Consider the following 111,953-nt stretch of genomic DNA (forward strand, 5'->3'; position numbering starts at 1 on the left):
ATTCAAAAAGTTTAATTTTACAGCTTACAGAAATATGAGTGTGAATGTAGCAGACATTAGACAATTTATAAATTTGAAATAAATAGTAAATTAATTGAAATAATGAAATTGAAAAAAATGCGCGTACTTATTATGCGTTTATTTAAATATGCATTTTTTGATTTTTACTCTGCTTACATTTTATTCATTTATTCTAAAATTCAAAAAATTGATAATTGTCTGCTGCATTCACACTCATTATAGGAATATGATTATTGAATTGATAAATATAAGAATGTTATTAATTATAAACAAAATTAAATAATGTACGGGTCACTCAATCATTTCTGTATGAGTGTAATGTAATTGATGTGGTGATTTTTAAAATTTTTGAATAAATAAATAAAATAGTAAAATAAAAATTTAAAAATACGTATTCAGATCAATGGAAAATCAGTACGCGCATTTTTTTTAAATTTCATTGTTTTAATTTATTAATTTATTTATTTATTTAAAGTTTATAAATTGTCTGATGTCTGTTACATTCACACTCAACATATCTTTTATTATTTACGAATAAGTACGAATTATTACGAGTGTAATGTAGCAGACATGAGAGATTTTATGAGTTTTAAATAAATAAATAAATCAAAATAATGAAATTTTCGCATTTTTTAATTTTTATTTTACTTACATTTTATTTATTTATTTAAAAATTCAAAAGATTCTCACTTGTCAGTTACATTCACACTCATCGAATTATTTACTATATCATAGTATTATTTAATAATGACAATTAATACTTTTATTTCAAATACTTATAAGAGATTTTTCGTCTTTTTTTATTTTTTACAAACAAGTCATCTAATTATTAATTTTATTCAATAAAATATTTAACGTTTTAATGCATAAATTTGTTAAAAGAAAATAAATTGTAAAAACTATCAGTTGTCTATCCAACAATTACAATAAAATTTTAATTTAAGTAATTAATATTTTTCGAAAAAATAAAAGAACATAAGAAATAACATAATCTTTTATTGAGATTTTGCATAGTAAATAAACAAAAAAATTTTAATCAAAAACTGAAAAGAATAAAACAATAACTAAATCTAGATAATTGTAAGATGGGATATTATTATTATTCACGATAATTGATATTTATTTAGGGCCAGTTTTTCAAACCGGGATTATTTTTATCCGGGCTTAAATTAATATTGCTAGTATATCTATTAATAATTACTGGTATATACATTAATAATATTTAGACATACCAGTAATAATAATTTAAACCCAGATTAAAAATAAACCCAGTTCGAAAAACTGGCGTTTAGTAAATAAATAAATAAATTTTATTTTCCTCTGTACAACTTTTCAGTCTCTTAGAGTTTTCACATTTACATTCCTTACAACAAAATAACTGGCTCTTAGTATTTGACTTGTGTTTAAAAGTTCAAAATTTTTGAAAAACCAGAAATAGAAAACCATAAATATCCCTAGTGAACGATTCAACTTTTAAAAATAACAGTTTTATATTTTTTAAATTTAATTTTACAGTGTGAAAAATTTAAAAAATACATGACTAATTAAAAATTTATCTGTAAATATTTTTAAAAAATTTTAGGCGGCTAAATTGAACGGAAACTCGATAAAAGCGGCGCGAATCATAAAGAATATAACAAAATCTATATAGATATATTGTGTAATATATACATATATATAAATATTACACAGCTTGCGCGGCAGAGTCGACTCTCCTCTTGATTTCCTTGTTACTCTTATTCACGATCTTCACCAGTACACTCTCTTGACATCCGTGTAAAATATGACCAGGTAAAATTTGTATTAAAATTTTTTAGGTTATAAAAAGTTATTAACTCTGAACAATAATATATTAAACCGCATATTTATCTAGTTGTCAATTAAATTTAGTAATGTATAATAATCTATAAACATTTACGAATCAATAAATACCAAAAATATATAAACTTAATACAAAATATATAATATAATGTTCTGAAAAGTATTTAACTTTGAATGATCCACTGGTGTAATTCTCGTGCGCAATGCCGTACGTTTTTATATATTAATTAAATTAATATTTTACTGTATATTAATTATCATATAATTTAGTAATTATTAAATAATTTATTTATTTAATTGTCATTTTAAATTTCAGGGCTAAAATAGAACTCGGAGATGTGACCCAGCACAATATTAAACAATTAAAATTACTTAATCAAGTTGTATTTCCCGTATCATACAATGAAAAATTTTACAAGGATGTCTTGGAGGCTGGTGAACTTGCAAAATTAGCTTACTACAATGATATTGTGGTATTTACTTTATTTTCTTTTTTTTTTACATCATTATTGTCTATTTTAATAATTATTAATTACATAAATGCTAATTAAAAAGGTTGGAGCAGTTTGCTGTAGAGTTGACACATCGGAAAATTCACGAAGATTGTACATAATGACGTTGGGATGTTTATCACCATACAGAAGACTTGGTATTGGTACAGTTATGGTACAACATGTATTAAATTATGTACACAAGGATGGAAACTTCGATTCAATATTTCTGTAAGTTTATTATTTATCCAAGTAGAAAAATTTTATAATTTATATTATCACACACTTAAGTCAATCGTTAAATATATTTTTGAAATTTATTATAGGTAAGAATGGAAAATTATTTCTCAAGCATAATATCCTGCGTCATAATTTTTATAATAATTTACATGGTAAAAATTGGCTCGGGCTATTATTGTTTGAGAAAATTATATTTCTAGTATTTTTTCATAAGCGGGAAATTATTTTAAACACTTTTTTTTTTAGAGTTAATCACATGATAATTGTAAGAAATTGTACGAGGAAAATTATTGTGTGATTATTTATAAGATAAAATTTTTCGTTTGATATTTAAATAATAATAACAAAGTCCTGTAAATTATTTTAAAGAATAAGTAAATATTAATATATTTTTCTCTTCTGTTATTAAATAATTTAAGATCCTAAAGTTAGTAGACAATTAAAAATTTTTGGATTTTATTTTGAACAATTAAATTTGAACAAAAAAAAAAAAAAACTAAAAATATGCACTCGTAAAAAATTTAAAAGACTACAAGTGCAATTTTTTGAAATATTTTTTTTTCATAATTTACCGTTTTTTAAAAATTTCAAAAATTATTAGACGTAACGTAATTTCAGTATCATAATAATTTATAATACTGAAGTTAGCCGATGTCTAATAATTTTTGGATTTTTTGTCGAACGATAAATTATAGAAAAAAAAATATTTAAAAAAATTGCACCTATAGTTTTTTAAATTTTCTACATGTGCATATTTTTATTTTTTTGTAATTGATTTGTTAAAAAAGAAAATCCGAAAATGGTTAATTGTCTCTTCAAGATCGTAATAATTAATAATGATGTGTGTGTATATATGTGTGTAATATTGAAAAGAATAATTAATAATCCATGAGATTTACTCAGTTTTAAAAATCTAGACAGAGATAAAAGAAATTCAGAAAAAATCTGGTGTGTTTTATTCTCTCCAGTTTCTATGAAAGCAACAAGAATAAGAGTTGAGAATTTGCATAATTATTTCATCAAAGCCATCTATAATTTAAGCTCATTAAATATTCAATAGTACTTGTCAATTATTCTCTTCAGTTGCCATTGTCTGTAAAAAGTATAAAAGCCTCTAAGTTCTCTCAAATTTTTTAAATTATTTATTTAAGTACTAACTTTTAATAGAAAAGAAAAGAAAATTATTTGTACTTATCCTCACTGTCATACAATTTATAGGACTTTAGTCTGATTTTTTCATTGTTCGATGTAAAAAATTAATGATGTTTGACATGAATATATTTTATGATGGACTGAAGAGTAATTGTAAGATTTTTCTATTTATAAAATTCAGTGAGTAGATTAAGTTGAGTACTAAATTGTATAAATATATATCGAATGTTAATGTGACGGAATTTTTTATAGGCATGTTCAAGTAAACAACGAAGGAGCTATTGATTTTTATAAAAAATTTGGGTTTGAAATTGTTGAAACAAAACAACATTATTACAAAAGAATTGAACCTGCAGATGCACACGTTTTACAAAAAACATTACGTCCTCAAATAAATTCAAACCATCAAATTTCAATTTAACAAGATTAATACGTAAACTAATAATATAAACAAACAAACAAAAGTAAAATACTAAATTAAACTCAATTATCGTGAATAATAATATCACATTTTACGATTATCTTGACCTGGTTATTATATTTTATTCTGTTTAGTTATTACTTTTAACTTTTTTTTTTTTTGTTTATCCGCTGTACAAAATGTCAATAAAATATTCTTTTTTTTCTTATGTTGTTTCTTTTTTTTTTGTTTTCAAAATATTAATTACTTAAATTACAATTTAAAAGTAATTGTTTAATAGACAACTGATAATTTATTTATTTAATGTCAAATTTATTTATTCTTACGCACAAATTTGTGCATTAAAACGTTAAATATTTTATTGAATAAAATAAATAATTAGGTGACTTGTTTGTAAAAAATAAAAAAAAAAATTGAAAAATTCTCTTGTATTTGAAATAATTATATTAATTATTATTATCATTATATAATATAGTAAATAAATTCGTGCTGCCATGATATAACGAAACAAAAAAAAAACTGCGTGGTCTGTGTTTTTATTTTCAACTATAATACTTTGCATTGACTTGTCCGTCCTGCGGATTCAAAGTGTTGACATTTTATTATTAAATATATGTATTTATGTATATATAGAAATATTTCATTTAATTTAATTATCATAAAGTATGTATATATAATACTTAAAACATTTATTTAGGCATCGAACATTAATAATGCATTAAAATTGGTCAACGTTTTGACTTTACACATTTACAAATTTCATTAAAATATTTGAGTCATACAGCTTTTTAGTTAATAAAGCTATAGTCATTATTACATATTTATTAATTGTTTAATTCTTTTAATACATATATTAGAGCCTTCCTGAGCTTCTTTAGACATCTAAAAAAAAAAAATTATTAATTTTTAGTATTAACATAATTATATTAGTATATTATGTGACAAGGGATGAAACAAAACGATTTCAGACCAGAGGTAAGTTGACTGCCATCGCCCGCAGTTTGAAATCATGTTTCATTCTGAGTTACACACTAGATTTTTGATGATTACCTGCATTGGAACTTAAAGTTTCAGTGTCAGCAGCCAGTCAGAAACAAGTTAATTTAAGACCAATGGTGTCATCAACTATTAGCGTAAGCATAAATTGTCAATTCCAATTTATAATTAAACAGAAACTATAAATACTATTTATTATTCACACTAATTTTATAAAACTTTATCACAGTCAGAACTGGCATTTTCGTAAATAAAATTGATGGTTTGAAATTACTAATAAAAAAATGATAAGTATCAGAGTTTAAATTGCGAAAGCCTTCAGTCAGCGGGCAGAAACACTTTTTGTTTGTTCCCAAGGGATGAAACTAGTTTTTTTCTGTCCGCTGACTGAAGGCATTTACAATTTACGCGTTTGCTAATATTAATTCCCAGCTTTGGACTGAAATTAACTTCTTTCGACTGGCTATAGAGGCACCGAAACTTTAAGTTTCGATGCTAGTATCATGAAAAATTTATTTTTCACCATAAGGTAAGAAACCTACCAGTACTCGATCACTCATGTCTTTGTATATCTATGTTTACTAAATATATATATACAAATATATAAAGTGATCGGGTACTAGTTCCCTGATCGGGTGTTAAGTCTTTACCTTACCTGCTTAGAAAGTTTAAATTTCTGCCCTTAAAGAGAAGGAAGTCGTTCATTTATTTTATGGAAAAACAAATGATAATAATCAACACATGCTCCATTCTTCCCACAAACAGAGGCAAAAATTTAAACTTTCAGGTGCAGATCTGGTGAAAAATGTATACATATCACGGAGGAAGATAGGACGTCCCAATTTGCTCGGGTAGATAATTATGCACGCGGACTGGAATGTCGTACTTTCCTCCCTAGGTGTGTAAATACTATTAGTTGAAAGTACTTACTCCAGATAAACTTAAAAATCCATGTGGTAAACCTTTTACAATATCTAATGTTACATTATTACCAAGTTGTTTTAATTTACGTCCAAACATTACACAATCATCAAGACAAGGATCCAAGTCTGTCGTCTACAAACAAAAAAAAAGCTAATTGAAAATCTATTTAAATCACAATAATCATTAATAAAAAATTAATGCTGACCAATATTTTAATCGGTGGTAATTTCCTTAATATATCATCAGATATACGATAAGGACTTAGCAAAGGATCACGTGGTACAGTAAAAACAAATTCTTCGCTCGGACTCTTGGCATCTTCATCATCTAATTCACGTAACTTTTTAATACTTTTACCAAAAGTTATACCAAAAAAACCAACTGACGTATTGCTGTCAGAATAATTATCATAGTCATGGTTAACCCCGTTAGCTAGTGATGGAGAAAGACGCGCAGCGGCATTTTTATAAAAATCAAAAAATTTTTTAATATAATCTTGAGATGTTTCACTTGTTGAAGTGGGCTGAGGCAACTGAGTAGCGTCAACGTCAACTAAACTAACTGAATTTAATGTGGAGTCTGATGGTAATGATGCTAATTTATTTTCATTAGTCTCATCGCCATTGGTACTCAGTGCCAGTGCAATAAGATCACTCTCACTTACTTCAGCGAATGATTCAGTGTCAGATGTTGTTGATTCAACGTCAACATCTTTGTCTTTTGGAGAAGTTTGAGTATCGCCAAGCGTATAAGCCTTCAAACAACGCATCATAAATCCAAATGGCAATAATGGATCAGTTAATCCAAGCATTCTTGAGGGTGATGGAACGAATTCTACAAGTACTGGTATATAAGCCATAAAAATACCATCTGGTTTACGAATATTCAATTCAAAACATTTTGTTGTTAAAGCAAGATTTAAATTTGCGCCTGCAGAGTCACCAACAAATATTATTTTTTTAGCAGTACTTCCTAGCAATGAATTCGCGTGTTTCAATGCCCAAGCATAAGAGTAAACAACTTCTTCAATAGCTCGTGGATAAGGGGCTTCAGGTGCTAAACTGTAATCAACACTTAGCAACGGTACATCAAGTTCTATCGCCCAGTTACGCAAATAAAGCTCGTGGGATTTTGAAGTCTGTGCTACAAAACCACCACCGTGACAATGAAATAAAAGTACATCTGATGGTCCATATAATTCTCCACTTGCTCGAGCAGATCCAACCTACGGAAATATATAAATAGATATCAGGTGACTTATTTTTTTGTTTGTCAGCACATTTAATTAAGTAAGTTAATATAATATACCATCCCTATTCTACGTTTAGAACTCAGTAATCTCACGTGGATCGGTTTCTTTCCTATATGACTATTTGGAATGGGTATTTTTACATTAATACCATCGGTTGTTGTCAATGTTAACTCGTCAGGAGGGATTGATATCACTTGATTTATTGGCAAAGAAGGCATTAACATTGATGGCACAAATTGAATTATATCTGAAAATTTATTTATTAAAAGTCATAAATATTTAAATAAGGGGCCGTTTTTAAAATACGTTCGCACTTATGGGGGCATCCCTTACTGTGACAAGATGTAAAAAAAGGGGGTCGAGGAGTCTAAGGAAATGTGAAGTTCGCAGCTTATTAAACAATTTTGCTAATCTTTCTCTCAGTTTTTTTTTGTTTTATTTTTTTGTTACGATAGAGTCATTCGTTTCATATTTGTAAACCCTGATTAAAAACTCCGATTGAAACCGCTGATTTCCGATTGAATCCGATTGACCCCGATTGAATCCGATTGGTTCCGATTGAAATTCGATAGACTTTCAATCGGAATTAATTGGTTTCAATCGGAGTTTTTAATCAGGGAATACATAAAGATTTTTATGTATATATTTCCGTCATAGTGAGGGAGGGGGGATCTTCTGAGTTTTGTGACGCAATATTTAGAGGGGAATCGCAAAAAATGTGACATAGCGTGAGGAAGGGGGAGCGAGGGTCTAAAAAGGTAAAATTTTGCGTGACATATTTTATGTACGGCCCCTAATTAAACTTAGAAAATTAAAGCAGGACATTTTCTTTTTTTTTTCAATGAGAAACCTAAAGAATTTAATGTTTTTTTATCATTATTACAGGATAAAATACCTGATTATTAGCCTTCTAATATACACAGAAAAAAAAATAGTAAAAAAATACAGTTTCAAATATCAGCAAAGTCCCTCTACTTCAAAACTGTAAAAATTACATTATTTCTGAGACGTCAAAATTATTACAGTTTCATATGAGACTTTTTTCAGTCCTTCGTAGCGTTTCATTAATAATAAAGTTTCGTTCAACTAAAATACATTGAAACTGTAAAATTTTGTATCTATAAGCGTAATTACTTTATTACAAGTGGTCTAAATTATTACAGTGCAAATTATAATACTTGTTTTTTATATGAGGGCCCTTTTTTTGCACTACTGTAATTTTTTTCCTGTATATTTCATTAATAAAATAATTTTAACAGACAATCATTAATATTTTTACAGATTTAAAAAAATTTTTTTAAATAAATTTTTAGTTAAAAAATAAATTTATAAATAAAATATATAAGAAGACTGAATAGTGGTAGAAGTCTGGAAATCAGGAACTTTTCTCGGCACGGTGAAAATATTCAAAATTATTATCTACCATTAGCTAACTAGGTCTATCAGCAACACCGCGATATTTGTGGTATTGGATAATTTTTCAACTGAATATTTTTATATTGAATATTTTCACCAGTCATCCGTTTTCGATTCTTCAATCGACAAGAATTTAATAATAATAATTATAATTACAATAAAAAATGAAAAATGAAAAATTGATAAAGAAAAAAAAAAGACGTTAAATTAATATAAAATAATAAAACAAACCAGCTTCATTAAGCATCCAAAATGATTTACAAAAATCAACTTCAGCTCGTTGTGAAATATTAACAATACGACGAGCACGTGCTTCTGGATCAATAAAATATTTAACTGATTGAGTACATCTATTAAGTAATGATCCGTTGGTATAATAAATTTCACTAAATGTTGCCATGGACGACACTAATCCTTTGAGCACGTACTTAACACTGTCTACAAACTATTGAATATTCAAATTAAATTTGACAGCACAATTAAAATGACATTAAATCTATAAAATAATATTTACTTAAAATAAACGAATCAGTTTCCTGGATAAAAATTTCTTTTAATTATTTATTATTTGTTGTTAATGGAGTACTTGACAAAGTCGGGAAACCGACGAAACGTTTTACAAAAATTAACAACAAACATTAAATAATAAGAAATTTTTATCCAAGTAACTGTGATTCGTTTATTTTAATTAAGGCCATTCTCAGGCAGTGTCTCCCACTTTTTAAAAATATTCAATGACTCAATTGTCATAAGCGTATTAGAAATTTCATCAATTGATTGAAAAAAAAAAAAAAAAAAAATGAAAACCTTAATTACTCACAGTTGGGAGTTGAACGAAATTTTTTAAATAAATTTCAGTAAAATTTTCATGTCAATTTTATAATACGAGTTTTCAAATTCTGCGGACTAAAATTTATTTACCAAATTTTGTTCAACTCCTAATTGATAACAGCTGTCAGTAATTTTTTTAAAATTCGATATCTCAGCAAAATTGCTACGATGTTGTTCTTTTTTCAATTAAGGTTAAAATTTTTTTTAATTAATTAATAAAATTTGAATACGGTTATGACAGTTCAAAGTCATTCCATATTTTTAAAAAGTGGGGGCACTGTCTGAGAATACCGTTAATTATCATGGATATGAAACAACAAAATTGAAATAATATTTACTTGGAAAGCTAAACATCTTCCGTAAAAACAATATTGATCAATATTTCCAGCTTGATTCAATAACTCTTGAGGACTATGTTCATCCGATGGAAACAATGACAATTTACCATCACTTGCTAGTTCACTCCAACTATAAAGCGTTTTCAAATGATGTAAAAATGTTGTTATTGACACCACTAATTGTGAGCAAGCTTCAATCTCTCTACAAATAAATAAATTTACTATTAATTTTTAATTTTAAAATGAACATTAAATATATTTTTAAAAAATACCTCATGTAATTTGACTTTCTAAAAAGCACAGAGTCTTTGTAGGAATGAATATGCCTGCATATACTACCAGTATGTAGCAGAGATTGATCGACAAGTTTAAGAAAACTTCGGTATCCATTACCAGGAGTAATTTCATCAAAATCAAATTCTGGAGCAATCTCTGATATTTCTTTATACAACTCACGTAATTCATGATAGTTATCTAGGATAACAATGTGAGCTGCGTGGATTCTTAAACCATTTTCATCCACTTGTTTAGCAAAATAATCACGATTTGAAGTCGCTAATTCATGTAATATTCTCCAGATTGGTGGATCTCGTTCTTCATTATGATTTTCAGGCTCTAAAGGCCTCGTTAATTCATCAGCAAGTGACATTAGAAATAATTTAAAATGAAATAAATAAATTACATTAATTTAAAAATTTAAAAACAATAAAATACAACAACTGTTCAACAAGATTTATATTTATAAAATTTTAAACTGATTGAGTATCACTTTCAGCATAATGACTAATGAATAAATTTTATGCGGTTGATTTAAAATGATACACTCCAAAGGTCAGAATTTATATTATACAGTGATGAAGATTGATTAGATATTAAAAATAAAAATTTCAAAATCAATTCCGCATGATATTTAAATTATTCTTTGTTACTTTGTCACAACAACAACAGCTGCATGTTTATAGTGTAGTGTCATTACTCATATACTTTTAAGGTTAATTTATTATTATAGACATTACGAAAACAGTACGTTTTAAGTATTGATGGCTGTATTATTTATTTATAATTAGTATTGCAAATATTTATTTGTTATTAGGTGGAGTATTTATTTATCTTTGGTTTACACTGACAGTGGCCTAATGAAAGTATTATACATCTGACGTTTGACGTTTCTCTTTTCTCTCTATTTTCTTGAAAGTATTCTATTTTTATTGTTGTTGATAATTCAGATTTTCAATATCCGGTCATTTAAAGATGGCAGAAAATTTATTGATGCTTGAATATTCAATATAAATTTTATCGAATACATCTCTGTATTGAAGACCTTAGGTCGTAAAGGGCAAGTTCTATAGATGACATCAACCCCATAGACGTCATCCACCTTCAGTACATAAAAGAAACACAACTTGAATGATGAGTATGAATGTAGCAGACATCAGACAAATTTAAAACTATTAACAAATAGAGTAAATAATTAATTAAATTAAATTTTAAAAAATGCGCATTTAAAAAATTTTCACATTATTAAGTGCATTTTTTATAAATATTTTTTTTTAATTATTGATGTCTGCTACATTCACATTCGTCATGAATGAATTACTGATACATGATAGTAAAGTTAGCGGACATCTGACAATTTTTAAAATTTTGAAATAATAAATTGACATGTTTATAAAATAAAAATAAAAAAATGCATGTTTATACAATTCACAATTCAGTGCATGTATTTTTCAAAAATTGTACTATTTTGATCATTTAATTTAATTTTTTTATATGTAATTAAAAAATTTTCGTATATCTGATACATTTACACTCATTACTGATACAACATTTTCAAGTTCTGCTATTTTTCTTACGCCAAATCCTTGTTTTATTATCATTTGTATTCATAATGATATATTTGTAATAAAATTATATAAGTTCAAATAAATAGTTTTCTATATGAGCGTGAAAGTGACAGATATGAGAAAAATTTTTAATTATAAATAAATGAATTAAAAAATTTTTAAAATAAAAATAAGAAAAAATGCCCCAAGTACCACATCAGAGACAACTTTAAGATGTCTTTTAAAAAGACAAGACTTGTTTATTTTTTTGCCTCAAAGCAAAGTTTTTTTATGTAAATAAGATGTACAGATGTTGATTCTATGAGCCATAAAAAATTTTTCTTTTTTTTTCCATGTTAAAAAAGTAATTTCAATTAAAAAATTGTTTAGATGACTTATTTTACCAAGTAACACACAGACAACTTTAAGATGTCTTTTAAAAGGATAAGACAAAGTTTTTTTTTGTTTCAGTCACCTTTTTTGGTATAAATAAGACATGCAAATGTTGGTTCCGGAGACAGAGAAAATTTGTGTTATTTTTCCTGTCTTATGTCAATTAAAAAGTCGTTTAGATAAGTTACTTACCACTATTTGTAATTAACTTTTTGTCGTCACTTGTGTCAAGTCTTTTAAGTAAATATTTTTTTGGTGAAATAAATTTCCGATCGTTTTATCAACATTCTGGTGCCATGTGTCAAAAAACAGACTAAAAACTGATATCTTATAGATGTCACAAAGGTAAGTCTGCTACCTGGGTGCGCATACCGATTTTTAAATTCTATAAATTTGCATTTTTTTATATGTATTCTACTCACATTTTGTTGATTTATTTAAGAATGAATAAAAGTTGATAATGTCTCCTACATTCACAATCATTTATTTGTAATAATATTTAAAAAAAAATTTTATTTACTTCGAAATTTAGATAACACATCATGGTAGCGTGTAACAGTCTAGTTAGCACTCTTAGGAAGTCTTAGAAAAATCTTTTTCTTCTTAGATAAGTCTGCATATTTATTTGTCATATAATGGAGAAGCGTTAGACTAGATTTTTCCATTAAATGTTTTAAATAAATCTATTGTAGAGTTGCTTAAGATACCTTCAGATTTATACCGATACCGCATGAGATGTAAATACTGCACTGAGCAAATTAAAAAATTATAAAATTTTTAAACTAAACGTCGAGTTTCCTGATTAAAAATCAATTAAATCCGATTGGGTTTTAATTGGAATCCTCTCGGAGGGAAATTTAATAGGATTTAATCAGAAAATAACATTTATTCGGTTTCAATAGGATTTAATTGGAAATCCCCTATTACTAAAACTCCGATAGATTGCAATTCAAAATGTTCAATTAGAATCAGTCGGTTTTTAATCAGGATCAATATATAATCTGATATAAATTTCAGTGTTTCATAATTTTTTAAATTCAAAAAATCCAAAACTTATTAAAAATCTATGACCGGAACTCGAGCAGTAGAAACATAAATTAATCTCTGAAGATCAATAAACTAAAAAAAAGTACATATTTGACGCCTTATATAAAATTTATTCGCACAGTCGAGGTAATCATAATTTCTTATATTTTCTAGCTCTAAAATTTTATTCCGCTTTATTTATAAAATATATATGAGTATACACAAATAAAAATAACATAAATAAGGTATTTTTAAATATTTTATTGATAAGTAGAATTACATGTATCCACAAACACAATAATTTACCAAGTTTATATTTTTACGTTACGGGAAAATAAAAAGATCGAGTAGAAAAGAAAGAAAAATTTACTATCATTATTTTATCCGCATTAAAATTTAATTTATTAAGTCTACTCCGAAGAACTAATAAAAAATTAAAGAAATTAATTAGTTAATACGTACTGCGGATAAACGTATCTAATTAAAAAAAAAATTGAATTAAATTAAAAAAAAAATGTAATCTTCGATATATTGCTGTTAATAGTAAGCTTTCTTTGTTTATTTATTTATTTATATTTTTTTCTAACGAGCCTGTTCTTCTTTCAATAATCATTCGTCTGACATTCTCTCCCTCTTTCATTCTTTTAATAAATATTTATTGTACAATGACAAAAAAAATTATTTTATGACACACATTTAATTAAATATATTTAATAAGTGTCTCATATGTGCGAAGCGAAACTTGGGCGAATCGGCTGTACATTTTGAACTGTTTATTTTTATTTTATTAATAATTTTATTTATTAACAATAATTCTGAAATATGCATGCAATTATTTATAATTAATTTTTTTTTTTAAAGGAATTTTCACTTACATCCAAGTAATTTAACAGGGAGTGCAAAAGGAATTGGATTTTTAATTAATTATTATCAATAACTGAAACTAAATATTACGTGTCATTAAATAAAGTTAAAATTAGTATAAAATATAAATACCAGATCAGATAATTTAATATTATTATTAATAATCCATTTGCAACTTGGACTTCTACTGAAGGACGTATATTTTTTTTTTTATTTATTTTATTTATTAATCTTTTCACACCTCACGTGCTTTATTTATTTATTTATTATTTTAATTAATTAATTAATTAAGCTAAGTCGTAAGTATTATTATTTCAGTATAGAATTATTACCTCTTTACAAAAATCAATTCTTAAACTTACGTATAGAGTTGGTCTGATACCAGGTCACAGGACAATTTTGAAGGTCACTAAACAATTTAATCAGTTACCTTCAAAATTAAATTTATCAAACTGATATGCTCCAATCGTTCTAATACTGTTACGTCCAATCCCACGAAAATTCTTATCAATTTTATTTTATTTTATTTTTTTAATCAAATAAAATCATAAATAAATAAAATTACCATCGTGGTAATGGACTGTACTGTTAAATAAAAACAATAATTAATTATAAATAATAATTAAAATAAAATATAACTTTGATAAATTTACACAGAACCTGTGACTCGGAGTCAGTCCTGTTTTACATACGACAATGCTTTTTTTTTTATTTTTTTCATTTTTTTTTAACTACACACTATAGGTACATAATTATTTATTTATAATGATATATAAATATATACTCGTTTATTTTATTTCATTATTTTTTATTGAGCCATATAGTTATATATCATTATTCAATTATCATTAATATTATTTATTATTATTATTTAAATGTATTGATGCTATCTGCTGTATTTTTCATCCTCGTCATTTGACGTTCACGTAGTAATTGCTGTATTATTTTATTTTCTTAACATATCTAAAATAATATTTTTAATATAACATTTAGCAGTAAAGAGTATGTTTTTTTTTTTTTATTTATTTATATTTATATTTATTCAATCATTTACTTTTTTTTACCGCGTGTATATGTATCTGTGTAGTCGTTTTAGTGTGTATGTACCTTGGCCAATCCATCATCATTTCACATCGAGGTACGTGCGACGAATTAATTATTAATCATTATCATTTACCCATTAAATATTAATACCACAAAAAAAAATTATTTAATGCGTTAACAAGCAAATTAATTATTAATCAAATTCACCATTAATAATTTTTAATCAAATTCACCATTAATAATTTTTAATCAAGCGTAATTATTTTTTTTATGATAATTAAATTAATTGGTAAATAATTATTACGTCGCACGTGTCCTCAGTATTAAAAATATTAAGAAATAATTAAGTTAATTCTTTAAATTAATTATTTATAATTTATATTTTTGTTTTTCTTCAAATATTTATTTTATAAGGGGTAAGATGGTTAAAATAAAAAATTTTAATTAAAAAGTAACGCGTGGATATCCGGGCCAAAGGTGGGTGTATCTATCTCTTGATCATATACAAATATATAAGCATTAAACGTGTGTAATATATAATATATATATATTTATCATTCTCATTATCTTCATATTATATTATCTGTATTCATCATATATGTATATGTACCATTAATATTATCCTAAGATAGTTATTGTATGAACGATTTTTTGAGAATGAAATAAAAAAAAAAAAACTGAAGGTAATTTTAACAGCCGCCACTTTTTTTAATAATTAATGGTTTCAATTTTTTTTTTTTTTTTTACGTTATTAGGAGGTAATTATGTCGCACTGCAATAAAATTTAATTGAGTAAATGATAAAAAGAAATTAACGAGACGATCGTTTTGTTTTTTTTTAAATAAATATTTTTAATAATTCAAATAATAATAATGTGTAAATAAACAATGACTTATGGAATGATAAAATAATATAAATTTGTTTGTTAAATTAGTAATTAACATAAATTTTTAATAATAATATCAATAATAGTAAAATTAAGTTTGTTATTTTTCTTAAATTATATAAAATTTAAATAGCGAACAATTAAGTACTGGTTACTTATTTTTAAAAATAAAAAATAATAACAGGCAGTGGACGTTATAAATAATGATAATAATAATAAAATAGTACGAGTTTAAAATAAAATTCTTATCAATGGACGTTCTGATATTTCAAGAATACTTGTAATTTTTTTTTTTAAATAATTATGGCGTTTCATATACTTTCGCGTACATGCTACACAATAGCTAGCTCTCATTCATTTACTCATTTATTTACTTATATATTCATTGTGTTATAAATATCTTCAATTAGCTCTGCAGTTAAAGCTACAGTCGATTGCCTGCACGGCTGCCAGATCCAAGCTACGGCTTCTTAATTATATTTTTTATACTTTATTTTAATTACTTTATTTTTGTTATTTTTATTTAAATTCTTTTACATAATAAACTGTAAAGAATCTTGAAAAATATCAGAACAAAAGTAAAAAATTTCTGAAAGAGATGTGTATGTATGGGTGTTGTAAAAAGACATGATTGCGCTTCCAAACATCAAAGTCCTACAATGTCTCGCCTCTATGGCACGTGATTACGATGACGGACGGCACATTTAGAATATCATACGTCTTGAGATGATTAACAATTAGACGTTTGTTTTTTTTTTTTATTTTTTTATTTTTTTTAATTAATTAAAAAAATTTTTTCTGATCCAGCCGGTCGTTAATATATTTAATATACCAGTATATTCTGCAGGATCGCGCGAAAGCATGTATAAACTAATTTTTATTTAATTAATTAATTACTTTTTTTTTTTTAAATCACGAACTGCTATATGAGATTCTGAGATTTCTCCAAGGGAGATGTGGGTGAGAAAGTTATTAATGAGACAAACAGTGTGTAGATAATTTTTTTTTATGATCGATTATCTTCTTACCGATCGTTGTGGAAAAAAAAAAAGAAAAAAAGAAAATTTCTTTTTGTTTTAATTCTAATAAACTTATTCTTTCACTTCGAAATATTTGTAAGTAGGATTTTCATATCCGTTTATTTGCATATTTGCGACGTGTCGTTCTTCAGGAGTTGCCGCTTGATCAACTTCTATAAATCCTTGACTATGTGGGCTCCTGGCACTGCGTCTTTTGAATACTGCAACGGCAACAAGTGCCGCACCCACCAGTGCAATACCAACAAATGCTAAAGTGAAGTAGACTGAACGGCTTTCTCTGTGATAAATCTCTCGCCTCACAGAATATCCCTAGAGTCCAAAAAATATCACACACGTTGTTAATAAAAATTAATTTAAAAATAAAGTAATAACTTTTTTTTTATCAGTACTGTTATTAAACTTACGGGTTCTGAATGCGAAACATCATGAGTCATACTGTGTGCAGCTCTGATAATACCCTCGTTGTGCATTGCGGCAGCTGCTGACTGTTGTTGCTGCAGTTGCTGCTGCTGTTGTGGCTGTTGCTGCTGCTGTGGCTCAATTGGAGGCTGCACTATATCTTTCTTCTCAATAACAGGATCTCCATCCTCGTGTTGTTCTTGCTCCGTACGCAGCTCTCCCCTTTCTACTTTACGCTGCTCTTTACGTTCGCGCTCCAACTGCTTTTGATGTTCCTTTTCTGTAAACACAAATATTTATTAAATTAAGTAATAACCAGATCTACCTTTAATTTTAAAATAAATAAATAAACAAACAGATAAATGCTGAATTATAAATATGTACCTTGTTGTTTGCTTGCTACATCAGCTTGGTATTTATCCAAAATAGCAGCCTCAGCTTCCCGCGTCATAGCAAGAAGAAGTCCCGGCGTCTCGTCTTTGCTCCTGAGGGCCAATACATAATCATCCATCAGCCGTCCAATTTTAGCACTCAATTCTGGATACCTATGAATGAATTTCAATAATGATTTAATATTTATTTTTTTTTTATTTAAAAAAATTGAAAAAAAAAACCCATTTCATTATAATCAGTATGATCAATGGTGAATGGATAATAAATAATTTTGTTAGTCTCTACCGTTCCAACATCAAGAGACTTTGATTTGTAATCCTGTCAATTTCAGCTAAATGTTCAAGTGTCGCTGGTTTCTCACGCTGTGCTTGCTCCAGACTGCTGTCCAATAAATGTTTGTAGTGAGCGATTGTGTGATGTCGATCTTTATGAAGAGCACGTAACAATTTTTGCAGACATTTTTGAATTCGGTGCATCTATAATTTATAATAAAATTATATATTATTTTTTTTAATAATCAAATTATTATAAATAAATACATAAATAATTTATATACATTTGGTGGTGTTTCATTCAACGCAGCAGTGTAACATGACATGGCCTCTTCATTTCTCTGTTTGACAGCTTCCTAAAATTTAATCAATAATTATCAGCTTAATTACATTGAGCCTCGTCGTGTTAACGTTCCAAAGGAGATTAAATATTTCAGGATAAGATAAGCGAGGATTGATAAGGGGAAATTATACTCACTTGAACTCGTTGCTGATGCATTGCACTTAACTGATGTTTCTCAGCAGCACCACTGGCTTCTAAAGCCGCAACAGTTTCTTGGAATCTAGCAGTCATCCATCGTTTAAATGCATCAGCAGCAACTGGATCACGTGCACGTATATCTTGATATCTTTCCTCGAGATCACTCCAGTCCTTCATCACCTGAAAAAGTTGCAGCAAACAGATCGCGACAATGGCACCACCTTCCTCCTCATAAAAAAAAATATAGTAAAATAATATATCGATTTACCTTTGTAACCTTTTCTTTGTGTACTTCCTCGAGACGCATTTGCGCTTGTTTGTAACTCTGGTGCTCGGAACGTGGATCAAAGTGCGTTAAATATGGATCAGGTGTCCCCTGGGGCTGTGATGGTGATTGAGAGCTTGAGCTAACAGGTACAGGCATTGCAGTAGCTTCTTGTTTACTTTTCTCCGTTGTTGATACAGTGGTTGAGGGTTTACTGCTTGCAGTTGTCGTGTCATAATCATCAAGATATGCCTCATCGCTCTCATCTTCATACGCTTGATCACTCAGTACGTCCTCTAGATCACCATCCGAGTCATCGTCCTCATTGTCAGCCTCACTGTCGCTGTCTCCATCACTATCAATGTCATCATCATCGTCTAAATCATCCTCGTCTTCGTCTAAATCATCTTCTGTGCCTTTGACAACCGGTAAATCAATTGGTTTTTTTGGTTTAACATTATCTGGAATAAAAATAAAAAACAAAATGTTAGATAAATTAAAAACAAAAAGAAAAATAAAACAAAACAACTAAAGAAATTAATCATCTACGTTTATAAATAAAATCCTTAAGCTTCAACGAGTTCTGGCAAGTAACCGAGAAATTCCCATCACGTCTGGAATACCACGGCGCGTCAGAACGATTGGAACGATTCACGAGTTTGGTGAGAATTCAGTATAGGTAAAGAGTAAAAAGAGTAAAGAGAACAAGTTCTGCAGTGAAAGACGACGCGGCATTTGGGCTGCGATACGACAATCCACTTATCGAAATTCTTTTTCTTGCAAACTGAGCACTACTACTATATCTATATCTCCTACTTCTCCAACTACTACGGCCGATTGATTGGATACGGATATTGAATCATGCAATTCGAACAAAAAAATTCAACCAATTTCGCAGATCTTCATTTTACTTAAATTAACTTTAGGCAAGATATAAATTAGCAGTACGTCAATGTGACATGAAACATCGTGCAGTCTTTCATCCCTAATTTACTTCTTTTTTTATTTCTGTGGAGTTCTTTTTTAAGAATAGAACTTATTTAAACAATGTTTGAAATGATGTAGCCCACAGCTACACAAGACTAACTAGAATCTCAAGAGACCTACTGTCTCATTTTTCGTCTTTTTTTATTTTTTTATTTTTTAAGAACAAGAAGAATAGACCTGGTGGACTTGATGAGCCATCTTCACGACATCCTTCCGCGTGTCCAAGTTCCTATGCCGTTTCTCTTCAACATTGCACTTTTATATCTAGGTCACAGCGGCAAAGTAGTATATTATATCTATCTAACAGTGGATATAAACTTACTCGGCTTTCATGTGTTACCTATTTTTATTTTCAATGATAATAAAAGCACAAAAAATAATAATAATAATAATAAATGGATAGAAAGCAGAGCGGAAACGTCGAGTCTTCGATTGCAGCCTATATCAAACGTTAGTAAAAGTAAAAAATAATGTACATATATATATAAATATAAAAGACTTGAGAATTTCATCGACGAACGTTCTTTTATATTTCTTTTTTTTTTTCTTTTTTGTTAATAATACAGCACTCAGTAGTCGTTGGATGTGTATTTGTACATGTGTAGGTCACAAAGTCTTGTGTCTTAAAGCATTGAGTCGGGCAATTTACTGTGCAATAGACGTAACGAGAAGCATCGTCGGCTTGGTTTGGGGTACTCGATAATCAAAGCGAGACCAAAAGAGTGAGAAGAGGGATCGATCGAGCTCACTCCTGACGAGGGTGGCGGTTGGATAAAAAAAAAAAAAAAAAAGACTATAAAGACCAAGAAAAAGTAAAAGAAGAACGGATGTCCTATAGCCGCAATTCTAACGGAGATAAAGCCGAATGCTGAATAGACGAAACCTGAACGTTGGACCAAGGCTTCAAGTCATCATGTCACGATATATATGTACCTATACCTCTATATATATACATATCATTTATGTTGGTAACCATTTGCGAGTGCCAGTAGATAGCCAGTCGTATTTACGTTATCTCCGGAATTCCATGACGTTTTATGCGTCGTGGATATACCGTAGTAATGTATATAACTATGTTGTATATGTGTATGTGTATACATATATATATATATATATATATATCGTCTATTTTGTTGGGGAGATAGAAAAGGACAAGGAATATGTTGTATAGAGTCGTCGCGACGCGCAGTCGTCGACGTAGACGTACATTATTGATTGCTTGAGCAGCGCCAAGCAAAACGTGCTAGGACACAGAAGGCCGTACCCTACTCATTTAATACACCCTCGTGTTCTTCGATAAATTACGCCTCTTCAACCCTCTTCAGCTTGCTCACTCTCTGACGCTATCTTTCTCTCGCCAATACACTACATAAAAAATATAAATACGTCAGGCTTTTACCTGTCACCTTTTGACGTGTTTGTGCCCACGAGTTTACTTATCATTGTCATATTGTCCATATACTTTGTGCCTTTTTATATTTAATTTATTTAGTTTTTTCTTAAATGCAAGGGCTACTGAAGTAAGCTAAGTTATTTACAAAGATATAGAACTACCTTTCAGATGTTTGGGACAGCACACAAACTCCACACCGGAGAAGAGAGATATTCCGCAAGGCAATAGCATCGCAAAACTCCGTAAATTCATGTTTCTCTCTCGACATGTGTCTGCTGCCGTCGAGTTCCACCTAGAGTCATAAACAAATATACATGACTATGTACTTAATCTTGTAAAATGATCTTTAACGTAGTTATAATATGCATGTATATGTCACGTCATTTTTATTGACTTATAATTCAAGTATAAATTCACTTGGTAGACATTTTTTTTTTTTTTTTTTTTTTTTGAAACAGAAAGTGATTTTTAAAGATCGAATTTAAAGAGTTAAAAAGTATTTAATTAAAATAATTAACTTCATCGAGTCTTACCTGTGAGACTCCCAGCATTTGGTGTGATTGTGTAAGTGATCAAAGAGACATCCTTCTGGTACAAGAAGAGCGTCACTCTGGAAAGGTCCCTCTGTGATTAAAAAAAATAAAAAAAATTGATTAAAATTTCTATATTTAACATCTTTTCTTTGATTCTTATCATTATTATTATTACTAAATATTACTTATGAGTCACTTGAGGTTATTCACCTCTTTTACATCAATTAATGCAATTCTATCGATTTAAATATTAAACCGTATAATTTAATACTTTTTTTTAACAAATCAATAAACACGTGTCTGATAAAAAAAAAACTCATAAATAAATTTTCTTGTTGAATTTTTTATTGTGTTATTTTTTATTAAATTGATCAATAAACCGTAGTCTGGAGTGGTTCAAGATAGACAGTTATATAGATTTATATATTTTCAAGTACCAAGGCATCTGTACGGCTTGACCCATCGAGACAGTTTGCATTTAGTTCGGCCAGGTTTGCACCAGCCGCCAACTCGTACATAGTGAGACGACTCGACAATATTCGTTATGTCTCTCTTCGGATATGCCTAAAAATAAAAGTATACATTACTTATGAGTATTGAGATATATAACAGAATACCATCACAAGAGACTAGTAAATTTAACAGATAAGAATTAATAAAAAAGAAAATATGACAGTTTCATTTTTTTAAATTTTTATTTTAAAATTATTATGAGTACCGCAATTTATTCGCTTGAACTATAGAGAGGATCCGGATTAACAATTCAAATTTAGTGATCGAAAATGATCGATACAGATTACCAATGTGGGATATACAAGTTGGGGGGATCAAGAAAACCGATCCCAAAACTAAGCAGATTAAAGTGATCCTTAGGATGGTAAGCGTTTCTCGCGATTGCATGGACGATTAACGTACAGACCACTGTGGCGGATTCCGGCTCGCTTTTCCGTATAAATGGATTAGCTAAATCTCGTTCAAGATGATCGTTTGGTATTATACATTTTAGCTATGAATTTTCACTTTAAAATGTCATTATAGTAGTAGTAGAAGTGAAACTACCACTACGCTTATTATGTCCACTACTACTACTACTAATACTACTGTAACAACACGTTATATTGTACTATATATAATACTCGTTGAATATATTATTATATTATACGTCCTCGAGTTGTCGAATGAATATGTATATGAACAATTAAGTTTGTAGGCTCTTCTAATTATTCAACTATTATATGTACTAATTGTTAAGTAATTAAAGTAAATAGAGATCAAACTGTTGGACAATCTTTTACTCATCATCTTATCTTGTGGGCGGTATGCAGTAGAAAAGGATTCGTCCAAATCAATACATATCGTGTATAAATCGAACGTTTTACACTTATTTATATGTTATTTTAACATATCGTAAGTGTTAAAAAAGTTACACGCGTATGTGTTACAAGTATCAAATTTTCCAAGATTTCTTTTGTGATGGTCGAGATTATTTTTAACATATTTTGTGTGTTGATTTGACAGTAACATAAAAAGTGTTACTTTTGTATAAAATAACATTTTTGTGTGTTAAAAAACCAATCGTTTGCGTCAGTTCAAACAAGATAAATACTGTGTGTTAAATTGACACACGAAAGTGTTAAAAATTCACTCAGAATTTTAACACATGCTTTTTTTTTACACTTTGATGATTCGTTTTTTACTGTATACTGCTCTCTGTGTTTTAATGATCCTGAAGTTAGCCGACATCTAATAATTTTTGGATTTAAAAAAAAACGATAAATTATTTAAAAAAAAAATATGTAAAAAATTGCACCTGTAGTTTTTTTCATTTTCTACATGTGCATATTTTTAGTTTTTTTTTTTTTTTTTTAATTGATTTGTTGAAAAAACAAACCGAAAATTGTTAATTGTCTGCTAACTCGAGATCATATCTTTCATATATTTCGTTAACTCTAAATAATTATTTTTCTTATTGCTGTTGTTATTATTATAATGACAAGAATTATAATATACAAGAAAAAACGACTGCATAATGAAGTATGATACTACATGAACATCAGTATATATATATATATATATATATATATATATATATATATATATATATATATATATATATATATATATATATATTGTGAATTTTAATTGTTGGAGTTTATTTTTAAATAATAATGTGTATATTTTAATTTTTTTTTCACCTTCTTGCAGTACTCGAGAATCTCCAGTTTGTCTGTCATGCAGCTTTTTGTGTCCGTTGACGATACCCATCGTCCTTGTTCGCCCATATGCTGTGCAAGATACGTCTCACTGGCTTCACAAAGCGTAGCAACCTAGTTTTTTAATGATAAAAAAAAAGTAATATATAAAATTCATTAAAATATAGAATAAATACTGTTGTGGATTATGTTCATATATATTTTAGTATTTAATAATTAAATACCTGAGGCTCAGATCTTCCCCCGGCTGGTGCCAATTCTAGTCTCTCTGACACGGCCTGTAATCAAATTAAATAATAAATTTAATGAAAAAATATGATTTTATAGGAATTTTATTCTCAATTCATTTTTTACGGTTGTAATTAAAATCCTTCAATATTAATAATGTTCAAAGAATTTTCCAGTGTATGAAAAAAATTGAATTTTTTTTTTTTTACGTGTTGCTTAATTAAAAAGTTAATTAATTAATTCAACGAATGTTATTTAAACATTTAATTTTACTTTGTTAGTTATAATTTAAAAAGTAATACTAAATTTAATATAATTTTATAAATATTTTCGCTTACATGATAAATTTATCAAAAAATAAAATAAAATGAAGGTAAATCTACAAAAAAACAATCTTTAGTTTTTAAATAAAATATATGAGACTAGATTACTGATAATCTATAAAAATATTTAATCAATTTTTTCTCGCTGAATTCAAATCATGATTTTAATTCCTTAAAAAATGGCAGCAATTTTTTTTTAATTGTTCAATTTTATTAATTAAAATATTGCCAGTAAACGAATGGGTTAAATATTTCCATTTATTTCTGTTAGAAGTAATCGAATAGTATAAAATATCTATATATATATATATATATATATATATATATATATATATATATATATATATATATATATATATATATATATATATATATATATGATAGTTAGTGTCAGAATTGCGTTGTTATAAAAACAAATTGGGGTAAAAAAAAAATATCTTTGCTAGAATATTCAATTAAGAATCAACCGTATTGTTGAACTTCAATTTTTATCTCACTTCTGATTCCCCTTAATTTTTTAAAAATTGGAATCCTGGCAATTAAATTTTCATCAATACCCCGCCAAAATATGCGGTTTAAAAAAAAACATATATGTGGCAGACAATAAACCGTATTTCTGAAGACTAAAACAAATATATATTTATATATTTGTAAAATTTTTCATCAGTTTCGACTAAACATAAATTAATTGGAATTTCTATACAATCATTGTTAAAAATAATAGTGTGGAGAATTAATAACAATTTAGTTAATTATTAAATATTATAAGACATCATTTGTCATAAAAGTAATGACAAGTAAAGAAAGAATTCACCGCATTCCAATTTATCAATTGTTAGCTTTAATCGAAAAAAAAATATTATTACGACATAATAAATTATTTAATAATAATAGACATTTTTTTTTTTTTTTTTTTTTTTTTTTTTTTTTTTCATTTTAAAAGAGTGTGACACGACTTATATTGAACAACGTCAATCACTGAGCGTTACGAGGCGCGTAAAATCAATCTTTTTTTATTGGATGAAAAAAAAAATTTTTGTCCATAAAACCTTAATAAAAATGTGAGAAAAAAAAATTGCTTTGACCTTATTTATTTGCAGAGCTAAATAAAATCACAGCAAACATGATATATTTTGAGCACTTGACAGTAGAATGCTCCTTTAGATTAAATGAATAAAATAAAATAAATTGTGAAAAATTAAAATAAAATTCTAACGTTTCTACATGACATATTGAATAAAAAATTTGCAGAGTGAACGCAGATTAAATCTGGAGTGAATGCGGAGCGGATTACTGTGTATGTATTTAATCCTTGGAGTAAAATTCACTCCGAAGGGGAGTTTATTTTAATATTGAAACTCTGATTCAGAGTGAAATTTACTTCGAAAGGGGTATATTTAAATATTCAAATTTCGAATCGAAGTGAATGCGGATTGAAATAAAATCTAGATAACTCCGAAATTACTCCACTGGAAAAACAAACTCTTTGTTTACTCCGTATGCAGAGTAATTTTTTCTGATACTCCGGAACTCCGAGTTGAAATAAAATCCGTAATTACTCCGAATTCACTCTCAATTTTTCAGTATTCAAATTTTTCTAAATTTAAAAATAGAAGATAATTGAAAAATCATTATTTATTTAAAAAAATCAAATATTCAATTATTTGATTAACCATTTGAAGTAATTAATTCTTAATCTATTTAAGTTAAGAGACCCAGTACCTGATCAGGGAACTAGTAGCCGATCACTCCGTGTATTTGTATATCTATATTTAGTCAAATTTGGTAGATATAGATATACAAATACATAAGTGATCGGGTACTAGTTCCCTGATCAAGTACTGGGTCTTTTACCTTACATTTTTTTTTTTTTTTTTATTAAATAAAATTGATTTTTCGTTAGATGGTACTTTTAATAAAATATTGATGTACACAAATAGAAAATGTAAAGATTGGCATAGATGTACGACTCTTTTAAATGAAATGTATACACACATAGAGATATATATATTTATATACTATATACATTTAGTTCCTTGGAGACGAGAAAGAGTGATTGGGTACACCAAGCGTTTCCCACAGGTCAACCAATGCTACCTATACACCCGACATCGTCTTATCGTTCACAGATTGAAGATAACCCACGCGAGAAATATCTCGGTCTTGCTCTCTGATTCTCTCGAGTTTCACTCAAACGTATCCCACAACTCTCTAGACACTACTTGTATGAATATTTTCATGTGTATATTACCACTTACATTACATGTACTACACATACTACTTATAGTGTCATCGATTTTTATGTCTCACATCATTAAATCTCATTGATACAATAAAAAAAGTTACACTATGCAAGAAAATAAATATTCTCTTACTTAAAAAATTTATTTTGAATAATTTACTGAAATTAAATATGGATTTTCATAAAAATTATGCACAGAAAAAAGTATTTCTTGCTGCAATAAATTTTTTATCGCCTCAAGAAAATTTTTGTTTTCAATTCGTAATGCAAAAAATTTTTTGTGTCGAGAAATCATTTTTTTCTGTGTATACATTTGTAAAAAATCTATACATTAAAAAATACTTTTTTTTATAATTTTCAATGAAAATTTAATAAATTTGAACTTCAAAATAATTTCTAAAACATCAAAAATTTTCTAAGAAAAAAAATACATTTATGAATCAAAAAATTTTTTAGTTTAATTGGAGTATTTTTTATTTTTGTTACTGTATACAAATTAAATATCATCAACATATAAATATGAATGAATTTAATTCAAGTTAAGTGAAGTAAAATAAAGTAAAGAGAACTACATACATAATAAAGAAATAAAGTCAAGTGAAAAGCTTTTCATGAGTTTAAAAAATAAAAAAATAATTTAATTAAAGTACCGTGATATTGATTATTTTATGTCTCTTGAGGGTTTGCACATTTTAACAATGAGTCACTGACTCTTTCATGTCTTCCATGGGGTCGTGAGTCATTGTGCTTCTGCACATAAGTGACTACAATACCCATGAAACCTTGTAAAATTAAAAAAAAATTAATAGCAATACTAATAATAAGGATATAATGATAATAAAAAAATTCAAGTAGTTGTTTAAAGTCTGAGACAAATTATAACCCGGAAGGGGATGAAGTAGTTTAGTGCAAAAAGTAAAGTTTTATTTTATCACGTGTCGATTACGCTATGCTTCTTGAATCGAATATCACAAGAATAGTTACACAGAATAGAATAGAATAGAAGAGAAGGCCTCAGGACACGTCTACTTGCTACTTGTACTTGGCTTTATTAAAAACGTGGTGTGAATTCACAGGACTTCCGGCATAGCGTTAAACGATTCTTTTATATATAATATTATCATATTATTTTTATTAAAAAAATTATAATAGTAATATTATTTAATAACGAATAATAATTATAATATTAATAATCGGTTTCTTTATGTCCTTATTAATGAATCTTTATTACTGACCTATTTCCATTATTACGTTTTTATTAAAATGAGAAATGAATTTTTAAGATAATACCATTTCTTTTATACTTTAAATAGACAGTTATTAATTAATAAATTTACTATGCAAAATTTATTATTACTGTAAAAAATTTTCGGAGTAAACGCGAATTAAATCCGGAACGGATGACTATTTATTTATTTGATCCCCTCGGAGTAAAATTTACTCCGAAGGGGAGTTTATTTTAATATTCAAACTACGAATTAGAGTCAATGCGGATTTAAATAAAATCCAGACCATTTCGAAATCGCTCTGCTGAAAAAACAAATTCTCTAGTTACTCTGCATCCGGAGTGATTTTTGTAAAAAGTTTTTTGTAAAAACTTCGAAACTCTGAGTGACAAATTGAATTCGGATTTAAATAAAATCCGTAGTTATTCCAATTTCACTACCAATTTTTATAGTGTAAGATAAAAGACCTAGTACCCGATCAGAGAACTAGTACCCGATCCCTCCATGTATTTATAAATCTGTATTTAGTAAAATTTAGATTATATAAATATACAAATACATGAGTGATCGGTTACTAGAGTTCTCTGTTCGGGTCTTGGATCTCTTACCTTACACTGTAAAAAATTTGCGGAGTGAACGCGGATTAAATTCGGAGTGGATGACTATGTATTTAGTTATTCCCCTTGGAGTAAAATTTACTCCGAAAAGGAATTTATTTTAATATCGAAACTCTGGTTCAGAGTAAAATTCACTACGAAAGGGAATTCATTTTAATATTAAAACTCTGAATCGGAGCGAATGCGAATTTAAATAAAACCCAGATCACTCCACAGGAAAAAACTCCCTACCCGAGTCGAAATATTAGACGTAAGTTGAACGTTCTTAACGTTTTGAACGTAAATTGAACTTTTTTAACGTTTTGAAAGTAAATTGAGCAATTTTTTTGTATTTTGGTTCATAAAAAATTGGTAATTTCATGAGTTATGATTTGAGTTTAATGATCACATTCATTAATTTATTTCAATATTTGTAATCACAATTTTCATAACCTTGATATCATAATATATGAGCAGGTATAAATATATAGTGTTAAAGATAGAAGTATGAAACTGAAAAAAATTTTTTTTCAAAATACGAATTTTTTATTTAAGAGCCAGAAAGGCGGACGACAAAATTTTACGGAATTGACGTGATTATACTCCAGGAGTACAAAATCGATGAAAAAAATTTTTTGGTATGCTTATGTTTTCTTATTTGAAGTATAAATAGGTTTTAGTTTTATGATAAATATGTTTTGAATTTATGATACTCCAATCTCCGTTTTGAATAAGTTGAAAGCTGTCAAATTGAGTTTTTAATGTCCAAAACGTTCAATTTACGTTCAATTTACGTCTATTATTTCGACTTGGGTATTTACTCCATATGCGAAGTGTTTTTTTTTAAACTCCGAGTGACGGAGTAGATTTGGATTTAAATAAAATCCTTGATCACTCCGAATTCACTTTCGATTTTTTACAGTGTACAGTTTACAATAAATTTCTTTTTTAATTTAATTTCTTGATAATTGTTCAGTATAAAAATATATATTATTTAATTGAAATCAAAAATATATACTTTTTTTTCTAAATATTTTTATTACAAATAAAAGATTTTTACGATCACTTGTAGTTGGAGTATGATTGAAAGCTATTATAATACCGCTCATGATCTCATGATCTTTAAACAACGTGTAATTTATCACAATTGTAATAAGTAGAGTGTTTTGCAAGGAAGCACGTATTACATGAATTTATAATAAATGTTTTAAATAAAGTTGTTTCATAATTATCTCAACTTAGTATAACAGGTAGTTTAAAACGTTAAGTCTTGATTCAAATACTTGAATTAAAGTATCAAAAGTTCATTGTAATGAGTAGCAAAAGAACCATTAACCTTGAATTTTAATATTAAAAAAAAAAATCAATTTAAATAAAAATATATTAAGGATTTTTTTATAACCGTATACATATATATGAATATCGGTTTTTGTATTATAAATAGAAAACACAAACAGTATAAAAGGTACGATACGAGACTATTTTGAAAGCATGATCACTTAAGTGGAAGTCATGGCATGGAGCATTAGTCATCTCTCCTCGTAACCAGAAAGCAAGATCGGAAGTTGCACTCGAGCGTTTCGGTCTTGTCTTGATGCTTGATGTGTTGTTTTGTGTGGATTTTATATGTATAGATATATATGTCATTTGTAGTGTCTTATGTTTTGTGTGTTGTCTTTTGGGTTTATAGTAGTAAGCTTGAGGTCGATACAAATGTTCCATTCTTGGCTGCGTGCATCAAAAGAATAGAATGGGATACAAGTAAAAGAAGCGAAAGAAAATAGAGTCGACTGAAGAAAATCCAACACACATTTTCTCTTATTCTCATTCTCATTCCTTTTATTTTTTACTTTACTTTTCTTTCATTTTTTTTTTTTTTTATTTATTTTTTTTCATCAGCTTTTATATATCGTTTTTTTTTTATTCATCTCCATAGAACATTCGACAATGTCCACAGCTCTAAGACTCTCAAGGGTTTCGTTGGCTTTTTTCGTCCCCTCTCGTATCGTCACTCTCTACTCTCTCAACTCATCGTTTCGTTGCACGTATCACACCTTCTCTATATACTTTTAACTTTACTCTCTCATACTATCATTTTTATCTTTCTCTTTCTCTTACGCTCAAATATATATATATATATACTTTATTTTTTCACGTCTCTCGGTTCTTTGACTCGCGACCTCTTTCTCGGGTTTTAGCCGCAATGAATAAATATGTAAAAGCTACCGTCGTTTTCTTCAGCAGACCAGTAGAGAGTTAGTAGAGTGTTGTATGCTATGCTATAAGCATATATACCATTCATTCAACGGCAGTAACTACTGAACACACATAAATATGAAAATATTTTTTTATTTCTTTCATATTCATTATTAATATATTATAATTTTTTATTTTATTTATTTTTCCTTTTAACTTTAATATTTAAAATTAGTATAAATATTTATATTTTTCTCTGTATACAAATGAATGTGTCATGTTGATATTTAAATATGACGCAATTGTTATATCATATTATTTTCGCACACTCTTTACCACACCTACTAATAAAACAAAAACAATATATATAAAATAATAATAATATTATATAGCATACAATACACATCATCATCGATCCATATGCCAATCTAACTTTATGCGTCAACGGTATTCAATGATTTTACAACTCTCTCTCCTTTTCATCATAATAATAAACATGTGGGAGTACATTGTTATTCAATTAAATCAATACTTATATTTAACCATTATAAAAAAAAATAAATGTTTGCTACATTAGCTCATCAAATAAAATCTATAATGTAGCAACAAATTAAAAAAAAAAATATGAATACAAATAAAATTTTAAAAAATCAAATGATAAAGACTTTTTTACCTATTTATTACATAATATTTAGTCTGAGAGGATTCATTTAATGCACTTAGTGCTTTGCCTTCTCGTATTTGCATTTTCTCCTCGTCCATTATTATACTTTTCATCTCTTGAATTTTCGCGCCCTCGTTACACTCTCAAGAATAATAAATCCCCTCTTTAATTCTTGTTTCTTCTCATCATCTTTTCTCTTGTCTTGTTCGTAATTTTCTTCTTATACTACTACAGCATACGTTGTTGTTACTTAACTTAGCTACTGCTATCAGTGAGTACAGTGTTAACAGACTCTCACTAATATACTAACGATCAATTATCAGACTTAACGAGTCACAGTTTCCACTGTGCTAAAGTGTCAAGAAGAGAAAAGATATAATATAATAGACGGCAAGGAAGAAGAAGGTTTCAAGGAGACGAATATCGATGTCATAAGATCGTCGACTCGACAAACTTTTCAAAGCTCATCTCTCTTACTCTTTTTACTCCCATTTCATCTTATCTCATCTCAGCTATCAGATGAGCTCCTTCTTCTTCTTATTCTTCTTTCACTTCTTCATCTTTTTCTTCTTCTTCTTATACTTCTTCAACTTGCCAGCGATTATTCTGGACGCGATTTGAATTTATTAAAAGTCCACTTGCAAACCAGGTCGAGTCGTGTCGAGAAATCGAATTGTCAGATTTATAAATCCAATCTATATGACTACTGCCATGAAATTGAAAAAGCTTAGACTAAAAAATATAATAATAATAATAATAATAATAATAATAGTAATAATGGAAAAGACGTCTTAGAAAATTGTCAAGGATAAAGTATAGTTTAGAATAGGAATGATTTTAAAAATCGATTTTAGATAGTGATAACAATTGAGAGATCGAGAGAGAAATCGCTATCACACGCTACCATCTACACAGCCCTACATATATATATATATATATATATATATATATATATATATATATATATATATATATATATATTCAATATATGTTATAGATATATATTACTTCCTATTCCTACTCTAAAGCAAACCTCATGCAATTTCCTGCGTCTCTGCAGTTGACGCTCTCCAGTCTCGGCAAACAGAGTCAGCCCCACCGCGGGAGGATGCCAGACCATTTGAAATTTAAATTACGCGGCAGATGGTAAATTTGCTGGGTAAGAATAAAGAAAATAAAAATATAAAGAAAAAAAAAGCAGAAAACAAGCATAAAAAATTAAACAAAAGAGTCATCGAAAACCCAGACCAATTTTTCTTTTCGGACATTGACATAAAAAGAAAAAGAAAAAAAATACGTACTCCCTTAAATTGTCTTTGAGCTCTTATGAACTCTTTTATAACGTCATCATACGAAAATCCGCGTTATGCTGCCGGTAATCAGGTTAGAGGCGTTACGAGATTGCGAGGGCGAATAAAGAGAGATTGGACGAGACAGACAAAGTAAAAGGGAAAGAGAAAGAACGTATGTACTGGCTATGCTGAACCCCTCTTACTCTTTCACTCTTCTCTTCTCTTCACTTCTCATACTCCCTCACTCTCACTCCATTTACAAAACGTCGTTTTAACAAGTAATCGAATTATTCGTTAATTTCGATCGATATTACGCTACTTGTAGTCTATTATTTATATTATTTTACATCAGTTCATATAAAACTGAAAAAAAAAAATTACCAGGCCAGCATTGATGTCTCTAGAAATCTTCACAGTTTAGTAATAAAAATGTATCACTTACACACCTCATACATAACATACTTGCCGCATTACCTGACTAAAAAAAAAAACTAATAATCGATCGTTATTAATGCGACGTAAAATAAAACTCACCTGTGTCTGTGCCACCAGGAGGCCGATAATCGCTGTCAGGCAAATGTTGATCATCCTTACTGACATTTTGTCGTTCACACTATTAAAATTAAAAAATTCCTTGCCGCTGCCGGCGCAGCACGTCGTCCTTTTGTTATAAAATTTAAAAACGCCTACAGTTTATTTTATTTTTTATGCTTTAGTTAAAATCAATAATTTATCTAATCACAAATTAATGGATAAAAAAAAAAACTAAATAAAATACACGAGTTGATAAATAAATACACACGTAATGTCACGTCTTTTAAATCACTTAATGATCACTCACAAGTGAATTGATATGTCAGTTTTATTGTTACTGTATTGTATTTAAATACTTGTTCTGATAATAATATATCGTAATATTTTATTGCGTAAATGTAGTCAGTATTATTTAGGTATATATGTATATATGAAGAATTGACAGACGCCAGAATCAGGCGCCGCACGGTTACCGCCGCGTAACTGTGGCTCCTTCGTTTTCGCTACCCGCTGGGTGGGTCGCTCGATCAGACCATCAGACCACCGAACTACGACGGGGACGACAGTGAAAGAGCCAATATGGCGGCGCTGAATTAATAACCAATGAGAAACGTTTATTGGGGGCTGCTGCGTCATGAGGATGCGCAGTAACGTCAGTCGATAACGCGGCGGGAACCCGGTTATTTTAAAAATTAGACAGTATTTTTTGTATATTTCTCTGTCTAAAGCTCTCTGCTGTCAAATCCAAACCACATTAATCCCACAAATTCTATTTCACGTCTTTGTGTCTCAATGATATTCAATATCTAATTATAGTTATCTATTAATTTGATCATTTTAAATAATGTGATACTGAAGTAGATGACGTTTAATAATTTTTGGATTTTTTTAAAAACGATAAATTATGAGTGTAAAGATAGCAGACATCAGACAGATTTAAAATTATTAATAAAGTAAATAATTAATAAAATAGGAATTTTTAAAAAATGCGCATTTAAAAAATTTTTAAATTAATAAGTGCATTTTTTATAAATATTATTTTTTTAATTATTTACTCTATTTATTTATAATTTTAAATTTGTCTGATGTCTGCTACATTCACACTCGTGATAAATTAAAAAAAAAGGGTTTTAAAAAATTGCACCTGTAGTTTTTTAAATTTTCTACATGTGCATATTCATAGTTTTTTTTTTTTGTTAATTGATTTTTTGAAAAAAAAATCCAAAAATTATCAATTGTCTACTAACTTCAGGGTCATTTAAAAAATTCATTTTTATAAAGAGAATTAGATGGTTATAAAAAAAAAATTTTCTACAAATAATTAAAAATTTTTTTGTCTAAATTAATTGATAGTTAAATTCTTTTTATCTTGAAAATTTAATGTATATAAAAACGAAAAAAATTTATCTAACGAATTAAATCTAATTTAAATAAGATTGAATAATTTAGATTATTGATTTTTACGAAAAAGTTAATTCGATAGATTAAATGGCTTGCATTAAAAAGTAATTTCGATTGAATAAAAAGCTTTAAGAAATATCTCGATAATTTTTTTTTAATTTTTAACGAATTAAATTTCAAATAAAAATTAAATGCAATTTTTTAAAAGTTTTTGTGTTTCATTAAATTAATTTACGTAATTTTTTGTTTTTTTTATGAGTGATTATTCAATTGCTCGGCATTTTTTAATTAAATAATTTATGGGCAATAATTTCGTAATTTATCAAAGTGATGGGAACGTACAACTTATAAATAAAATATGTGGTATTTAATAATAAATTTATGACGAGATCGTGATCCTTTCGATGACATTTTTAACTGCTGGAAAAATGATGAGATGAAGCTTTGAAATATATAAGAATTTTAATGTAAAAATCGATAGAATAAAATTTTTATTTGAGAGATTTTAAAATATATAATATTTGAACAGCGGAATTTAAAGTAGTAATGTAAATTTTTATTAGAGAACTTGACATTGTTAAAATTAAACGTTTTTTTTTTTTTAATGTGAATGAGTATAATGTAAAATTACCACAAGATATTGTTAATATTAGCAGAGTTAAAATTTAAAATCAAACAGAAGTAAAATTTTTTCCATTTGCAGAACATTTGTCGAGAATATTACTACAAGTTGGTTTAAATGTTAGGTCAATAAGTCTGAGGAAATAGAATAAAATTGAATGTACGTTGTACGATGAGGATGAGAATGAGCGTGCGGTTAACTCGAGTGACTCATTCGTTTTCTCATTGAATCAAGATTGGTTATACACTACAAGTAAAGGGAATTGGTGCACTTTAAGATTTTTCATTCTATTTACTTTTTGACTTGTTATCCTATTTTATTTTAGTTAATTTCCTTCTTTTTTTTTTAAATAAAAAAAGTAAAGCGTGATTGGAAGAGAACCGTAACGACAGGCGGTTTAATAACGGAAACTCGAGATGTCAAGTGAATAAGGCGAGTGGAAGTACAACGACAATAGGAGAGGGACTTGATTATCGAGGAATTGTCTCGGACTGGATTCCAAGCATGGGATTCCCGCAGAAATTGAAACGGCACTCGAATGCCATGAGTGTTCGAGTATGCCACTAGCATTCAATCGATCACAAAAGAGAACGAGAGTAGAGGGAATTAAGTGAGATAGATTAGGTTTTAGATGAAGATAAAGAGTAAATACATACGTACTTATATATACAACTAATAGACAGATCGAAAACGAATGATTGTCGTCGCAGACAAATCGATGTCGTGAAAATGTTCAAATATACCCCCCCCCCACCCCCGGTGTTTAAATCAACAACCTGTAGATACTTGACTCAAACTTGTAGTAAAGTAAAGCCAAAGCTGTGTTTAATGCTCGTCCATATGGATTTTCTTGTCCGCAATTGTCTTGTTTAGTTAAAGGACGAGATTCCGGCGTCGGCGCCTCATTACAAGTCAACTAAATCCATCAAATTCATTGAAGAACGATCAAACGTCGAAAAATGTAGACGGAATGTATTATAAAAAATGTTAAATATCATAGAAGGTCATACGTATACATATATAGTATATTAAAGTAAGGAAGGTCAATTTATAAAATTGAAAATGGCAGTCTTAAATAATGACTGGTGGCTGACGACGATAATCCTCTGATGATGACGCTGTTGGATTCACGTGGTGGCTTTAACTCAAGCCATTTCATTGGCTCTTTCACACCAGCTATACCTACTTTATATATATAGAAAGAGAGAGCCTACCATGCTATATCCTTCAGGGATTTCCCCTTCTTTAAGCTCGGAAGCCCCCTACTGCTATCTGTCCACGTCGTTTCCACCCTCAGCCAATGTGTAACAAACCAGCCCCAGAAAGTCCAAAAGTCCACATCTATCGCTTTATTTTATCCTCAATTCCTCACGTTAATCCTCTCCTATATATATACTCTCTCTCTCCTTACCAGTTACTTGACCAAGTTGACATCAATTTTCGTGCTGGCAGCAAACTTCTCATCTCTCGACTCTAACGTCTAAAGCTTTGAAACTCTCTTACTCTTAATAATTTTCTCTCTAGCTCCTTTTAGTTCTCTTTTACGTTTTTTCAAAAAGACTTTGCCATTAGGCCAAGTACGTCTCGTTAGCGTTGGTATACACCCAATATTACTGTGTGCTGCGGCTAAAAGCTCAAGAGAGTAGAATATTTGATAATAATAACGTTATTATAAATTAAAAAAAAAACAAAACTATTAAAATTTTCTTATTTTTTAATTCAACCTCTGCTGGTCTCTCATCGCCTGCTGTTATTTCATACATACATAATTTAAAATTTTATATAATTTTATAATAATATTTATCTCGGAATAAAATTTAAACTGTAAACTGTTTCTCTCGTTTCCTATTTCTCGCCTACGGCATTGTAAAATTATAAGTAACAAACTTATTTTTTATTCTTCTTCTTCTTTTACTTCATCTCCTTAGTCTTTTTCTTCTTCTTCGTTCTATTTACATTGTTATTTTTACTTTATTTTTTAAAAAAATACCTATATGTATATATAAGCGGTACAAAACTGTGGGAAAAAGGGGCGAAAAATGAAAAAAAAAAAGAGAACCGACAAAGAAGAAAGAGCAAGAGAACACGAGAGAGAAAGTGTAAGAGAGAGTAGCCTTGGCCCGCGAGTTTTCTCGCTCGTGTGGCGGGCGTAGCGTAGTCACGGTTGTCCTGGCAACGGTATCGATTTCAACCCTCGGCCATGCAGCAGAAGAACCCAGGAACGAAGCCCACCATCACATGTATAACCAACTACTAGTGCACTTTGACACCATAGGGTTGTGTTTTCCACCCTCTTACTCCCTCAATCCTTCTACATTCGCGCCCACTCTCACTCTCCTCAAGCTTAATTCTCTTACTCTCTCACCTTTCAAAGTTCCTCTGTCTCTTCGCACCCTCCGTACTACTCACCGCTTTCGGTGTTTCAGTGCTTTCGTTGAAACGCGGGTTTCGACAACACGATTATATTCCGTAAACTCCACTCACAATCCAAAGTGAGCGAGTGAGCGAATCAGCCAGAGCTAAAGTAAGGGAGAGAAAATAAAAGGGGAACAAGAGGGCAAGTTGAAGCTTCTCGATGCCTCTAGCATGGGAAATGTACGCCTGAAAATTCAATTCTCTCGTTCATTTTCACATTGTATATAGTCAATTCTTTTACACTTACCCGATACAAGAGACAGCAACATCTTAGAAACTACTGAGGCTTTAAAGCCTCAAGCTAAAAGACTTGGATGAATGCCGCTAGTAACACCATAACAGAAATAAAAATAAAAAAAAAATTAAAGTCGATTTCAAAGAAAATGCAATTTAATAACTTTTTTTTAAATTTTATTTATTATTAACAATAATCTCTGAATGTATATTTAAAGTTTTAAAAAACAGTAATTATGAATATAAATATGTAAATAATTTATAAAATATAATTATTTTAGAATAATCACAGAGGAATTTTTAGTTTCTTATACCTGATGCCGATGGTGCTTTGGTATAATAGAGCAGCGACGTAAAACGCGATTATTTGTTCACAAAGAGCTGACGATACCGCACGTGCCATCAGAGTCCAGCGAATCCGTTTTATTTCCTCTTAACAATAGAGTCTCGCTCGTACCGTTATCCTCCTCCTCTTTGCCTCTGACATTCGCGTGCCAGTCACACCACATTCGAGATATTTTTTTTATTTTACTCCATTTTCTATTTTCTATTTCTTTTTTATTTTTAAACTCTCCCTTCACTGTTGAATTCATTGTGAAATAAAAGACGATTACGCTTCTCGCGAAAAGTGAGGAAGATGCCAAAAGATTTATCTTTTATCATTGCTATTTTTTATACTATTTTTATAAAAAAGAAAAAGAAAATATGTGGATTTTCTCGATACTTTTACTTTACCTCTATCCTCTTTAGTACAACAGTAACAGCGGTAGCAGAAGCGATGGTATCATTTATTCTTCTTTCTCTGTTTGATACTCGTAAATGCCACAAACTTTGTTTGCTGGTACGGCTTTGTCTGAAACAATATTCGACTGTAAGGCTCTTTTCAACGTCATCAGTAAAACAAGACACGTCTTGCTGCTATACTCTACAACAGCCTGTCATGAGAAATTTCAAACTTTTTCTCTTTTACTTTTATTTTATTTTTTATTTTTATCTCACACTCAAGAAAAAAAATAAAATAAAATATAAGTATAGCATTTGCTAGACATCCGCCAAAAGTTTGTAAGATTAAAAATCATAACCAAATAATTTATATATCTATATATATATAAATAATTAAATGTAAATATACCAATCATCTTAGGATAAGGAAGATTTAAGTTGTTCATAATCTTGATAAATTCATCTTTAGATTTACTAAGTCGTGGATTTAAAATACGTTCTTCAGCAACTGTAGTTACAGTACGACCTGTATAATCATGAGCTGGATAAACCCGGAAGTTTGACGGTAAATTAAATATCACCGTGTGTACTGATTCATAAAGAATTTCTGATGAGCCACCCTGAGTATAAAAAAATAATAATAATAAAAATTACCGTGGATTTGAAATATCCTTGTGCTACTTGACAGGCTTCTATAGTAAATGTAATACAAACCTGGAAGTCTGTTCTACCACATCCACGTATTAATAGAGTATCTCCAGTAAATGCGATACCCTGTTCACGACACACGTACGTCACGCAACCTGTATACGTAATAAAAAAGATAAACATCAATTTAATTAATAGTAAAATAAATAAAACATACAAAGTTTTAGTGTTGTATTGATTTTTAAAAATAATACTGACCTTCTGTATGACCTGGAGTTGGTAAAGCTTCTAATTGATGTCGTCCAAAATTAATTGAATCATGTGGTTCAAGCAAAATATCCGCTTGCGCACCACTACGTCGCGATATAATTGATTTACAACCAGGTAATATTGATTTTAATTTACCTGTTCCTGTTATATGATCAGCATGCATGTGGGTGTTTACTTAAACAATTAAAAAAAAATTATTTTGTTTAGTTAATTTTAAGTGAGATAAATATAAACATGATATCTCGTATCATTTATTCTGTAATCGTTGTATAGATTCATGAAATTTTATCAAAGCAATCTGAACACTTTAGCTTCTTGAATGTAATTGCCAAAGTTTCCCGTTAATTCGGCAATCCTCAGATAAGTCGTCAAATTCTCAAGAGGTGGAAAGCTTTTAGGTATTAGTAGAGTAGTATGAGAGATGAAAGTTTTATGCAATGAGAGTTTAACAATTGCTAAAACTATTCTGAGTATTACGATTAAGATTTCTCACTAGTAACACTTTGTACATTCGTGTACAGTGCATATATTTATTAATTGTCTTATATTAATAATATATACCTACTTATAAAATAAAATATTTACTTGCGTATTTGAGTTTTAATCCTAGTTCTCTGATTAATTTAGCATCTCTTTCAGCCAAGTCTACAACTGGATCTATTAAAACCGCTTCTCTTTTTAATATATCTGCTAATAAATATGTATATGTACTAGAAGTTATGTCAAATAGCTGTAAATAAAATATCAATTTTATTATTCAATATGAGAATAAAAAATGGGTTTTATTATTTATTTAAATATTCTATTGATCTACAGTTTAATATTTTGTGTAGTCATCGGGTGAATAATCAATAAAAATTTTATTTTTATTAAATTTACCTGGCGGAAAAAAAAGTCTTTGGAATGAGGTATTGGCTCTGTTAAAGTGTCATCCTTGTGATATTGTACATTTGACAGACACTTCCGGGTGATTTTGGTAACACAGTGTCGCTTAATATTTATTGTTAAAATATTAATACATTTACCAATTAATTTTGACATTATTTATGACAGATTTTGGGGTGATATCAGGTATGATAATAATTTGTGACACTATTATTCAGTGGTGACATCAGACTAGAGTAGTTATATTTTATTTAAAATTTTATCTGTCTGGTTCCTATTTTAGTTATCACATTATCGAACCAGATTAATAATTTATCAAATAATCTTTTTTATATTTATCCGTGGCACGAATTGAAATTTAAAACATAACCTATTTTAGATTACGTACTTTTGTAAAATAATATTTATAAATTTAAAAATTAATTAGTAAATAATTAAAAAAAAAAAAAACAAACGTTAATTATTTTAATTATGCAATCAATTACTTAAACCCGATGATATTTTTATTTCTAATCATTTTTAAATTTAAATCAATAATAATTTTTTAGAGATTCAAAATGCGCGCGCATTTAAATCCACCCGCGCCGCGCCAATGGAGCCACCAAATAAAAGTATAAACAAGTCTGCCATCCTATGGAGCCTAAAGGTGGTCTACTTCCCCCTATTCCCCATGCTGCCATCTCAACAAGTTCCTTTTCGTCGTGATTTAAGATAGCGATCCAAGGTTTGTCATATCCATGCTTATAAAACAAATTAATCAATTAAAATATTTAAATAAAATATTCTTAATATCAAAAATATATTAATTAATAAATTACTATTAATTTAATATATTTTACGGCGATTTTTTTATTTTATTTGTAATATAAACACAACATGTGTACACCGTCTTACTTTGCATCCATGTGATACGTGTTCACGTGACATTTAAACTCTTAAATTTTAAATATTTATTATTAATAAATAATTCAAATTATTTCAGATGCCGTCTGTAACTTTGCTGGACGTTGATCAACACAAATTCGTGAAAGCTTTTGCAAGCTTTTTAAAAAAGTGAGTTTTTAAAAACTTAACCTAATTCTTAGTTTGTTATTTTTCTACTTTACCAACATTTAAATTTTGTATTGATAATAATTTATTTTTTTATAGAACTGGTAAAATGCGCGTACCAGAATGTATGGACATAATAAAATCAGGTCAATTCAAGGAATTAGCACCATATGATCCTGATTGGTATTTCACACGTTGCGCATCTCTCGTTCGTCATATTTACATCCGCAGTCCCATTGGTGTTGGTGCGGTAACAAAAATATTCGGTGGACGTAAACGTAATGGAACACACCCCAGCCACTTTTGCAAGTCTTCAGGCGGCCTTGCACGTAGAGCTCTTCAAAGTTTGGAGCAACTTAAACTTATCGAAAAAGCTCCCCTCGGTGGTCGTAAACTCACCAGCCAGGGACGCCGTGATTTAGACCGTATTGCTGCTCAGGTGAAAGCTAAAAGTAAAAAACAATTGAAACTTCAAGAAACTCTCGTTCTTTAAGGATTGTAATCCAATAATAAAAATTTTTAAATTTAAATAATTGTTTTTTTTTTTTTTTATTCATATTTTGAAAGTTGTTACGATACTAATTTATTTATTGTATAGTAGAATTACCACGGCTGCCCAATTTCAAAACACAGTAACTGACAAAAATAAAATTTTTGAAATATGCATCGAATCATGTTCACAAGACTCCACTGGAACTAAAAATACTAAAAAATCGATTTCGAAAAATTTGTCACTTACTGTGTTTTGAAATTGATTACTTTCAAATATTGATTAAGTAAATTTATTTAATTTGCAGAAAAATCACAGATGATTCTGTCGTATTTATGAGTGTGAATGTAGCAGACATCAGACAAATTTAAAATTATTAATAAATAGAGTAAATCATTAATAAAATAAAATTTTTGAAAAATGCGCGTTCAAAAAACTTTGAAATTAATAAGTGCATTTTTATAAATATTGTTTTTTAAATTATTTATTCTATTTATTTATAATTTTAAATTTGTTTGATGTTTGCTACATTCACACTCACTCGTATTAAAGATATTTTAATTATGCTCATAATATTTTTTATATTTGTTTACCAAAAGACAAGATTAAAATAAGTGATTACTGGAATATTTTTTTTGTTCAGTAGATTCAGTAATCATTTAACTTTTATGAATGAAATTTAGATGGATCTGCTTGTAATTCAAAATCTATTCAAACATTGCTCTTGTACCTCAAGATCTAAAAGCTCTGAGAGTGATATTGGAGCTTCTTCAAGACCATCACAGAGGAATAAGTAGGAGTTAATTTCTTTGATAGTTTATATGAAAAATTTAAGTCAGAAGTGATGAAGTATGAAGTACTTATGCAAATATACTTGAGCAATATTACATGTATATAATTCTAAAATCACTGTGAACTATTTATTTATCAGTAATAATTAAGCATGTAAAATGCAGAGAACGTTGAATAAAAAGCTACTTGTTTACAAATAGTGTAGTGTTCAAACCAGGCATTTTTATTATACTTGTTATCGATAATAAATAAATTTTCTTTCACGAGCTTCTAATAATTTAATTAATCACTTTTACTGTTGATAAATAAAAGTTTAAAAAAAGGATTTCATGGTTACATAAATTGAACTTGAAGAATTTTTTGAAATCTTGTTTTGATAAATTCTTAAGACAAATTTTTTTATGAGTGTGAATGTAGCAGACATGAGATAATTTATATATTTGAAATTAATCAATTAAAATAATGAAATTTAAAAAAATGCGCGTACGGATTTTTTATGTCTAAATATGTACGCATTTTAAAATTTTTATTTTAATAAAATTTTATTAATTTATTCTAAAATTCAAAAAGTTTTTGTCAGCTACATTCACACTCATATTTTTTTATGATCTAGAAGTTAGTAGGCAATTATCAATTTTTGGATTTATTTTTTAATAAATCAATTACAAAAATAAGAAAAACTAAAAATATGCACAGCTAGAAAATTTGAAAAACCATAAGTGCAATTTTTTCAAACACTTTTTTTTCCAATTTATCATTTCAAAAAATATTCAAAAATTAGACGTCGACTAACATCAGTATCATTTAATTTCCTCTTCCTCATTTCATAATGAAGTCTTTTTTACCATCAATTTTTTTGATATCTGTTCATATCTATTTGTCTTTCAAAGTCGTTCAAAGATGGCGCGAACTTTCAAACAAATTTCCTCCTTATCAGCCTAAATTGCGGCATCTAGACGCGGAATATGCGCATCATCAAATAAAAATCGAAACAGCAACGCCACACAACACAAAGACAATATCAACGAAAAATATACATACATATATTTAGATGTTTACATGTATAGAATAAGACTCAGACTCTGACATGAAGCTAAAGCTGACTGGTAGGCTGGTAGCAGTCTTTCGTGGTATAGTTTACAGAAAGCTACGATACGTTACAGCTCAGTGTATGTATGTGTGTAATAAATATGCAGTAGTGTGTGTTGTCTATTGAAAACAGTTGAAAATTGTCTTAGCACCGACTGAGTACCAAGTCACACAAGTGTCGGTTTTATCATACACAATAGTCACTATCACCAGTGAGATTTATAATATATTATAATAATAAAACCACTAGTCATCAATTGTAGTAATTCATATAAAATAATCTAAACACTGATACATATTCAATACACACTAATAATAATGTATAGTATAAATTGTGTTGATGGATCCATTGTGATCCTTAAACAAAATTCCATAACATCTATTCATCATATTCATCGGTCATAAGTTTGTGTGACAACAGTTTAATATATACACGTATATTTAAAATAATAATTATCATATTTATTATTATCAACATCAATATAAATAAATATTTAAAATTTAAAACAATTGTTTGTTTTTTAATTAACTACTTAAGTGTAAATAAGATGTTACGAAAATAATCACGAGCTCATGCTCAAAGCATGTGCTTCATCTAGACACTAAGTGTTAATGTGATAAATCTCTGATGGATTAAATATATATTTACGTGTATATATCAACAGGGTAATTATTTATACATTAGTGGATTATTATATTTTATTACAAGTTTGTTATTTTATTTTTAATTTTGTTTTGTTTTTTTACGCAAGAGAAAAAGTGAGTGGCAAAGCGGGGGCGTAAAAAAAACGAGAGGTGTGTTCTAGCCTCCACCTCCTCCTTCTTCTTCTTAGACTGTGATTCGCAAACTCATATACTATTGTGACAGTTTTGTTTTTATTAATATCAATGTGATCGTTTATTTACATCTATATATTAGTAAAAGTATATGGATTAATTTATTTAAAATGCCTGGGTTAATTGCGGTTAGTGAATTTGTTGAGGAGACGAGGGAGGATTATAATTCACCAACCACTTCGACATTTGTATCGCGGATGCCACAATGCAGACAAACTATAACTGCACTTGAAGAGGTAAGTTTTTTTTTATATTATTATTAATGGCCAATATTTTAAATTTTATTTGCCAAGAGACAAGAAGTTTGATGCCAGACAAAAGACTGATATTCTGACGTGAACGATTTAGCATCAAATCTTATCACTTTAATCATTTTGTATTTTATTAATTTTAATTATTGTTATCTTAAGAGAATTATTTTATTTTAAGATTTATTATTGTGCTAAATAAATAAACGGCACAATTAGGAAAGAATTTAAAACAGTTCGGGAATGCGATACATGAGCAAAAAAAAAACACAATGGGATAGATGATAATAATAATAAAAAAGTGGGTATAAGAAATTGTGAAATAAAAAAAAAAACACAAAAGAAGAAAGAGAAATGAAACGAAAAAAAAAATAAGCGATCGAATTACAGAGGATTCACGGCATGATATTTTTTTTGTTTACTGTGATAAAAGAGCATAATATTAAACTTTATACTTTTTTACTTGAATGTAATTATTATTATTATTATTTTATTCAATTGAATTTCAATGACCTGGCGATTGAAACGATAGAGAAAGAATTGAACAAGAAAATTTAACATCCGGTGTTGTCCTAATCGCGGTTCCTTAACTTTTTATTTTGCTCTTACACGGTGTCTGGATCTTCACGGAAATTATTATGTCCATGTAATGGTACTGATTATAATATGAGATATAATAATGGTCAGCTGAAGACCCAACAATTTCAATGACGATGACGAGCCTCTAAATGTTGAGCTGCTGGCATCCAACACACGCCCCTGTCTAACAAGTACTCCGTCATCGTAAAGAAATTTTTTTTAAAAATCATAGTTATTCACTTTGTTTTTATATTTATAATTAATAATTATACTTAACATGGACAGAACAAATTTTGTAATCAAAATTATTAGAAACAAGATTTCTAAAAAGTTATTCAGCTACTTTGTAATTTACTAGATGTCGGCATCGTGTCTCGTCTCTCACAAGTCCTCTGTAATTCTTGAGTTATTTGTACACAGAAAAAAAGATTTTCTTGATGCAAGAATTATTTTGCATTATGAATTGGAGACAAAAATTTTTTTAGGACTAAAAAAAATTTCTTGCCCCAAAAAATTTTTTCTTTCTCCAAGACAACTTTTTCTCGTTTCAAGAAAATTTTTGTTTTCAATTTATAATGCAAAAATTTTCTTAGGGCGATTTGAATTTTTTGCGTCAAAAAATCTTTTTGATTTGTTTACTTTTTCCTACGGTTTCTTAAAAAAAAAAAAGAGTAAAACAATAGATATTTTGTAATCTAATTTTTTTTACGATAAGATAAAAGACCTAGTACCCGATTAGGGAACTAGTACTCGACCACTCCATGGATTTGTATATTTATTTTTAGTAAAATTTAGTAAATATCGATATAAAAATACATGAGTGATCGGGTACTAGTTCCCTGATTGAGTACTGGGTCTTTTACTTTACTAAACATAAATTTAAATAATTAATAATCAATAATAAAATTACAATAATTAGTTTCGTAAAGCTTACAAGCGATAAAAAAAGATTATAAAAGTACAGTACTACAAAAAAAGTGCTGGTCATGATATCAGTTTCGACGTCTGACATTTCCAATGGCCTTAGTCATGTTTCCATACGAAATGTTAAAATCAGTACATATGTTTATTAAAAATCAATATTGCATTATGTACATTTTTACTTATAGAATTTCGGGTACATCTAAAGATTGTAATCGACTTTGTAATGTAAATGATTGCATGTCAGGAAGTGATATTGAATCTTCTGTGGTGCCAAAGGTTATACCGGACGCAAGTCCGGATATTTTGCGGTGTCCATTCTCCATATCTTGTGATATTTCCGGACCGGATATATTTAAAAAAAAACAATTTTTTCCTCGCATTTCAAGTGACCTTAAAAATAAATTACATGAATAATTAAATTTTAATTTAACGTAAACAACGGATAAATAATATATTAAAAAATTTATATATACCATTAAAAGAATTTGGCGGGAGATTCTATTGTGAGTTGGCCGGGTGATATTTTTTTTCTTACTCATATGTCCGAGGGGCTTTCGGGATAGTTTAGAATCCACAGCTGTCGTTAAATTTCTCATACAATGTAATAGTGTAGATATATCCGTATACATATATATATATATATATATATATATATATATATATATATATATATATATATATATATATATATATATATATATATATATTTATATATATATATATATATATATATATATATATATATTATTGTAGAACTAGTCCACGTTTATATTCTCCGATGTCTCGCAAAAGTCTGAATTTCTAGTTTAGAATCAACTTGTGCTTATAAAATACATTCTCATATATTTTATTTATATTCATATTATTTTATATGTTTTATATTTTATATAACCGGTTTATTATAAAAAATTTACTCAAATTATTATTACTATTATTGAATATTTTCAGATCAATTGTTGCTCTAATTTTTTTTTTAATCAATCTAATAAAAGAGTTTGATCCGTCAATAAAAAAATGTCTATCGCATGAACGATTGATGTAAAAAAAATTTTTTCAATTTTTTTAGTTCTAAAAATAAAATAGTCAATTACTAATAGATAAAAAAGTAAATAATGGCTTTGAATACTAAGAAAATAATTTTATGGATCAGACATAAAAGTACATTGTAAAAAATTAGGAATGAATTTGGAGTAATTATGGATTTTAATTCAATCCGAATTTACTCCGTTATTCGAAGTTCGTTTTTTCAGCGGAGTGATTTCGAAGTGATCTGGATTTCATTTGAATCCGCATTCACTCCGATTCGGAGATTTAATATTAAAATTAACGCTTTTTAGAAGTGAATTTCACTCTAACTAGGAATTTAAATATTAAATTAAACTCCGCTTTGGAGTGAATTTTACTCCAAAAGTATTAATTAAATAAACAGTCATCAGATCCGCATTCACTCCGGATTTACTCCGCTAATTTTTTACAGTAAAGATGAAAATATTTAAATACAAAAGCGAAACGACATAAAGCTGGATTTTATATATATATTAATAGCTGATGACTAACGTAATGAAAAATATGTACGGCTTATTCTTAGACAATGTAATATTATTATATATAATACGTATGTCACGCATTACATTACACATAACATTACATTAGAATGAATAGAACGAAAATAGGAATAAGTGATATGAAGCGAAAAGGCGGAATGAATAATTTAAAAAATAATAAAATTTATAATAAATAAAATGTAAGAAAATCATTTGAATAAACTGCAGTCGCGATATAATAAATATAATAATAGTGCGTGTGTATATTATGTCTAAAGAAATGATTGAAAAAAAAAATAAAATAGAAAAAAAACGATGGATCAATGTCCTATGGGGGTCAGGGGGCGTGGATCTTTCTACCTCGAAGGGAGTGCCCTCACCTCGAAATAGGTCAAACGAATTAAATCTTATATTATTATATACATATTATATTATTTTACAATCTACACCCTTTTACACTCACCCGTGCACAAAATACCCTTATTAGTTATCATGTTGTTAGCCATCATCATCAGAAGGTGCGGTAAGGTAGAAAAAAACTCATCAGGACATGCAAATTATTATTCTCTTCTCTCTTTGAGATGTACAATGATACGGAAGTTAGCCGACGCCTAATAATTGCATTTTTTTCAAAACGATAAATTATAAAAAAAAATATGTTTAAAAAATTGCATTTGTAGTTTTTTATATTTTCTACACGTGCATATTTCTAGTTTTTTTTTTTTTTATAATTGATTTGTAAAAAAAAAAATCCAAAAATTGTTAATTGTCTTCAAACTTATAATCCTGGTTAACAGACAATTAAAAATTTTCGGATTTTTTTTTGCGAAAGTCAAGTAGAAAAAGTAAAAACTAAAAATATGCACATGTAGAAGATTTAAAAAATTAAAGGCGCAATTTTTTTAAATGTTTTTTTTTTTCTATAATTTATCGTTTTAAAAAAATCAAAAATGGAAGCAAAAAATATATGAATTTTTATTATGCTGTGGGCCAAACTTGAAACAGAAAGTTGAGATGTTAAAAAATTATTATGCTGCACTTCAATTGCTATTGTAAGCCTCTGGAAATTTTATGTTTTTTCTACTATAATTCCTAATTTAGACAAATAATATTCTTTACAATTTATCGATAAGTTTTAAATGTATAATATTTTTCAGTGCAGCATAATAATTTTTTGACGACTCAACTTCCTGTTTCAAGTTTCGTCGACAGCATAATAAAAATTCATAAATTTCCTAAGCCCATTTTTTTCCGGGTGTATGTGTAATAATCTTATCTGCTGTAGTCTGTAGTTAAAGATATATATATATATATATATATATATATATATATATATATATATATATATATATATATCTAGTGATATGAGTACACAGCAAACAAGTAAAAATAAATAGTAATAAATAAAATGAAAAAAAAAGTCGTAAAGAAGAAGTAGACATTACAGACGCAACTCGGACATACAACAAGTAACAACAACAACACAACAACTTGATGGTGAATTTCTCGTGAGCATGTTCTTTGTAAATTACAGCACGTAACCGTTGCAATATAAACGACCTACCAAGGACGAAGCTCCAGGAATTCCTTCCACTCACTGTGCTGTTGCTGGTTTGTTGTGCCAGGGTTTATATTCACAGCCTCGGATTTATTCGGTTTCTTCCGTTCTTCATCGTTTACACCTGGATCACCTGTTTCTTCTTTTTCTTCGCCTACTTCATTATACTTTTCTCTCTTACAATTATTATTCATTAAATTCTCAATTCAATTTTTTTAATTGTCAACATTTTAATTGCAATTGTCACTTAAAATACCAATTAAGTCTTTTTTTGCAGTAATTACTAGGGATAAAAATTAAATTTTTTATTTAAAAAAAAAAAAAAAAAATTATTTATCACTTGAAATTAATTGGATTTTACACCCGACATCGCAGAAGATAATAAAAGTTCCAGTACTGGCTGTTGCTAACTAGACTTGGAAAAAATTACATATTTTTTAAGAATAATTTGTCTCGATTACGCTGAGTAAGAGACAGAAGATGCCGAAAGCTCCCGATTAATTGGAAAACAACAAAAACAACTTTTTCCTCTTTCTTTCCTCCTCTTCTTTGTCTTAGGTCAGTGTCTTATGTATGTATGTATTTAATGTAATGTATATAATAAGTATATAAACGAGCGATGGTATGGAAAAACCGGAATGCTGATTTAAAAACGATAAAATTTTTTTACTTTATTAAAAAAAAAAAATAAGATGGATAAATTGGTATGAAGGCGTGTGAGTCACCATTGAATGAAAATGTAAGTGTACATGTTTTGTGTGATAATAATAATAATTATTATTATATAAATATATATAAAGAATAAATTCATGAGGGGTTGGATTTGTTTGGTTGGACAGTACTGCAATGCTATCGTAAAAGTATTCACCTGCCCCACGTGCCTGAAATTACTTCCGGTTGTAATTCACCAATTAACACTTATGGTAAACGATTGCAATTAAATTATGTACTGCTTCTATTTGTATGAGGGTAAGATAAAAATTAGAATTTAAAGTGCAATTGAGTAAGCGAAAAAAAATAAACAAAATGTATGACTATTTATATTTATTATTATACACTAGTCGTTTTTTTTTGTCCTTGATGATTAGTATGATTGTAAGCCAATTAATAGCTTTAGATTCGGGCCAGTATTAAAATAAAACAATGATTGCCTTTGAACTTTCGTCTGCGGTAAATCTACTGTCAGTATATCATTAACTCTTTCATTAATACATTAACTAATTGTCTACTATTGTTATCATTATTATTATTATTATTATTACTATTCATTTATAAACTAATTTATGTAATAATAGTTTCAAATAATAATTGATGAACAAGAAAACAGTGCGACGTATTTATCGTTCAGTGAGTTTTTAATGACAATTCGCATTTATTTAATTTTTATTATAATGACCTTGTGTAAAATATTACATATGTGTTGATTAATGACCGAACAATATTTCAATTCATTTATTATTGTTGTTGTTATTACTATTATATTTTTTGAATTTTTATTACAGACCCTGGACTTTGATCGTGAGGGTTTGACGAAGCTGAAGAAGGCGATCAAAGCTATTCACAACTCCGGAAATGGTAAGAAAGCTAAAAAAAAAAAAATAAAGTTAAATAGAAACTGAAGACGGTTTAGTACTGAGAGTAGAATGGAAACCTTAGTACTTTATGATAGGCGTTTTCTTAAAGAGAGAACTTGACACGGGTCACGCGCCAAGTCTCATCATAATGTTCTCGACTTTAATAAAGCTTATGTACATTTTATAATAATAGTGGTGTACTAATATAGCAACAAGAATATTGTACACGAGGTACAAAGTGTATTGAGAAAGCCAGCAGTCAGCAATGGTAGACGGAATCGATTTCTCTGGCGCCTCTTATTTCTTACATTAGTCTAGCTCAATGCCTTTAAACACAAGGACTAAATGTAGTCGATGACCTCTTGCTTGCACTACATTTACCAATAATTTATGTATTATAAATCAATAATAATAATAAAATTAATTTTTTTAATTTACAGCACACGTGGACAATGAGATATATTTGGGCAGAGCCCTAGAAAAATTAGGAGATGCTGCACTCAAGGAACAAGAGCATGATATTGGTGCAGCTTTCTTCAAATTTGCTGTTGTTACCAAGGAGCTCAGCGCCTTGATGAAGACTCTTGTAAGCGTAAATACTATTTTATTTTATTTATTGTACACAATTACTCAAAGATTTTAACTACGATGCCTATGAACTCTGGATTATGGAGTTGATAGTTGATGATGATAATGAATATAAATTATGATGACATTTCTAAAGCTTGATAATTTGATGATTGTTTCAATTGTGTGATAGATCAATTAATGCAATACAAGTCTCGAAGGCCGGCCCTCAGGCTCATTGGTATTACTCATTAGTCGCCTGGTGCAAATTCATCCTGTCTCGATGTGTTTGCCTTATTAGTCGCTGTGCGTTGTGTAACATCCTCGACACGTTTGCCACGCGTCATAATTTTTATTTATTTATTTTTTTATTTACTATTTTATTGTCCACCTGTATATTTTTACCACAAGAAATTATGCTATTGAAAATTTTCAATCTGATATGTATGCTTTTGGTGCAAAGATTTCAAGATTTCATTCAAAATGATTTTCTTAATCGAAAAAACCCAAGTCTATAAAGATATTTCATGTACCTGAAGATCGGTAAGCTTTTCGCGCAACGAAAATGAAAAAATATATGTAAGATAAATTGAGGGGTAATTGGGGGTGGCTGCAAATTTCTGCTGGCATACTAGTACTTATGTGAAACATTTCATAAATTTACGGCTGCCCAATTTCAAAACACAGTCACTGACAAAAATAAAATTTTTTATATATAATTGAATCATGTTCACAAGACTCCACTGGAAATAAAAATATTAAAAAATCGATCTTGAAAAATTTGTCCTTTACTGTATTGCACACCTCAATCGCGAAAGCGTTAGGTGTGCTTTACTGTCACTCTCTCACTCTCGGCCCTTTCACGGACTTTAAATCCTCTCTACTTTCTTTATAGTACACCAAAGTTGTTAATGATATATACCATTTTAAAGGAAATTTATTAAGGAACATTTTTCAATGCAATCCATATTTGATTAATGATGTGATTAATTTAAAAAAAATGATTTAGTCCGAAGCCCTCAGTGCGTCAATTATGGTGTTCGGACTCGTCTAAACACGATAACTTTAGAAAAACAAGACTTATCGACTTATTTTTTTTTTTATTATCTGTGTATTTCTGATCACAAGAACCCTTTCAAAAATTACTATCTGAATCCTTTTTGTTTTGGTGTAATTAATAAAAAACGTGAAAACTGATTCTTCGTGAAAAATTTAGCTGCTATTTTTACTGTTGTTATTATTTTTTTCATTGTTTCTCTCTATCAACTACTGGTGCCAGCACTAGCGTATCAATATGTTTGAAAAAAAAAGCGACATTTAAGACAAAACAAGGCGGGATATTTAGAAAAAAATGTTAGTAAAAAAATATTAAACTGAAAATAAGAAATAAAAATAAAAAAATCAAATTGATAATTTGTAAGTTGAATAAAAGTTCATAACAAAAAAAAATATATTAATATTATATAATAATAAAAGTAATGATTAAAAATAAATTGAGCGATTGAGGTGTGCACTTTTGGATTTTCCAACATTTGTTGAAATCTAGACCTAGTGAATTTTTTACATTTCATTTCGTTTTGCGAAAAATTTTCCAATCTTCAGGTACATGATATTTTGATTTTTTTTTTTGCAGTAGAGTAAATAAATTTTGATTTTCTTCTGTCAAGAAAATGATTCCTCGCGTTATATATGAAATTGATGATGAAATAATTTATCGATTTATTACTCAAAAAAATATTGTTTTTACAAAAGTTTTTTTTTCTCAGCACAATAATTCAATTATCGTCTCAAGTTGACTTCCAATTTATTTTATTTTTAAATTTTATATTCCCCTGATAAAACATGAATTTTTTTTATCAAGTTTAAAAAATAATAAAATCAAGTTGTCAGCATAATTGATTTTTCTTTTTTTTTTTTTTTTCAAGTATACTCTTTACTGACAACTTTTATCAGAAGCACATTCAACTTTTACTCGTCGATCGTAGTACTATACACGTTTCGGCAAGTAAAACATCCAAGGGGGAATCATGCTCGAGAGCATCTAGCTTTAGAGGGGAAGACCATACAAAACCATATACATATATGTCTATAGTGGTCCTCAACTTTTTCTTTTTTTTTAATGCCTCTCTTTCTTTCTACCCATATATATCTATCTAATATCTGGTCCTTTCTCTTTCCTATCCATTTATGTAAGCAAGCAAACTACTAACATCATACAGCAGCTATATGAGTCATCGTACTGTCGAGAGGGCTAGACAAAGGATCGAGGGTTATAGATTTGAGTATGAGAATAAGTACTAACCGTCTATAGATTAATATAGATTAATATAGACTATATATAACGTCTATAAATATATATAGTCTGTCTCATCAACTTATAAGACTAGACATCAAGACGCTGTGATGTGATTCCTTCCTTATAAGATATTCCCCTCGGTACAACTCATCCGCGAAAACCCCACCTTAAATCCTGAATCACTTTCATCTTCATGCTTACCTTCAATTTCTTCTTCCTTCTCTATAATAACTTTCACCATAATAATAAATAAATAAATAAATATATTATATATTAATATTAATAGTAAAAATAAATTATTTTACAGATGCAGAATATAAATAATATTGTAATGTTTCCACTGGATTCAGTGCTGAAGGGCGACCTGCGGGGTGTCAAGGGCGACCTGAAGAGGCCATTTGAAAAAGCCTGGAAAGACTATGAGGCCAAGTACGCAAAAATAGAAAAAGAAAAAAAACAGCATGCTAAGGAAGCCGGTCTTATTAGATCGGAAGTAACACCAGCGGAGATTGCTGATGAAATGGAAAAAGAGCGGCGTTTATTTCAATTGCAGATGTGTGAATATTTAATAAAAGTTAATGAAATAAAAACTAAAAAAGGGATAGAATTGCTGCAACATCTTGTTGAGTATTATCATGCGCAAACAAATTATTTTCAAGATGGTTTGAAGACAATTGAACATTTTGGATCCTACATTGCGGATTTGAGTGTTAAGTTACAAAAGATAAGACAAACTCAAGATGAAGAAAGAAGACGTTTAACTGAGTTGAGAAGTCTCTTGAGGAGTTCCGGTTGTGATAAGGAAGTTAGTTTGTTTTTTATTTATTTTATTACTCTGTGTACTTTTAAATTATACTTAGATATTTAAATATTTATTATTATACTTGAATTTATGTATAAGTTTTTAAACTTTAATGTTTAAATTTAAATTAAAATAATTTGAATGTATGGTGAAACAATTTAACAGTTGAATGCAAACGCCAGCGTGGGATATTCGCTTCATCAGCTGCAGGGCGATAAGCAGCACGGAGTCACTCGTTCCGGCCATCTGTTAAAAAAAAGTGAGGGTAAAATGCGACGTGTTTGGCAAAAACGTCGTTGCGCTGTTCAAGCTGAAGGTTATCTTGATATTTGTCATGCCGATGAAAATAAACCACCTACAAGAGTTAATTTATTAACTTGCCAGATTAAATTGGTACCCGATGATAAGCGTGGTTTTGATCTCATTAGCTGTAAGTTTCATTTTAATTTTTTTGCAGTAACACTACGGACAACTAATTAATTTAATTAATAATTGATAAATTTTTTTTATTAGACAGTAGAACGTATCATTTTCAAGCAGAAGATGAAGCTGATCAACGTGCATGGATGTCAGTACTCGTTAATTGTAAAGAACGAGCTTTATTAAAAGCTTTTGATGCTAGTGGAAAAGCTGAAGCTGGTCAGGGTAATCCTAGTCTTGTTGAACTTCAGCAAGCCATTATACGATGTGTTCTAAGATTAGATGGCAATGATAAGTGCTGTGATTGTTCATCACAAAATGGTAATTTATTTTATTCAAATTTTTAATTATTTTATACATCCGTAGACACATATATGTATATATGCCTGTTCAAAGATGAGCTCTTACTATCAACATTTAGAGGTCGCTCATCGCAATTTTCTATTTCTTATTTAAATAACATGGGAAAAAAAAATTTCAAGTTTGGAATTTTATACCTCAGCAATGGCTCATTGTACAGATAAGCTCAGGATATAATTTCATAGGGAGTTAAGGGCTCTACAAGAAAAGTCTCTTATTACTTTTTGATGAATTCACCTGTTCAAAAGTTATTGGAGCTCTCACGGAATTCTTTCAAGAGCTCGAAATTAAAATGAAAATAACTTGAAAACGGTGACCCCCGATAATATCTCTAGCAATAATATCTCTGAAATAATATCTCATCAATCTTATCTTTGTTAATAATATGTCTCGAACAAAAAAGTCTCTGTATAAAAATATCTCAATTATTTTTTTTTCTCAGCTAGTATGATCTCCAGAATTAGCATTTATGTCTGAGATGTTATTGTTAAGACATTATTATCTCGAGATCTTATTTCTCAGATGTAAAAAAGGGTAGCTGGGGTCCAGAGGCGAAGCCCCCCACATTAAAAATATATTTTTTTATAATTTTATTATGCCGGTATAATGAACAGAAATATTGTATTGTTTGTAATTTTTTTACAGACTCGACTATATGATGACTAGCACGCTATATTAATTTCAATATGATATATGCATTATTTGATGTTTAACTTCCTTGAACGCACGTTTTAGACTGTTTTCGAGTAAAAATACGTTCAAATCTTGTTAAAAAGGCGCAATACGATTACGCGCGTTTTTGTTAGCCTATTTCCGATAATGATAGGAAGAACAATTTGTCAAAGATATTTTTGCAACGAGACATTTATGTCTGAGATATTTTTGGACCGAGATATTTTTGTCTAAAATTTTATTGTTGAGATATTATTGTCTCGAGATGTTATTTCTGAGATGTAAAGGGGGGTAGCCCTTAAAAACAATGCGGAATTTAAAAAAAAACTTTATCAGAGATAATTTGCAAGGAATAAAATTGTCTACAAAAAATGTCCTATAACATTTTGTGATAAGTCTGATAGTTTTGCCAGAAAAGTAAAAAGATCTCGAAATTTACTATAAATTTAACTTCAAGTTCCAATAACTTTTGAACAGATGAATTTATAAAAAAGTGATGAGACTTTTCTTGGAGAGCGTTTAATTCCCTACGAAACTTTATCCTGAGCTTATCTGTACAATGAGCCATTGCTGCGGTATAAAATTCCAAACTTAAAATTTTTTTTATATTATTTCAATGGGAAATAGAAAATTGCAATGAGCGACCTCTGAATATTAATATTAAGAGCTCATTTTTTAACAGGCATCTTCTTTCATCTCCCTGCAATTATTTAATATGGGGTTTCGAGACAAAAAAATAGTCGTACTTTTGAATCAGTCTAATATTAATGAACTGTCTAATTGTATAGATGCAACGTGGCTGTCAACAAACTTTGGTATAATAGTTTGTATTGAGTGTAGCGGCATTCATCGTGATCTGGGTGTACATATATCGAGGATACAATCGTTAACTTTAGACAATGTTGGTACATCACAATTGTTACTTGCACGTTTTATGACCAACCAAGCCTTCAACGAAGTTATGGAGGCAACTTTAAATCATCATCACAAGCCAACTCCAACGTCCACAATGTAAGTAACAGTAGAAATAGTTTTACTACTTTTAATAAATCTATATACATATATTATTGTATTGTATTTTACATATATACAGGGAGGAGAGATATGAATTCATAAGAGCTAAATATGTCGATAAAAAATACGTATTGAGGACTTGTGAAGATGAACGAGATCTATTGTCTGATCTTGAGCATGCTGTTAACAATAAAGATCTCCAGCATTTACTACAAGTTTATGGTGAAAAGGTTGACCTGGCAGCTCCATTACCTACTTCAGTAAGTAATTAAAATTATTGATTTTGAAAATTGGCATCGTATTATTAAAAATATTAATGTTATTTAATTAAAAATAATTCAGGATATTGGGGAGACGGCTTTGCATTTATCAATTTTACGTGAAATAGGGGGTAATTGCCTTCACATCGTTGATTTTTTAATTCAAAATATGCCGACGGGTAATATAGACAAAGTTACAAGTGAGGGTGAAACGGCACTACATCTTTCTGCAAGGCATGATCGAGCGGAAGCTATGAAATTGTTGTTACGCGCTGGCGCAGATCCAACTCTACGAAACAAACAAGAAAAGACTCCGTTGGATATTGCCCAGGAAATGGGTCATCCAACTTGTAAAGAATTGGTAATTCATTAAAAATAAATTCTGACAAAAGGAATAAAAAAAATATTTTTTTTATTGAAACTCTTTAATAATTAATATTGATTTTCTATAGCACACTAAAGTCTATAAATATGTTTTTTTTTGTTTTGTTATTGCAGCTAAGCCATGCATTGCAACGACAAAAAACGTTGTTTGATAACGTCAATATTGACTGGAATTTATCACACGATGAGGGATCGACTGACTTTTCTGATGATGAAACAATAATTGAAGATCGAGTACGTTGAAATATACTTTAGGTTTTAATTATTTTGAAAGGAAAATGGATTACATAAAAATTAAAAACTTGTATCTTTAGAATGGATGTTTAACACCTGAAAAAAAGTCACGTAGTAGGCCACCTTCTTATGCCGGTGGCGGTGGATCTGGTCCAGGAGATTCACCGATAACACTTCGAAGTAGAAGCAGCACTTGTGACAGTCTGCAAAGTGGCTCATCGCCAAATTCTATGACAAGTAGACAGCAAATGCCTCCACCACCACCTCCGCAGTCAAGGAAACCAGTCGTAGGTTAGTTTATTTAATATAAATTATGTTTTTAAGGGGAAACACCACCGGACTTCTTTCTCACACCCAGAAAAATAAACGAGACTATTTGTGATACATTCGTAGAGTAAATGAGAATTTTAAAACAATTTTTCTTGGAGACGAATTAGAACTTTTGGCCGTCTGTTAAGGTTTTAGAAAACGCTAAAGACTCTATTTTAGGTTTACAGTGTTCGTCTGTGAATTAAATTGAATTGAAAATCGGTTGACGTTACCCCTAAAGGCAATTCACAGACAGTGTTCCCCACTTTTTAAAAATTTTCAATGACTTTTGCCTGTCATAAGAGTATCAAAATTTGATCAATTAATTAAAAACAATTAAAGCATTAATTTAAAAAAGGATAATTTCGCTAAGGTATACATTGAGAAAAAATTACTTACAGTTGGGGGTTGAACGAAATTCCGAAAATAAATTTCAGTAAAATCGTTATGTCAATTTTATAATTCCAATTTAAAAATTTTGTGGGATAAAATTTACTCAACAAATTTTGTTTAACTCCTAATCGATAACAACTGTAAGGAATTTTTTAAAAATTCTATATCTCGGCAAAATTGCAACTACGGTGTCTTTTTTTAAAATTAAAGTTTCAATTTTTTAAAATTAGTTATTAAAATTTTAATACACTTATGACAGTTGAAAGTTATAGCATATTTTTAAAAAGTGGGGGACACTGTCTGAGAATGCCCTTAAATAAATATTTATGACATAACCAATTTTTATTTAAAATTATTAACAGTTCCCAGTCCAATGGGACCACCAGAGTATAGTCTGGTGAATATTCATGGGTCGCTAAAGAAACGTGTAGCACCACCTCCACCACCTGGAAACGGCGGGACAATGCTGACAGCTCATTATGGAACTTTACCGTCATCAGCAACTTTAGCGTGCTCCTCGCACAGTAGAACCACCAGCGAGCCCATTCTTGCGGGTAACACATTGCATAGTCTGCCACATTCATTGAATACTCTGAATAGTCTGCATCACAAAAGATCACCCAGCGGTGATTCATCAGCCAGCCACAGTATGTGCTTTACTCTTACATCTTGTTTTCCTCTTTTATATTTCATATTATGTATTACCACAATTTTTTTCCTCCACATATTTATTATTATTTCAATTTCAGAGATTTTTTTTATGATTAATATTACATCATTTTTTTCTTATACAGCCATGGATAAATCAAATTCATCGACGTTACAAAGACCAAGGAATCCACCACCGCCTGCGCCTTCCGCCGGTAGCTCTGCAAGATTAAGTAATGGTCGTAGCAGTGAATCCCTTAGTTCAATGTGTTCTGAGCATGGAATAGGTAATCCTGTACCTCCACCCCGGAAGGTAAGCTTTAGATAGTTTTTTTTTTCCTTTTTTAAAAGGCAATCTTAGACAGTATCCCCAACTTTTTAAAATTTCCAATGACTATCAACTGTCAGAACTGTACGAAAATTTTATCAATCAATTAAAAAAGAATAAAATTAAAGCAATTATTAAAAAAAGGACAACACAGTTATAATTTTGCTAAGATATAGATTTGAAAAAAAAAATTTATCACAGTTTAAAATTAAGGTGAAAGTCCATAAGCCCGATCAGTATCATTAGTCGCTCACTTCAATTGACTAATGCGTTTTTTATAATTTTTATCAAAAAAATTATCATTGATAAATAATTATTTGTGAATCTAAATGTAATAGAATAGGACATATAAAGAGTATTTATAATTTTTTTTTTTTTAATTTATTTAACGCCAATCGGCAATATACAATAACAATTTACATATAGTATGAAAAGGGAATAACAGGCGAAATAACGCTTTAAGCGATGGATTGTAATATAGCTACACTAAGATAATAAAGACAAAAAGATTGCACGTGGAGGGGTTCGTAGTTAGTGGTTGTATTCCAGTACCAGCTTTTTGACAGACGTCCGGAAGGATGGGTAGGGACAACCAAAGAAGTTCACATCCGAACAGATAGCATTGACCGAGTTAGATATTCTGTTGATAGGCCCAAAACGGACATAGGTTTTGGAGGATTTTGCAGTATTTAGTAGCCGGCTATGTCGTAGGCCCGTTTTGGGGCAGATAAATTCAAACTGTTCAAGTATTTCTGGGGAGTCTACCCATTGATTACCTTGTAGAAGAACGAAATGTCGTTAACTTGTCTTAAATTGGCTAAGTAATTGATGTGAAGGTACTCATCAATCTGCGTTGGATTTTTTTCAATTTATTATCAATTATCAATTTAAATTAAGTGACTGTTTTTAAAATCGCGCTCAGCCTACCAATGTTGTTTACTTTAATGTTCGTTCGTTAGATTAAATTTTTTAAAATAATTGTTATAACTATATGTTATGTAATTGATATTGTCTTTGAGCGAGTATAGGTCCATGTGTCGGTCGAGTAATGAGACATCACAACTTTAAGTGAGCGACTATGGGTACACTCAATGATACGTAAAACTACTGAAAATAACTATAAAAAAAAAGAATTTTTCATTTGATTTACCTTATATTTTTGATTTGATTTAATTTATATTGAGTAGCTTAATTATACTCCAATTACAAGTGAGCGGGTAATGGATCTTCTACCTCATCTGTTTAACTAAAATTTCCAATTAAATTTTAACTTATAAATCTAAAATTTCCAATTATAATCTTTATATTAAGATTTTACTGAAATTTATTCAAAAAATTTGATTAAACAGGCGACTTTGAACAACTGTAAGTAATTTGTTTTTTAAATCAATATTCTAGAAAAATTATAATTCCATTGTCTTTTTTTTTGGTCAGTGCTCAATTTTTTTTTTTAAATTAATTAATAAAATTTTAATACAGTTATTACAGCTCGTTCATTGGTTAAATTAAAAATGTGGAAGGTATCGTCTTTGATTTCTCTTAATTTGTTTTTAAGTTATTATTATTTTTATTTAAATATTATGAATTCATTAAGGTGGCTGGGATAAAACCTAATAATGAAAATTTTCATTGTTTTTTTTTTATTTCATTTCATTTCATATTTTTCTTTTTTTTATTACCTGTAGAACGTAAAGTAAAATCATTAACTAACAAACGCCACGTAGATTTTTTTATTGCGTTAATTTATTTATATTTAATTATCTATAAATAACAATTAACCACAATTTACTATGCTTGAGCACTTTTAACATTTCATACTAATAAAATAAACCATAATTCAAAGATTGAAGTCACATTTTATAATAATTGAATTAAATAATCATATTTTATTATTAACATAAATAACATCATCATTATTTATAAATTTATCGTAGAAATATTTGTCATCGATCATTATCATTTCATAAATCATATCGTTACCCAAAGATTAATTTTATGTAGAAAAAAAAAAATTGATTGCTTAAATTATATAAAATATTTAAGTTGTGCTGAGAATAATTAAAAAAATTTGATTATTAAGTGATTTGAGGAAGAAATGAGGGAAATATTGGAAATTATGTTTATAAAGGCAGCATGCTTTTTATTTGGAGATCTCATATGTATATTATAGTGGGTTTATGGTTTGTTATTAACCATTGTTGGTACAGCGAAGGGACCGATCCAGACTTGAAAGCTACGCCGAGGAGCCCTCATCTTTGCTCCCCAATTTGAATCTGGTAAACATTTTGCACGGCACCCTATCCGCATGGCCATTTGTGAATTGCATCTATGTGTAATCAATCACTCATTATTCATTTGCATTTTCAGAAATATTATAATCATATATCATTTTTTTTTATACTCAAATAATCTTAATTACTGTAATCACTGCTCAATAATTTATTAAATACTTCATGTCATAAAAAAAAGTTTAAAAACTATTAAATAAATTAATAATTAAATTTTTAAGCTGTTTTTTTTCAGTTTAAAAATAAAAATTTGAAAATTACTTTAAAATTTTTATTTTTTAGTTAATTTTTGTAAAAAATTTTTAATTAAATAATTTCGCAATTCTACACATTTTTTTTGAAACATGTTCTTAAAAATTTTTTTTTTTAATTTTTACTCATTCATGAATTCATAAAAAAGTAATTATAATTTTATTTTATTGCAGGTATTTAAATATATTAATATAAATTTATATATGATCCTGAAGTTATTAGACAATTAGAAGTTTTTTTTTTTTCAACAATTCAATTAAAAAAACTAAAAATATGTACATGTAGAGAATTTAAAAAACTATAAAGGCAATTTTTTGAAATAATTTTCTTTTTTTTTAATTTATCGTTTTTACAAAAATCGAAAAATTAGTAGACGTCAGCTAATTTCAGTATTATATTAATATTCCATTAAAACGTTTGAAACTTTTTTATACCCAAAAATAATAACAGGTGCAAGTAATTATGTTATTATTATATTGGCAGAGAAGCATTTTATTGAATCAAAAAAAAATTTTGAGAATTGAGCTAAAACGATAAGATCTAATGGACGATCAGAAACTTTTACCCGATCACTGTATGTTTTTTCAATTGAAATATACAATATAGATAACAAATACATTAAGTGATCGATTACTGATCCCTGGTCAACTAATAAGTAGGTCCTTTTACATTTGGCAAAAATAAATTTTTACTTAATTTAATAACTCATTTTTCAAGTAAATTCATTTAAGGTAGAAGACCCAGTACCCGATCAAAGAACTAGTACCTGATCACTCATGTATTTGTATATCTGTTTACTAAATATAGATGTACGAATACATGAAGTGATCAAGTACTAGTTCCCTGATCGGATACTAGGTCTTTTATCTTATTTGCATCTAAAAGTGTTTTTTTACTGTCTAAATTTTAGAATAGTTGAATTTTATTTTTATGCATATAACTATTGACAAAGTATTCTTTTAATGAATAAAAGTAAATGAATATACAGCAAAATAACGAAGACAGTCTCTCGAATTTTTATTGGAGTAAAAATTTAATACAAAAGAAAATCAGACTTAAAAATAAATCCACCTAATCAGTAAAAAATTGAATAATTATATCCTGAAAAATGCATTTTAAAAAAAATATTCATATTTTTAAATAAATCTATATGCCACTAATTGATTGAGTATAAATTTAATCTACAAGTGAGTAAATAAAATTAAAAAAAAAAATAAAAACAAAAGAACATGTTTTAAAATCATAGATAAGTAGATCCGTGAAATTAAATAATTAATACAAAAATTAATGACTTTTGCTACAAAAAAATTTCTACATACTAAGCATGAGTTTGTTGTTTTAAATAAAGTGCAGAATTAAACTGCATAATTATCGCAAGGTTGTCACAATAATTGTCACAAGTATCTGTAGAACAAAATTTTAATGCTAAAAAAAAAAAAATTTAATTAAATGTATACAAGTTTATTGATTAACGATAATAATATTCAAATCTTATTTATATTTCAAACAGCCAATGACATCAAGTTTAAATGGATTGCGTCGATGCCGAGCGCTTTATGATTGCGATGCTGATAACGAAGACGAACTGTCATTTCGTGAGGGAGAAGTTATCATCGTCATCAACGAGAATACGGATGATGATAACTGGATGGAGGGGGCATTGGAAAGGGCGCCTGATCGACGGGGAATGTTCCCAATAAGTTTTGTGCATATGCTGCAAGACTAACAGTCAGCTGCTTGTTAAATACTTGTAAATTTAAATCACTGGATCCTTTTTTTTTGTTTAAATACACAACAGTTATCTGCTTTTATCAATTTTTTTTCTCTCTACTCTGATACAGAGTTCAGAGTTATATTAAATGTGATATACATAAATATATGACTCATATATATTTATAATTTTAATTATTTAACTTATCAATCAATGATAAAAAAAATATATAAATATATATACACATGATTATCTTCATTTCTATTTAAATAAATAAAATATAATGATTAGTTCGATAAATATTTTTGGAATGAAAAATAAAAAAACTACCAAAAAAAAAGTTGAGAAAAGAAAAGAAAAATAATTCAAAGTTGGCTTTTAAATATAAACTAAAAAAATATATAAAAATATTGGCCGTTAAATGAACAAAAAATAATTTTAATTAATATATAAATCTATAGATGTATTGCATAAAAAAAAGTATTATTAGAAATTATTTATATAACTACAAAAAAGACGTAATGAAAAAAAAATTTTGAATTTTTTTTTTATTTGCCATAAATGTCTAGTTTGTAGATAAAGTAAAGAAAGATAGAAGCATGTAGTAATTAAATTTTAGTCATTAGATTCTTTATTAACTGTAGATAATTATTATAATTAATATTGTAAGGACGTAAAATGTAAATGGTAAATGTTGATGTACTCAAGTTGATTAATAATTTGACTTGTAATACGTGAGACCAAAGAAAATTCGATTAAAGTTTATTAATCAACTGGTATGGGTTTCGTGGTAGTGTAAATATATTAATTGTGTACATATATATCTATATATTTACTTATTGGATGAGCGTTTATAACGCGATAAACTTTTATTGTTTGATAGTTTTTTTTGTTGGACACAAAATTACTAGAATATGCAATTAAATGTCAGACTATTTATCAATCAATAATATTAGCTGTTCAAACAGCAATTACATGTCATATTTAAAATAAATGTCTTTTAAATAATAATAATATAAAAGAATAATGATAATATGAAATATTTTTATTAAGTATTTGCAAGACAATTTTATTTTATTTTAAATTACATCGCCTGAGTATTTGAAATACATTAATAATTATTATTATTATTATGTTGTGAATTTAAAAATTTATTAATATATTCAATATTTGTATTGTAAACATTTAAATTTATCACATTATCTTTTAATAATTAGTTATTAAATTAAATGTTCGAAATAAAAAAAGCGAACAAGTCATATACTTAATTAGAAGGCTGAAATAAAATGAGTGTGAATGTAGCAGACATGAGACAACTTATAAATTTTAAATAAACAAATTCATCAATTAAAATAATGAAATTTAAAAAAATGCGCGTACTAATTTTTTAAATATTTAAATACGCAATTTTTAAATTTTAGTTCTATTTACACTTTATTTATTTATTCAAAAATTTTTAAAATTGCCAATTGTCAGTTACATTTACACTCATGAAATAAACTAAATAAAAATGAATCAATTAAGAAAACGGCATAATTATTTATATACTATCATTAATAAATTATGTATTACTATTTGATAGATGTCAGTCACCGTTGATAATTGTGCACAATAAATCTTTTGAAAATATTATATGAAGAAAAAAAAACTATCACAGTTTGGTCATTATCAAATTTAATTAAATAAAAATTATTTAGAGAAACATTGACAATATGATGGTTATTATTATTATTATTATTATTATTATTATTATTATTATTATTATTATTATTATTATTATTATTATCATTATTATATTTGTTAAAGGAATCACGGCTTTACTGGTCTGATTGTATTGACTTTTCAGATTATATTCATCGTATTAATAATTGCATGTGGACTAATAATATTAGTACGCACTGTAATATTATACATTTCTTGAATAAAATCAAAGTCCTGAAGTTACTACTTAGTGAACGGTTTCGCCCCGAATATACTTGCTAGGTTCATCAGTAAAGTTGATGCAAGTATATTCTACTTTAGACCGTATAAATGATGTTAAAAATGAAAAAAAAGGAAAAATTTGGAAAAAATGGAATGAAAAAATTAGAAAAGAAAAATTACACTCTAATTACCGATGAATTTTCCATCGGTAATTATTAATACGATGAATATAATCTGAAAAGTCAATAAATCAGACCAGTAAAGCCGTAATTCCTTTAACAAATAAAATAAACTCTGGTCGTTTCATAAATTCACCAATAAATTTTTATTATTATTAGGTCTGTTCAGGTTTGATCTTTTTTTCCCGGAGCGTTAATTCTGGATGGCGTTTTAAAAAACTTGCAGCCCACTCTCGGCCCGCCATTTGACTCAACGAATCGAAGCGGTTTTTAATCTGATTAGCTGTGGCATAATCATAAGCCATACGTCGTAGATTTTCTGTAGTCAACCCGCAGTATCTATTTTCCATTTGCTTGCAATAGCATACAAATTCTGCTTCTTGCTCTTCGTTAAAAGTTGACTTCCATCTGCCCAATGAACGAGCAACTGCATCAAGTTTAAGTCGTTTCCGTAAAGAAGACTCGCTGATACCGATTGCACTTGCAGCAGCTCTCTTACTTTTTCCATCAGCTATCAGATCTTTTGCTCGAGAAATTTGTTGTTCAGTAACGGGAGCACGTTCAGGTTTTTTTCTTATATAATTACGCGGCATTATGAATTAGATCTGATATAAAATAAACATCAATTAGTTTTTTTTTAGAAAAATTCCTCGTTCTTTCCTGTAAGACGGCGCGGGTAAGTATGCGTGCGTGCACACTTACTCCAGACCGACGTATTTTATAAATTCGTATATCGCATACCAAATGCCAAAAGGGCGAATAAAAATTATACGCCCTTTTGGCTTTGAAGAACCAAAAGGGCGTATAATTTTTTTTTTCTGCCAATCGTTTTGTAGACATGTTCTAAGTCTAAAAATGAAAAAAAATTTTCCAAAGCCAAAAGGGCGTATGTCTCAAATACTAGCTCTCCACCATACGCTCCGCATGGCGTTGAATATAAGAACGAATATTGAACTTTATTATCTCTAGCTTATAATTATTAATTATTTGGGAATTTCCTAGTTGATTAAAAATTAAAGTTGATTCTTTTAATTACATTGGACTGTCTAAGATGATGAAAAATTAAAGTTACTACCATCAAAAATGTTGACTTTTTCAAAATTTTTTTTCATACAAACCTTCTCCGGACAATTTTGAAGACTGTTTTTCGAAATTTTTATAAATCCTGATTTTTTTTTTATACGCCCTTTTGGCTTTAGATCGACAATTTCCTAAAGCCAAAAGGGCGTACATCTTAAAATACGCCCTTTTGGCGTTAGTAAGTCAAAAATTTTTTTTTCTGCAGATCTTTACGTTTCGAGCGATTCTAAAAAGAATGGCAAAAAAAAATTTTTTTATACGCTCTTTTGGCATGGAACCCTATCTAACTGCTGTAATACGTCCTTTTGGCATTTAGCACGCGATATAATAGGGGTGTGCAACTAGTTCCAATGTATGAAATATTCAAATTTTTCATATAAAAAATTTACGAATAATTCACAAATTATCTTTTGAATGATTTAAAATTGTAATAATTTTTTGAATAATTGAAATTTTTGTCAGAGGTAAATAGAGTTTAAACACAAATATACGAGAAAATTATTTTTGTTTACTTTAAAAACTAAACTCTCCATTAAATAAAAATTGTATATTTAAAAGCTGACCAAAATTGTCTCAATTCAAATCGAGTAATTTAAAAAGTTACAAATAATTCAAAAACTTTCGTACAATTGTAAAGTTGTCGAATAATTCGAATAATACGATAAGATTCGGATAATTTGATTTGAATTTCGTATCGAATAGATATATCAGATATATCGATTCGATTCGAACCCGATTCGCACATCCCTAGTATATAACAACCGCGACTAAACATAACCTCAAAAGTTATGCTAGACAATAAAGTTAAATATTACTGACATAAAAAAATAATTTACCTTTGATAGCAAAAGTTAATTCTGGTGCACCTGATTCTTTATATGTTTAAAAACAAAATAACAGATGATTTAATCTCACTTTCTCTTGCATAAACTAATTCTTCGCTAATAGTCATGTGGGGAAGTGTACGCTGTGGGTAAGTGTGCGCAAGACCATTCATTTTGGATTGAAATGCATGGGTGTGCGCACACTTACCCACCGCGCACACTTGCCCCACATGACTATACAATTGACTGGGCTGCGCATATCATGACCCCTCTGCCCCCCTTTGGAGATAAAGGAGGTGCGTACACTTATTGACTGCGCACGGTTACCCCGAATGATGACTACATGATACAAAATTTTCAAGACTGGATCTGAAAACTAGACACTTGAAGCTACAATTTGCAGTTTTTTGTTTTTTCTGTACGACCATTTTTCTTCGAGTAACCGCCTCCTGAAAATCCCTTGAAAATTTGCAATTTCTTCAATACCCCTTATTTTTGTGTGTGAATGTAGCAGACATCAGACAAATTTAAAATTATTAATAAATAGAGCAAATAATTGAAAAAATTAAATTAAAAAAAAAATGCGCATTTACAAAATTTTGAAATTAATAAGTACATTTTTTATAAATATTTTTAAAAAAATCATTTACATAATGATGTCTGCTACATTCACACTCATTTATTTTTTGTGACTACCCTGATTAAAAATGCTCATTGAAAAGTATTGAAAAAGATGAAAATTGAATACTTTTGAATAAATCCTATTCCATAAGGTTTTCATCTGGAAATAAAATTAATACTTTTCAATGCATTGAATCTAAAAATAATATAAGAATTCCTAAACTTCCAAAGAATTGAAAAAGATTCGAATATCGAATAATTTTGCTGAATCCTTCTTAATACTAAAATAGTTCCATATTTTGCTTGAATTCTTTTCAATACTTTTGAATTCCATTATAAGAATTAGAAAGCATTCAAATGATCGAAATTTCAATTCCATTTAATATTTTCCAAAATCTCCGTATGGATTGAAAAGAATTGAAACAATTTTCAATACTTTTCAATGAGTATTTTTAATCAGGGTAATGTATACATATAAATGAAGAAAATAAAAAATAAATCGTTTTAGAAAGTCACAAATGTTAAGAATGAAATATTTTATTTGATACATACATTATATACATATAGGTCATATAACTAAAAAACTAAATTACTACTGATACATCACAAAGTTATTAATAATAACTACAAAACAATACTTTTATTTAAATATTTTATTTACAAATTTTTGTCGTAATAATCGACTAATTTTTTTAAATCTGCATTAGTTAGGAATTTGAACATTTTCCATGCAAAAATATTTGGGAGTTCAACATTATTAAAAATGGCACAAACTAAACCAATAGCATTAAATAACAATTTTTCTCTCCCAAATGCTTTCTTCAATCGAAATTCAATCATTTCCGCGTAGAGTGGACACATAGATTTAGTATTCAAATCTAAAAAAGTCTTGTCACTAAAATATTTCAATTTTAAAGCTAACTTGTGTAGGCATTTACACAAAACATTGTGAAATGTAACATTACTTTTGCCAATATTAATTTTTTTCATACGTTCAATTTCATTAACACACTGATTTCGCAGTTTACCAAACTGTTCATTCACTAGTGCTATGTTTTTTTCACTGATGTAAAACGAGGCAGCACTAAGTTTGACAACGTGCTCTTTCATTATGTCTCTAACTTTTGCTGGATATCGAGATATGTCATCGAATGCCGGCTTACTGCAGCTGTTTTTTAAATTAATATCTATTTCAGCATCTAGAAGGTACCTTATAATCTCACCTTTGGATGACCACTCAACTCCATCATGCAGAGCTGAATATTTAAAATTTGACACTTTATTTATGTCAATCACGGTATCACTTAACAATAATTTGAATGCTTCCACATGTTGAAATTTCACGGCAGAATGTAGAGGAGTATCTGCTATCATTCATTCATTCTTTGAACCATTGACATCTGTGTCATGGGCAAGAAGAAGCTTCATAACTTTTAAATTGCCTTTTCTAACCGCGGTGTCGAGTGGTGTTGCACGGGTTGAAAAAATATTCGGGTTGGCATTTTTTTTGAGAAGTAATTCTACCATTTCTTTATTACCTTGATGAATGGCCATGTGTAGTGGTGTTTTTTCCAAAGACACTGGTTTATTAGGTAGTTTAATCGAATAGGATTCATTTCCAGTCGAACCACTATCGATGTCAGCACCATTTTCTAATAATAATTCAGCAATTTCTATGGATTTTCTCCTAACTGCCAACTGTAATTGTGTGAAACGAGGGTCCACAGGTATTTTAGCATTGACGTCTGCTCCACAGTCAATTAAACTTTGAATGATCTTCAAATTTTGCTTCTTAACAGCAATATGAAGAGCTGTACCCCATTCTTGGTTTGTTAAATTGACATCAGCTTGCTTGCTTAGCAAAAAATCAACCAATCTTTCATCGCAATCCATAGCTGCTGTTTGAAGAAGCGTTAATCCACTCGTCAATGGAAGCACTGAATTGACATCTTCAATAACTCCTTCTTCTATCAAATTATAGATGTTGTTTGACTGTAAACTTTCCATTGTAATAAATTAGAAATAGTTAATAATTGTCGATTTTCAACAGAAAACTTTGGCACTTTACTAGTAGTGTGTAACAGTTCACTTTGTAAAAATTCAAAAATTATTAAGTTTGTAGTTTTACTAGAAGAGTAACTGTATGACTGATGGTTTCACGATCAAAAATGACTTTAGATAACGATGTCCATGGTACCTCTTACATTACCATAAGATCCCTACCACTTTATTTTTTTCTTTGTTATCTTCGCCTCTCCCTTTACCTATACAATTATCTAAGTTCATTAGTTCGTTCTTCTATAAGTATTTTACTTATTTTCTTAAAAGAACTAAATTTTTTTAATACCTGATACTTTCAGTATCATAATTGTAATAGTGGACGGCAAAAAAATGGAAATTTTCTTGTTCGAGATAAACATATTTAGTGTTAGCAGGAAAAAAAAAATTTTTCAATGCCCATGACGGACTTTTTGCGATCTACTTGTGTTTATTTTTTCTCACGACTATAATTTTCCATGGCAAAAATTTTGTCGATTTTCGCGGATAATTGTCATGGAAATTCAATAAAATTGATTAATTTCACAGAAATATTGATTTGTTCACATGATTTAAAAAATTGAAAGATAATTTTCAATAAAACTATCATATAACTATTGAAACATGTATGTTTTTTGGGATTAATAAAAGTATCGATTCGAACTAGAATTTAAAAAATTCTTTTAATACAATGCTGCATTTTTTTTTGTTAAAAAAACCAATATCAGTTTTTGATTATTGTGAGTTTATTAAAGTCTTGTTGTGGATTTCAAAACATTTAAAAAACTAATCATGCATGAAAAAAACAGAAACAGAATTTTCAATTAAAACTATTGTTCTTCAAACATCCATCACTTCCAAATAAAATGGTATATGGATGGTAAAAAAAACCATTGAAAAGGGATAAAATAAAATGAACTAAATTGTGATTTCAATTTTTATCGCATTCTCTAGTAGCTATCTTAGTCAAGATCTTGAAATCACAGTATATATCGCGTTACACCCGGGTGCCATAAGGGCGTACCAATAAATTTTTTTCGGGAATCGTAGTTATGCCTGAAACGGGCAGAAATGCAAAAAAAAATTTTCGGGAAACGACGTATTTTTACTTTAAATGCATAGAAATGATGAAAAAAAATTTTTTTTTCAAATTTGAAAAATAATAATTTCTCCGTGTATATTAGAATATGAACTAAAATTCTTGTATCAATTATTTATTAATAATCTATACGATTAAGAGAATAAGGAAAAGTTTGTTCCCACCATATCTATATGATAGAATTAGTTAATGTTATTGAAATTGGTACCATTAGATAGTTCTTGACTTGAATTTGTGCCTTTTCATAGTTTAAACTCTTTTTAATTGCCAAGTATTGAGATAAATAGATTTATCTACATCATTCGAATAACATTTCAATTACGCGAGAGAAAAGACGATCGTATTTATTTTCTTTAAATAAATTAATACTTTTATTATTCTGTCACTAAATATGAGTGTCACTGAATATATAGCTATATTATTTATATCGCGTTAGTTATTTCAAAATGACAGATTTTTATACTCCCTTTGGTTTTAGGAAGCTTCTCGAAGTCAAAAAAGTGTGCATAGGAACAAAAAAGGATTCATTGACACAAAAAATCTTTACTCGCCTAGAGAAAATTTTTATTTACCCCAAGAAATTTTTTGCATTGTGAATTGAAAACAAAAATTTATTTAGAACTAGAAAAAATAACTTAGTGCAAGGAATTATTTTTTTGACCAAAAGAATCTTTTCTCGCCCCAAGACAATTTTTGTATTTAATTGATAATACAAAAAATTTCTTGATGGTAATTAAAATTTTTTGTGGCAAGAAATCTTTTTTTTCTGCGTATTTTATAAATTTAGTAGTGATATTTGGGCAGTCACGTAGGGACTGCAGGTTGCTCGTCTTAATTAATCATGTAAAAACTAATTTACAACAAAAAAGGTTTTACCGAAAAAAGGTACAAATGCGTGGGATCAAGTGTGACATAAATAAATAAATAAATAAATAAATAGACAAACAACAATTTATATTTTTAATTGCGTATGAAAAATTTTTTTATTGAAAAGTGGTTTTTTATTTTCACACTGCAACATTAGTGTACTTTCGTCTATCAATTACTATTATTATTGTTAATATTATAATTATTATTATTAATATTATTGTTATCAATAAATTCATAACAGTACAAAAATTGCGTTTTTACAAATTGTCTGGCTTATATAACTAATATAATAAATCCCAGCTAGCAAACACTTTTTTTATCAGAGGAGCCCGCTTTCCGAATAAAAAAAATTGCAAAGTAAAGTTATGGGCAAAAAATTAAATATATTTTTTCAAAAAAGAAAACAGAGATCATTATCCATTAAGGATTTTTTATAATCATTTTTTAAAAATAAAAAATGAGTTTTATCGCTTGCTATCTGGGTTTCAAAGACACCATTTGCCAAACTCTCGTATTAATTATAATAAAATATTCTTCTATCCATTTTACAATGAACAAATGAACAAATTATCACCACACACACACACGCACACAAGCACTTCAAAAATCATGCAGCGAGTGTTTGGCTAATTCATTATTTTTTTTAAAATCTGGGTGTCTCATATATAAATTAAAATACGCATACATTACTAAAAAAAAAAATCTAGCAAGTCTGTATTATTATTACTATTACTTTTTTTTTCACTTAATTAACAATTAACCACCGCCTAAAAAAAATTTTCATCTAAAGCAACATTACCACGAAATTTGACTTTCAATTATTTAATAATAATGATTTATTTTTTTTCTACTTTTTCATGTTATTTATTAATTTTTTTTTATTTTTCATTTTTTTTCTTAACTCTCAGCCTTTTACCTAAGTACACACAACCCTATTCGCCAGTCTTAAACACGAGAACACGTGATACATTGTTTTATTCCATTTCTAAATTTTATATACATACACAGAAAAAAGGGGATTTCTTGACGCAAAATATTTTTACTCACCCCAAGAAATTTTTTAATTGCCCTAAGAAATTTTTTGAATTATAAATTGAAAACTAAAATTTTCTTGAGGAAAAAAAAAATTTATTGCGTCCAGAAATTTTTTCCATCCCCAAGAAAATTTTTGTTTTCATTTAATAAAGCAATCCTGAAGTTAGCAGACAATTAACGATTTTAAAATTTTTTTTTCGACTATTTAATTACAAAAAAAAAAACTCTAAAAATATGCACATGTAGAAGATTGAAAAAGCTATAGGTGCAATTGTTTTAAATATTTTTTTTTTATAATTTATCGTTTTGAAAAAAATTCAAAAATTATTAGGTGTCGGTTAAATTCAGTATCATTTGATAATGCAAAATATTAGTGAGTGCCGATGTAGCAACAATACGACAGTTTTTTAATTACATATAAAAAAAATTAAATAATTAAAACGATAAAATTTTTTAAAAATGCATGTACTGAATATTTAATTTTCTAAACATGCATTTTTTTATTTTTATTTTATAACCATTTCATTTTATTATTTCAAAGTTTAAAAAATTTTCAGATGTCTGCTAACTTTACTATCATAAAATATTATGAGTGTGAATGTAGCCGACAATTGGTAATTTTCTAAATATAAGAATAAAAAAATAAAAATTTAAAAATGCGTACTTAGATAATTGAAAAACTAGTATGCGCATTTTTTTCAATTTCGATATTTTAATTAATTAATTTATTTATTTATTTATCAAAAATTAATAAACTGTCCCATATCTGCTACATTCACGTAAAATATTTCTTGCGTCAAGAATTTCTTTTTTTCTGTGTATATATTTATATAGATATAGATATATGTTTATATAAAATAAATACAGACTCCTCTAATATAATATAAATTTAAGTGTTACATTTTGTTAAATATAATAGGATTATTTAATAACGAGCTAAGAGTGAACTCCAAGTCGCACCAGGATGTCGAATACGTTTGTGGTGGTTTTCGTGATGTGTGATTATTACTATATTGATATTGATTATTAATCAATTAATTAACTAATAGCAGTGAGATTACGGTGGTAGTGAAGAACAAAAAAAATAATTAACAGGCATTACAATGCGTGGTTTCATTTTTAAATCAAATAACGTTATCTTTTTTTTTTGTTTTCAAGTCGATGACCCTTGACTCTCATGCTCTCTAAGACTCGGTACACCATAAGATTTTAAATTATCAATTTGCTACTAAATTGACAAATAAAAACTTGACTTGCACTTAAATTTTTTTTTTAATGTTACTTTAGGTCCTGCCTTTATAATAGATAAGATAAAGTGATTCATTTACTGATAAATTATTACACTGAAACGAAATTCCCGCTCTTCAATATCAAGCACAGGAACAGTCTTTATATTTTATTGGCTCATTACAATTACAATCCATTTCATTTATTGTTTAATCAAATTGATTAATCCCATTATCCTTTTTTTATTTCAGTACATGAAGCCTATCCGGTGAAATTTATCTTATTCTAGCGAAATAATTAATATATATTTATATATGTAATTAATTCACTTGCACAGAGTATAATCATTTATTGTTGCATTGGTTATTTAAATGTATAATATATAATTAATCGGAACATATATATATGAAATGATTAAAAAAAAAAAAATAGTTAAAAAGAAAAAAAAATGTTGACTAGCTTTTGATCATAAAATTGACAAATTCACAATTACTGTTAACTAAACAATGGATACAAGTATGAAAAATTAATATACGCAGAAAAAATGTTTTTTTTTCATCAATATATAACAACACTTTTAATATTAATCTAATTCACTGGGACATAAAAAAAAGTCTTTATATTTAAATTGACTCAAAGTTTTTTTTTTTCATTATAAAAATTTTAATACTCTGGTCGTTAATAAAAGAGCTAGAAGCATTATAAGCCTAAAAAATATTAATTGCTCCTATAGAAATATTAAAATATAATTTTTAACTATAGTAAACTTCATTTATTATTACAACAATTAAAAAATGTATTATTACGATGAAAAATTCTTTTTTGTCTTTTTTTACAATGAGACCTCTTTTTAACTATTATCTATTTTGTTGTTTTGTTACTTTATGAAATAAATTTTTCTTTCATTGTTTGCGTTTATAATCTTGGGTATCAGTGATTGCTTGGTGTAACTCTATCGAGCCAGCTCATTATCATCAATAAACATGACAGTTATCGGGATATAGTTTAATAACCAATCACCAATTATTTATCACGTATCATCGATAATTGTTAATCAATTATTAAAATACTAAATATAGTAATAATGCTATTTATCAGCAATATTAATTATTATTAATTATATTTATTATTCTAAAAAAATTACTACTAGTACTCCTTATTCATTTTTTTTTATTTTTCTTTTTTTTCTTTCTTTTTTTTTATTTTTTATATTTTTTTATTAATACCTTTCTCTAATCAATTATTATTTTGACAGGTTTTTTTCCCTTCCGCAGTCTTCCAATTGTTACATTCACGCGCCAACAATTAGCATAATATGGTCAAAGTTATATTATACATTACATTACTAATTATTACAATTAATTATACATTTTTTAAAAAATTAATTAATTAATTTATCGAGAGACAATAATAAGAGATCATAATTATCTAAAGAGATTATTAATGCATTTACTTACATACATTTTTAAAATTATTTATTACATATTATTATTTTTCTCAGCTAATCAGGCGCGCGAAATTGTCAGTCTTTCATTATTTTTTTTTATTTAATTAAATTTTTTTTACTCAGCATTTAAAATTATTTAATTATTATTTAGTAGATTTACTTGTGTTGCACAAAAAAATATTAAGGTATATCGCAAAGCTAATTCAAGTGCTAACGCTTAGTACGTTGTGTTTTTTTTTTTATTTATTTGTTATTTACTTATTACTTTTTTTTATTTTAATAATTAATTTATAATTTAAAGCCACAGATTTCGATGTTACAAGCAATTTTATGTGATGATAATCATTACAACTATTTTTTTATACTATATTTATGTTTTAAATTTTTTTTTATTTGTATTGTGAAAAATGACAGGTAATTAAAAAATAATTAGTACATTTATTGCGACTTGCACTCATATTACTTTTCAATATACCTTGTAACTGTTTGCAATTTATATATATTAGAGAGGTCGTTAAAAATGAAATTTTCTCGGACGCCCTATAAAAAACTTTATTTAATGAACAAATACGTGGAGAATTTGGTTTCTTTTTTTTAAGTAAAAAGAACACGTGCCTCAAGACGATCAAAGTTCATTTCTCGATACAATCGCGGTTTTTTTAAAATATCTCATGAAATATGCAGACTAAAGGAAAAAATCATAGGAACAATTTTGTAGGAAATTAAATTCTTGACAAAAAAGGTCATGTTAATTTTTTTTATAAAATGTGTATTTATGAAGATATTTTAAAAAAACTTTCTAAGATCTTATCAATTGAGCATTTTAAAGATTACGAATGTCAAAAATCATGTTTTTCTTGAATATAGACAACTTCGTCACTCATAACATATCAATCATCAATTCTTTTCATTGTTTCTATATACTTAGAAAAAAATCATTTTCAACATTTGTAATCCTTAAAACGCTCAATTCGTAAGATCTAAAGGAGTTTTTTAAAAATATCTTTATAAATACACATTTTATAGAAAAAATGAATGTAACCTTTTTTGTCACAAATTTAATTTCCTACAAAATTGTTTCTATGGTTTTCTTCTTCAATCTGCATATTTCATGAGATATTTAAAAAAAACCACGAATGTATCGAGAAATGAACTTTGATCGTCTTGAGGCACGTGTTCTTTTTTCTTGAAAAGAAAAAACCAAATTCCCCACTTATTTTTTCATTAAAAAAAAGCTTTTTATGGGGCGTCTGAGAAAATTTTATTTTTAACGACCACTCTAATATATATATAAATATTCGCAAACAAAAATAATCGATTTGTTTTTTTTTTGTTTTTAAAACCAAATAATAATTCATTATATTAATATTAATTAAAAATTAATGATTGTAATTTATAACGAATTAATGATACTAGTGATAATTGTTATGAAATAATATTACTCTAATAAAAAATATGGAATTACGTATATAGAGCGGTCTTTAGTCTTACTATACTGCCACCGAGATATTAAAATAATATTTTTATTTGTTAAAAATTTGTATTAATAATTTTGTTAAGATTTAATTAATTATAAAGATAATTGTGTATATAGTTCGCTATGTTTGTATACGCAGAAAAAATTCATCTTTATATAAGTGATGTTTGTGAGATTATCAAAACAAATAAAAAATAAATATTTACGCAACTCAATTATATCATGCAACAAATAATTTCTGTTATTATAAATCAGTTTGAAAATTAATTTTAATTTAAATTTTTAAAATAATTATAAAATAATTTGATTCGATTATAATTTAATTAAAAAAAAATCAATTGCTAAGTTCTGTTTGACGGAACTGTTAAAAAAAAAATATTTACTATTTATAAATCAGTCGATAAAAGAAAAAAATTACAACGCATATAATGCTTGATTGATGTTTTAAAATAAGAAGAACTCCATTTCCTGAAATGGATAACATAAAATATTGCAAATAACGCGTAATTTGTTTACTTCATTACATTAATCATTTATTATTAATATTACTATTATTTTTCTTTAATTATCGTTTACATTCATCAAGTAAACAATCGCGTTTTAATTACAGTATTTTTATTCTTCTTTCTCACTACGAATTTTTATCAAATTCTATCGTAGTATACAATATATATTTTTATTTATTTTTTTTTTAATTAATTAATTAATATAGAAGTAAAAGTTAGCGGAAAGAGTCAATCTTTCATTAGCATTTGGCTTGCCAAATTCTGTCAGTTTTTTTTCTTTTAATTATAAATAATACAATTGCAATGACTGTTAAAATATGATTTACAAATTCATCAGAGAAAAATTAATTAGTCAATGCTTGTTATTATATATGAATATACATACATATATATGAATATATATGCATATTCTGTTTATTTTTATTTCTTTTATGAATTAAAATTGTCGATGCTTCTATATAATCCCCGAAAATTACGGCTAACGAGGGCACTTGTCCCGTGTCAATTTTAACTACTAGTTTTTCTTATTTTTTTTTTTTACATATATATATCAATATATATATGCATACGGTATAGTAAAATAGAATAGCGAGATGGATTGGTGAAGTTGAAAAGAAAAAAATGATGAAAATAAATTAAGCCTCACCGAAATTGCCAATAGCTTGCTCAGTCATACGTATACACAGTGATTCAAGTCTTGAATTTATTTCTGGCTCGGTCGTTTCTAATGATGTGTTATTTTGACTGAGAAAGTGATCACGCGGCGCACTAAATGTACGTTGTAGAGTTTTTTGCAATTGCTATAGTGAATCAAACAAAACAAAAAAGTTAATTAAGGCCATTCTCAGACAGTGCTCCCTACTATTTAAAAATTTTCAATGAGTCAATTGTCGTTAGCGTATCACAATTTTATCGATTGATTAAAAAAAATTTAAGTATTAATTGAAAAAAAAAAATTTTGTTGAAATAGATTTTAAAAAAATTACTCACACTGTAAAAAAATCGGGAGTAAATTCGGATTTTATTTAAACCTGGATTCATTCCATCACTCGGAGTCTCGGAGTTTTTAAAAATCATCACTCTGCATACGGAGTAAATAGAGAGTTTGTCTTTTCATCGGAGTGATTTGAATTTTATTTATATCCGCATTCACTCCTTCGGAGTAAATTTCAATCCGAGGGGACTAAATAAATAAACCGGAGTTTAACCGGAGTTTATTAAATAAATGTCAGGAAAATCTTCATACCAATTTTATAATTCGAATTTTGTAGGCTAAAATTTATTCAAAAAATTTTGTTTAACTCTCATTGATAACAGCTGTAAGTAATTTTTTTTAATTCTACGGCAAAATTACTACTACATTGTCCTTTTTTCAATTGAGGTTTGAATTTTTTTAAATTAATTAATAAAATTTGAATACGATTATGACAGTTGGAAGTCATTGCATATTTTTAAAAAGTGGGGGCAATGTCTGAGAATATCCTTAATACATAATAAAAAATCAAGGAAAGTAATAATTACCTCTAAACTATTTTCTTGTAAGCTCGGTCGTTTTTCAGCAACATGAATTGTTCGTAAAATATTCGAATTAATTCCATGATTATGATTATTCTGTAAGTACGGTGTTGAAATACTATTTCTGTGTGAACTTGTCATAAACTTATTATTTTGTAAGTGATTATCATGAACTGGAGCTCTGTAGATACTGGGTTTTTTAGTGTGCGGATTTATGTAAAATCGTCTATTGCTGTAATTTCCATAAGCCCACCTGTTTATATTCAATTATCATAATTATTAACAATAAAATATTTTTATTTCACTTTACAATAATAATAATAGTAGGCAATTTAAATTACTTTGGTGTAGGTCGTGGGTTTCCCAATCGACTGCGCCACTGTTGTACCTTCTCTTTCTGATTTGGAGTGAAACAATCATGTTGAAGAACTTTTTCTAGAACATTAATGCAGCCGACGAGAATCTGTTCATCAATCATATCCAATACCAATCTGCTACATACTAAATCATTAAATAAAAAAAAATTACTACGATTATATAACAATGAATGATAATAATAAAACATGAATGAATCGAAGAAACATACATTTGCCAATAACTTTAGTAAACTGTGCTGGAATATCCTGGGGATCATCTTCCTGACTTGGTTTTAGGGGTGTCATAAGAATCGTATTAAGTTCGTCGAGAGTAGAAACAAGTAACAGAGCTGGTCCGTCACCAAAAGTTTCAAGGGTATCAATCGGTGTCAATAATTCTTTTTCTAATTTAACAAGAGTCGAGTAACGTTGTTGCAATTTGCTAATTGACAATGCTAATTTATGACGTGCACCTTTGGTGACACCTTGTTCAGCTAATTGATCTTCTGTTAATTGCAACATCTCATCGTAACTCATCGTCGTAAAAAGATAGCTATATTTATGTAAGCGTAGTGTTTTTAACCAACGCGGTACATCGCGCATTCCGCTGCTGAGTGGACGACTCGATGCTTCATCCAAGCGTCCCTCGCTGCCGCTGCTGGTACACGAACTCTGGGGACTGAGAGGACCCAAACCAATAAGACCGCTGGAGTTATCACCAGACACACTGAAACTACGTGGTTTGTGTCTGGTACTATTATGAGTATTATTAGTACGTTCAGCAACTTCTAGATGATGAGGTGGTGCAACTGGTGGTGTTAAACTGTTTGATCTTCGCTGACGAATAATTTGCGGTGGAAATTGTACATTAAATGTATTATTGCCCGACTGTCCGCCACCACTGCCACCATTACCAGTAAACAAATGTGATGCTTTATTAGGATGCTGTTGATGTTGTTTTGAACTTCTGGTCTCTCCTCCTCTACTCCACGTGATCTCCCATTTGTTTGATGGATTAGTGTACTCTTCTAAACTATGAATAGGTGGAGTACCGGTTATTCTTTCTTCTAAATGTTTTAACCACTGGGTTAATGATCTACGATCCTGGCTTGTTATTGCTGGATGTATTAATGTATAACTCAATAGTTGTTGAGTTTGTTCAGTAAATTGTCCAGTGCTAACACAGTGGCTTACTAATTCAGGAATAGCCACAAGATAACATTGCTTACATTCAACATTACCAGGTCGTAAAAGTGGCAGATGAGCTAGTAGTTGATTTATCGCAACTTCAGTTGACTCTGACAGCAGGGAATTGATGAAAGCTATAATATTTATAGATAAAAAAAAAAAGTAATTTTAATAAATAGGAATTACAAAAATAAAAGTGTGTAAGGTGTAAATAGAATTAAAACAAAGTATTAACCTGGATTGTTGGCATTAAGCTCTTGCGTATCGAGTTCAGATAATGCATGAAGCGAATGCTGTACTGCTTGTGCCAAAAATCGTGCTTGTACTGCTGGTATTCGGCGTAAAAGAGCGTACAGTACAACTGTTTGTTCACACTCATTCCACTGTGAAAATACACGAGTAAGTTCGCCAACTTGCTCGCAAAATAATGCACCCGGTGCCCACTTCATATTTAGTAGTTTATCCGTACTTGAGTACCAAGTATTTATTATTATTCTTTACGTCCTGACGTCCTTGGATGAAATTTTACAAATTTTCCTCGTCTCCTAATTACACAAAGAAAAAAAAATTTTTCTCTTTATTTATAAAATTAAATTAACAGTAAAATAAAAAAATTTGAATAAAAATAATATATAAGTATTAATAAAATTGTATAAAACAGGAATGAATAAAACGAAAGAGCAGAGAAAAATAAAATATAATAAAAGACTACAGCAAAAACGGAGCACCACCCAACGCACAACAGGTCATTCGCCCCGCTGGCACGAACCTTTCTCAACCTCTACCATCATTGTCGACTAATCTGTTATGTTGAAAATAATATTGACTTGGCTCTCTTTCTTCTATACCAACTGCGTATACTGTTATATACTATGTATATATAACATACTATATAAAATATATACAGCGTTAATAATTCACATATTCATGATAATAATAATAATAAATTTAAATACTGATTACACCTTGATAATTAACAATGGAATTATTATTATAATCATAAAATTTACTTATATTAAAACATACACATAACCTCAACGTATATATCATCGATAAGAATTCCGATGAGGTCAAGTTTGTTTACCCCACGATGAGTGTATTTATAGCAACTCGCTCGACTACCATATAATCCATTCCGGCGTTGAATTGCAATTTATAAAAAAATAAAATAAAACTAATGGAAAAAATAAAATTTGAAATATAATAACTTACGCGCTCTTGTTTCACCTCGCCGACAATATGTCATTGAGTAAGACAATGCATTTAATTGTGTGTTAAAAAAAAATGTAATAATAATAATAGTACTGACAATAATCACAAATGAATTTAATGATTTTATTATCCGATATTTTTATGTTATATTAGAAGCAGTAGGCGTCAGTTTAATATTAAATGATACGATGATGACGACTCGACGACGACTAACAACCCGTCTGCTGTCGTAGTGTTAAACCGACGACACAAAATACACGCACATGTATACACCAAACGCACACATAAAGTCTCAAATTTCAAAAAGGAATCTTTCCTTCTATTCCTATATATGTATATATATCTCTATTATTGGTCTCTTTCTCTTACACAAACGTTGTGGGTTTAGTTTGTCCTTACTCGCGTCGTAAGCGTCGGCTGGTTTTAAACCTAGACAAGAGGGACGAGGATTAAAGGGGATGGGCGTCTCGCCACCATCTTCAATGTTTGGGTCTCGATTATCGTGATAATATACATATATATATATATATATATATGTATGTATGTATGTATGTATGTATGTATGTATGTATGTACATATGCATGTATGTACGTTAAATATTTTTTATATTTTGAAGGTCGAAAAATTCACCATTTTACTCTATACTCCAGATTAAAAATTAAATTAAAAAAAAATATACGAAATTAAAAATATATTATTTATATTTGAAAATAAGAATTTTTAAAATTGAATGATTTCGGCCATTAACCGCGGCACAAACAATTTGAACGCCGCTTTAAGTATTAAATAATTTTTTTACAATTGTTTTGTTTATTTCGTATATTTTTTTAAAAATAAATAAAAATTTGAATTATTATTACCGTAAAGATGACAGTTTTTCCTCAGCAATAATGTTCAGATGTTTAACACAACACTTATTTATTAACCGTTAGAGCATTTTAGCGTTGACTTTTTTTCTCCTGTCGAGTAAATATCAATGTGTGGATATATAGTGTATGTATATGGTTTTATTTCGTGTGATGTGTGTATATTATGTTCGTTTTCCACCATGCGGTTTGGTGGGCCTACGTGATCACACTAGTCTGGTTCACTGCTCCGTTCCTGCTCTACCTCAGTAACGATATTTTATTGGTTCATCTTGACTCCGTTTGACCAATTAAAATTTATTATTTATTTTGTTATTGTTTGCGCAGCTGCTAGTCATTTTTCAACGATTTTATTCGACTGATCCCGCATTTTTTACTAACAATTTATTATTTTATTTTGTTTTGTTGCACCATCATTATTGTTGATAATTATTATATTGAAAATAAATATGAGCGTGAATGTAGCTGACCAAAGACAATTTTTTAAATTTTAACATAATTGAATAAAATGTAATCAGAGTAAAAATTAAAAAATGCGTATTTAGACAAATGAAAAATTTCTACGCGTATTTTTTTAAATTTTATTATTCTAATCAATTTATTTAAAATTTATAAACTGTCTTATGTCTGGTAAATTGACACTCATAAAATAAATGACAGCTGATGGGTTCTTTTATAAAAAAATAATATGAAAATATATATATACATATAAAGAATTTTAATATTTCGTAGGCTTTTAAAAAATTTATTTTTAAAATTAAGTGACATAAATTTAATAACTAAAATTTTAATTTATTGTTACAAAAAAATAAAAAAAATGTGTCGGGATAAAAAAAAGTAAATATAAATTATTAAGTTTTTATTTTTGATACAAATTAATGACAATAATAAACATAAACTTGAAAATGTTAAGTTAAAAAAATATAACAGTTAATTCAAAATTTATAATATTCAAAATATTTATTTTCGTTGTATTTCAAAGATTATAATCATTATTTTTATATAAATAAATGAAAAATAATTAGTAACCTTGAAAAAATTTTATGTGCGTCCCTCACCTACATTTTATTTATTTTGAAATTCACGAGACAGGTAAAGAAAAAAAATTAATCTTGAGGTCTGTAACTAATTTACGACCCAAGTAACCCCAAGGACTCTAGGTATAAATCTAAAATTTTAATATCATTTCACTCATTATTCAAAAACATTTTTTTTTCTTTTATTAATTATATTTATTTTTCATTAATTTATGCGTATTTATTTATGAATAATTAAAGTCAATCCACAGTATTTTATTATGATACTGAAGTAAGCCGACGTCTAATAATTTTTAAATTTTTTTTAAAACGATCTCTTAAAAAAATTGCACCTCTAGTTTTTTAAATTTTCTGTACGTGCATTTTTTTAGTTTTTATTTTTTTGAAAAAATTGTCTGTCAACTTCAGGATCATAATTTATTTATATTTAATTACGAGTGTGAATGTAACAGACATCAGACAAATTTAAAATTATAAATAAGTAGAGTAAATAATTAAAAAAATCATATTTATAAAAATATGATTTTTTTAATTATTTACTCTATTACACTTATTAATTTCAAAATTTTTTTAACGCGCATTTTTAAAAATTTAATTTTATTAATTATTTACTCGATTTATTAATAATGTTAAATTTATCTGTCTGCTACATTCAAACTCATATTTTATTTGATATATTGATTGAATTAACACGGAACACCATCGGATAATTTAAATTTATATTAATATATTAATAATTGAGTATAAATAATAATCAAATAATTTCTTTTTTCTTACTATTTAAATATATAAATAAAATAATAATAATGATAATAAATTTACAGGTATTAAATATTCTCGCCCATTCCATCAGTTTCAGTAACAAGAGCTCTTTCTAAAATAACACGTCCTTCTTTGTAACGTTGATTGTCATCAGTTGCGAACTCATAAACCCAGCCAAGTTTAGCATCACAATTTTTACAGCTCACATCTCTGACCATGTGTCTTCCTGTCAGCATTACACGATCTTGAACTTCACTTTATAAAGAACAAAGACAACAGAGAAATAAATTATTACGATAAATGATAAATCTTTGATAAATATGACAGTAGATAAATTGTTGAAAGGTTTGAGTATTAATTAAAAAAAAAAAATAAATAACATACCTATAATTCAAATTAACGACTTTATTAAAAAGAAAAGCTCGTCCAGTCGCTCCTGTGAATCGTGTACTGATCAGCTGATTTCTGTTTGTTAAATTAGTGTCACAGGAAGCACAAGAAAATAGACGAGTACCTCCAATATGCTCAAGAAAAATTACACCCATGATTTTTTAATAAATATTTATTTAATTTTTTTTTTATTTATTAATTGGTAGTATTTAATTACTGGGCTTAATATTTGTTGGGTAAGCTTTTATCATTCAAATAACGAAGGTTCGGATAGTATGAACACTAAATGTCGTCTACGTCCAGCAGCAATGTCCCTGTGTTTTGTTTTGACGTTCTCTTTAAAGATGGCGGAACGTCAATACTTGTGGCGGTAAAATTAAAAAAAAAATTTTTTTATTTTTTATTTGCATTGATAAAATTAATTGATCATTAATTTATTGAGATTGAAAATTATATGCATACCATTATAATTATTTGAACTTCTTACAGAAAAAATCCAGAATTTTTCAGTACAAAAGAAATTATTGTTTTAATTAAACTGTCATTAAAAAAATTTTTTTATTTCCCAAATAGCAGACAAATTTGACATGTCATAAAGATGTTTTTTGAAAGGACAAGAAAAAATTTTTTTTTTGTCTCAAAGCCAAGTTTATATAAATAAGACATGCAGATGTTGGTCCTAGAAGTCATAGGAAATTTGTGTTCTTTTTTTCGTCCTAAAAGTAATTTCAATTATAAAATCCTTTAGATGACTTATTTTGACAATTATTTGTAATGTAATTTTTGTCGTCACTCGTGTAAAGTCTTTTAAACAGATATTTTTTCGGCTATATAAATTTCTGATCGCTTTGTCAACATTTTGGTGCCTTATCAATAGGTAAAAAAACAGCTGCAAATCTAAGTCATAAAGCCAAGTGTGCTACTTGGGTTACGATATGTCTGAAAAATAATTAGGATATTAATTTTTTTTTTAATTTCGAGACCTGTCAAAGAATTTAGTTTTCAAGTTATTTAAAAAATGAAGTTAAAAATAACTTGAGTTTATTAATTCGTTATTTGAGACAACGCGACCAAAAAATTTATAGAGTGACTGATTTTATTGTTTTCAGTAGATTTCATATTTCATAGAAATCTAACTTTTGTATTTGTCCTCATCGTGGATTTTTCAAAAAATATTGCCACAGTCTATCATAACTCATCGAGTAGTTTCCAAAAATACCATTCGTTCAAAAGTTCATATATGTATGTATATATACATATACACTGAGAAAAATATACTATTTTCCAAACAAGAATTTCTTGGTTCAAGAAATCTGTTCAAAATATTTATTTTATTATTATTAATTATCAATTTCTTGAGAAAAGAGCATCAAATTTATTTTTGTTATTATATGAATTTGATATTATATTATGAGTAAACAAAAGAATAGCTTTACTTAAATTAAACAAAAATTATTTCCTTCAATTCTACGAATTCTTGAGACAAAATTATATATTCTTGATAATTATCAAGAATATATGTTCTTGTATCAAGTAAATGTTCTTAATAAAAGTATTTTTTTTTTCAGTATATGAGCGTCTTGTCACTCAGATACTAGCCACAGTTTTCAACGAATCGCGATTAAACTCAGCATACTTATTCTTTCGGCGATTACCTTGATCGAGTTTAAAAATGAGCCAATTCGGTCAATAAGTTAAGAAGTAGTGCGAGTTTTTAATTTTTGAAATTTTCCAAAAATTTTTCATGTTAATTGATCTGGGGATAACGGATAATTTTTTACTCCAGCTATTCAAGTTAATACTTAAATTTAAATAACTTATTTAAACTATTGTGATTCAAACTTCATGTGATGAATTGCGATAAATCTACTTCCATTTCGGCTGCCAAATTACTTTTTTTAAATAACTATTGGCCCGATTGGTCTAACAAAAATAAAGAAACACTAATTACATCAAAATATGCTATTTTTATTACGCATACAAACAGTATACAATATGTTACAATGTGAGAATGTATACATATACAGATAGATATACTTTAAAATATATAATATATAATTTTTTTGAATAAACATGTGTAAATTACATTGTTAAAGCTATAAATTACACACTTTTACTTGTGCAAATACAATCTTAAATATATATATATATTATTTTTTAATTTATTTTATCTCACAATCATTGGAAAGTTTGCCTGCTTAATAATAATAATTATTATTATTTTATGTTTGATTATATTATTAGGCATGTTAACTAACTTTAGATGAGAAAATCTAGCTCTATTTAATCAAAAATAAAAATTTTATATTTTATATCTATTATTTAATATTTAATATGAAATATTAATTAAAAATAAAATGAATAATTAAATAGTTTTGGTCATTTGTTTGTTATATTAATTTTTTGATAATTATTTTTGTTTTAAAGGCACATTTGAAATATGAAATAATTAACTACAGGTGTTTTTAAAATCCCAGCTTAAGGCTTTTGACTATTGATGTCCTCCACATAATTTAAAATATTTTTTTTCATAGATAAGTTGTATAGCAATCAAATTAAAATGATAATAATAGAAAAATATAAAAGATTAAAAACTCCTTCAGCCAAAATCACAGACAAATCTCTTACTTTCATCAATCGTACAATACCTCATTACTTTTTTCCTTTTATGTTTTTCGTTTATTATTTAGTCTTTAAGATTGTTTATGTTAGTTTGGTATAAATAATATAAATATATATTTTAATATATTAAAGCTTAATTATAAAAACCTTTCATACGTACATACAATACATTTTATCAAACGCATATTTTTTTATTTAATTTTATACTGAATAAAATATTTTTTTTCTAAATTTTTATCATTTTTAATATTTATTGCGATCAATGTATATACGTACGTATCTATAGGCTTACATATAAACATTTTGATTATAATTTTTTTTATTTTTAACCCGACGATCGCACAAGAATTTAATACTGTAACTTAAATATTTACATTAAACAATTATATATAACGATATCGTCTGCTGTATTATATTTTTTTTTAGCTCATCATTTACAAAGAACATTGATAATTGATTATTATTCAAATTAAATCAAATACTCATTGTTCCCATGTATAATTATATTAATATATCATAAACAGTTTTAAAATAGTGTCCATAAAAATGCCCTGTTGACAAATTATTAATGTCTCAATGCGAATCGTCTATTAAAATGTGCAATAATAAATAAAAAAATTATTTTTTCCATTATTATTAAAGCCTAGAAGTTTTGTTATTTATTATTATTAGTGTTGATATTTTATAGTTCAATAAATAGTTTAAAATTCTTTAAAAAATATAAACTCCGAGGCTTTAATGACGATGATATAGTTTATATTTATTATATAGTACATTTGTTATTTTTTAATAATGATAATTATAGTAAAAAATATGAAGCACCGCGACAAATAATCAATCAGTCGCCTGGAAGCGTCAGTGATTATATAAAAAGAATTTTTTTACATATAAATTCAGTTCATTTTCTTTACAATAATAATATATATATATTTTTTTTGCTATTATTTACTTGGCATTTATCACTCACATTCATATTTTTCTATCACGAGTAATTTGAAAATATGATTAGATGATAATTATAAATATATAATTAATAACAGGTATGATTAATAGATATTTTAAATAAAATGGAAATATAATATACCACTTAACTATAAAATGTGGTATATTTATAATAATAATAATGATTAGATTTAGATAAGTAGTAAAATAGATATATATATTTTTTTTAATTTAAAAACTTTAAAATATTGAACTGTTGATATAATAAACACGAGATTAACAATTATCTAAATATAATAATTAATATATATATTAGGGTGTTTAAAAAAAACACTTATTTTTTCGAGTTTATGGTCTTAAGTCTCAGGTATTCAAAAAATCATCCTATAAGAACAGCTCGAAACCTCAATCCTGCCGAGAGCTCAACGAATATTCATTTTTCCATTTGAATTACATTCGAAAAACTTGTTTTTGTTTTTTATAAATAAAAGTATTGAAAATTTTTTTTTTAAATCAAAGTACATGGTTCTTGTAGGAAATTTAATGCTCTACAAAAAAGTTTCTGAGTGTTTTCTTCGTACAACTGACAAAAAAAAATTTATGAAGCTTGAAACAATAGTGAATCGAAAAACTTAACGTACACAGTTTTAAAGCTAATTACCGGATTTTATTGCTTGTACATGTTTAAACGGTGAATATATCATGTATTGTCAGTCAGGTGTTTTAAAAAGATTTTTGAGATCTTACTTATTTTTCGTATAAATTTCGAAAGTAAAATATTATTTTCTAAGAAAAATTGTAAATTAATTGTTGATAATATAATAAATAAAATGAATTAATCAAGTTATTTCAAAATTCATCAGTTTCAAATTAAGATACATTGCACATTTAAGCAAGAAAAAATCTAAATTTCTGTGAAAAAACTGTTTAATATAATAAAAACATGGAGTTATGCTATTTATTATAGTTTAGAGCTTCATAACTTTTTTTTGTTAGTTGTACGAAGAAAACACTTGAGAACTTTTTTGTAGAGAATTTAATTTCCTACAAGACCATGTACTTGAATTTTGTAAAATAATTTTTTCAATACTTTTATTTTTAAAAAACAATATTTTTACATGCAATTTAAATGGGAAGATGTATGTTCGTTGAGCTCTTAGTAGAATTGAGATTTCGAGTTGCTTTTTTGGGAGGATTTTTTTCTTTTTTTTTTTTACTTGAAACCAACTTTTGAGACCATAAGAAAAAATGGTTTTTTTCGAAACACCTTAATATATGTATTCATATCATTTACTTTTAATAATACGATAAATGTCGATAAAAATTATAAATTCGTCAACTATTCTTATGCCAGTATGTTAACGTAATAGTGGCACATAAACAATAGATTTATAATGATAAAAACAAGAAATAAAAACCGAGTAACTTTTTTTTATACATTAAAAGAATTTAAAAGATAATCATAATAATGATAATAATAATAATAATATTAGTAAGTAGAGTTACTTGGTAAGTTTCGTTCGATTAGCAGCTAATTCTGCAAGACAGGCCAATGCTTCGAGATCTGGTGATGCACACCAAGCTAAATAAAAATCATCATTTTTTACTTATAATTATTATATTTGTATAAAAATATACACTGTAAAAAATCACCGGGGTAAGTCCAAGCGGTGTAGGTGTTAAAATTATCGGTGTTAACCCTTGTTAAATAAAAGTATTAAAAATGATTTCACATGTTAAACGCCCATAAGAGATAGTATTAAAAAGGATTTGAAGAATTAGAAAGTATTCAAAACGATTAAAAATCAAATCCTTTTTAATACTTTTGAATCCTTTTGTTTAATAAGGGAAATTTACCCCCGAAAGCGGTGTGAAAATAACGCCGCCGCCGGTGTAAATATTCTAGACCGGTGTTAAAATAACGCCGCCGCCGGTGTAAATATTCTTTACCGGTGTTAAAATATTTTACTTTGTGAATATTTTTACTTACTAGATCACTATACTTGTTAAAAAATAATATTCTTTATTAATTTTCATAGAGAACTGCCATTTTTTGTGTTTTATAATCTTTAAAGTTAATACTCGAAGCGGACGCAGTTTACCCAGCTTTTACACCGGTATTACTCCGCTTTTACACCGATAATACTCCGTTTTTACACTGGTTACCCCGCTTTTACTCCGCTTTTATACCGGTTACCCTGATTTAACACCGGTATTTTTAACACCGGTGAATTACCTTTCCTACACCGGTGTAATTTTATTTTAACACCGGGCGGAGTTAAAATGAGTCCATTTTTAACACCGCTCTTTTTACAGTGTAGTAATAAAACTATTAATATACTTACGTTGATTTGTTTCTTGAGTTGAATTTTTCGATACTGTTGCAGAAGCATTACGTGTTATACTTTGTTTACGAGCTTTTCGTTTTTGACTCCCAACCAAATGAGCATTATTACTTTCTTCATGTGAATTAATATCATTTGTTTCCTTTCGATTATTTATTGAAGTATCTAATTGTCCATTATCATTTTGATTAACTGAAGTACGTTTAGCTATTGAATTAGTATTCAATTTCTGTGGTAATTTTTTTTTTTTAGTACGCTGTTGTTTTTTCTTCTCTTGAAATTCTTCTAAACTTAATGAGGGTAATGCTTCTATTTTTTTTTCCAAATTAAAATCTCTGTCAATTAAAAATAAACATTCAATTTATCGCAATTTATTGTATAAAAAAATAATAAAATTAAATAAACGTACTCGGCTTTAAATCGTTTACGCGTCCATGCCTCAAATTCGGCTTCGTCTGTCTCAGTATTTTCCGGCTTTGAAGCTTCAACTTTCCCTTCAGCACTGATTTAATATCGATAGTGAACATGTAATGTTGATAATGTAATTATATGTTATGCAAGCAATTTAATTAATTAACTAATTAATTGTCAATAAATAAGTTAATAGGTGACCTAAATTTACCTATCAACAAGATGCTCCAAGTCACTGCGTGAACTGTTGCCTCCCTCACTGCTTAATGAATCAGTCTTTTCGCTTACATTGGACGATATTGAATTTCTTCTTTCCTTTGTATGTTTTTCAATGCCAGTAAGTCTAAAATATAATTATCGGGCAAACAAAAGTTAATTATCGCTATAGCTCACCACAAAAAAGCATCTCAGCAACAAACGGGGTGGCCACAAAAAAATAATTTAAAAATTCTCTGATATTTCCCGGTTTTCCATTAAAGTTTTTCACATTTTTCCCTGATTCAAAAATTTTATTGGTATCAGTATCAAAAAAAGTCAATAAAATAAATTAATAAGGCTTACTTTTGATTATTTGATGTTAAAAATATGTAAGTTAAAATATTTAATAAGTAATTTTATGATTAAAATAAATTCAAAATACACTAATCACAAAAATTAAGGAATATTAAAAAAATTTCAAATTTTTAAGTGATTTTCAACAGGTTGTAACTCGAAGGAAAATGTTCGTAAAACAAAAACAAAAAAAAACAAATTGTAGCTTCAAGTGACTAGTTTTCTGATCTGGTCTTAAAATTTTTTTATTATCCAGGGTTGCGAGGTAATAAAAAATCTATCATAATTATCGAAAATATTTATTGAAGCCCGTAGACCGTTTTTACGACGAGCTAAAATGTAGAACATTTTTTTTTCGATGGTTTTCTTAGGATTACTCCGGGACCGTGCATAATAAAAAAATTTAAGATCAGATCAGAAAACTAGACACTTAAAGCTACAATTTGCCTCTTTTGTTTTTATTGTACAACCATTTTCTTTCGAGCTATTGCCGGTTGGAAATCACTTGAAAATTTGAAATTTTTTTAATATTCCTTAATTTTTTTGACCAGAGTATTATTGAAAAGTTTTTAAATTTTTAATTGCCGCAGTTAAAGTCCCGGATACTTTTCGAAATTCCCCGACATTTCCATGATATTTCCTGGTTGTATAAACTCCCTAATAATTCCCGATTTGTGGCGACCTTGACAAATAATCTAATAAATAAAATTACTTATTGAGCTCAGTACGTCGTCGTTTAACTTGCTGGGTCATCGATCCAACGTTTCTCACTTGCTCAGCAAGAAATTTTTGATAACGCAATCCCTTACAGCTGCGTTCACCTCGAAAATTATTATCCTCCGGACTATTTACTTCCAAATAAGAATTCGCCTCGCGTTTTCTTTTTTCATCATCCAAATGAAGATGATGCTCATTGTTATTGTTGTTGCTGCTGTTATTGTTATTAGACTCAGCGATCCCTGTCCTTGATTCTCCAAATAAGTCAGCTTTGCAGTCTCTCTTTTGTTCCAAGTCAATTGGTAATTCTGTATAACGTTTTTTCGGTGGTTTAGGTACAACTATTTCATCTGTTCCATTTGCTATATTATCATTTTCTATATTTGGTAATTCATCATCTTCATCATCATCATCGACATCATCATCATCATTGTCATTATTATGATCGCCATCATCATCATCCTTACGATTGGATGAATTTTTTTGTGGTGTAAATAATGAACTCAGTCCACCAATCTGAGATTCATCAGCTAATTTACCTGGTTGGATAGCATCATTATTTTCAGTGTTTGTATAATTGGAAGACTCGTAATTTGAGTTACTTGTTGTAATTGTTGAATTTTGTTCATAACTCGATCCAACATCCGGTTTTTTGTTTGTCGGTCTTGTTGTTAATGTTCTAAGTGGTGGGGCGGGTAATTTATACCATTTAAAATCTGGATTTGCATTTAAAAATGCATCTTTATACTACGAAAAAAAAAAATAATAAATAAATAAGTTTCAATATGTAATATGTCGACGTTCTAATTAGCAAATTGTCTAACTTAATATTTTTTAGTAGGTGATTCTGTGCAATTTTTAGATAGTAATAGTAAGAAAAAATATTTTATAAATACTAGATATGGAATTGACTTTTACATGAAATAAAAAATTTTAAATTACTTTTTTTTTAGCATAAATAGAGGATTTTCTTAAAAGGAGTTAGACAATTTGCTAATTAGAACGTCGATATATGTTTGAAAAAATATTTTTTTAGTTAATTAAGTCCTGAACAAATTTAATCTCAACTTAAAAACTTTTGTAGAGTTAATAAATTCAAAGTTTTTATAATAGTTAGCGTGAAAATTTATTCAAATTTTTTAAAATTTTATTAACGAGCTATAACTTATAAATTAAAGACAAAGTCAAGATAAGTTTGTCGAGAATTTAATTACTTAAAATAAAAAAATCTACTTGAAGTTTTTTTTCTTTTTTTTATAGATTAAGAATCTTTCATAATCAAAGCCTTGAAGGCTTTTGAATATTGATTGACAATAATTGATAATTAAAAATAATAAAAATATAATTTTTTAAATAATAACCTCCTGAGCTAAATTTATATATGATTGTTTCTGATCTGGATGTAAAGTAGCCCACCATTCACCGAGAACCCGAGTGACAGCACGATTTTCAAGATGTGGAAAATGCAGTCTCACTGATCCACGATGTCGTTTACAAAATATAAGGAAAGCATTCATTGGTCGTCTGGCATGATGAGCTGGTTCTCTTGATTCTTTTTGCTCCTAAACAATTTAAAATATTAACAATAAAGAAAAAAAAAAGACTATTAGTAGTAATAAAATAAAAAAAAAAACTAAAATGAAATTTATATAACATGATATATTATTATTTTTTGCTTTTCATTTAATAAAAAGTTGCACAATCTATTCATAGATATGAATTTTTTCATCGTCAACTTATTAAATCATTTTTAATTCTAAATAACGAACAACAAGATAAGACAACAATAACAATAATATACAAAAAAAAAGAAAAGTGCCCTCGCAAAATCTGATATTTAATTATAGTAATAAAAAAATGGTTACAAAGTGATGAATATTTCAAAAAATCAATTATTTATTTGAACTAATTGTCATAAAAAAAAAAAAAATAATTTTTTCTTTCAATTTAGTATAAATATAAGCGAGAATCATTAATATAAACCGCAGCATATGTTCAGATTTAAACGAGCATTAATTAAAATAATAAATAATAAAATAATTAATGAAAAATGATTAAAATCTTTAAATAAATATTAACGCAAGGTATTAATCAGTCGTTAAATTAAACAAGTAAAAAAAAGTTAAAAATAAAAAGTCAGCCATGATTTGTGATTAAATACTTGTTCGATTGTAAAACTTTAGTGAATACCTTCTCCATTTGATGGCCGAGTAATTTTATACAGATTGTATAATTTTTCTTTATTTTCACGAATTTTACTGACTTATCACTGATGAACGTGACTCAAGACATTAATGATAATGTTTAGTAACATAAAACGTTTAAGATAATAAATAGTAAGCAACTAAAAATAACATATATATAAATGTATTAAAATAAAACTAATTAATGTTAACAATAAAATATAAAAATATAACAGAAAAATGTTGACCGTCACTTGTAAATGACAAATGTGACAGCTGGACAAACGTAAATACTACTGTCAAACTCAATAAAAATAAACAATAAAAAGTTGAATTAAAATAAAAAAAAATGTCACCATATATTTTATAAAAATATTTAATTTTAATACATTAACATTTAATATTAATTATAATAACTTGTTAATAATTTAATACGACATTTAATACTCAAGGTTGTATTATATGTATTTCCTTGTATGTTATTACAGAATGAAAATACACACACACACGTATCATATTTATTTGCCGCATCTCATCGTACACTTAACATTTATATTATTTTTTAAAATTAATTTAAATCTGGGAAATCGACTGGATGATAATTAACAATAAATAAACAGTGACGTAGTACATTCTTTAATGTAGATAATACACATAATGTATAACACTATTTAATATTTAAAAGTAATGAAAATAAAATATAACGAAAAAAAAACATTGACAAATAATCAACACACACTCACCTTTAGCTGTTGATCGTTGGCAGCCATTTCTGATTTTCACTTGACAATTCACTCAACGGCGCATAATAAAAGATAAAGCTCTCTCGAACTCTTGGGTATTGGTCTCTTGCTTGTTTAGTTTAATATTTCTTTCTTTATTTTTTTTTATTATACAAGTATTAATACTTACTCGCTCACTCACTTTACTTGCTTATTTTCCCTCTTTCCCCGCATCAAAACAATTTTGACACATGATTCTGTTTTTTTTTCATTTTTTTAATACAAAACTTTTTTTGTCTCAATACTCAATACACAACGCGACAAGTGTCCTAGTGACAAAGATTCTAGTGTATTCGAGTTTAAAAAAAAATATATATTTTAAAAGAATTTAAAAAAAAGAAAAAAAAAATATTTATTTTTAAATTACTGGTTTGGTTTATTAAAAAAAAATTAAAAAATTAATTTAGTTTTTTAAATTTAAATATTAATTAGTAATTTTTTTTTTAAGACACACAAATAATTTGGTGTTAAAAATTCATTTTATGAGTAATTGAAAGATTGTCACTTAAAATAGTAATAAATTTTGGAAATCCCCGTTTTGTTTTGGTTATAAATTTATTAAGAAATTCAAATTTTCCCGGGTTTTTAAAAATGTAGTGCTACCAATATTCGACAGTAAAGTGGCGCCGTTTATATTTAAAATATGTAAGCTCTTTCACTCTTTTTAATTAAATTTTTTGCTGATTGTTGGTTAAAATGGAGAACATACGTACCGTTATGGTGAGCGAGTAAGAGAGCGCAATTTTAATATTTATTTGTATTTGCCATTCAATATTTTCAATGGTTACGACATAGATAGCACACGTATCCCATACGTTATATGTGCGAATAATATCATATTCAAATGAACATTTGGAACGTGATGTGAATTAAATATATTTTTAGCGGAAAAATTTGAGCATTGAACTGTTGTAATGGAAATCGAGGAAAACCTGCAGCCCATGGGAAATTCTATCATACAAGATTGTACGATGCATAGATATGATGAGCTTAAAATTCTTCAAATACCAGCTTTCAGAGGTAATTTTTCTATTTTATCTTTATATTACAATATATTATTTTTATTTATCAATTTATGGTACAATTGAGGCAGAAAAATTGATGATCCGAGAAAAAAAAAATCTAGTTATGATTTTTAATATATCGTTTTACAAGAATCGTTTTTTATATAAAACTGTCAGAAACCAGATTATGTCGTAAATGTTTTTTTATTCTTATCTTTTTCGGTTTATCGTGTGTTGTAAAATTAAATGGAATATTAAGGGCCAAGTATCTTTGTAAGGATTGACGGTTATTGCTTAAAGCTGAGCAAATATAAAATATGATATTACTGTGATACAATCTCATATTTTTTTGCTCGTGTACTTTATCTTCTGTAATTTATTTTTTATCATAATCATTGTAATTTTATCATTACTATATCTTCAATCGTGTTTCCGGTAGATATTGTGATGGTATAAATTTTGCTAATCAAAAAAAACAGCGAGCGAAAGTCTCGCCAATTCGAAATACGCGCTTTTATCTAGATAAACATCTATATTTAATTAAAGTAATAAGCTTAAATTTGTAAAATGCAAGCGGGTAAATATATTGAACTATATATATATATACATATATATAATAGTAATAATGTATAATGTGAATATAAGCTTATAAATTAAATTTTTAAATATTTACCACACCGTGAATTTTGCGCCGTATAATATTCACGTCTATTGTGACACAAATTCTATACATAATATTTACTTTATGTTAACATAATAACATGAATAATATATTTCGATCTATGATTTTAAATAAAGAGTATATACTTTTGTAAAAAATTCATCAGTTATTGCAATAATGTGATGCGGATTAAAAATACGCGTACCAGCTTTGGGACTCTTTACTCTTGTCGAGCTCATAAAGCTATTTTAATACATTATTACATATTTGTTTTGTTTCACAATAAATATTATAGAAGGCAAAAAAAAAATAAAAATCAGGGGAAAAGATTTTTTTTTTTGATAATTTTTAAGTCAGTTAACTACACAGTAAAAAATTTTTCGTATTGGCGTAAAGAAAGAAGTCTGTGTTAAGAATTTTATGTTAAATATTTAACATTTTCCTGTGTTATTTTAGCATACTGCTTTAGTGTTGTTTGAATTGAAACAAAAGTAACATTTACTCAGTGTTACTGTTCAAATAAGTGTTAACATTTTAAAAATGTAACTTTAACATAGAGCCCGTGTTAAATTTACCGTAGTCACTTGTTAATCTTATATGTTCATAAATTTTTATAAGTATCAAAATAACACAAATAAAAGTGTTAAATCAACACACGGGTGTTGTAGATAGCATTTGAATGTGTGAAAGTTTCAGACCCGGTAACAGATAATATTACCATTTTTTGTGATATTTTTTTTTACACAAATGAATACTGTTAAAACAACATAAAAATTTTGTTTTAACACACAATTTTGTGTTAATTTTTATAAACTTTTTTCTCTGTGTATCACAATGATTTGTCTAGTATGAAAAAACTAAAAACAAAAATTATTCAAATTTTATTAATTTATGACGAAAGATCGTTGAATAAAATTTGATTAGGAAGAGTAATCTTAGTTAGATTTTTTTTTTTTTGAAACAAATAAATCGACTAAGATTAGTTTAAAACTAATTAAAAGGATTTCTCAACTTAGATTTAAAGTTTCGGATTATTATATCAGTAGACGAGTTATTGAAAAGAAAAAGTTTTCAATAAATTTGAAACTTGTAGAATTGATTGATCTTGAAAACTAATAATATTTGATGCTCAATAAACTCCGTCAACTGCTGTCTGAACTCTACTCAAATTAATTCATTCAAGAAATATTTCGTATGTACGTACGACTATATTTTGTTGACACACACACACACACACACACACACACACACACACACACACACACACACACACACACACACACACACACACACACACACACACACACACACACACACACACACACACACACACACACACACACACTAAAATATAATTTTAGAGATAGGTTTTCAGTTATTTTTGTCCAGGCTTTTAAAGCTCGTGGCTTCATCAATACTCGATAATTACTAAAAATTGGGAGTGAATTTGGAGTGATTAGAGATTTTATTTAAATCCAAATTCACTCCGTCACTCGGAGTTCCGGAATTTTAGAAAAAATTATTCTGTATACGGAGTAAATAGGGAGTTTTTTTCCAGCGGAGTGATCTGGATTTTAAGTCCGCGTTCACTCCGCAAATTTTTAGAGCGAATCTATATTTATATTTCTGAGTCCTTATGATGTTGGTATATTTTGAAAATTTACCGTTCAGAAATCAATTTAAAATAAACGATTCGCTTTTTTTTGTTTATGTTTTTAGTTTTATTTCGCTAAGTTACAAATAATTAAACAATTTAATTTTTCAATAATAATGTTTTAGTATAATAGTATAAATATATATAACTTTTCATTTTATATAACATGCTATGCAAATATTTATATTTATAAATCGTTAGCTCATATAAAAATCAATTTCGCTTGATGTCCTACAATTTGATTTGCATCGCTTTGACGATCGATGCGTTATATCCATTACCGAATATAAATGTTTTGTTTAAAAAACCAAAAAGCTATAAAAATAAATAATTTTAACATTTAACATTTTAATTGAATAAATTAAACGTTTATTTAAAAGTAAATTGACAAGCTGCATTATGGTATAAAGCTCATTAATAGTCAATAAAGCTCAAACTATTTTCTATTTTCGAGGGTTTGAATCGCTTGGGAAATAAACATAGGCGTGAAAAAAAGGGGATGTTTTTTAAAGTAACTTAGGTTACTTTATTTTATCCGAACATTTGTCACTTGGCCAAGTCCTTGGGGATCTAGAAAACGTGAGTACTCTATATAAGGATAAAATTGTGTGTTGGTTTCATTAGTTATAGAGGAGGATTAAGATCGGAATTCGTCTTATTTATTTTTTTTTATTTTTACCATCCTATTTATATTCTCGAATCCTCGAAGGAAAACACAAAAATACAAAAGAAAACACGTGTTGTGTGATATGTTGTGACTAATATAATTTGTATTGTTCATGCGAAATTCGATTCAAATGTATGCTATAGGTTTTCGGAATGTATCTGCAGATCTATATATATATATAAACTGTCAATACGGCTGTTACCCAATATCACTTGGAAGAACAACCCCTCTACAGTTTAGTTCTGTTGCTCGAGTTTCTCATTGAAATATATCCAACTACGTACGCTCAAAATCTTTCCGACCGCGTGCTGTAGCTTACATTCATTCTTGAGATTTATTTTATAATTTTTAATAATAAATCTTATTGCAGAATTGTCAGAGTTAGAAATAAAGAAAAAAAAATTAAGTGATGTTTTGAATTTTAAATGAGATGACATATTTAATATTGATTGAGCCTAACATATATATGTTTGTAAACCGTAGTTTTAAATTATATATACTTAAAATTTAAAGCCTGAGGTCTCTTGACGCCACCGTAAAACCCTTGGTGAATAAGATTGATGTCTTTTTTTACACAAAATCTTTACGTCATACGATGATCCAATATGATTATAGAGCTGTGAGTAATATTGCATTTATCATGTTAGAATTATTTATCTTTCGGTTTAAATGAAAATCAGATAAATTCTGTGTTTTAACTAAAATTTTTTATTTTTTGAATAAAATCCATTAGCTGCAGTTCATTTTTTTGTGTGATAAGCTTATCAGAAATTACAAATTTGCGATAAGAAATAAAGAATTCCAATGTAGAAATGCTACTAATGAATTTTAATTAAAAATCTTGTAATTATGCACAACTCGGGCTCTAGTCATAACGGGAAAGAAATAGGGAAAGGGAAGATATGATTTTAAAATTCTCTATTTCCCGGTTTTCCAGTTAAGTTTGTCATACTTTTCCCTGGTTTAGAAACTTTATTCATATCATAAAGATATTTAAAGTTTTGATTATATTTTGATTGTCAATAATTAAATCTGATCTTCTAAGAGTTAAATTACTACGTATTTTTAACGGTCTTAAAATAAGAAAAAGTAATTGGAAAAACAAAAAAAAAATCGTTATTTTTGTTCTGATTTTTTTCTGTATCTACGGAAAGTAAAAAATTAAAATCAACTTTGAAAGATAAAAATATATATATTTTTATAAGAATATAAATAGTAGCGATTGTCATTACGCAAAAATAAAATAAATCAAGAGTTAATAATCAATAGAATAAATTATTTATACACTACTGTGGATTACTCGATGGTGAATATAAAACAGATGAAATATTTAATGAAAAGTTTCATGATTAGAATAAATTTAATCGAACATTCTCTAAATTTTGAGTACACGGTAAGAAAAACATGGGAATTTTTCCAATTTTACTTAGGAGAAATTCCCTTGTTGACATGGCAAATTTTACTTTATCAACATGGGAAATTTTACTAAAGAAAAATGGGAATATAACCATATTTTATGGGAATTTTACCCATATATTATAGGAATATCTTCCATGTTGCCATTGGAAAAATTTCCATGTAGAAATGGAAAAATTGCTTTGTTAACATTGCTGAAATTCCTTTATTGACATGGGTATTTTTACCATGTCAGTATAGGAATTTTTCCCATGTTGACAAGGAAAAAATTCCTCTGTTAACATGGTAAATATTCCTATGTTCACATAGTAAAAATATCCATGATGGCATGGGAAAAATTCCCATGTCAACATAGGAAAAATTGCAATGTTGCATGGAAAAAGTCCACAAGAAGCTGAAATCACTAAAATACCAAATATTTTGGTCATTTTTATCATTTAGGCCTTAAAGCGATGAAATAGGGATCTGTGAAGGTTTTAAGATTTACGAAAATAGAATTTCAAAGTTTCCGAAAAAATTTTGTGTAATTTAATTAAAATTTTTTTGTAGCACCTACCAAAAAACAAATGTTTTTATAAATTCGATTAATATAAATGAGTAGGGGAAGAGGGGGCAAAATGGGCCCCTAAAATTTTGGATGCCTCAAAATATTTGGGGCCAAAATTCCCCCCCCCCACAAATTTTAAACATAAATAGTGTTTGGGCGGGGGAGGGGCAAAATTGCCGCCCTCTCTTCCCCTATATAATCATCAATTCAATTAATTAATTCTGATTAACTTAATAACTTACGTAAAAAAAAACATCAATTTACAAATATTTTACTTTTATATACATGGAAATTTCTACTTTGTTGACATGGGCATTTTTCCCATGTCAACATGGGAAATTTTCCCATGTTGACATGGGAATTTTTTCCATGTTAACATTGGAATTGTTCCTATATTACATAGTTATTTTTCCAATGTTGATATGGGAAAATTTACATTTTCAATATAGGAATAATTCCTATGTAACAAAGCAAAATTTACCATGTGACATAGTTACAATTCACATGTTGACATAGTAAAATTTACAATGCCAACAAAGGAATTTTCCCCATGTAAAATTGGAAAAATTCCCATTTTTTTCTTTCCGTGTAGTGTCGTGATTAAATTTCTTAATACGTATTATAGATAAATTTTAAAATAAATGTTTTTTTAAGATTTTATTTTTTTCAATAGAAATTATATTAAGCTTTTAATAAAACACATGAAAACAAAAGGATTTTAAACGGAAAATAAAATAAAATGCTTTCAGTTAACTTGAAAAAGATTCTATAAATAAAATAGAGAATGTAATTTTTAATTACTCTCTTGACTGAAGAAGGAAACCTTTTATTTATTCATCTTTTACTTTTTCTGGAGAAGAACAAAAAAAAACCTTTCCGGAAAAAAATACTCTTCAATTAATGTAAAAAAAAGTTGTCATAGAATTGGTAAAATGTTTTTTTTTTTACGATTAAGAGAATAAAAAGTATTCTAATCTTAAAAATTGTAAAATCCTAATAAAAAATTCCTTTTATTATTGGAAACGAAATAAAATGGAAACTACCAGTTTTTAATTCATTTAGATTGATGAAAGGGATTAGTTGAATTATATTTCAAAAGCAGAAGGGCTTATTATTTTATACGAGATGACAAATTCTTTACCGAAATATTTTTTGGTGAATGTTTATATATGTATAGTTCCGCTATCTGTAGTTAGCAGTTATCCTGTTTCATAAAATGTTCTCTTGTAACAATTTTTCCCGATAAATACGTCACGGCGAATTAATGTTACCGTGGATAACCTGCATCCTAACTAAAATTTCCGATTTAATTCAATTGATGAAATTTTCCTATCGGATTCTATCTTACTCAGTTGTAAAATAGTGTTTTAATTTTACCGAATGAAGCCGATTGAGTTTCTGTCGGATTAAGTGGGCAAATTTCATTGTATTTCGTTTCCAATTGAGTTTCCATTGAATTAAATTTGTTATTTGTCAAGATGAGTTTCAATAAAATAAAATTCACACTGAACAATATTGAGTAAAGCCGTCTATTTTCTTTTAGCATATACTACATTATGCCAGTTTCTATTGGAAATTTTTCAAATAAAAATCTTGAATATTTATAAAAAACGGGCATTTGAAATAAATTTTTTGATGTTTCAAAGAAAAATACAATTAATACATTTTTAATTAATTATTTTACAGAGAATTAATTTATTTTATTACATAACAGTTTAAAAAAATATAAAGTTAAATAACAATTATGAACTGATAAAAATAAAAATAAATCGTTTCAGTTATACACAAATATTACAAATAAAGTATTTAATTTGATATATATACATACACTAAGAAAAATATTGCAAGCAAATATAACTTGATTTGAGTAAATATATTATTCTTTTATTTGCAATAACATCTTTTTTTGATCTTCATTGGTCAGGAGCTTAAATATCTCCTTTGCAAAAGTACGTGGGATTTTTATATGAAAAAAAATATCATAAACTAAATCAATAGAATTAAATAACAATTTTTTCGTCCTACTGTTTTCTTTAAATGATAATCAATAATTCCTGCGTACAGTGGAACGTGATGAACGATTGATCGATTACCTGCTACGTAAGCAAGTTTAAGTAATTATTAAAAAAATCATTTCGGGGTACAGCTCTTCATATTGCTGTCATGAAAAGAAATCTTAAAATAATTGAAAGTTTAATCGCGTTTGGAGCAGACGTTAATACGCAATTACTTACAGGCCCTTGCTTCACTCTCTTACAGCTGACAGTGAAGCAAAATTGCGTAGAAATTGCTGAATTTTTAATTAAAAACAGTGCTGATGTCGATACTGTGAAGGCTGATTATGACTTTCCTTTGGTACATCACCATTATACATGGCTATTGTTCAATGTAATGACGAAATAAAATAGTCTAATTACTTTTAAAGAATACGGCTGATCCTAATTTTTATTCTCATTTTCATACAAGACCACTTATCGCTGCTATGAGAAAAGAAAATTTAAAAATTATGCCGCTTCTTCTTGCATATGGTGCAGATATTAATGGTGTAACGCGTGACTGAAATTTTAAAGAAACGCTTCTACATATAGAGTAGCTGTCCAACACCCGAAATTGGAAGCAATGAAGTTTTCATTTGCAAAATTTCCAGTGGAAACTGGCATACCTGTAGTATATGTTAGAAGAAATTAGTCGGCTCCACTCAATATTGTTCAGTGTGAATTTTATTTTATTGAAACTCATCTTGCCAAATAACAAATTTAATTCAATGGAAACTCAATTGGAAACAAATTACAATTGTCCACTTTAATCCGACAGAAACTCAATCGGCTTCATTTGGTAAAATTAAAACACTATTTTACAACTGAGTAAGATAGAATCCGATAGGAAAATTTCATCAATTGAATTAAATCGGAAATTTTAGTTAGGATGCAGGTTATCCACGGTAACATTAATTCGCCGTGACGTATTTATCGGGAAAAATTGTTACAAGAGAACATTTTATGAAACAGGATAACTGCTAACTACAGATAGCGGAACTATACATATATAAACATTCACCAAAAAATATTTCGGTAAAGAATTTGTCATCTCGTATAAAATAATAAGCCCTTCTGCTTTTGAAATATAATTCAACTAATCCCTTTCATCAATCTAAATGAATTAAAAACTGGTAGTTTCCATTTTATTCCGTTTCCAATAATAAAAGGAATTTTTTATTAGGATTTTACAATTTTTAAGATTAGAATACTTTTTATTCTCTTAATCGTAAAAAAAAAAAAAAAAAAAAAAAAAAAAAAAAAAAAAAAACATTTTACCAATTCTATGACAACTTTTTTTTACATTAATTGAAGAGTATTTTTTTCCGGAAAGGTTTTTATTTGTTCTTCTCCAGAAACAGTAAAAGATGAATAAATAAAAGGTTTCCTTCTTCAGTCAAGAGAGTAATTAAAAATTACATCCTCTATTTTGTTTATAGAATCTTTTTCTAGTTAACTGAAAGCATTTTATTTTATTTTCAGTTTAAAATCCTTTTATTTTTATTTTTTTTATTAAAAATTTAATATAATTTTTATTAAAAAAGAAAAATATCTTAAAAGACATTTGTATTGATAATATTTATCTACAAACTTGACAATTATTATTTTTCTCTCCATCAACCGAAGAGTATATTTTTCCGGGTAGGTGTTAAGTCTAAGTAAAAGGATAAATAAATAAAAAAGGACCTTTCGTTCCGACAGCTTTTCTTCATATTATCTACACTCATCTCCGAAGTAAATTCTTTCTTCCTTTTTTTTATCTTTTATTTTTATTATTTTTTTCTTATGTCCATTGCCTTATAATTGTTTCCTCTTGTATCGCATTTTCTTTATGAAGGTACAAAGGAACTTGTATACTTACGAAAAATCTGTGTCGTTACCAGTTGGCTTTTACATTCTCCATCCTTTTGAGCTCAAGCTTTTTTTTTTTCTTCATCCGCGGACAAAAAAAATTGCGAGGATCCCTGAAACTTTTCTTATCTTACGCCAACCACCGTTCTTGTGGTTTACTATATTTAAAAAAAAAAGTAATACATAAATAACGACATTATACCGTACACATATTTAAAATATCATCAAGTAAAAAAAAACACTTGCAATTAAAATTTTAATACCAAAACCACTTAGGTAATTTATAATATTTATCAAAATAATTTTACACTAGTGTTTATTAATTTATTTAAAAAAAAAAAACGTTGTAAGCTGCATACATAACTCAAAAATAGATAATGTTATAATAACTGGTGATTTAACCCGAGTTCATAATTACTAGGGCTTATAAAATTGGGGTTTGTGAAATCCAAACAGTAACTATGATCTTCCAGTATCAGTTTTATATTTACTTCTATTAATCAAAATAATTACTACTCATTATCAATTATAACTCATTTGTAATTATGTACCATACATATATTTAGAATTTCACACTATAATTTAATTTATACTATTTATTATTTATAATAACTTTTATTTTTGTAATAAATTCAATTAATTATTGATTACCAACGTACATTTTTCTATCAGTATGTACTCAGTAAAAAACCGCCTAACGCCGTTTTTGTAAATTATACAGGAGAGTTAAAAAAACAGTAAAAAAGTTATTTTTTCAACTTATAAAAAAAACATTTTAATGTGCAGATATTTTTGTTCAAGATATAATTTCTATTACTTATGCGCATGGAAACAATATTTATTTATCTTAATTTTTGAAAATACCGGTTCCTTTTGATTGTGTTGTCGACCAAACTCGAAACAGGAAAATGAGTCAACAAAAAATTATTATGCTACACTAAAAAAAATATAATACACTTAATACTTATTGATAAATTGTTATGAAAATTCTTAATCTAAAGTAGAACTTGAAGTAGAAAATATAAAGTTTTCAGAGGCTCAGAATTGTAATTGTAGTACAGCATAATAATCTTTTGGTGACTCAACTTCCTGTTTCAAGTTTGGTCGACAGCATAATAAAAATTCGTACATTTTTTATCTCCTTTTTTCTCCGTGTTCGAATTACGACGATTGCCAACAGGAAATGCAAAAAGGTTATTTTCTATAAAATGTTGACTTAGGCGGTGAAAACGACGATATAATATTAAAATAGGTGTTTTTTTTTTATAATAGATTTTTTCAACACATTAATTAATTGAGGTATTATCCTTATACTTAATCACATGAATTGCGAGATGCATGTTCTTGGGATGTATTATTTTAAGCAATGTTCCGCGAGTTGTTACAATTTCGTAATTGATAATAATCCCTACCACCCTGTGTGGTTCTAATCCCTTAAGATACTTTATCAATACAGTTGGGTTTCCTAATATATATAAGTTGTGTTGCACCGTTATTATAATAGTATGAATTTAATAAGACAAGTTGAGTGCATGTGTGTAGATATTGTAATTTCTCATTCTACAAATACGTGACAAGAATTAGTAATTTGTTAATAATATTGCTCTCTTAACATACTCGTTTCAAGATATATTGTTAGATATCTTAGTAGACTCTCATTAAATTTAATTGGAATAAGTAGTCAAAGTTATTTTATTAATAATTTAATTTTTAAATTACAAATTATTAAAAAAAAAAAATTCTTTTAGTATTTTATCAATTTATTTTCGTTGTAGAATTATGTTAGAACAATCTATATGTATAGTTATACAACAGTATAAGAAGTTTGATATTAAACTACATGAACTATTTTATCATAATAAAAAATTATTGGTAAATGTATAACGTTCTTCAAATACATGCCCTTTATTCAATTGGAAAATAACTGAAGAAAGAAAAAAGAAAGAATTTTCATTATTACAATTTTTCATTTACAATAAACTATATAATAATTTCTCTTAAAGTACTATCGTTATCGGATATACAAAATGAAAATGCGCACTATAACCCCCGCGGGGTTTGCTATGACCCAAGAGGTTGATTCAATTTCCCTAGGTCGCTCATTAAATGAACAACGAACCTTTAACATAAACCAATTTCACTTGTTTCTAAGCACTGACGTCTAGTTTTAACAATTCTGTCATATACAGGTACAGTTTACAACCGTCTAATACATGTTTCAAATTATTCTTCAAACAGTATTTAATTATTTACTCCTTTTTAATGTCATTAAAAATCTTCACAAGGTTTAGCATCAATTTTGCACACTAAAATAATACTTTTTTTAAATTTAAATTATTAGAAAAAGACATCAATTTCGAATATCCAATTATTCATTTATTTACCATTAGTACACGGAGAGAAATTTATGGTAACAATTACAACATATTATGGGAATGGTTCCCATAATGCATGGTAACTGGTTGTTTTGAAATATTGATTATATGAACGGCACCCATATATATTATAGTTATCATTACTATAATATTATGGTAATGGTTACCATAATTTATGGCAACCGTTACTATAATAATAATAATATTTATTATTGCAAGTAACAGAATACAAAGATTCTCGTAGCAATTAGCCTTGAGTACAAGTATAGTAATTATTATACATAAAAAATAACACATATAAAAAAAAACTCAATAAGATTAAACATGACAGACGAAGTAATGGTACAAAAGTAAATGCTAGGTAATTAAGACAATACATTAGCTTTAAGTTTGTGACACTCCCTGCAGTAGCCCTTGAGTTTTCTCAGGGAATTCAGGCTAGAGTCTTCAAAAAGTGATGGCGTCAGTTCCAGCGGGCAATCGTGTATGATCCAGTCCTTGAGGTATTTTAGTCTGCAATTCATGAAGTGTGGACAATCACAGATGAAATGCAGAACCGATTCGGGTGTGTGCAGCTGGCAATAGGAACCATTACCATAATATTATGGTAACCATTACCATAATATTATAGTGACGTTTACCATAGTATAATGGGAACGATTGCCATAATATTATGGTAATCATTACCATAATTCTTTCACATGCGATATGGGAACTGTTACCATAATGATAGGTATTGTTCCCATACTTCTGGGAACTTTTACCAGATAGTATGGGCCTATATCCCATAATTCCATGTAATCATTACCATAGCGGTATGGGATGATATTTCATAAACGTACTAGGAACGGTTACCATAAATTTCTCTCCGTGCACTTTCAGCAATGGTAGTTTTTTTTTCTTCTTTTTTTCTATTTAAAGATAATATTTATTTGTTCAAACTGCTGACATGTATATTGAATATCATGTTCAATTATCACTATAATACCTAACAGACAATCGTTATTCTATTTACTTCGAATCGAACTTCATTTATCGTCGATCAGTAATAATTAAATTCTCTTTGTCTTTATTTTTGTCACGGAGAATTACTATTGGCAATAAATTCTTATTTTTATCGACTTTAGTCAGCTTTCCTTCTGAAACAAATGAAATAATTATAATTAATTACTTATCAAACTATAAACGAGGTAAAAAAATTGTAATGATATTTTAGATTGAGGTAATTTGAACAATATAAAATCAAGTTGCTTTTTTTTTTTTAATCTTCGTATGTAATCTGGAAGGTGAAAAGGGGAAAGTATTTGTAAAGACATTAATCGTATAGATTACCAAAAAATTACATAGCAATTAATCTCCCTTGGGGTCTAGTCATTTTAGGGTGATCCTGATATATTGTTTCACTGAATTAAGGCTTTCATAAGCTTTTAAATGAATAAAAAAAGATAAATGAAAAAAAAGTCATGTTACAAAAAAAAGTATCCAAGCAAACCCATTTTTAAATTAACAATCCTTTGTTGTCTTACTATACAGTTATTCTGCATAGATTTTTTAAATTTTAATTTTGTATTTAATAAAGAGAACGTACAATCGCTATGACAAACGTTTTTTTTTTTGAATTTTTTTTATTCATTTAAAAACATTTAATGCAAAAATACTACTGTCGGATACATTTTATGATTCTGCTTTAAGCTTTTATGAATAAATATATGTACTGGCTATACTATCAAAATTAATTAGAACCTTAATTAAAATATTAATTACGAGTTAAAAAAAATATATATAACCCGTTTGTTACTCGGTATATATTTAAAACACGAATTTACTTTATTATATAGTAATTAAAAAAAAGTACAACAACAATAATTTGATAAATATGACAAGCAACTAATCGTTGAAGGTAACAATAACTCGGAATTTTTATGTACCTGAAGATCGGAACGTTTTTCGCGCAACGAAAATGAAAAATTTATATAATTTGACTGCTTAAGGGGTAATTGGGGGTGGCCTGCAATTTGCCACTGACATACTAGCGTATGTACGAAACATTTGAAAACTCTAGATCCAGTAGATTTCTTACTTTTCATTTTGTTTTTTGATTTTCGTTTCACGAAAAACGTTCTGAACTTCAGGTACATGAATTTTTAAAGGAATTATTTGAATGAAAAGAGTTTGTTATTTATATCATATATTTTTTAAAATCGATTCTTATTTTTTTTTACCGATTGACTATTCTAATTAATGAGCAGTATCATATTGAACAAATTATGCCTTTCCCTTTGAACAATTAACTCATTATTTATTTCATTTTTTATTATTTACTACTTTGTTTTTTAATAATTTTTGAATAACTTCCTAGGATAATTTACTTCGAAAAATTTCAATGAAATTCTTTTTTTTTTAAATTGAGCAATTAAAATTGGATTTTCGGCAATTAAAAGTTACGCTACAAAATACAAAATTGAATTTCGAGATCGATTAGTAAAGAAAGTTTTGAGATATTAAAAAAAATTGGAAAACGCATTAACCCTGCGTGTCAGATGACAAACTTTTCATTGTCTGCGAGCTCGAAGACAATTAAAAATATTTTTTAAAGCTCCTCAAGTTATATAATACTCCTTGTGGAACTTAAATCCTGTGGGATCTTTAAGTTGAAAATTATCTACTTTTTTAAATTACAGCATATCAGTATAGAACACAAAAAATCAGAGCATTCAGCGAAAAAACCAATTTAAATGCTTCGTGCATTAATCAAAACTTGGATTTGTTTAAGTTTTGCATTTAATTAATTTTGTGCTTATGACATTATTTTGAAGAAAATGTAAATTACTTAATTGAAATTGAATTTTTTTACAATCAAAAATTTTCTCTTGGCACAATTTCAAAATTTAGTTCGACACAATTCGTTCTAAAATCACGCAGCAAAAAATAATTCATTGCAGTAACAAAGCAATATGACATAGTGATAAAATGCATTACGGTTAATATGTATGTATATAGAACATTTAACCGAAGTTGGGTAATTGAGTATCATCGTGTATTTGACATTAAAATCCCAGTAGGGATTAATTATACTATCTAATGATAGATGAAACTACTCATGAAATATATATATATATATATAAACATAAAACTACCTCAATTACTGTTTAATTTAACCCACAGATTTAATTAATCAACGCCTGTTATTCGTTATATATATTTTTTTAAATTAATTTACAAGTTGTTCTGTAGTTCAACGTGTGATATAAATATATATTTCCGAATTGCTGAGGTCGTTTGATTTATAGTTAGATTCAATTTACTTTTTTGAGGTTAATTTATTCGGTAGATTACTACGCACACTATCACTACAACTTTTGTAGGTGTGTTCATTCAATCGAGTTCGATTCTGTTTAATCAGTGAAAGAATCTATAGTCGGGTGTTCTGGTAAAATACCTGGTCGGATCCATGATAAATGAGACATTTTCACCGACTAAAGGTTTACAGGCATTTTCA

The 111,953-nt window shown here is 27.8% G+C and overlaps 10 protein-coding genes and 2 long non-coding RNA genes across 21 annotated transcripts; 3 read left to right on the plus strand and 9 right to left on the minus strand.

The window, feature by feature from the left end:
• The first annotated feature begins 1,594 nt into the window (after positions 1-1,594).
• LOC130670342 (probable N-acetyltransferase san) lies at positions 1,595-4,354 on the plus strand. Of its 2 annotated transcripts, none has more exons than XM_057473712.1 (4): positions 1,595-1,812; positions 2,159-2,315; positions 2,398-2,564; positions 3,978-4,354. In XM_057473712.1, the coding sequence occupies exons 1-4, from the start codon at positions 1,805-1,807 to the stop codon at positions 4,144-4,146; spliced, it is 501 nt and encodes a 166-aa protein (XP_057329695.1). In that variant the 5' UTR covers positions 1,595-1,804; the 3' UTR covers positions 4,147-4,354. The 2 variants fall into 2 exon arrangements, with proteins under 2 accessions (XP_057329695.1, XP_057329696.1); XM_057473713.1 differs by lacking the exon at positions 1,595-1,812 and adding an exon at positions 1,858-2,050.
• Positions 4,355-4,433: 79 nt separating this feature from the next.
• Positions 4,434-11,214, minus strand: LOC130670332 (hormone-sensitive lipase). Its single transcript, XM_057473701.1, has 7 exons — positions 10,176-11,214; positions 9,904-10,105; positions 8,966-9,179; positions 7,375-7,565; positions 6,272-7,291; positions 6,073-6,198; positions 4,434-5,028 (listed from the first exon to the last, which is right to left on the minus strand). The coding sequence occupies exons 1-7, from the start codon at positions 10,550-10,552 to the stop codon at positions 4,960-4,962; spliced, it is 2,199 nt and encodes a 732-aa protein (XP_057329684.1). The 5' UTR covers positions 10,553-11,214; the 3' UTR covers positions 4,434-4,959.
• Positions 11,215-13,938: 2,724 nt separating this feature from the next.
• LOC130670331 (amyloid-beta-like protein) lies at positions 13,939-33,737 on the minus strand. 2 transcript variants are annotated; one of them, XM_057473700.1, is made up of 13 exons: positions 33,217-33,737; positions 24,140-24,193; positions 23,898-24,029; positions 22,140-22,266; positions 21,703-21,793; positions 21,331-21,461; positions 18,793-19,250; positions 18,522-18,695; positions 18,328-18,399; positions 18,057-18,247; positions 17,763-17,923; positions 17,384-17,658; positions 13,939-17,288 (listed from the first exon to the last, which is right to left on the minus strand). In XM_057473700.1, exons 1-13 carry the CDS (start codon positions 33,280-33,282, stop codon positions 17,031-17,033), a joined length of 2,190 nt encoding a protein of 729 aa, XP_057329683.1. In that variant the 5' UTR covers positions 33,283-33,737; the 3' UTR covers positions 13,939-17,030. The 2 variants fall into 2 exon arrangements, with proteins under 2 accessions (XP_057329683.1, XP_057329682.1); XM_057473699.1 differs by having other exon boundaries at positions 18,522-18,704; positions 33,217-33,735.
• A 4,319-nt stretch (positions 33,738-38,056) lies between these two features.
• On the minus strand, positions 38,057-40,998 carry LOC130670339 (persulfide dioxygenase ETHE1, mitochondrial). The gene is made up of 6 exons (XM_057473710.1): positions 40,409-40,998; positions 40,115-40,259; positions 39,518-39,703; positions 39,326-39,414; positions 39,021-39,231; positions 38,057-38,741 (listed from the first exon to the last, which is right to left on the minus strand). The coding sequence occupies exons 1-6, from the start codon at positions 40,568-40,570 to the stop codon at positions 38,677-38,679; spliced, it is 858 nt and encodes a 285-aa protein (XP_057329693.1). The 5' UTR covers positions 40,571-40,998; the 3' UTR covers positions 38,057-38,676.
• LOC130670343 (40S ribosomal protein S19-like) lies at positions 40,982-41,997 on the plus strand. Its single transcript, XM_057473715.1, has 3 exons — positions 40,982-41,138; positions 41,397-41,467; positions 41,564-41,997. The coding sequence occupies exons 2-3, from the start codon at positions 41,397-41,399 to the stop codon at positions 41,955-41,957; spliced, it is 465 nt and encodes a 154-aa protein (XP_057329698.1). The 5' UTR covers positions 40,982-41,138; the 3' UTR covers positions 41,958-41,997.
• Positions 41,998-43,850: 1,853 nt separating this feature from the next.
• LOC130670327 (arfGAP with SH3 domain, ANK repeat and PH domain-containing protein) lies at positions 43,851-65,739 on the plus strand. 5 transcript variants are annotated; one of them, XM_057473691.1, is made up of 16 exons: positions 43,851-44,501; positions 44,588-44,908; positions 51,028-51,100; positions 51,540-51,685; positions 54,270-54,767; positions 54,930-55,194; positions 55,278-55,505; positions 57,005-57,227; positions 57,310-57,490; positions 57,573-57,851; positions 57,989-58,108; positions 58,189-58,399; positions 59,173-59,457; positions 59,605-59,771; positions 61,994-62,062; positions 63,837-65,739. In XM_057473691.1, exons 2-16 carry the CDS (start codon positions 44,783-44,785, stop codon positions 64,050-64,052), a joined length of 3,087 nt encoding a protein of 1,028 aa, XP_057329674.1. In that variant the 5' UTR covers positions 43,851-44,501; positions 44,588-44,782; the 3' UTR covers positions 64,053-65,739. The 5 variants fall into 5 exon arrangements, with proteins under 5 accessions (XP_057329674.1, XP_057329678.1, XP_057329679.1 ...); XM_057473695.1 differs by having other exon boundaries at positions 61,957-62,062; positions 63,837-63,971; XM_057473696.1 differs by lacking the exons at positions 61,994-62,062; positions 63,837-65,739 and adding an exon at positions 61,867-61,885.
• On the minus strand, positions 46,343-49,556 carry LOC130670345 (uncharacterized). Its single transcript, XR_008990355.1, has 3 exons — positions 49,532-49,556; positions 46,897-47,000; positions 46,343-46,813 (listed from the first exon to the last, which is right to left on the minus strand). It is a non-coding gene; the product is annotated as an uncharacterized LOC130670345 (long non-coding RNA).
• Positions 65,740-66,253: 514 nt separating the features above from the next.
• LOC130670344 (uncharacterized) lies at positions 66,254-68,265 on the minus strand. The gene is made up of 2 exons (XR_008990354.1): positions 68,056-68,265; positions 66,254-66,744 (listed from the first exon to the last, which is right to left on the minus strand). It is a non-coding gene; the product is annotated as an uncharacterized LOC130670344 (long non-coding RNA).
• A 1,773-nt stretch (positions 68,266-70,038) lies between these two features.
• Positions 70,039-70,671, minus strand: LOC130670551 (ankyrin-1-like). The gene has a single exon (XM_057473968.1). The coding sequence runs from the start codon at positions 70,669-70,671 to the stop codon at positions 70,039-70,041; it is 633 nt and encodes a 210-aa protein (XP_057329951.1).
• Positions 70,672-76,748: 6,077 nt separating this feature from the next.
• Positions 76,749-83,718, minus strand: LOC130669287 (protein Smaug). 2 transcript variants are annotated; one of them, XM_057472074.1, is made up of 6 exons: positions 83,495-83,718; positions 81,657-81,966; positions 80,464-81,555; positions 80,219-80,378; positions 79,884-80,130; positions 76,749-79,162 (listed from the first exon to the last, which is right to left on the minus strand). In XM_057472074.1, exons 2-6 carry the CDS (start codon positions 81,868-81,870, stop codon positions 78,998-79,000), a joined length of 1,878 nt encoding a protein of 625 aa, XP_057328057.1. In that variant the 5' UTR covers positions 81,871-81,966; positions 83,495-83,718; the 3' UTR covers positions 76,749-78,997. The 2 variants fall into 2 exon arrangements, with proteins under 2 accessions (XP_057328057.1, XP_057328058.1); XM_057472075.1 differs by lacking the exon at positions 83,495-83,718 and adding an exon at positions 82,634-82,915.
• Positions 83,719-85,244: 1,526 nt separating this feature from the next.
• LOC130669288 (protein yippee-like 5) lies at positions 85,245-86,009 on the minus strand. Its single transcript, XM_057472076.1, has 2 exons — positions 85,684-86,009; positions 85,245-85,554 (listed from the first exon to the last, which is right to left on the minus strand). The coding sequence occupies exons 1-2, from the start codon at positions 85,842-85,844 to the stop codon at positions 85,365-85,367; spliced, it is 351 nt and encodes a 116-aa protein (XP_057328059.1). The 5' UTR covers positions 85,845-86,009; the 3' UTR covers positions 85,245-85,364.
• Positions 86,010-87,647: 1,638 nt separating this feature from the next.
• On the minus strand, positions 87,648-96,498 carry LOC130669454 (uncharacterized protein DDB_G0289357). Of its 3 annotated transcripts, XM_057472374.1 has the most exons (8): positions 96,205-96,498; positions 94,640-94,840; positions 93,881-94,025; positions 93,274-93,817; positions 92,221-92,352; positions 92,008-92,100; positions 91,599-91,933; positions 87,648-90,835 (listed from the first exon to the last, which is right to left on the minus strand). In XM_057472374.1, the coding sequence occupies exons 1-8, from the start codon at positions 96,229-96,231 to the stop codon at positions 90,756-90,758; spliced, it is 1,557 nt and encodes a 518-aa protein (XP_057328357.1). In that variant the 5' UTR covers positions 96,232-96,498; the 3' UTR covers positions 87,648-90,755. The 3 variants fall into 3 exon arrangements, with proteins under 3 accessions (XP_057328357.1, XP_057328355.1, XP_057328356.1); XM_057472372.1 differs by having other exon boundaries at positions 93,274-94,025; positions 96,205-96,497; XM_057472373.1 differs by lacking the exon at positions 96,205-96,498 and adding an exon at positions 95,469-95,766 and having other exon boundaries at positions 93,274-94,025.
• Positions 96,499-111,953: the final 15,455 nt, after the last annotated feature.

This window comes from Microplitis mediator, chromosome 6 (genome assembly GCF_029852145.1).
Source record: "Microplitis mediator isolate UGA2020A chromosome 6, iyMicMedi2.1, whole genome shotgun sequence".
NCBI lineage: Eukaryota > Metazoa > Arthropoda > Insecta > Hymenoptera > Braconidae > Microplitis > Microplitis mediator.

What these genes read in the sequence shown, in the direction of transcription:
- LOC130670331 (XM_057473699.1), bottom strand. Translation starts at nt 33,282, where the DNA reads ATGTCAGTAAGGATGATCAACATTTGCCTGACAGCGATTATCGGCCTC. An exon ending in GGGGAAGATCTGAGCCTCAG is followed by an intron (nt 24,030 to 24,139) that starts GTATTTAATTAT and finishes TTAAAAAACTAG; the next exon opens with GTTGCTACGCTTTGTGAAGC. An exon ending in ATGTTTCGCATTCAGAACCC is followed by an intron (nt 17,289 to 17,383) that starts GTAAGTTTAATA and finishes TTTGGACTCTAG; the next exon opens with GGATATTCTGTGAGGCGAGA.
- LOC130670339 (XM_057473710.1), bottom strand. Translation starts at nt 40,570, where the DNA reads ATGTCAAAATTAATTGGTAAATGTATTAATATTTTAACAATAAATATT. An exon ending in AAGACTTTTTTTTCCGCCAG is followed by an intron (nt 40,260 to 40,408) that starts GTAAATTTAATA and finishes TTTTATTTACAG; the next exon opens with CTATTTGACATAACTTCTAG. An exon ending in TCCTTATCCTAAGATGATTG is followed by an intron (nt 38,742 to 39,020) that starts GTATATTTACAT and finishes ATATTGTTTCAG; the next exon opens with ACAAAGCCGTACCAGCAAAC.
- LOC130670551 (XM_057473968.1), bottom strand. Translation starts at nt 70,671, where the DNA reads ATGGAAAGTTTACAGTCAAACAACATCTATAATTTGATAGAAGAAGGA.
- LOC130670332 (XM_057473701.1), bottom strand. Translation starts at nt 10,552, where the DNA reads ATGTCACTTGCTGATGAATTAACGAGGCCTTTAGAGCCTGAAAATCAT. An exon ending in TTGGATGCTTAATGAAGCTG is followed by an intron (nt 7,566 to 8,965) that starts GTTTGTTTTATT and finishes ATAAATTTTCAG; the next exon opens with ATATAATTCAATTTGTGCCA. An exon ending in GATTTTTAAGTTTATCTGGA is followed by an intron (nt 5,029 to 6,072) that starts GTAAGTACTTTC and finishes TTTTTTTTTTAG; the next exon opens with ATGTCTAAAGAAGCTCAGGA.
- LOC130669287 (XM_057472074.1), bottom strand. Translation starts at nt 81,870, where the DNA reads ATGAAGTGGGCACCGGGTGCATTATTTTGCGAGCAAGTTGGCGAACTT. An exon ending in AACCCACGACCTACACCAAA is followed by an intron (nt 80,131 to 80,218) that starts GTAATTTAAATT and finishes GAATATAAACAG; the next exon opens with GTGGGCTTATGGAAATTACA. An exon ending in TACAAGAAAATAGTTTAGAG is followed by an intron (nt 79,163 to 79,883) that starts GTAATTATTACT and finishes GATTCACTATAG; the next exon opens with CAATTGCAAAAAACTCTACA.
- LOC130670342 (XM_057473712.1), top strand. An exon ending in CTTACTACAATGATATTGTG is followed by an intron (nt 2,316 to 2,397) that starts GTATTTACTTTA and finishes CTAATTAAAAAG; the next exon opens with GTTGGAGCAGTTTGCTGTAG. An exon ending in AACTTCGATTCAATATTTCT is followed by an intron (nt 2,565 to 3,977) that starts GTAAGTTTATTA and finishes AATTTTTTATAG; the next exon opens with GCATGTTCAAGTAAACAACG.
- LOC130669454 (XM_057472372.1), bottom strand. Translation starts at nt 96,231, where the DNA reads ATGGCTGCCAACGATCAACAGCTAAAG. An exon ending in ATATAAATTTAGCTCAGGAG is followed by an intron (nt 94,026 to 94,639) that starts GTTATTATTTAA and finishes TTTTTTTCGTAG; the next exon opens with TATAAAGATGCATTTTTAAA. An exon ending in TTGGAGCATCTTGTTGATAG is followed by an intron (nt 92,101 to 92,220) that starts GTAAATTTAGGT and finishes ATATTAAATCAG; the next exon opens with TGCTGAAGGGAAAGTTGAAG.
- LOC130670343 (XM_057473715.1), top strand. Translation starts at nt 41,397, where the DNA reads ATGCCGTCTGTAACTTTGCTGGACGTTGATCAACACAAATTCGTGAAA. An exon ending in TTTGCAAGCTTTTTAAAAAA is followed by an intron (nt 41,468 to 41,563) that starts GTGAGTTTTTAA and finishes ATTTTTTTATAG; the next exon opens with AACTGGTAAAATGCGCGTAC.
- LOC130669288 (XM_057472076.1), bottom strand. Translation starts at nt 85,844, where the DNA reads ATGGGTGTAATTTTTCTTGAGCATATTGGAGGTACTCGTCTATTTTCT. An exon ending in GTCGTTAATTTGAATTATAG is followed by an intron (nt 85,555 to 85,683) that starts GTATGTTATTTA and finishes TTCTTTATAAAG; the next exon opens with TGAAGTTCAAGATCGTGTAA.
- LOC130670327 (XM_057473691.1), top strand. Translation starts at nt 44,783, where the DNA reads ATGCCTGGGTTAATTGCGGTTAGTGAATTTGTTGAGGAGACGAGGGAG. An exon ending in TGGTTTTGATCTCATTAGCT is followed by an intron (nt 55,195 to 55,277) that starts GTAAGTTTCATT and finishes TTTTTTTATTAG; the next exon opens with ACAGTAGAACGTATCATTTT. An exon ending in CTGTACCTCCACCCCGGAAG is followed by an intron (nt 59,772 to 61,993) that starts GTAAGCTTTAGA and finishes TTGTTGGTACAG; the next exon opens with CGAAGGGACCGATCCAGACT.